At 44.8% G+C, this 143,629-nt stretch overlaps 7 protein-coding genes across 12 annotated transcripts; 3 read left to right on the top strand and 4 right to left on the bottom strand.

Moving 5' to 3' along the window:
* Positions 1–7,909: 7,909 nt before the first annotated feature.
* LOC124047559 (homeobox protein SIX3-like) lies at positions 7,910–9,693 on the bottom strand. The gene is made up of 4 exons (XM_046367871.1): positions 9,505–9,693; positions 9,054–9,425; positions 8,695–8,858; positions 7,910–8,427 (listed from the first exon to the last, which is right to left on the bottom strand). The coding sequence occupies exons 1-4, from the start codon at positions 9,631–9,633 to the stop codon at positions 8,295–8,297; spliced, it is 798 nt and encodes a 265-aa protein (XP_046223827.1). The 5' UTR covers positions 9,634–9,693; the 3' UTR covers positions 7,910–8,294.
* An 11,611-nt stretch (positions 9,694–21,304) lies between these two features.
* LOC124048140 (protein phosphatase 1B-like) lies at positions 21,305–59,019 on the bottom strand. Of its 3 annotated transcripts, none has more exons than XM_046368609.1 (8): positions 58,659–59,019; positions 39,337–39,828; positions 38,461–38,634; positions 38,171–38,344; positions 26,175–26,292; positions 25,300–25,411; positions 25,124–25,181; positions 21,305–23,254 (listed from the first exon to the last, which is right to left on the bottom strand). In XM_046368609.1, exons 2-8 carry the CDS (start codon positions 39,817–39,819, stop codon positions 23,231–23,233), a joined length of 1,143 nt encoding a protein of 380 aa, XP_046224565.1. In that variant the 5' UTR covers positions 39,820–39,828; positions 58,659–59,019; the 3' UTR covers positions 21,305–23,230. The 3 variants fall into 3 exon arrangements, with proteins under 3 accessions (XP_046224565.1, XP_046224566.1, XP_046224564.1); XM_046368610.1 differs by having other exon boundaries at positions 39,337–39,831; XM_046368608.1 differs by lacking the exon at positions 58,659–59,019 and adding an exon at positions 45,039–45,083 and having other exon boundaries at positions 39,337–39,831.
* A 7,676-nt stretch (positions 59,020–66,695) lies between these two features.
* LOC124048142 (metastasis-associated protein MTA3-like) lies at positions 66,696–104,026 on the bottom strand. Of its 3 annotated transcripts, XM_046368614.1 has the most exons (20): positions 103,723–104,026; positions 95,633–95,700; positions 94,836–94,929; positions 94,493–94,619; positions 90,528–90,591; positions 90,284–90,401; positions 90,073–90,175; positions 89,875–89,974; positions 89,579–89,767; positions 76,667–76,741; positions 76,446–76,504; positions 76,168–76,286; positions 75,768–75,925; positions 75,398–75,620; positions 71,321–71,413; positions 71,012–71,173; positions 70,804–70,832; positions 70,371–70,501; positions 69,664–69,691; positions 66,696–67,721 (listed from the first exon to the last, which is right to left on the bottom strand). In XM_046368614.1, the coding sequence occupies exons 1-20, from the start codon at positions 103,748–103,750 to the stop codon at positions 67,662–67,664; spliced, it is 2,028 nt and encodes a 675-aa protein (XP_046224570.1). In that variant the 5' UTR covers positions 103,751–104,026; the 3' UTR covers positions 66,696–67,661. The 3 variants fall into 3 exon arrangements, with proteins under 3 accessions (XP_046224570.1, XP_046224568.1, XP_046224567.1); XM_046368612.1 differs by lacking the exon at positions 69,664–69,691 and having other exon boundaries at positions 70,371–70,498; XM_046368611.1 differs by lacking the exon at positions 69,664–69,691.
* Positions 104,027–105,992: 1,966 nt separating this feature from the next.
* Positions 105,993–113,314, top strand: LOC124047560 (potassium voltage-gated channel subfamily G member 3-like). The gene is made up of 4 exons (XM_046367872.1): positions 105,993–106,830; positions 109,533–109,707; positions 110,064–110,130; positions 110,823–113,314. Exons 1-4 carry the CDS (start codon positions 106,410–106,412, stop codon positions 111,405–111,407), a joined length of 1,248 nt encoding a protein of 415 aa, XP_046223828.1. The 5' UTR covers positions 105,993–106,409; the 3' UTR covers positions 111,408–113,314.
* Positions 113,315–115,353: 2,039 nt separating this feature from the next.
* LOC124047561 (cytochrome c oxidase subunit 7A-related protein, mitochondrial) lies at positions 115,354–117,920 on the top strand. Its single transcript, XM_046367873.1, has 3 exons — positions 115,354–115,536; positions 115,869–116,003; positions 117,465–117,920. Exons 1-3 carry the CDS (start codon positions 115,462–115,464, stop codon positions 117,606–117,608), a joined length of 354 nt encoding a protein of 117 aa, XP_046223829.1. The 5' UTR covers positions 115,354–115,461; the 3' UTR covers positions 117,609–117,920.
* A 3,450-nt stretch (positions 117,921–121,370) lies between these two features.
* LOC124048143 (phosphatidylinositol-glycan biosynthesis class F protein-like) lies at positions 121,371–125,123 on the bottom strand. 2 transcript variants are annotated; one of them, XM_046368616.1, is made up of 6 exons: positions 124,882–125,123; positions 124,422–124,681; positions 124,234–124,325; positions 124,021–124,137; positions 121,965–122,073; positions 121,371–121,858 (listed from the first exon to the last, which is right to left on the bottom strand). In XM_046368616.1, the coding sequence occupies exons 2-6, from the start codon at positions 124,647–124,649 to the stop codon at positions 121,745–121,747; spliced, it is 660 nt and encodes a 219-aa protein (XP_046224572.1). In that variant the 5' UTR covers positions 124,650–124,681; positions 124,882–125,123; the 3' UTR covers positions 121,371–121,744. The 2 variants fall into 2 exon arrangements, with proteins under 2 accessions (XP_046224572.1, XP_046224571.1); XM_046368615.1 differs by having other exon boundaries at positions 124,422–124,684; positions 124,882–125,122.
* Positions 125,124–125,175: 52 nt separating this feature from the next.
* LOC124048144 (cysteine-rich PDZ-binding protein) lies at positions 125,176–126,931 on the top strand. The gene is made up of 5 exons (XM_046368617.1): positions 125,176–125,325; positions 125,697–125,762; positions 125,854–125,908; positions 126,001–126,113; positions 126,236–126,931. The coding sequence occupies exons 1-5, from the start codon at positions 125,310–125,312 to the stop codon at positions 126,298–126,300; spliced, it is 315 nt and encodes a 104-aa protein (XP_046224573.1). The 5' UTR covers positions 125,176–125,309; the 3' UTR covers positions 126,301–126,931.
* Positions 126,932–143,629: the final 16,698 nt, after the last annotated feature.

Raw genomic sequence — 143,629 nt, forward strand, 5'->3', positions numbered from 1 at the left:
GAGGTAAGAAACTAGAGTGGTGGTGGAGGTGAAGGCAAACGTTGATGAGAAAGCCTCTCTCCCCCTTGTTGCGAAGAGTGCAGCGGGGAGCTCAGGCTTGTTCTTTCTAACTGTGCCAACCATGGTGATCTTCCTCTTCAGGAGCTGCTGGCTCAGTTCAATCAGTAGCACACATAATCTCAATTTCTCATTGTGTGTGTGTGTGTGTGTGTGTGTGTGTGTGTGTGTGTGTGTGTGTGTGTGTGTGTGTGTGTGTGTGTGTGTGTGTGTGTGTGTGTGTGTGTGTGTGTGTGTGTGTGTGTGTGTGTGTGTGTGTGTGTGTGTCTTTGTGGTTTTTGTGGTATGTAAATGGATAATTGTAATTTTATAACTGCCGGGTCAAAAATGACCCTAAGACAATCTTTGTACCCTGGTGGTGTACAGCTTTGTACCCTGGTGGTGTACAGCTTTCTACCCTGGTGGTGTACAGCTTTGTACCCTGGTGGTGTACAGCTTTGTACCCTGGTGGTGTACAGCTTTCCACCCTGGTGGTGTACAGCTTTGTCCCCTGGTGGTGTACAGCATTCTACCCTGGTGGTGTACAGCTTTGTACCCTGGTGGTGTACAGCTTTGTCCCCTGGTGGTGTACAGCTTTCTACCCTGGTGGTGTACAGCTTTGTACCATGGTGGTGTACAGCTTTCCACCCTGGTGGTGTACAGCTTTGTCCCCTGGTGGTGTACAGCTTTCCACCCTGGTGGTGTACAGCTTTGTCGTCCCCTGGTGGTGTACAGCTTTCTACCCTGGTGGTGTACAGCTTGTCGTCCCCTGGTGGTGTACAGCTTTGTACCCTGGTGGTGTACAGCTTTCCACCCTGGTGGTGTACAGCTTTGTACCCTGGTGGTGTACAGCTTTGTCCCCTGGTGGTGTACAGCTTTGTACCCTGGTGGTGTACAGCTTTCCACCCTGGTGGTGTACAGCTTTGTCCCCTGGTGGTGTACAGCTTTCTACCCTGGTGGTGTGCAGCTTTGTCCCCTGGTGGTGTACAGCATTCTACCCTGGTGGTGTACAGCCTTGTCACCTGGTGGTGTACAGCATTCGACCCTGGTGGTGTACAGCCTTGTCCCCTGGTGGTGTACAGCATTCTACCCTGGTGGTGTACAGCCTTGTCCCCTGGTGGTGCCTTGTCCCCTGGTGGTGTACAGCCTTGTCCCCTGGTGGTGTACAGCTTTCATGGAAATATGAACAAAGGCGATGTTTCACCTTTTCTAATGTTGGGGTGACTCTAGGAAAAGTCAAATTTCAAGTTGAAAAAAATACAATTTTGGGGTTTTTCTCTGCTGTTAAACACAGTGGCAGGTCATTTGTAACCCTTAAGACAACACAAGGGTTAAGGTTTTGTCTCCTTCGCGTTTGGTGGCAACTCAGTTGTCACTAGTTTTGGTGTTAGAATGCCATAGCCGCGGAAAGTAGTTTGAGGGTGGGTGTGCTGCAATTGTTAAAATGATTATTCTTTTCTTCTTATTTAGCAGTGAGGGCTGCAGCGCACTCTAAGTCCCACGGCTATGTACAAAGCACTTCATTTTAGCCACGTCAAATCAAAGCAAATCAAATTGGATTTGTCACATGTGCCGAATACAACAGGTGTACCGCGAACTGCTTACTTACAAGCCCTTAACCAACAATGCAGTTCTAGAAAATAGAGTTAAGAAAATATTTGCTAAATAAATTAAAGTAAACACAATAAAACAACAATAACAAAGGGTATGGGTACAGAGTTAATTTGCAGGGGTACACGTTTGTAGGGGTAAAGTAACTATACAAAGATAATAAACAGTGAGTAGCAGCAGAGTAAAAACAAAGGGGGGTGGGATGTCAATGTAAATAGTCTGGGTGGCCATTTGATTAATTGTTCAGCAGTCTTATGGCTTGGGGGTAGAAGCTGATTTTGCACTCTGGTACCGCTTGCCGTGTGTTAGCAGAGACAACAGTCTATGACTTGGGTGACTGGAGTCTTTGACAATGTTTTGGGCCTTCCTCTGACACAGCCTAGTATTTCGGGCCTGGATGGAAGGAAGCTTGGGCCCAGTGATGTACTGGGTTCTACATATTACCCTCTGTAGTGCCTTATGGTCGAATGCCAAGCAGTTGCCATGATGCAACTGGTCAGGATGCTTTCGATGGTGCAGCTGTAGAACTTTTTGAGGATCTGGGGACCCATGCCAAATCTTTCCAGTCTCCCGAGTGGGAAAAGGCGTTGATGTGCCCTCTTCACAACTTTCTTGGTGTGTTTGGACCATGATAGTTTGTTGGTGATGTGGACACCAAGGAACTAGAAACTCCCGATGCTAATGGGGGCGTGTTTGGCCCTCCTTAGTCTTGATCACATTTAGGGAGAGGTTGTTGTCCTGGCACCACACTGGCAGGTCTCTGACGTCCTCCCTATAGGCTCTCTCATTGTTGTCGATGATCAGGCCTACCACTGTTTTGTTGTCAGCAAAAGTAATAATGGTGTTGGAGTCATGCTTAGCCACGCAGTCGTGGGTGAACAGGGAGTATAGGAGGGCACTAGCACACACCCTAAGGGGCCCCCGTGTTGAGGATCAGCGTGGCAGATGTGTTGTTGTCTACCCTTACCACTAGGAGGTGGCCCGTCAGGAAGTCCAGGATCCAGTTGCAGAGGGAGGTGTTTTAGTCCCAGGGTCCTTAGCTTAGTGTTGAGCTTTGTGGGCACTGTGGTGTTTAACGCTGAGCTGTAGTCAATGAACAACATTCTCACATAGGTGTTCGTAGGCATTTCCACTCATCCAAGGGGCTGCTACAAGACGCCGCAAATGGAGAAGAGGAATACGGAGTGGGATTTTAGTAAGACTCAGGATGCATGCACACCATCTACTGCTTCCGAGTATATTACTCACTAATGTTCAGTCCCTGGACTGTAAAATAGACGAGCTCAGGGCGAGGATCTCCTTCCAGAGAGACAGTCTGTTTCATGGAATCATGGCTCTCTCCACATATACTGTCCCCGTCCATACAGCTTCTCCGTACATTCTGTGGACAGGAAGAAAGAACTCTCAGGGAAAAGGAAAGGTGAGGTGTATGTTTCATCATTAACTACCCATGGTGTGATTGTGGTAATGAACAGGAACTCAAGTCCTTTTGTTCTCCCGATCTGGAATACCTCACTATCAAATGCCGACAGCATTACCTCCCAAGAGAATTCTCTTCTGTCATCGACACTGTTGTGTATATTCCCCTTCAAACCGAATATTCCGTTTAAAGTGAAATTGATGAAAACACTACTGAAGTTTTATCAACACAATGCCTGAGCTACTTGCTCATCAAAAATTTGGGACCATTTCCCCCTTCCGGGATGGCTATAAGCCCCTCCCCCGCCTTCGGCAAATCAGATCGCGCCTCCATTCTGCTCTTCCCTTCCTATAGACAGAAACTTAAACAGAAAGTACCTGTGGTCAGGACTATTCAACAACGTTGGCATGGACAATCAGAATCTATCACACGGACTGGGATATGTTCAGGGTTATCTCTGAGAAAAACATTGACGTACATATACACTGACTCGTGACTGAGTTCGTCAGGAAGTGCATAGAGGATGTGGATCCCATTGTGACGATTAGTACTTATCCAAACCAAAAGGCGTTGATAGATGGCAGGATTTGCGCAAAACTGATGACGCATCTGGAATACTGTAAGAATGCTGTTCACCGGACTACAGCTCAACCTTTAACCCCATAGTGGCCTCCAAGCTCATCACTAAGCTTGAGGTTCTGGGTATGAACCCCGCTCTGTGCAACTGGTTCCTGGACTTCCTGATGGGCCAACTCCAGGTGGTGAAGGTAGGCAACAACACCTCTGCTTTGCTGACCCCACAAGGGTGCATGCTCAGCCCCCTCCTGTACGCCCAGTTCACCCATGACTCTATGGCCACGCACGTCTCCCAACTAAATCATCAAGTTTGCAGACGACACAACAGTGGTAGGCCTGATTACCAACAACAAGACAGCCTACAGGGAGGAGTGGTCCATCCACATGGACAGTGTGGAAGGCACAACAGCGCTTCTTTAACCTCAGGAGGCTGAAGGAATTTGACTTGGCCCCTCAGACCCTCACAAGCTTTTACAGATGCACCATTGAGAGAGCTGTACTGTCCGCAACCGCGGGGCACTCCAGAGGCTGGTGCGATCAGCCCAACGCATCACTAGGGGAACACTGTCATCTCTCCATCTCTCCGCTACCATCTAGAAGGCGGAGACAGTACAGGTGATTCAAAGCTGGGACCGAGAGACTGAAAAACATATTCTTTCTCCAGGCCATCAGACTGTTAAATAGTCACTATTAGCTGGCCTCCACCCAGTACCCTGCCCTGAACTTCAGTCACTGTTACTAGCCAGCTACGACCCGGTACTCAACCCTGCACCTTAGGGCAGTACTATGTACATAGTCATTGAACCCTGGTCACTTTAATAATGTTTACATAGTGTTTTACCCACTTCATATGTATATACTGTATTCTAGTCAAGGCTCATCCTACAGTGCCTTGCGAAAGTATTCGGCCCCCTTGAACTTTGCGACATTTTGCCACATTTCAGGCTTCAAACATAAAGATATAAAACTGTATTTTTTTGTGAAAAATCAACAAGTGGGACACAATCATGAAGTGGAACGACATTTATTGGATATTTCAAACTTTTTTAGCAAATCAAAAACTGAAAAATTGGGCGTGCAAAATTATTCAGCCCCTTTACTTTCAGTGCAGCAAACTCTCTCCAGAAGTTCAGTGAGGATCTCTTAATGATCCAATGTTGACCTAAATGACTAATGATGATAAATACAATCCACCTGTGTGTAATCAAGTCTCCGTATAAATGCACCTGCACTGTGATAGTCTCAGAGGTCCGTTAAAAGCGCAGAGAGCATCATGAAGAACAAGGAACACACCAGGCAGGTCCGAGATACTGTTGTGAAGAAGTTTAAAGCCGGATTTGGATACAAAAAGATTTCCCAAGCTGTAAACATCCCAAGGAGCACTGTGCAAGCGATAATATTAAAATGGAAGGAGTATCAGACCACTGCAAATCTACCAAGACCTGGCCGTCCTTCTAAACTTTCAGCTCATACAAGGAGAAGACTGATCAGAGATGCAGCCAAGAGGCCCATGATCACTCTGGATGAACTGCAGAGATCTACAGCTGAGGTGGGAGACACTGTCCATAGGACAACAATCAGTCGTATATTGCACAAATCTGGCCTTTGTGGAAGAGTGGCAAGAAGAAAGCCATTTCTTAAAGATATCCATAAAAAGTGTTGTTTAAAGTTTGCCACAAGCCACCTGGGAGACACACCAAACATGTGGGAGAAGGTGCTCTGGTCAGATGAAACCAAAATTGAACTTTTTGGCAACAATGCAAAATGTTATGTTTGGCGTAAAAGCAACACAGAACATCACCCTGAACACACCATCCCCACTGTCAAACATGGTGGTGGCAGCATCATGGTTTGGGCCTGCTTTTCTTCAGCAGGGACAGGGAAGATGGTTAAAATTGATGGGAAGATGGATGGAGCCAAATACAGGACCATTCTGGAAGAAAACCTGATGGAGTATGCAAAAGACCTGAGACTGGGACGGAGATTTGTGTTCCAACAAGACAATGATTGGAATAAAAGCTAAATCTACAATGGAATGGTTCAAAAATAAACATATCCAGGTGTTAGAATGGCCAAGTCAAAGTCCAGACCTGAATCCAATCGAGAATCTGTGGAAAAAACTGAAAACTGCTGTTCACAAATGCTCTCCATCCAACCTCACTGAGCTCGAGCTGTTTTGCAAGGAGGAATGGGAAAAAATTTCAGTCTCTCGATGTGCAAAACTGAGAGACATACCCCAAGCGATTTACAGCTGTAATCTCAGCAAAAGGGGGCTGAATCATTTTGCACGCCCAATTTTTCAGTTTTTGATTTGTTAAAAAAGTTTGAAATATCCAATAAATGTCGTTCCACTTCATGATTCTGTCCCACTTGTTGATTCTTCACAAAAAAATACAGTTTTATATCTTTGTTTGAAGCCTGAAATGTGGCAAAAGGTCGCAAAGTTCAAGGGGGGCGAATACTTTCGCAAGGCACTGTATATAACTACCACTGTGCACATCTTTTTTATTCATATGCTGTCCATCATTTCTAAACAGCCACAGGAGGTTGGTGGCACCTTCATTGGGGAGGACGGGCTCTTGGTAATGGCTGGAGCGGAATCAGTGGAATGGTATCAAATACATCAACCACATGGTTTCCATGTGTTTGACGCCATTCCATTGAGTCCGTTCAAGCCATTATTACAAGACATACTTCCCTCAACAGCCTCTACTGATACACACACGATCATATACATATAAACTCAGCAACAACAACCATAAAGACCCTTTTTCAGGACCCTGTCTTTCAAAGATCATTTGTAATAATCAAAATAACTTCACAGCTCTTCATTGTAAAATATTTAAACACCGTTTCCCATGCTTGTTCAATGAAGACAGGACGGACAGCTGATCGTCCTCGCAGTTGCAGACTAGGTGTAACACCTGCACAGGATCAATACATCCGAACATCATACCTGCGGACATCTGAACATAATACCTGACATCTGAACATAATACCTGCAGAACAGGTAAAGGATGGCAACATCAACTGCTTGAGTTACACCAGGAACGCACAATCCCTCCATCAGTGCTCAGACTGTCCACAATAGGCTGAGAGAGGCTGGACTGAGGGCTTGTAGGCCTGTTGTAAGGCAGGTCCTCACCAGACATCACCGGCAACAACGTCGCCTATGGGCTCAAACCCACTGTCGCTGGACCAGACAGGACTGGCAAAACGTGCTCTTCGACGAGTCGCGGTTGTGTCTCACAAGGGGTGATGGACGGATTTGCGTTTATTGTCGAAGGAATGAGCGTTACACCGAGGCCTGTACTCTGGAGAGGGATCACTTGGAGATTGAGGGTCCATCATGATCTGGGGCGGTGTGTCACAGCATCATCTGGCTGGGCTTGTCATTGCAGGCAATCTCAACGCTGTACGTTACAGGGAAGACATCCTCCTCCCTCATAGCCCGCAGGAGTGGGCTATCGTCTGCAGGCTCATCCTGACATGATCCTCCAGCAATGCCACCAGCCATACTGCTCGTTCTATGCGTTATTTCCTGCAAGACAGGCATGTCAGTGTTCTGCCATGTTGGATCGGAGGGTGAGGGCTAGGGCCAAATCCCCCAGAAATCTCTGGGAACTTGCAGGTGCCATGGTAGAAGAGTGGGGTAACAGCTCACAGCAAGAACTGGCAAATCTGGTGCAGTCCATGAGGAGGAGACGCACTGCAGTACTTAATGCAGCTGGTGGCCACAGACTTACTTTTGATTTTTCTTAATCGCTTTATTTTTGGAGACGATTTGTGTATTGAAAGGGAAAGGGCATACCTGGTCAGTTGCACAACTGAATGCAATTCTGCCGAAATGTGTCTTCCGCATTTAACCCAACCTCTCTGTTTTGTATTGTTAGGTGTTACTGCACTGTTGGCGCTAGGAACAGAAGCATTTTGCTATACCCGCGATAACATTTGCAAAACGTGTACACAACCAATAAAATTGTATTTGTAAAAGACCAAGGACATGCTGTTGGAGCCATACAAATAGGTAAATGGCTCTGCATTCTAGTCTGTTGTCCCCATCCAGTGGTCCCAAGGAGGAAGTGCGTCTGCCAGCATAATGACATCTCATTGTGGCCACCAGACTGCGCTGTTTCACATGAATTGATGCCAGTTTCTTCGCGCAGTGATGAAATAACACGTTGCAAAAAGCAGTCAGACTCCAGGTATGACAACGCTTTATAGAATAACCACAAACTCTCATCCAATAATAAATTAACTCATAACAATTATCAACTTCACATTTATTTTCATAAAGTACTTATTTGTCAATTATAAACCAACAAACAGGCCTTTACAGTGCTTCAAAGGACCATCTGTACAATTTTCCTGACATCAGGTGAATAATGTATTTACAGACAGACAGACTGGGAAGGTGCACTAAACACCATGATTGTCAGAAAAGCATCAGAAGAGAAAGAGAGAGAGAAAGAGAGAGAGAGAGAAGAGAAAGAGAGAGAGAAAGAGAGATGGATGTTTTGCACATTGTAAATATCATGTAGGTCTATTTCAGACAGCAAACTCTTATAACATAAAAATAAATATGTCCATATGAATTCTCCGTGAAATCCAAGCCCCTTAGTAGCATGTATCCCGTTATCAATGGGCAGTTTCAGATGTCAAAGTCAGAGTCGCTGTCCATTACCGAGAGGATCATCTCCGGGCTGCATGCACTTCCGGTGGGGCTGCATTCTGTCCTGGCCAGAGCGAGCATGGCTCCGGGTCGCATCCCGTGGTGCGCGAGCCTGGGAAATAACACACAAATTGTTGTATTACCCAGATCACAGCTCACCACCCAAATGTTTAGACAGACACACAAATATTTGCAGATGTTGCAAAATAGGTAAAAGTCCTATACACATCAGTGCGTCCCATACAAGATGTTTATCCAGAACTCATGAAAAGTCCAAGGCTTTCCATTTGGGTTCACTTTGCAGAATCAGATTTCCCGTCTATTTTTAAACAATAGCGTACATTCTCCCGAACGGAAGTTGTGGATGTAATGTATTAACCTGTTCTTGTTGGCGGCTGCGCGGTCTCTCTGTCTCCGGTTCTTGAACCAGTTCCCGACCTGTGTTGGAGTGAGCCCGGTGGCGCGCGCCAGCTCCCTTTTCCTCGCGGGGTCTGGGTAAGGGTCCTGGAGGTACCGTTCCCTCAGCAGGCCCCGCGTCCGCTCCTGGAAATTATCATCAACATCAAACTGTAGGTTATTTACGGGAAAACAAATAATAATGTAATCCAAACAATAAGGAAATAAATCTAAATTAAATGTAGGCTATCCATAACAATTAAAGTGTAGAATTGGACTACAACTCCATAAAAGCCACTTGGCCTGAAAAAATATGAAACACCAATAAAACAAAGAAAAAACCTTGAAGCAGTGTGAGTTTGTCTCGCCGTCCCAGATAGTTCTTGGTAAAGGGAACTTCTTCCTGATACGGTACTTGTCCACCGGGCCCAACGACCGCCCGCGCAGCCTCTCAGCCTCCCGGTAGTGCGCCTCGAGCCACATGGCCTGTAGTTTACCGTGCGAGGCGCGGCGCATAAAGCTGTGGTTCTCCAGGATGCAATAGAGTTCGCGGTAGTTCCCGGTGTGAAAGGCGACCACGGCACGCGCCCTCCGGACGGACTCATGCTCTGTAATGAAGCACGCGCCACCTGGGGCCACCGGCAGGGACCACAGAAACCGCGCGAGCCGCTCGACGTCCCCGGTCTCCTCCAAAGTCTCACACACACCGGCCACCTGACAAGAACAACAACAGCAACTGTAATCTCCAAAAGTAAGACACACATCACAAACAAATAAACACACACACACACACCTGCGCCGCGGAGAAACGGAACCCAGGGAGAGCAGAGGCAGGTGCGCAAGCAGGGGGTTCCTCCGGTAATAGCATGCCGGGCAGGAGGAAATGGGCGGGAAAGAGCTCTAGCGGGGATCTGAACACCATCGGGTCAGCGTAGAGGAGAGAAGAAAAGGCCAGTCCGCTATGAGCTCCGTTATGAGCTCGACAGTCTGGTGGAGTCTTTCTATAGCTCACCTGATGGGCGGGGTGGGGTCCTAGGTCTGCATCTCCATTGGGTGCCCTGCTGGAAGGGGCGGGGCTGTGAAAGCAGCATCGCACATCACAGCCTAGCAAGTGACAGACCCTTTCCCCTCCGAAGGGGGACAAACACACATGAGGAGGAGGATGAAGAGAGTGTTAGAAAAAGGCTGACAGTTTATCCATGAAAAGTGTTCGGAATTCTACAACATCAATGGAAAATCTCAATTGGATTTCCTTTATTCTTCTCATGCCTCCTCCCCTTCATTTTAAAAAGTTCAAAGGTAATTGAGGAGGAGCAGCGAGGAGAGGGAACTTGGAGAGAATGTGGAAACAAATGTGCTTGTAAGAAATTAGACTCTCGTCCACAAGCATGTCATCAGGCAAATGATGTTTACAGAGGTGGAATCCCAAAATACATGTGTAAAGTGGTAAAAATATATGTAGCTAGTTGGTGAAATTGCCACTGGGGATGGGGGGGAGGTATAGAATTTCAGGATATTCACTTTAAAAACAAAAACATTCACACCCCTACTAATTTCACCCTTGGTGGTCTCCCATTCTCATTGGGTCATAGCACTATCAATATGGCTCAGATTGAAAAGGAGAAAGTGCATTCATTCTGGTTTTCCTGTTGGCTGGGGGGAAAAAAATGTGGGCAGCACCCCTGGTAGGCTAAACCAATCACACCCGACAGTCCTGCGGGCTAAACCTAAAGCACCAAAATAGTACCCCGTCGTCATTGCCGTTTGTCATTTGAAGAAAAATGTTCAGAATGACCGAGATGCTGACAGAATCTTGTCCTGGAGGCAGAACTGAGGGATTTCCACTAGATGGGCCAGCTGCAAAGTCAAATTTGTCTGTATTGTAAAATCACTTTTTGGTCTTCAGTTAAGGTTAGGCATTAGGGTTAGCAGTGTGGTAAACAAGAGCTTTTTAAACCCCCCCCCCTTTATTTAACTAGGCAAGTCAGTTTAGAACAAATTCTTATTTTCAATGATGGCCTGGGAACAGTGGGTTAACTGCTTGTTCAGGGGCAGAACGACAGATTTTTACCTTGTCAGCTCAGGGATTCAATATATAGCAACCTTTCAGTTACTGGCCCAACGCTCTAACCACTTGGCTACCTGCCGCCCCGGTCTACCTACTGAGGCAGAGGTCCTGAGTTCCAGCCTCTGTATGAGCCAAATCAGGAGGAAGTGGTTGAATCAGTTGTTTCCACGTCATTTCAAATGAAATTACAATGAACCAACGTTGAACTGCCCAGTGGGTCCACCTGCCCAGTGGGTCGACCTGCCCAGTGGGTCGACCTGCCCAGTCGACCTGCCCAGTGGGTCGAACTGCCCAGTCGACCTGCCCAGTCGACCTGCCCAGTGGGTCGAACTGCCCAGTCGACCTGCCCAGTGGGTCGAACTGCCCAGTCGACCTGCCCAGTGGGTCGACCTGCCCAGTCGACCTGCCCAGTGGGTCGAACTGCCCAGTCGACCTGCCCAGTCGACCTGCCCAGTGGGTCCACCTGCCCAGTCGACCTGCCCAGTGGGTCGAACTGCCCAGTCGACCTGCCCAGTGGGTCGACCTGCCCAGTGGGTCGAACTGCCCAGTGGGTCGATACTTATACCTCATTTGAGTGTCACTACAGTACCAGGCATTTTATTGATGTGAATGAGAATAATTTTTTTTTACCTCTAACCAAGGCTGGAATTAATTGTTACATTCTTAGATGTGTTTAGTGGACATAGTTAGGTTAAATAAATAAATAGCCTGGATTCTGGAATGTATTCATGATCAATTATAATCTCATAGACCGACACAAACACAGTTGGGCTCCCGAGTGGTGCTGTGCTCTAAGGCACTGCATCTCAGTGCTTGAGACATCATTACAGACACCCTGGTTTGAATCCAGGCTGTATCACAACCGGCCATGATTGAGAGTCCCATAGGGCGAAGCACAATTGGCCCAGCGTCATCCAGGGTTGGCGGGTGTTGGCCGTCATTGGAAATAAGAATTTGTTCTTAACTGACTTGCCAAGTTAATAAAGGGCCAAATGAATAAAAGTTGCTCTGGATAAGAGTGTCTGCCAAATGAATAAACTGTCAAATGTAAGATGACATTTAGCCTTGGCTAGACCTGTTTTGTGTGCATCTCTTAGAAACGGGGTACTCTTGTACAAAAATATGATTTCATCAGATTCTTGATGAGAATACCCATCTGTTCACTATTTGATGATGTACTGGCATTTCAATAGCAAAACAACTCAACCATCCATGTCCTTGTTCGTAAAAGCTTGTCCCGTTATGTGACGTGGATGTTCCCATTTTGAAACACCATTGGTACAGGATTAATTGTGTAAAGTCTCCCATTGGACCTTTGACGGCAACATCTATCAGAAGAGGAAGCTGTCAAGGTCTTCTTTCAGCCAGATACTCTGGTTGTACCTGGCTCCTACTAAGTATGCGAAGACACAGCTGTCGGAAGTTTACATACACCTTAGCCAAATACATTTAAACTCAGTTTTTCACAACTCCTTACATTTAATCCTCAAAAAATTCCCTATTTTAGGTCAGTTAGGATCACCACTTTATTTTAAGAATGTGAAATGTCAGAATAATAGTAGAGAGAATAATTTATTTCAGCTTTTATTTCTTTCATCACATTCCCAGTGGGTCAGAAGTTTAAATACACTCAATTAGTATTTGGTAGCATTGCCTTTGAATTGTTTAACTTGGGTCAAACGTTTTGGGTAGCTTTCCACAAGCTTCCCACAATAAGTTGGGTGAATTGTGGCCAATTTCTCCTGACAGAGCTGGTGTAACAGAGTCAGGTTTGTCGGCCTCCTTGCTCACACGTGCTTTTTCTCAGTTCTGCCCACAAATTCTTTCGGATTGAGGTCAGGCCACTCCAATAACCTTGACTTAGTTGTCCTGAAGCCATTTTGCCACAACTTTGGAAGTATGCTTTGGGGTCATTGTCCATTTGGAAGACCCATTTGCGACCAAGCTTTAACTTCCTGAGTGATGTCTTGATGTTGCTTCAATATATCCACAGCCTCATGATGCCATCTATTTTTGTGAAGTGCACCAGTCTGTCCTGCAGCAAAGCACCCCCACAACATGATGCTGCCACCCCCATGCTTCACGGTTGGGATGGTGTTCTTCGGCTTGCAAGCCTCCCCTTTTCTCCTCCAAAACATAACGATGGTCATCATGGCCAAACAGTTCTATTTTTGTTTCATCAGACCAGAGGACATTTCTCCAAAAAGTAAGATCTTTGTCCCCATGTGCAGTTGCAAACCGAAAGTCTGGCTTTTTTATGGCGGTTTTGGAGTAGTGGCTTCTTCATTGCTGAGCGCCCTTTCAGGTTATGTTGATATTTTACTGTGGATAGAGATACTTTTGTACCCGTTTCCTCCAGCATCTTCACAAGGTCCTTTGCGGTTGTTCTGGGATTGATTTGCACTTTTCACACCAAAGGACATTCATCTCTAGGAGAGAGAACTCATCTCCTTCCTTAGCAGTATGACGGCTGCGTGGTCCCATGGTGTTTATACTTGCGTACTATTGTTTGTGCAGATGAATGTGGTACCTTCAGGCATTTGGAAATTGCTCACAAGGATGAACCAGACTTGTGGAGGTCTACAATTTATTTTCTGAGGTCTTGGCAGATTTATTTTGATTTCCCCATGATGTCAAGCAAGGAGGCACCAAGTTTGAAGGTAGGCCTTGAAATACATCCACAGGTACACCTCCAATTGACTCAAATGATCAGAATCTTCTGAAGACATGATATCTTTTTCTGGAATTTTCCAAGCTGTTTAAAGGCACAGTCAACTTAGTGTATGTAAACTTCTGACCCACTGGAATTGTGATGCATTGAATGATAAGTGAAATAATCTGTCTGTAAACAATTGTTGGAAAAATTACTTGTGTCATGCACAAAGTAGATGTCCTGACTTTCCAAAACGATAGTTTAACAAGTAATGTGTGGAGTGGTTGAAAAACAAGTTTTAATGACTCCAACCTAAGTGTATGTAAACTTCTGACTTCAACTGTATATATACACACAATTTTATTTATAATGTATATGTGTGTGTCTTCTTTTAAAAGCATATGTTCCATGGTTCAGGAAGCCTGACCTAGAGCATACTGCTGAGCCAAACTGGATCTGTGTTAATGCAGATTGAATGTGTTTATCAGACTGTTAGATATAATAATCTGACTATAATAGAATGGCTTAACACTCAAATGATGAATATGAGAAAGCAGAACAGTGGTTAGAATAATGGCTTATATTCAAAGGCAGAACACAGAGTAACACATGCTCCGTCTGTGGTCTAGGTGAGATTCTCCGCCACAATGCCCCCGTACCGGATGTTTGCCATTACCAGTATTAATGGGGCAAGCTGCTTAACGGTGATATGGTGGACAGAGGTCACACCCTGGACCTGTGGTTTATTTCATAATAATGATAATTGTCTGTGTGCATGTATGCACATATGTCCAGTGTGTGTCCACTACCTTGGGATGCAGACATCATACAGTGAGATTTGATTTCAGAATGATAGATGAAGATCTATACATCTGCAGGAGTGCCCATGAGGTCTGGGATGGGGCAAGATTGTTGTGCCCTGTCCTAAAACAACCGTACACCAGATTGGTGATTGACACATTTGATCACTTATGACACATTGTTGTTCTTCATGCTTCCAGATGAATCAAAAACAACGAGAGAAAAAACACAGGCCCATGCAGATGTGTCAGTGTGGACTGGCGGGGGGGGGGGGGTCACTGCACAGCTCAAAGGGTTAATGCCTATTACCCCCACATGCAGATGGACCTTTCTGAGCCCTGTCAGTGTGTGTGTGTGTGTGTGTGTGTGTGTGTGTGTGTGTGTGTGTGTGTGTGTGTGTGTGTGTGTGTGTGTGTGTGTGTGTGTGTGTCTGCATTGTCTAGGAATGTGTTGATGGTTTATTCACTCAGGGTGATGCATCTGAACCAGGATATGTCATGGCAGTATCCATTCCATCAATTCTCTAACTCTCGTTCTCTCAAACAAACACACACACGCTACTAGAAATGTCTTAGCCATTGGTCACAGTCTGTCAGATCCACTGTGGAGTCTAAAGCAGACTGCTGGATCTATAATAGAACTATGACCAGGTAGGTGTGGTTCTACTTGACCCACACAAAGGTACGCTGGTATCAATGTTCTGTCTTTATAAGCTGTATAGCAGGCTGGTTCTATACTCAATACACATCTATTGTTCCCAATCTCCCCATGGAGAAATATTAACCATACAGAAACATTTAAACAGGAGGCCAAATATGAGGAGGAGAAGAGAGGGGGAGGAGAGGAGTAGAGAAGGGGAGGAGAGGAGTAGAGGAGTAGAGAGGGGGAGGAGAGGAGTAGAGAGGGGGAGGAGGAGCAAAGGGAAGGAGAGGAGAAGAGAGGGGGAGGAGAGGAGTAGTGAAGGGGAGGAGGAGGAGCAAAGGGAAGGAGAGGAGAAGAGGAGGGGAGGAGGAGCAAAGGGAAGGAGAGGAGAAGAGGAGGGGAGGAGAGGAGTAGAGAAGGGGAGGAGGAGCAAAGGGAAGGAGAGGAGAAGAGAGGGGGAGGAGGAGCAGAGAGGGGGAGGAGGAGCAGAGAGGGGGAGGAGGAGCAAAGGGAAGAAGAGGAGAAGAGAGGGGGAGGAGAGGAGTAGAGAAGGGGAGGAGGAGCAAAGGGAAGGAGAGGAGAAGAGGGGGAGGATAGGAGTAGAGAGGGGGAGGAGGAGCAAAGGGAAGGAGGAGGAGGAGGGGAGGAGAGGAGAGAGAGGGGGAGGAGAGGAGAGAGGGGGGAGGAGGAGCAAAGGGAAGGAGAGGAGAAGAGAGGGGAGGAGAGGAGTAGAGAGGGGGAGGAGGAGCAAAGGGAAGGAGAGAGAAGAGGAGGGGAGGAGAGAGGAGTAGAGAAGGGGAGGAGAGAGCAAAGGGAAGGAGGAGGAAAGGGAGGAGAGGAGAGAGGAGAGAGAGGAGGGGAGGAGGAGCAAAGGGAAGGAGAGGAGAAGAGGAGGGGAGGAGAGCAAAGGAAGGGGAGGAGGAGCAAAGGGAAGGAGAGGAGAGAGAGGGGGAGGAGAGGAGAAGAGGGGGAGGAGGAGCAAAGGGAAGGAGAGGAGTAGAGAGGGGGAGGAGGAGCAAAGGGAAGGAGGGAGAAGAGGAGGGGAGGAGAGGAGGGGAGGGGGAGGAGAGGAGTAGAGAGGGGGAGGAGAGGAGCAAAGGGAAGGGGAGGAGAGGAGTAGAGAGGGGAGGAGAGGAGTAGAGAGGGGGAGGAGGAGCAAAGGGAAGGAGAGGAGAAGAGGAGGGGAGGAGAGGAGAAGAGGAGGGGAGGAGGAGCAAAGGAAGAGGAGGAGAGGAGGGAGTAGAGAGGGGGAGGAGAGGAGTAGAGAGGGGGAGGAGAGGAGTAAAGGGGGAGGAGAGGAGAGAGAGGGGGAGGAGGAGAGAGAGGGGAGGAGAGGAGGAGCAGAGGGAAGGAGGAGGAGGAGGAGAGGAGTAGAGAGGGGGAGGAGGAGCAAAGGGGAGGAGAGGAGTAGAGGGGGGAGGAGAGGAGTAGAGAGGGGAGGAGAGGAGTAGAGGGGGGAGGAGGAGCAAAGGGAGAGAGGAGGGGAGGGGAGGAGAGGAGTAGAGAGGGGGAGGAGGAGGAAAGGGAAGGAGAGAGAGGGGGGGAGGAGAGGAGTAGAGAGGGGGAGGAGAGGAGTAGAGAGGGGGAGGAGAGGAGTAGAGAGGGGGAGGAGGAGCAAAGGGAAGGAGAGGAGAAGAGGAGGGGAGGAGAGGAGTAGAGAGGGGGAGGAGGAGCAAAGGGAAGGAAAGGAGTAGAGAGGGGGAGGAGAGGAGTAGAGAGGGGGAGGAGGAGCAAAGGGAAGGAGAGGAGAAGAGAGGGGGAGGAGAGGAGTAGAGAAGGGAGGAGGAGCAAAGGGAAGGAGAGGAGAAGAGGAGGGGAGGAGAAGAGTAGAGGAGGGGAGGAGTAGAGAAGGGGAGGAGAGAAGAGGGGAGGAGAGAGGGGGAGGAGGAGCAAAGGGAAGGAGAGGAGAAGAGGAGGGGAGGAGTAGAGAGGGGGAGGAGGAGCAAAGGGAAGGAGAGAAGAAGAGGAGGGGAGGAGAGGAGTAGAGAAGGGGAGGGGGAGCAAAGGGAAGGAGAGGAGAAGAGGAGTAGAGAAGGGGAGGAGGAGCAAAGGGAAGGAGAGAAGAAGAGGGGAGGAGTAGAGAAGGGGAGGAGGAGCAAAGGGAAGGAGAGAAGAAGAGGGGAGGAGAGGAGTAGAGAGGGGGAGGAGGAGCAAAGGGAAGGAGAGGAGAAGAGAGGAGTAGAGAAGGGGAGGAGGAGCAAAGGGAAGGAGAGGAGTTGCCTGATGATTCTCACTGAATTTAATAAAAAAACAAAAACAAAAAGTGAGAAGTAGGAATTGTGGTCTGAAGCCAAAAAAGAAAGGAAATTCACGAGCACAATGCGCTACTTTACCCATGCTCAACCAAGGTTTTCCAGCACACAGCTTTGACCCACTACAGTAGCTATGTTGGTCTATTGCAATTCCAACAATGTGTAGGCAGGATGCTTATGATTCAAACCTTCTGAAAACAGCCTAATTCATAGTCTTTGAGGAGGCTCTCCCACAATGTGATTTGTACCGCATACAAGGTAATGTGTTGCATTTCTGTATGGACCTCGCTTTGTGCAGGGGGGCACTGTCATGCTGAGAACGGGAAAGAGCCTTGCCCAAACCGTTGCCACAAAGTTGGAAGAATAGTCTAAAGTGTCATTGTATGTTGTGGTGTTAAACATGAAAAACAGTTCAAGACCATGATTTCTCCTCCACCAAGCTTAACAGTTGGCACTATGCAGTCGGTTAGGTAGCGTTCTCCTGGCATCCGCCAAACCCAGATTAGTCCGTCACACTGCCAGATGGTGAAGTAGGTTTCATCATTCCAGAGAACGCGGCGAGATTTACACCACTTCAGCCGTTGGTTGGCATTGCGCATTGTGATCTTAGGCTTGTGTTTGGCTGCTCAGCCAATTTTGAAACCAATTTCATGAAACTCCTGATGAACAGTAATTGTTCTGACTTTGCTTCCAGAGGCAGTTTGGAAGTCAGTAGTGAGTGTTGCACCTGAGGACAGATTATTTTTTACGCGCTTCAGCGGTCCCGTTCTGTGAGCTTGTGTTGCCTACCACTTCGCGGCTGAGCCGTTGTTGCTCCGAGACGTTTTCACTTCAAAATAACAGTACTTACAGTTAATCGGGGCAGCACTAGCAGGGCAGAAATTTGACGAACTGACTTGTTGGAAAGGTGTCATCTTTTGAAGGTGCCATGTTGAAAGTCACTGAGCTCTTCAGTAAGACCATTTTACTGACAATATTTGTCTATGGAGATTGCATGGCTGTGTGCTCGATTTTCTACACCTGTCAGCAACGGGTGTGGCTGAAATAGCCAAATCCACTAACTTGAAGGGGTGTCCACATACTTTTGTATATAAAGTGTACTTCAACTTGACACTATTGAAATGGACAGTCTGGTGACGACAGTTACAAAATGTGTTTGTTCATTTACTCTGTTTATTTCGCTTGCTTGTCTGTCTAAAACATTTGTGTTGGAAACAAGTTACAAGTTAGCAAGCATGGATGGCATTGTCTTCTGACTGCACAGGTCGCGCAAGCAATGAACATAGTGATGTTTTATCTGGGTGCTTCGTGTTTAACCCACAGCCCTGCTACTTTTTACTGGGTGGATGGAGACTTCAGGAACACATTAAAAAGTAACTTGACACTGTACTGATCAGTCAGTGTAAATTGGATTATAATGACAAGAAAATGTCATTGACAGAGGAAGGAGTGTACTGAATTCTCACATAAATTAAGGGATATAATTTGCTATGGGTTTTCCAACAGCGACACGTCTGTTCTGGTGTGTTTCTAAAGTTCCCAAAGTTTGGCGTTTCTAACTGGCTCTGATAGCTGCCAAGGACGTTCGCTAGTTTATTTGTTTGTGCCCGGATTACGCAGAAGTGTCCAGGTCAGCAGTTAACACATTACTTCAGCCATATGAAAAACCTTCCATAGTAAAATCCAGCTACCGTTTGCTTCTCACCCTACTGGTGTTAGCTGCTACTATTGAGTAGCAACCGAGTTGCACCCGGTTTTAGAACTTGTCTGAAAAGATTTTAGCAGAAAATGAAATATAAAAAGGTAGCACATCATTGGTTTGTATTGGGCAGAAATGTGCATGTGAGAGCCGTACATCGTGATTTAAAAATATATATTTTTAAAAATTTAATAAAAACTGTTGCACCTACAAACTTAAATCCAAATCTAAAGGTCATTTTATGGATGCTGTAGCCTTGTTAAAAATCCGACGTTTAGCATTTGAGCAAAACTATTTGACGACACTAATGCTGGCGACCCTGTACATTTTTTAAATTTAATAATCGGTAACGGTGGGAAAGATCATTACGAGGCGGGGAGGGTGTTGCATACCTCCAATTAAATTCATTTGTGAATTTTCATCCACACTTGTGTCATTGGCTTAGATATGACGGTAGGAAATTTTGAATTCAACACGGAGTTTCAACCCGCGCGACTATAACTAATCTCTCTCTACATACGGCAGAGTAGCCTAGTGGTTAGTGTTGGACTAGTAACCGGAAGTTCAAACCCCCGAGTTGACAAGGTACAAATCTGGCGTTCTGCCCCAGAACAGGCAGTTAATCCACTGTTCCTAGGCCTTCATTGAAAATAAGAATTTGTTCTTAACTGACTTTCCTAGTAAAATTAAATACATTCAGTCAGACTGACCTCTTAGAAATCCTTTGTACTTAATAAATCAGCAGTAATTGGACCAATAACTATTTCCTAAACGCTGCTTTTACTAACCTGTTCTGGCCCAACCCATCGGTTTCTGGGACCAATCAGAACGGTTTGAATGTGTTCACATTTGAGAAGTCTTCAGGGAGGAGATCAAATCCAGCCTCACAGTGGAAAAGAAACATTAGTGGGCCTGGTGTTTGGCAGGAGCAATGTGGATGAGTACCCACTCAATTAAAAACACAAACACCCATCACACACCCAAAAGGGAGGGGAAGGGGGAAGGGGGGTAAATTGAACTGGGCAGATGTTTACTCTAATTAAATAATTATCCAGTAATATGGTGACATCACATTAACAAGGTTGTTTTTAATGACTGTGGACAAAAACACAAACAGCTGGAGGAACACACTCAAATAGGACAAGAGAACCTGAGGAAAGAGAGAGGACAGGAGAACCTGAGGAAAGAGAGAGGACAGGAGAACCTGAGGAAAGAGAGAGGACAGGAGAACCTGAGGAAAGAGAGAGGACAGGAGAACCTGAGGAAAGAGAGAGGACAGGAGAACCTGAGGAAAGAGAGAGGACAGGAGAACCTGAGGAAAGAGAGGGGACAGGAGAACCTGAGGAAAGAACCCTGAGGAAAGAGAGAGGACAGGAGAACCTGAGGAAAGAGAGAGGACAGGAGAACCTGAGGAAAGAGAGAGGAAAGGACAGGAGAACCTGAGGAAAGAGAGAGGACAGGAGAACCTGAGGAAAGAGAGAGGACAGGAGAACAGGAGAACCTGAGGAAAGAGAGAGGACAGGAGAACCTGAGGAAAGAGAGAGGACAGGAGAACCTGAGGAAAGAGAGAGGACAGGAGAACCTGAGGAAAGAGAGAGGACAGGAGAACCTGAGGAAAGAGAGAGGACAGGAGAACCTGAGGAAAGGGGCGAGAGAAGGAGGGAGTTGTGAATCATGTTTACTGTTATTTTATATATCTATTTCACTTGCTTTGGCAATGTAAACATGCTTTTCCCATGCCAATAAAGCCCTTGAATAGAATTGAGTTGAAAACAAGGAGGGTCGGAAGGAAAATGGACAGGGATAGGAAGAGACAGAGGGCACAGAAGTAAGGTAGGAGGGGGGCAGCAGTAGGGGAGGGGCATGGCGTGTCTTTGTGTGGATAATAATCTGCTCTAATCCAGAGCGTGTTAACCCATCTGAGCAGTCAAAGCAGATTATCCCTCTAACAATGGCCTGACCTCATCTGCTAAATGACTCCACTAGAAATCATATGCTGTCACACACACACACTTTTACTATCTATATGCAGAACCTTCCACAAAACAAAAGAATCGCAGGACAATGTCCAGTCACACCTCTGCCCTAGGAGAGGCGCTGGTGTGTGTTACCATGAGTAACAGATGAATAAAAAATAAAATATTTATAACTGAAGCTCCTCTGACCCCGGGAGATCGAGTAACCCATCACAAAATTAAACAACTCCCCCACAAAACACACAAACGGCCCATAATCCCCTAATCCAGCTCAGATTAAGAACACCTTAAAGATGTGATTTCAATTGGAGATTATGGTGAAATGATGATTGAGAAACAGAGGGTATTGGGTGGGGGGGGTCTGCGGTTTGATTCTCCCTGAAGTGTACACTCCATTCATTGTCCCTCCTTGAAGAGGCATGAGTGTCCACTTCCAGAAAAATAAGTGAACATTGGAAAGCACATAAATAGGGTAAGGCATACACACTACCCAGAGACTGTGGCCACTGGTCCTTGGCAGGTATTTTATTTCATATAGAGACGCTTTCTGTAATCAAAATGTGAGTGCAACCAAACAGCAAAAACAAAACATTACCGATGTAGTCCGAACCAGGAACACAGGGTTAACACTGGGGACTCTACCTGGGTTAAAAGGTACAGTCCACAGTCTGACTTCGTCATACAGTGAGGGCAGCACTCTGCTTTAAAGAAAACAGCAACAGATTATTAAGTGTCAGTTTTGGTAGATTTGAATTGTGTAACCAGGAAGTTGCCCTGCAGTGTATGGTTATGTCACATTGCGGGGTGCACCTTTAAAAGTAGAAGTCTGGGGGCCAACTGAGTCTACCAGAGGGTATGTCGTCACAAAGCAGGATCAAATGTTTAGGTAAAGTTCCTAAATATTGTCAAAATCCATATTTCCTAGTTTTAAAAAAGCGACATTTGAATTAAACTTCTGTAATACTTTGTCAAATAAAACAGCTACATGTGACTGTTGATCAAAGTGACGAGGTTAACCATTGATCCTGCTTCGATCAGGGGGCAGGGAAGAGCGGCAGGGCTGGGAGGTGGTGAGAGAGGGGGATCTAGGAGAGGTCTGATTTAGACACAGTAGGTCCAACAGTGACACCCTAAGCCCTACTCCCTCCCTCAGTCCAGCCAGTGACATCACACAGGATGAGATCTTCACACAAAAGCCACCCCCTCAGAATCCACCATTGTGAGCCCATTCCCACCCGAGAGAAGAGAGACTTATAGTCCTCTGCTGAATCCCAAACCAGTCCCTTGCATCTACCAACTCACTGAGGTTCCTCCATTGTCACACAATTTTCAGCACAACGAAGTGATCAATGAACCCCAACTTTGGGACACACACACGACTTGCATGATGCAATTCACGTTCATAAATTAAAATATGCATGAAATCCTAATTGAGAAATGTCCCATTGTTTCAATATATAGTGTAAATCGTAGTAAATTGAACATTTCATTTGGAAGGAATTATAATTCATTACGTCAGAACAACAAATATGTGTGACAAATTGTGAAAACGCACAAACTCCAAAACATGTCGTGTTGGGTGTCGGTATACTAGTTTTCTGTGAAGTATCAAGGTGTAACAGAGGGTCGAATTAGCCCCTAATCCCACAATATTTCCACTCCCTCAGCTTTGGGAAACGTGTGCACATAGCTGGCACGAACGCGCAAATCTAGGGCCGAGGGGGAAGGAACTGGTTTGGGATTCAGCACTCCACTTTCTCCTCCTTCCTTTATCTGACAGCAAACAAGAGGGAAAAAAACATCACAAATCTCCATCCATCAGCAGGAGCCAATCAGAGGCAGTCAGGTGGGATCAGTTTTAACCAATAACTGTCCAGTAGCGGTGGAGTTTTGCAGAGGGGGTCGTGAGGGTTTGGATAACCATCAACATGTAGCACGTGGACCTTCCTCTGAGTGTGTGTGTGTGTATGTGTGTGTGTGTGTGTAGGTGGTACATGCATGTGCAGGGTGTGGTGTGTAAGGTTGAAGGATGTGTGTGTGTTCGGGTCCAAGACAAGAGCCAGATTGAACCAGTCTGGTTCCTGGTCCCCCGCCTCAAAGCTTTCTTTCACACACACAAACAAATACACCTCAGGTCCTCATGTCCGTGTGTAGTCGGGTGATCAATGTCAACAACATCAAAAAAATAAAATAAAACACCAGAAAACCTGGAAGGTAAAAATCATCTTCTACCATCCTGACGTTTCATCAGTCCTTAAAAGCGCAACACCTCCAAAAACACACTCCTCCCAGGTAACAGCAGAGCGTGTGTGTGTGGGTTCGTCCTCACACACATGCACGTCGTCCACTGGGTGTGTGGAGGCGGCAACTCCCCCTCTGGGTGGCTAGACCAATCACAGGAGGAGACCGGGGGTCGCCGTTACCACGACTACCAGTGGTCCTCCAGATCACACTGAGAGAAAGAGAGAGGACAGAGAGAAGGTGTTTATGAGGTGGCATAGGAAATACAATATACCTCTGATGTTATTTACGTACTGATGTTGAGAAGTGTGCGTGGATCCCGAGCTAAGAATGTGAGAGGTCGATATGTGGGACGAGTCCATCTGGGACTCATCTGACGGTGGACTACTGAAAGGCCGGCTGTGTCTGAATTCTTATATTAGGCTACATCCCATTTAATAAGATTTGTGTCAGGAATATAACATTTGTACTGAGTATGCTAGAAATGCCAGGATGCCTATGTAATAGGAATTCACTGTACACTATTCAGCACGTGAAGAGCCATTTCAGACCCACAATGGAATGTTTACAAGAAAAGGTGTTTCTATACCAGAACAGGAAGACTGTCAGACACCGACCAAATCTGACAGACAAGAGACAAACCAAATCAGATACAGATCTGAGTATGATTATTAAATCAAATCACTTTTATTATATTTGTTCACAAATCGCTGTATGGAACAGATTCAGCACCCCCCCCCCAATAGCCTTTTACAAGTGAGAACCAGCAAAATGTCCTCAGTTCTCTCGATTTTAGTTGGTTTACTATTGTTGTGAGGACTTCTGGTCCTCGTATAGTATAGTAAAACGTGCATACACACAAACCATCATTTTGTGCCTTGTATTTATCTCTGAATATGGCACTTAGTATATGAAGGCAACAACTCAGTATTTAGAAATACAACACTGATAGGGGACAAAGCTTTTGAAAAGCAAGGATTAAAAAAAACTTCTGTATTTTAAACTTTGCATTCTTTTAGAACATTGTATTTTTCCTGAAGTAGAATAGGATCTTAAAGTACTGGAAGTGGACACACACACACACCTCAACACACATTCTAGCAAACACACACGCACTGGCACGCACAGACTCTCTCTCACGCATGGCCGACCAGACAGGCAGGCAAGACAGACACAGACAGGTGGTTTATGGGAACTTGTGCTTTTATAACACCAGTCCAGTAGAGGAGAGAACTCCTCATTCAGTCAGGTAGAGGTCCATACATGATCGGCCCCTAGACTTAGACCACTCATCTTTCCATCTGTCCCCTTATGGTGTCTGAGAGCGTGGACGGGGGGAGGGGGCCTGGTTGGACAAACTTTTTCGGAGCCGCCGGAGGATCTGGTTGGTCGATATCTGCCAGAGTAGCTGGAGGGGCCATTTCTTTGGTCCTCTCTGCGTCGGGGTGGGGGGGTTCTGGCGTCTCGACAACGGCGGTGAAGGTGGGGGAGAGAGAGAGGGAGTCAGGGAGGTCATCTGCAGTAAAGGAGGAGGATTCCTCACGTGTGGGTGTATTTTCCCCAGGCAGACGGTAGACAGCAAGAGCTTTACTCCAGCACTGAGCGATACTGCCCCCGGTGGTGCAGGCGGAAATGACGCACACTTACGCACGCACACAAACGCTTCTCACACCATACTAGCTCTACCCCTGTGGCCAGCTACCCGTAGTGACATCGTCTTTGTCCAGTGAGGAGAGGAGAAGCCACCAGTGCCTTCCAATCCCCCACTACGAGTCCCAATTCCCAAAACACAGACACAGTAAAGACAGTCTAGACCACGCCATATAGCTAGTTCCTGTTCTTAAGACATCCTGGACTTAAGTGGAATTTTCTAAAAGGTTGGGACATGGCAGGAACATCAAGGAGCAGTTTTCATGTCATGTGAAACAAAGTCTTGACTCTGGATCAAATACTCCATTTTGATCACGCTTGGTCCTCGAAGCCCATTCACACCCCGGCCCAGAGGGTGGCACTGTTGTGACTGGGCTGGAGTGGATCATTGTGGAAGTGGGAGGTCAGCGGTCAAAGGAGAGTTACTCACCCCTTCCTCTTCTCTGTGTGGGTTCAGCCTGCTGTACACCGCCTCGATCACACTGCGCCTGAATACACACAGAGATTATACATTATAGTTTGTGTGCATTAGTGAAGATTGATCTGAAAAGAAAATGGACAATGAAGTACATTTCTTCAGTGTGAGTGTGTGTTCATAGTATTTACTTGCTGGCCAGGCCTCCTCCAGGAGGTAGGTTGGGGATGTTCTCAGAGGCGATGTACCTCAGAACAGACACAAGGTCAGGAACCCCCTCTTCTCCACAGCCACCCAGCAAGTCTATGGACAGACACAGGGTTAAAGTGGAAACAGAAAGATGGACGGCTGGGTGCCATTGAACAGATTCTACATGTTGAATCGGCGCAAACAGCCATTGCTCGTGGCTCGCTAAAACACACTGCAGAGACAGCTAGCGATAGGGCGGCTCGCTAAAACACACTGCAGAGACAGCTAGCGATAGGGCGGCTCGCTAAAACACACTGCAGAGACAGCTAGCGATAGGGCGGCTCGCTAAAACACACTGCAGAGACAGCTAGCAGATAGGGAGGGAGGCTCGCTAAAACACACTGCAGAGACAGCTAGCGATAGGGCGGCTCGCTAAAACACACTGCAGAGACAGCTAGCGATAGGGCGGCTCGCTAAAACACACTGCAGAGACAGCTAGCGATAGGGCGGCTCGCTAAAACACACTGCAGAGACAGCTAGCGATAGGGCGGCTCGCTAAAACACACTGCAGAGACAGCTAGCGATAGGGCGGCTCGGTAAAACACACTGCAGAGACAGCTGGCGATAGGGCGGCTCGCTAAAACACACTGCAGAGACAGCTAGCGATAGGGCGGCTCGCTAAAACACACTGCAGAGACAGCTAGCGATAGGGCGGCTCGCTAAAACACACTGCAGAGACAGCTAGCGATAGGGCGGCTCGCTAAAACACACTGCAGAGACAGCTAGCGATAGGGCGGCTCGCTAAAAAAAACTCTGCTTTTAGCTGTTCTTCGGTGCAGTGTGACCAAGCTCTCAGAGAGGATGTGCGTGTTCTCACCCTCTACACGAGTCTCCAGGTATTTGTCCAGTTCCTCCTCTTTCTTCAGCGCTTGTTCAGACACCTTGGGAGCTCCCGGTAAAGTCACCAACACCACACTCATGTTATCCCTACTGCCCTGGACACACACACAGAGGGTTGGAACGTCAAATAAAATCGTATAGGTCACGTGCTGATCGTACTGTGAAACGCAATGCAGAAAAGAAAAATAAGAATTTAGAAAATATTTACTAAGTAAAAAAGTAAGAATAAAATAACTAGGCTATATACAGGGGGTACTGAGTCAACGTGTGGGGGTACTGGTTAGTCAAGCTAATTGAGGTAATATGTACAATCAAAGTCGGAAGTTTACATATACTTAGGTTAGAGTCATTACACCTTGTTTTTCAACCACTCCACAAATTTCTTATTAACCAACTATAGTTTTGGAAAGTCTGTTAGGACATCTACACGTTTGAGATCTACTTGACACAAATCATTTTTCCAACAATTGTTTACATACAGATTATTTCACTCATTACAGAAAATGTCATGGCTTTAGAAGCTTCTTATTGGCTCAAATTATGTCAATTAACCTATTGGAGGTGTACCTGTGGATGCATTTCAAGGCCTACTTTCCAACTCAGTGGTTCTTTGCTTGACATCATTGGGAAAATCAAAAGATATCAGCCAAGACCTCTTTGTAGACCTCCACAAGTCTGGTTCATCCTTGGAAGCAATTTCCAAACGCCTGAAGGTGCCAAGTTCATCTGTACAAACTACAGTAAGCAAGTATAAACACCAAGGGACCACGCAGCCATCATAGCGCTCAGGAAGGAGACGCTTTCTGTCTCCTACAGATGAACGTACTTGTGTGAAAAGTGCAAATCAATCCCAGAACAACAGCAAAGGACCTTGTGAAGATGCTGGAGGAAACAGGTACAAAGGGATCTATATCCACAGTAAAACAAGTCCTATACCGACATAACCTGAAAGGCTGCTCAGCAAGGAAGAAGCCACTGCTCCAAAACCACCATAAAAAGCCGGACCACGGTTTGCAACTGCACATGGGGACAAAGATCATACTTTTTGGGGAAATGTCCTCTGGTCGGATGAAACAGAAAATATAACTTTTTGGCCATAATGACCATCGTTATGTTTGGAGGAAAAAGGGGGAGCCTTGCAAGCCGAAGAACACAATCCCAAATGTGAAGCACAGGGGTGGCAGCATCATGTTGTGGGGGTGCTTTGTTGCAGAAGGGGCTGGTGCACTTCACAAAAATAGATGGCACCATGAGGCAGGAAACTCGTGTGGATATATTGAAGCAACATCTCAAGACATCAGTCAGCAAGTTGAAGCTTGGTGGCAAATGGGTCTTCCAAATGGACAATGACCCCAAGCATACTTCCAAAGTTGTGGCAAAATGGCTTCAGGACAACAAAGTCAAGGTATTGGAGTGGCCATCACAAAGCCCTGACCTCAATCCTATAGAACATTTGTGGGCAGGACTGAAAAAGTGTGTGTGAGCAAGGAGGCATATAAACCGGACTCCGTTACACCAGCTCTGTCAGGAGGAATGGGCCAAAATTCACCCAACCTATTGTGGGAAGCTTGTGGAAGGCTACCCAAAACAATTGACCCAAGTGAAAAACAAATACAGCAATGCTACCAAATTTGTGTAAACTTCTGACCCACTGGGAATGTTATGAAATAAATAAAAGCTGAAATAAATCTGTTATTCTATAATTATTTCACATTTTAAAAATAAAGTTGTGATCCTAACTGACCTAAGATAGTAATAATTTACTTGGATTAAATGTCAGGAATTGTGAAAAACTGAGTTTAAATGTATTTGGCTAAGGTGTATGTAAACTTCCAACTTAAACTGTACATGTAGGTAGAAGTGAATACGCATTGATAACAAACAGTAGCAGTAGCGTAAAAGAAACGAGGGGGGGGGGTTTGATTAACTGTTCAGAAGTCTTATGGCTTGGGGTAGAAGCTGTCAACTTCCTGGTGACTGGGGGGCAGTATTGAGTAGTTTGGATGAATAAGGTGCCCAGAGTAAACCTCCTACGACTCAGCCATAAAAGCTAGAATATACATATAATTGGTATATTTCGATAGAAAACACTGAAGTTTCTATATCTGTTTGAATGATGTCTGAGTATAACAGAAGTCATATGGCAGGCAAAAACCTGAGAAGAATCCAACCAGGAAGTGGGAAATCTGAGGTTTGTAGTTTTTCAACTCAGCCCCTATTGAAGATAGGAAGTGCAACATGACCAATATCCCACTAAGGCAGGGGTGTCAAAGTCAAATGGACGGAGGGCCAAATAAAAAATTTAGCTACAAGCCGAGGGCCGGACTGTTCGAATGTTCATTGAAAAATTTTAAATGACGCATATAGTCTAGTGAACCTAATTGAACCTACTGAAAACCTAACAAATATATTCCAATATGATCAGATAAATAAAGCAATATTTTCTTATGGCTCTGTCAGTAATCTTTAATTTTCAACAGACACAAAAGACAAATTTCCTTTATATAAAAATCCCCATAACATGAACATTAAATGAAAGAAACCGGTATTCAAGGCACCATCAGTAGCCTATATTTTCTATTTTAGCAAAAGTGGGCTAAATTTACTTCAAAGAAAAAAACAATAATAGCAATTTTCTATCATCCACTCAACTGAAATATTTTTAAAATATAATTGGATTGAAATACAATAAAATAAAGTGCAAAAATCTATTAATCAAAAACAACACTTTGTTTAAGGAGAAGTAACATGCAGTGAAAACAAATATTAAACTTTAACTTTTAAACTTGAACTGAGTAAAAACTCTAAATATGTGATTGCACAGTAATGTTCACTTGTTTGAGGTTGAGGGTGATACTTGGTGGTGTCCCATCTTTTCCACAAGTTCATCAATGTTCGGGGTAAGGCTCTGAGCTGAGGAAATCCTCAGAATTGAGTGGAGGTGTTCAGCAGTAAGTCGACTTCTGTGTGATGTTTTGTTCAAGTTCATCAAAGAAAACAGTTGTTCACACAGGTATGTGCTGCCAAACATAGACAACGTTTGAGCAGCCTGGATGCGCAGCTGGGGCATTGTGTCGGGGAGGAAACGGGCGAACTCCGCAGCACCCACTGCCGCATATTTTGCCCTCAGTGCATCATTGCATTGGAGGTCAATCAACTCCATTTGGAGGTTTGGTGGTGAGCTTTCCACGTCAACAGCAAATGGGTTACCGAGCAGTTCCAACCTGCTTTTTGTGCTTCAAAGTCAGCAAATCGGCGTCGAAAGTCAGCGGCAAGCATACCTATTTTATCAGCCAACTGTGCGCTCGGGAACGCACTGGTAGAGAGCTTCTCTTTCATGGTCTGGCAGCTGGGAAAGTGGCTCAAATTTTCTTTCCGCATCTGCGTCTCCCACAGAGTCAGTTTGGTTTTAAATGCCTTCACTGTACTGTACATATCAGAGATGACACGATCCCGACCCTGCAGCTGCAAGTTCATTGCATTCAGATGACTCGTAATGTCACACAGAAAAGCCATTTCACACAGAAACATTTCGTCTCGGAGTTGTGTTGTGTCTTTCCCTTTGCTGTCCAAGAACAGACAAATCTCCTCACGAAGCTCGAAACATCTTTGAAGCACCTTTCCCTGGCTTAGCCATCGCACCTCTGTGTGATAAGGCAAATCACCATGCTCCGTTTCTAACTCCGTCAGAAATGCCTTGAACTGGCGGTGATTCAAACCTTTGGCTCTGATAAAGTTAACTGTGCGCGTGATGATGCTCATTACATGCTCCATTTTCAAGGCTTTACCGCACAACGCTTCCTGGTGTATGATACAATGATAAGCTGTCAGCTCACCTGTCGCGTTTTCCTCTTGCATCTTTTCCCGTATCTTCGACACCAGTCCGCTCCTGTGTCCACACATCGCAGGTGCTCCGTCGGTTGTCAAACCCACGAGTTTTTCCCAAGGCAGCTCCATCTCATTTACACATCTTGACACCTCTTCATACAAATCATGCCCCGTAGTTGTGCCATGCATAGGACGTAAAGCCAAAAACTCCTCTGTCACGCTTAGGCTGGAGTCCACTCCGCGGATGAAAATTGACAACTGGGCAATGTCAGAAATGTCGGTGCTCTCATCCACAGCCAAGGAATATGCAATGAAATCTTTTCCCTTTTTCACAAGCTGCTCTTTTAGATTGATGGACAACTGGTCTACTCTCTCGGCAATGGTGTTTCTGCTCAGACTCACATTTAAAAAGAGTTGCCTTTTTTCTGGGCAAACTTCGTCACAAACTTTAATCATGCAGTTTTTGATGAAATCCCCTCCGTAAATGGCCGGGCTGATTTAGCGATCTCTTCTGCCAAAATAAAACTGGCCTTGACAGCAGCCTGGCCTTGTGATTTGGCTTTTTTGAACAGAGCCTGTCGAGATTTGAGGCCTCGTTTTAATTCCTCTGCCTTTTGTAGCCTTTGTTCCATGTCCATATTCTTGTTTTTGTCCGCGTGTTTCGTTTCATAATGTCGTCTCAGATTATACTCTTTCAGTACCGCCACACTTTCTCCACACAGAAGACACACAGGTTTTCCAGCTACCTCCGTGAACAAATACTCCGACTCCCACCTTGTTTGAAACCCCCGGTTCTCAGTGTCCACCTTCCGTTTTGCCATTTTTGATGGGTATCTGAAAGTTAATTTTACTGTGATGCTGACAACTGCTGTGCCAATAAATATTGAAATGAAGCAGCCTACTGCTCGGTGCGTCACCGTTGCATTGTGGGAAATGTAGTATTGGTGCGTGTAAAAGATCTGCGGGCTGCCGGCTTGCTGCGGTCTGCGGGCCGGTTCTAATAATAAATCAAGATCATCCCAGGGGCCGTAAAAAACCTTCTCGCGGGCCGGATGTGGCCCGCGGGCCTTGACTCTGACATATGTGCACTAAGGCTTCCAGTAGATGTCAACAGTCTTTAGAAACTTGTTTGAGGCTTCTACTGTAAAGGAGGGGCTCATAAGGGCTGTTTGAGTCAGTGGTCTGGCAGAGTGCCACAGGCTCGTGACGCGCGGTCATGAGAGAGTTAGCTCACGTTCCATTGCTTTTCTACAGACAAAAGAATTCTCCGGTTGGAATCTTATTGAAGATTTATGATAAAAACATCCTAAAGATTGATGCTATACATCGTTTGACATGTTTCGACGAACTGTATTGGAACCTAGTGAACGCGCTTTGTGATTTTGGATTTGTTTACAAAACGCGCTAACAAAAGCTATTTGGACATTATCGAACAAATCAAACATTTATTATGTAACTGGGATTCCTGGGAGTGCATTCTGATGAAGATCAAAGGTAAGTGAATATTTATTATGTTATTTCTGACTAATGTTGACTACACAACATGGCAGATATTTCTTTGGCTGGGTTGGACTGAGCGCCGTACTCAGATTATTGCATGGTTTGCTTTTTCCGTAAAGTTTTTATTTGATTTGTTTTAAATCTGACACAGCGGTTGCATTAATGTCTTATGGCTGCAGGGGCACTATTGAGTAGCTTGGATGAAAGGTGCCCAGAGTAAACGGCCTGCTCCTGAGTCCCAGTTGCTAATATATGCATATTATAATTAGTAATGGATAGAAAATACTCAGAAGTTTCTAAAACTGTGTGAATGATGTCTGTGAGTACAACATAACTCATATGGCAGGAAAAAACCTGAGAAGAAATCCAAACAGGAAGTGCGAAACCTGAGGTTGGTATATTTTCAACCCATTCCCTATTGAAATCACATTGGGATATTTTTTTTTTTTCGTCCGAGATGGCATAGCAGTTCAGACGTCATTTGTCCTCGTCTTGTCGTGTCCTGTATATATATATATATATATATATTTATACAACTTTTTTTTCACATAAATTTTTTTGTTTTCCATCAACTCATCTTCAAAACACTCCCCTGCAACCCGCCTCACCAATTTATATTTATAAATAAGTATTATTTACCTCAAATCTGCAATCCTCCAAGAAGCTAGCCAGAAGCAAGCCAGAAACTCCAAGAAGCTAGCCAGAAGCTAGCTAGAAGCTAATCAGAAGCTAGTTAGCTTCTTTACTGGCAAGTCGTTAGTGTTCAGCTAACCACAGTTTGTGGTCTTCAGCTATCCTTTAGCTCGAAAATCTATCGCCAGTTTTGTACGGCGCGCGGCTCGGAACGGAACATACCGGACCAATTTTTCTCTCCATGTCCTTGGATTTCAACTGCTCTCTGGACATTCATTCCCGGATCTCACAGCTAGCTAGCTGCTATCCGTGTGACTATCGGCTTTCGTCGATTCCGGAGCAAACATCAATCACTCCGGAGCTAGCCAGCTCCGTCAATCACTCCTGAGCTCCGTCAATCACTCCTGGGCTGCAGTCACCTATCCGGACCCGTTTTACTGCCTACGCGGAGCCCCACCGGGCCTTCACGGCTGGACTGCCGACGTTATCTACCCGAAGGAGATCCGGCTGGCTCCTCCGTCTCGACGTTACCTGAACGCCCATCTGCGGCCTGCTAACCGTTAGCTGTCTTACCGGCTGCTCTCAGAATAGACAATCGGACAATTTATTTATTTTTATTATTATTACGTTTATTCTTGGGCCTCTATAACTATATCTATTGTTTTTATTTTATTTTTGTTGTTGTGTGATTTGGACTAATCCCCTCTACCACACGGAACCCCACTAATCTACTGACGGAACGCAAGAGGTGGCTAACAACAGACCCCCTTCCTATGCTAGCTTGCTACCGATGTCCTGGCTAGCTGTCTAAATCGCCTTGACCCCGAAACCAACCATTCCTCTCACTGGACTCTTTTTTGATCACTCGACTAAGGATGCCTCTCCTTAATGTCAATATGTTTTGTCCATTGATGTTCTGGTTAGTGTTTATTGGCTTATTTCACTGTAGAGCCTCTAGTCCTGCTCACTATACATTATCCAATAGTTCCACCACCCACACATGCAATGACATCTCCTGGTTTCAATGATGTTTCTAGAGACAATATCTCTCTCTTCATCACTCAATACCTAGGTTTACCTCCACTGTATTCACATCCTACCATACCTTTGTCTGTACATTATACCTTGATGCTATTTTATCGCCCCCAGAAACCTCCTTTTACTCTCTGTTCCAGACGTTATAGACGACCAATTCGTATTGCTTTTAGCCGTACCCTTATTCTTCTCCTCCTATGTTCCTCTGGCGATGTAGAGGTGAATCCAGGCCCTGCAATGCCCAGCTCCACTCCTATTCCCCAGGCACTCTCTTTTGATGACTTCTGTAACCGTAATAGCCTTGGTTTCATGCATGTTAACATTAGAAGCCTCCTCCCTAAGTTTGTTCTATTCACTGCTTTAGCACACTCTGGCAACCCGGATGTTCTAGCTGTGTCTGAATCCTGGCTTAGGAAGACCACCAAAAATTCTGAAATTTTAATTCCAAATTACAACATCTTCAGACAAGATAGAACTGCCAAAGGGGGCGGTGTTGCAATCTACTGCAAAGATAGTCTGCAGAGTTCTGTCCTACTATCCAGGTCTGTACCCAAACAATTTGAACTTCTACTTCTAAAAATCCACCTCTCTAAAAACAAGTCTCTCACCGTTGCCGCCTGCTATAGACCACCCTCTGCCCCCAGCTGTGCTCTGGACACCATATGTGAACTGATTGCCCCCCATCTATCTTCAGAGCTCGTGCTGCTAGGCGACCTAAACTGGAACATGCTTAACACCCCAGCCATCCTACAATCTAAACTTGATGCCCTCAATCTCACTCAAATTATCAATGAACCTACCAGGTACCCCCCAAAGCCTTAAACACGGGCACCCTCATAGATATCATCCTAACCAACTTCCCCTCTAAATACACCTCCTGTCTTCAACCAAGATCTCAGCTCCTGCCTCATTGCCTGCATCCGTAATCAGCGGTCAAACGCCCCTCATCACTGTAAAACGCTCCCTGAAACACTGGCCAGGCCTATCCTGGAAGGATATTGATCTCATCCCGTCAGTAGAGGATGCCTGGATATTTTTTTTAAATGCCTTCCTAACCATCTTAAATAAACATGCCCCATTCAAGAAATTTAGAACCAGGAACAGATATAGCCCTTGGTTCTCCCCAGACCTGACTGCCCTTAACCAACACAAAAACATCCTATGGCGTTCTGCATTAGCATCGAACAGCCCCGTGATATGCAGCTATTCAGGGAAGCTAGAAACCGTTATACACAGGCAGTTAGAAAAGCCTAGGCTAGCTTTTTCAAGCAGAAATTTGCTTCCTGCAACACTAACTCAAAAAAGTTCTGGGACACTGTAAAGTCCATGGAGAATAAGAACACCTCCTCCCAGCTGCCCACTGCACTGAAGATAGGAAACACTGTCACCACTGATAAATCCACCATAATTGAGAATTTCAATAAGCATTTTTCTACGGCTGGCCATGCTTTCCACCTGGCTACTCCTACCCCGGTCAACAGCACTGCACCCCCAACAGCAACTCGCCCAAGCCTTCCCCATTTCTCCTACTCCCAAATCCACTCAGCTGATGTTCTGAAAGAGCTGAAAAATCTGGACCCCTACAAATCAGCCGGGCTAGACAATATGGACCCTTTCTAAATTTATCTGCCGAAATTGTTGCCACCCCTATTACTAGCGTGTTCAACCTCTCTTTCGTGTCGTCTGAGATTCCCAAAGATTGGAAAGCAGCTGCGGTCATCCCCCTCTTCAAAGGGGGGGACACTCTTGACCCAAACTGCTACAGACCTATATCTATCCTACCATGCCTTTCTAAGGTCTTCGAAAGCCAAGTCAACAAACAGATTACCGACCATTTCGAATCTCACCATACCTTCTCTGCTATGCAATCTGGTTTCGGGTGCACCTCAGCCACGCTCAAGGTCCTAAACGATATCTTAACCGCCATCGATAAGAAACATTACTGTGCAGCCGTATTCATTGATCTGGCCAAGGCTTTCGATTCTGTCAACCACCACATCCTCATCGGCAGACTCGACAGCCTTGGTTTCTCAAATGATTGCCTCGCCTGGTTCACCAACTACTTCTCTGATAGAGTTCAGTGTGTCAAATCGGAGGATCTGCTGTCCGGACCTCTGGCAGTCTCTATGGGGGTGCCACAGGGTTCAATTCTTGGACCGACTCTCTTCTCTGTATACATCAATGAGGTCGCTCTTGCTGCTGGTGAATCCCTGATCCACCTCTACGCAGACGACACCATTCTGTATACTTCCGGCCCTTCTTTGGACACTGTTAACAACCCTAAAGGCAAGCTTCAATGCCGTACAACTCTCCTTCCGTGGCCTCCAATTGCTCTTAAATACAAGTAAAACTAAATGCATGCTCTTCAACCGATCGCTACCTGCACCTACCCGCCTGTCCAACATCACTACTCTGGACGGCTCTGACTTAGAATACGTGGACAACTACAAATACTTAGGTGTCTGGTTAGACTGTAAACTCTCCTTCCAGACCCATATCAAACATCTCCAATCCAAAGTTAAATCTAGAATTGGCTTCCTATTTCGCAACAAAGCATCCTTCACTCATGCTGCCAAACATACCCTTGTAAAACTGACCATCCTACCAATCCTCGACTTTGGCGATGTCATTTACAAAATAGCCTCCAATACCCTACTCAACAAATTGGATGCAGTCTATCACAGTGCAATCCATTTTGTCACCAAAACCCCATATAATACCCACCATTGCGACCTGTACGCTCTCGTTGGCTGGCCTTCGCTTCATACTCGTCGCCAAACCCACTGGCTCCATGTCATCTACAAGACCCTGCTAGGTAAAGTCCCCCCCTATCTCAGCTCGCTGGTCACCATAGCATCTCCCACCTGTAGCACACGCTCCAGCAGGTATATCTCTCTAGTCACCCCCAAAACCAATTCTTTCTTTGGACGCCTCTCCTTCCAGTTCTCTGCTGCCAATGACTGGAACGAACTACAAAAATCTCTGAAACTGGAAACACTTCTCCCTCACTAGCTTTAAGCACCAACTGTCAGAGCATCTTACAGATTACTGCACCTGTACATAGCCCACCTATAATTTAGCCCAAACAACTACCTCTTTCCCAACTGTATTTAATGTATTTATTTATTTTGCTCCTTTGCACCCCATTATTTTTATTTCTACTTTGCACATTCTTCCATTGCAAAACTACCATTCCAGTGTTTTACTTGCTATATTGTATTTACTTTGCCATCATAGCCTTTTTGCCTTTACCTCCCTTCTCACCTGATTTGCTCACATTGTATATAGACTTGTTTATACTGTATTATTGACTGTATGTTTGTTTTACTCCATGTGTAACTCTGTCGTTGTATCTGTCGAACTGCTTTGCTTTATCTTGGCCAGGTCACAATTGTAAATGAGAACTTGTTCTCAACTTGCCTACCTGGTTAAATAAAGGTGAAATAAAATAAATAAAATAAATATGAATGAAGATTCACTTCCTAGGGCTTCCACTAGATGTCAGCTGTCTATAGAAACTTGAATGAGGCATCTACGGTGTTGTGGAACTGAATAAGAGCGGAATGAGTCAGCTTACTGGCAGAGAGCCAGGTCCTGGTCATGCGCATACCACATGATGTCTTCCTGCGTTCTGTTCCTCCTCAAGACACAAAGGAATTCTCCGGTTGGAACTTTATTGAAGATTTATGATAAAAACATCCTAATTATTGATTCTGTACTTAGTTTGAAATGTTTCGACCTGTAATATAACTTTTTGAAGATCTTGTCCGAAAAAATGGTCGACCAGCACCAGCGTTTGGATGGGTGTACCAAACGCGCTAACAAAGGTAGCTCATTGGACATAAATAACAGACATGATCGAACAAATCAAGCATTTATTGTGGACCTGGGATTCCAGGGAGTCCATTCTGACGAAGATCATCAAAGGGAATATTTATCATGTAATTTATGTTGACTCCAATGGATATTATTTTTATTATATTTTTGAGCACCGTCTCAGATTGCATGGTTTGCTTTTTCCGTTAAAAAAAAATTGAAATCTGACACAGCGGTTGCATTAACGGACTTGCCTAGTTAAATAAAGGTAAAGTAAATATTCCAGTCTATGCTAGCATCTGCGTCATCTGACCACTTTCGTATTGAGCGAGTCACTGGTATTTCCTGATTCAGTGTTTTGTTTGTAAGCAGGAGGATAGACTTATGGTCATTTGCCAAATGGAGGGCGAGGGAGAGCTTTGTATGCATCTCTGTGTGTGGAGTAAAGGTGGTCTACAGATTTTTAATCCTGTAGTTGCACATGTTACATGCTGGCAGAAATGAGGTAAAAACAGATTGAAGTTTTCCTGCATTAAAGTCCCCGGCCACAAGGAGCGCCGCCTCTGGATGAGCATTTTCTTGTTTGCTTATGGCCTAACACAGCTTTTTGAGTGCGGTCTTAGTAGCAGCATCGCTTTGTGGTGGTAAATAGACAGCCACGAAAAATATAGATAAACTCTCCTGGTAAATAGTGTAGTCTACAGCTTACCATGAGGTACTCTACCTCAGGCAAGCAAAACCTCAAATATGAGGTTTCACGCACCAGCTGTTATTGACAAACTACCACAAACTACCACCTCTCATTTTACCAGAGGTAGCTAGCCTGTCTTGCCAATGCACGGAAAACCCAGCCAACTGTATATTATCCATGTTGTCGTTCAGCCACGACTCGGTGAAACATAAGAGATTACAATTTTGGTTGGATAATCTCGAACGGAGCTCATACAGTTTATTCTCACAAGGTACCCGGATCTGTATCATCATCTCTTCATGCGAATGACGGGGATTTGGGCCTGGTCCAGCTGCAGTAGTAAATCCTTTGCGTCTGACTCACGAAAGAAAAACTCTTTGTCCAGTTCGAGGTGAGTAATCGCTGTTCTGATATCCAGATGCTCTTTTCGGTCATAAGAAACAGTGGCAGAAACATTGTGTGAAGTTTACCTTGTGCAGGCAGGTGTCCACCACAGCGTTGCAGACTCTCTCCAGGTCGTCAAACACCTGTAGCCGGGACCTGACAAACTCGCACAGCTCCTCGTTAGACATCACATCCCAGATCCCATCGCACGCCAGCACCACAAACTCATCCCCCTCGGCAGCACGCTCCAATACACACACCTGGGGGAGGAACACACACCTCAGCCTGAGAGATCACACACACCTCAACAAGGACAAAGAACAATAAGCTGTTCCAATCAACAAGCTACAGTAATAAAGGCTTTTTAAAAACACACCTCTGGCTCTGGGCTGACCAGCTGTTCTGTGGGACCCTTCCCATCCACACACTTGTAGTCATAATCCCCCAGGGCTCTGGACACAGCCAGGGAACCATTCACCCTCTGGATCATCACTGACCCCCCTGCATTCTGGATACGCTCCTTCTCTCTGGGGTTACACGGCTTGTGGTCCTAAAGGGGGGGTCATATGTGCATCCCAAATAACTACTCATTACATGATCAAGATTAGAGATTCTGCATCTCACCTAGCTCAAACAGATCCCCTAAAAATACATGATTAATGTCACTATCGCTCAGTCTCTTCATCAATCCCACCCTCTCCCCTTACTCACCCTCAGTATTATACCCATGTAGAAAATCCCCCCCTCCTTCCACCCACTCTCCCTTTGAGTGTGTGTATCCCAGTATGTATGTATTTTGACGGTCCATCTGTAGCTCAGTTGGTAGAGCATGGCGCTTGTAACGCCAGGGTAGTGGGTTCGATCCCCGGGACCACCCATACGTAGAATGTATGCACACATGACTGTAAGTCGCTTTGGATAAAAGCGTCTGCTAAATGGCATATATTATTATTATTATTATATTATGTATCCCAGTATGTATGTATATCTGCATGCATCCCCAGTATGTATAGATATATTGTACAGTATTGGGCCATTATATATCTAGTGCAGGGTTCTCCAACCCTGTTTCTGGAGAGCTACTGTCCTGTAGGTTCACTCCAACCCCAGTTGTAACTAACCTGGTTAGGCACATCAACCAGCTAACTATTAGAGTCAGGTGCTCTAGATTAGAGTTTGAGTGATAACCTACAGGACGGTTGCTATCCAGGAATAGGGTTGGAGAGTCCTGGTCTAGTGCGTAGTATTGTACCTGTGTGGAGAATCCAACTCTCCCTTCTCGGCTCAGCACGGCCCGGGAGTCGCCACAGTTTATGAAGTAGAGGTGGGAGGGGCTTAGCAGCACACCCACTGCCGTGGAGCCGCTGCGATCCAACCCATGCCGCAGGTCCGAGAAGTTGCGCATGTACTCGTCGATCCTCAGGAAGCCGGCGCGGATCCCATCTTTCACGCCCTCCACTGAGCCCATACCCGGGGTGAACTCAGCCCCCCCTAACAGGATGTGCTCCAGCAGGTGGGATGAGCAGTAGTTGGCGACGCGGGAGCCGGCGTGCCCGTCATAGACGGCGAAGAAGGACCAGTCGTTGAGGCCTTGGGGAAGGCCCACCATGGCAGTGTGGGCATCCTCCATCTCCACCCGCCAGCCCTGCATGCTACTCAGGCCATAGTGCAGCCCGTTGCCCTGGCCATGGGCCGTGTGCTTCTCAGTCTTAGGCTTGTCCAGGAACGCCCCCATACCTACACACTGCTGACAGAGTACATAAGGTACATAATCAACATTGACATATTAACATATGACTATGTTACCTTTAGGAAGTCTAGACACTTATTTTATGTTCATGAGGTACAGGTTTTAGACTAACTTTTCCCACCGGCGCCACCTATTTTATTCTCTTCCCGAGTCCATTCTTCCCCCCCAAGAATGATGTTTCCCCAGTTTTTCACTAAAATATATATTTAATTAAATCACACTTTTTATTAGAAAACAAACTAATTGGATGTTCTAAATCCGCAACAAAGCTTAAAAACACACCCAGAGACAACTTTTGATGTCTGGGAATGTTGGGTGTAGTTACCCTTTAATTCAACTGTGCACCAGCCAGAGACAGTTGTTTGGTTAGCGATGTATCGGTAGTGCTCATATTGCAGTTTGCAAAACAAATGGCCACTGGATTGATACAAATAATATATAATTCTGCCAGGTAGTCATAGGCTACTTTGCAGTTAACATCTAATTGAGAAGGTTTATGGGAAATCATTTCAGTCTACCAGAAGACTGTTTTCATTAGCATCATGGCTAACGGCTAAACACACAGACGGGGCATTCATGTGCTGTTTCAGAAAATTACATGAAAATACAAATCACTGATGCATTATGATTACCTTGGGCTAATTAATGCATTTAGTTGATATCCTATTAATAAGTTCAATAAAAAATATTGTTGAATTCCGTTTTAATGTCCGAAATCCATGATTCCGTCTGCGTTGTCCTGTGGCGATAATGACCTGACCTGTGTGGTTTATACAATCAATTTGACTTTGTTCCTAATAACACTAATCATTTATTTGAACAGTAAATCTATTGATACTTTGCGTAAATCAAGATGTAGCCTAGGCCTACTCACAATGCAGGTGAATAGGCTGATTTCATGGGGCTACTGACGGAAAAACAATTTTCCCTTTCATCTGTGACTTATTTTATTGTTGTAATCAACATTCGCATGGAAGAAGCAATGTCTTCTTTTGTACACAGTGAGAGAGAGAGAGAAGAGACGCGAGGGAGACTTAACCTCTTGAACCTCTGGGCGCATTTTAAACAAGATATTTTGTCACGAAAAGATGCTCGACTATGCATATAATTGACAGCTTTGGAAAGAAAACACTGACATTTCCAAAACTGCAAAGATATTGTCTGTGAGTGCCACAGAACTAATGCTACAGGCGAAACAAAGATGAAATTTCATACAGGAAGTGAGCCAGATTTGAGGTGCTGTATTCCAATGTCTCCTTATATGGCTGTGAATGCACAAGGAATGAGCCTACACTTTCTGTCGTTTCCCCAAGGTGTTTGCAGCATTGTGACGTATTTGTAGGCATATTATTGGAAAATTGACCATAAGAGACTACATTTACCAGGTGTCCGCTCGGTGTCCTCCGTCAAAACTATTGCGTAATCTCCAGGTGCATGCATTTTCCATTTTGAACAGAGGAGAAACCAAACTGCCACGAGTGACTTATCATCGAATAGATATGTGAAAAACACCTTGAGGATTGATTCTAAAAAACGTTTGCCATGTTTCTGTCGATATTATGGAGTTAATTTGGAAAAAAGTTTGCGTTGTAATGACTGAATTTTCGGAGGGTTTTCTTAGCCAAACGTGATTAACAAAACGGAGCGATTTCTCCTACACAAATAATATTTTTGGAAAAACTGAACATTTGCTATCTAACTGGGAGTCTCCTCATTGAAAACATCCAAAGTTCTTCAAAGGTAAATGATTTTATTTGAATGTTTTTCTTGTTTTTGTGAAAATGTTGCCTGCTGAATACTAGGCTTAATGCTTGTGTAGCTATGGTTGAAAAGCATTTTTTGAAAATCTGAGATGACAGTGTTGTTAACAAAAGGCTAAGCTTGTGAGCCAATATATTTATTTCATTTCATTTGCGATTTTCATGAATAGTTAACGTTGCGTTATGGTAATGAGCTTGAGGCTATAATTACGCTCCCGGATACGGGATTGCTCGTCGCAACAGGTTAATAAGGCGTCCGCGTGCTTCCCAGCCGAAACAGTTCGGTGGAGTTCGTGGATATATTATGATGACGTTTTGGACTGTGAGGGATATTTTTGATTGCCTCCAGAATATTTTTGGTGTCCGAACAAACCGAAGTTCTGAGGCTAAATATACGCCCCTTCGTGGGTGATTGGTCGACAGTAAGGATTATTCAATAAAGTGTGTTATCATTCAACGAGAGATGACTCATTTTCATGCACATTTTTTCCATGGCGAAATACTGCACCAAACCTTTTAGTTAAATGTCAAATAGCACGAGTAAAATGTCCTAAGCAAAAAAAACGTAAAAACTCATGAAATCTGTCATTACCTTAGATTATTTTGACGAAGTTCATACTGGCTACGGCGTCTCAAAATGTTAATATTCATTTCCCTCTGAAAAGTAATTTAGGTTAGGCTGCTATTGGGTCAATGTAGGGCTGCACGATTAATCCAATTTTTATAAAAATTGTGATACTGATATTGATATGTGCCATATCCATATGACAAGAGGCCGTGATATTTTGAAGGGAGTGGCTCCTAATCCGTCACCATATTTAATATTTCTGGGGCTCCGTATCCACGAGCATGCAAATTCGCGCAGTATTTTGTGGGAATTTGGGACTTCGTCCATTCGCATACTGAAACCAGATTAGATACATAGCTAATTAAATCAGAGTTAAATGCCCAAAATATGATATTCACAATGTCAGTAAGCAAAAAACTAACAGCAATAGCCACAACAATGTCAAAACATGATTGTCATGAGTTCAAAACCATTTGCTTGATTTTGCAGACCCACGACTATGGTGTAGTCATTTGCGAGCGACGCTAACATTAGCGAGCTAGCAAGCGTTAGGTACCTAGCAAAGAGGCACTGAGTTTGAAGGTAGGCCTTGAAATACATCCACAGGTACACCTCCAACTGACTCAAATGATGTCAATTAGCCTATCAGAAGCTTCTAAAGACATGACATCATTTTCTGGAATTTTCCAAGATGTTTAAAATGCATAGTCAACTTGGTGTATGCAAAATTCTGACCCACTGGAATTGTGATACAGTGAATTATAAGTGAAATAATGTCTAAACAATTGTTGGGAAAATGACTTGTGTCTTGCAAAGTAGATGTCCTAACCGACTCGCCAACACTATAGTTTGTTAACAAGATATTTGTGGAGTGGTTGAAGTTCTAATGACTCCAACCTAAGTGTAGGTAAACTTCTGACTTCAACTGAATGCGAAATACATAATAATAAACATAAGAAATATGATGAGGTTGGTAACTACATAATATACTTACACCAACCTAATACGTACAGTTCAAGTCGGAAGTTTACACTAAGTTGACTGTGCCTTTAATAAACAGCTTGAAAATTCAAGAAAATGGTGTAATGGCTTTAGAAGCTTCTGATAGGCTAATTGACCATTTGAAGGTGTACCTGTGGATGTATTTCAAGGCCTACCTTCAAACTCAGTGCCTCTTTGCTTGACATCATGGGAAAAATCCAAATAAATCAGCCAAAACCTCAGAAAAGAAAAATAGTAGACCTCAAGTCTGGTTCATCCTTGGGAGCAATTTCCAAACCCTTCACAAAATAGATGGCATCATGAGGAAGGGAAATTATGTGGATATATTGAAGCAACATCTCAAGACATCAGTCAGGGAGTTAAAGCTTGGTCGCAAATGGGTCCTCCAAATGGACAATGACCCCAAGCATTCTTCCAAAGTTGTGGCAAAATGGCTTAAGGACAACAAAGTCAAGGTATTGGAGTAGCCATCACAAAGCCCTGACTTAAATCGAATACAAAACCTGACGAAGTTACAGCAGTTCTGTCAGGGGGAAATGGCCCAAATTCACACATCTTATTGTGGGAAGCTTGTCGAAGGCTACCCAAAACATTTGACCCAAGCTAAACAATTTAAAGGCAACGCTACCAAATACTCATTGAGTGTATGTAAACTCCTGACCCACTGGGAATGTGATGAAATAAATAAAAGCTGAAATAAATCACTATATACTATTATTCTGACATTTCAGTCTTAAAATAAATTGGTGTTCCTAACTGATTTAAGACAGGGATTTTTTACAAGGATTATATGTCAGGAATTGTGAAAAACTGAGTTTAAATGTTTTTCACTATGGTGTATGTAACCTTCCGACTTCAACTGTATACTTCTCAGAAGAATGTATTTTCTTCAGGATTGCTCTGTTTTTGGCCAGCTTCTCCATGAACTCCTGGCAGGGGAGGTAGAAGTTTGTCTTCACAATAAGCATGGCCTTGATGGTAGGAACAGTGAACCTATTTCTTGCTGCTGTCCATATATCATTCATTTGGGAGAACAATCTCCCGACTGGTGCATTACTTCCAGGTAAGCACATGACAACAGATGCTAATCTAGCCCGGTTAGTGTGTGGGATGTCATTCTCTTTGAAGTGGGTAACCACCGTGCTCCATCTCTGACTATGCGGTGTCTCAGATGTTTTCCATTCTTCAATCCAACTCCCCTTCAGGAACTCTTGCAGGCTGGTAACCTTGTCAAACAAGCGAACATTGCTGTGTCCTAAAATGTTATGGTACTCCTGGCCAACAAACTCACCAAAGCTCTTCAGTCTTTCTACTCTGACATGAAAATATCTTTGTGAGCAGGTACTCAACAAGCTGTTCTGGCCGTGTTATGAATGATGTGTACAGGACAACCTAAGCCAATCACCTCCCGCTGCAGCACATTTTTGGTATTTGTGTTGTCGGCAGAGAATGTTTTTCTGGTTACATTTTTGTATGACCACCAGGACCTCAGCTGCAATTTCCTCTGCTGTTTCTCCTTTCAATTTAACAAAAATCAAGCAGTTTTGTTTCCACAGATGTGCTGCCATCATAAATCTTACGATATCTGACTACTATTGGCAGCAGCTTTACATATCCATGACTGGACAGGGACACAAATTTAACCTGGTCTAGGTCCTGTGTTTGCCAAAGAAGCTGCCCATGTTGCTAACACGTTACTCACTATGGCGTCACATTTTGTCCTAACACATGTAAACTTTGACTCATAAAGCTTCCGTGTCAGTTGTGCTGTGAAGTCCATAGATCATTAATTAACTATGATTGTGTAGCATAGTGTGGTATACAAAGACACCCTCCTGCACAGCTAAATCATATTCTTCTTGGGAAGGCTCTACCTTCTTGCAGAATGTGGTGACAGAGGGCATACCAACACGGCAATCAGAGAGGCTTTATGCTTTTTCTTCTGTTGATGTTCTACCACTGCCGTTCTTCCCCGGCTGTCAAATGAAAGAGGAATTACAAAGGGTGCAGTGAACAACTATCGTCTTGACCTGAGAGTATAAATGGAAATTCTCTCATGTCATAAAAAGTGCATTTCTGTTTCTTGGAAAGAGCCATTGTACCTCGGTCTGCTCTTCTTCACTCTCCTTGTCGCTCTTCATACTCTTAACTTTTTATTCTCCTCTTTTCTTCACTCGTCTTCCTTCCTTTCCTTCTCTTTACCTTTCCACACACACTCCACTCTTTACTCCCATAATTTTTCCTTCTCCTTCCTTTCCAATCTTGAATAATAAATAGTACACTGATGTGTACAGATGTGTCGGCATCGAGTAATAGTCTCTGGCCCCGTCCCGGTTAGGGGGAGTGATGAGCTCTACAGCAGTAATAGTCTCTGGCCCCCTCCCGGTTAGGGGGAGTGATGGGCTCTACAGCAGTAATAGTCTCTGGCCCCCTCCCAGTTAGGGGGAGTGATGAGCTCTACAGCAGTAATAGTCTCTGGCCCCGTCCCGGTTAGGGGGAGTGATGAGCTCTACAGCAGTAATAGTCTCTGGCCCCCTCCCGGTTAGGGGGAGTGATGAGCTCTACAGCAGTAATAGTCTCTGGCCCCCTCCCGGTTAGGGGGAGTGATGAGCTCTACAGCAGTAATAGTCTCTGGCCCCCTCCCGGTTAGGGGAGTGATGAGCTCTACAGCAGTAATAGTCTCTGGCCCCCTCCCGGTTAGGGGGAGTGATGAGCTCTACAGCAGTAATAGTCTCTGGCCCCCTCCCGGTTAGGGGGAGTGATGAGCTCTACAGCAGTAATAGTCTCTGGCCCCCTCCCGGTTAGGGGGCGTGATGAGCTCTACAGCAGTAATAGTCTCTGGCCCCCTCCCGGTTAGGGGGAGTGATGAGATCTACAGCAGTAATAGTCTCTGGCCCCGTCCCGGTTAGGGGGAGTGATGAGCTCTACAGCAGTAATAGTCTCTGGCCCCCTCCCGGTTAGGGGGAGTGATGAGCTCTACAGCAGTAATAGTCTCTGGCCCCCTCCCGGTTAGGGGGAGTGATGAGATCTACAGCAGTAATAGTCTCTGGCCCCCTCCCGGTTAGGGGGAGTGATGAGATCTACAGCAGTAATAGTCTCTGGCCCCCTCCCGGTTAGGGGGAGTGATGAGCTCTACAGCAGTAATTGTCTCTGGCCCCCTCCCGGTTAGGGGGAGTGATGAGCTCTACAGCAGTAATAGTCTCTGGCCCCCTCCCGGTTAGGGGGAGTGATGAGCTCTACAGCACAACTCAATCGCTGGTTGAAAACTGTTTTCTGCCCCTCCCAAAAGATAGAATTTGTAGATAAGTGGCCCTCTTTCTGGGACTCACCCACAAACAGGACCAAGCCTGACCTGCTGAGGAGTGACGGACTCCATCCTAGCTGGAGGGGTGATCTCATCTTATCTACCAACATAGACAGGGCTCTAACTCCTCTAGCTCCACAATGAAATAGGGTGCAGGCCAGGCAGCATGCTGTTAGCCAGCCTGCCAGCATAGTGGAGTCTGCCACTAGCACAGTCAGTGTAGTCAGCTCAGCTATCACCATTGAGACCGTGTCTGTGCCTCGACCTAGGTTGGGAAAAACCAAACATGGCGGTGTTCGCCTTAGCAATCTCACTAGGATAAAGACCACCTCCATTCCTGTCATTATTGAAAGCGATCATGATACCTCAAATCTCAAAATAGGGCTACTTAATGTTTGATCCCTTACTTCAAAGGCAATTATAGTCAATGAACTAATCACTGATCATAATATTGATGTGATTGGCCTGACTGAAACATGGCTTAAGCCTGATGAATTTACTGTGTTTAGTGTAGCCAGGAGGTGAGGCCTCATTTGTGACCATATCCTCCATGCATCCCGCAAAGGCGGGGGTGTTGCAAACATTTACGATAGCAAATTTCAATTTACAAAAAAAAAAATGTTTTCGTCTTTTGAGCTTCTAGTCATGAAATCTATGCGGCCTACTCAATCACTTTTTATAGCTACTGTTTACAGGCCTCCTGGGCCATATACAGCGTTCCTCACTGAGTTCCTATTGGACCTTGTAGTCATAGCAGATAATATTCTAACCTTTGGTGACTTTAATATTCACATGGAAAAGTCCACAGACCCACTCCAAAAGGCTTTCGGAGCCAACATGTCTCTGGACCCACTCACTGTCACAGTCATACTCTAGACCTAGTTTTGTCCCATGGAATAAATGTTGTGGATCTTAATGTTTTTCCTCATAATCCTGGACTATCGGACCACCATTTTATTACGTTTGCAATTGCAACAAATAATCTGCTCAGACCCCAACCAAGGACCATCAAAAGCCGTGCTATAAATTCACAGACAACACAAAGATTCCTTGATGTCCTTCCAGATTCCCTCTGTCTACCCAAGGACGCCAGAGGACAAAAATCAGTTAACCGCTTAACTGAGGAACTCAATTTAACCTCTTACGGCCACTGAGACGTCAGCGTCTCACCTAGCCAGTAGCCTGGGGAAATGCGTAGCGCCAAATCCAAATAGTACTCAATAAAACTCAAACTTTCATTAAATCACACATGCAGGGTACTCAATTAAAGCTACACTCGTTGTGAATCGAGCCAACATGTCCGATTTTAAAATGCTTTTCGGCGAAAGCATGAGAAGCTATTATCTGATAGTATGCACCCCCCCGAAATACCCGAACGAGACGTTAACAAAATACACAAAACGCAGAAATAAAATATAAAACATGCATTACCTTTGACGAGCTTCTTTGTTGGCACTCCAATATGTCCCATAAACATCACAATTGGTTCTTTTTTCCGATTAATTCCGTCCATGTATACCCAAAATGTCCATTTATATAGCCCGTCTGATCCAGAAAAAAACAGCTTTCCAAAACGCACCGTCATTTTATAAAATAAAAAAAGTTGCCTATAAACTTTGACAAAATACTTCAAATTACTTTTGTAATCCAACTTTAGGTATTTGTAAACGTTAATAATAGATCAAATTGATGACGGGGCGATCTGTATTCAATAGCAGCAAGTCAAGAAATCATGGACGATTTTCTCTCTTTCAAAACCTTCCACCGTGTACCCTCTGACAGGAAGTGCCTATTCTTCATTTCAACAAAGATTAACTTCAACCCAATTCCCAAGACTGGAGACATCGTGTGGAAGCTGTAGGAACTGTAAACTGGGCGCTATCCATTTTTCTTTTGCCATAGACAATACAGGGAACTGGCGGAGGGATATATTTTTTTTTTTTTGTGAACAGTTTTTCCTTGGGGTTTTGCCTGCTACACACGTTCTGTTATAGTCAGACATGATTTAACCACTTTTATAAACTTCAGAGTGTTTTCTATCCACACATAATCATATGCATATATTATATTCCTGGCATGAGTAGCAGGGCGTTGAAAGTTTGCATGCTTTTTATTTAAAAAAATGGGAAAAATGACCCTAATGACCGCAATACCCTAGATGCAGTTGCACCCCTAAAAACTAAAAACATTTCTCATAAGAAACTAGCTCCCTGGTACACAGAAAATACCCAAGCTCTGAAGCAAGCTTCCAGAAAATTGGAACGGAAATGGCGCCACACCAAACTGGAAGTCTTCCGACTAGCTTGGAAAGACAGTACCGTGCAGTACCGAAGAGCCCTTACTGCTGCTCGATCATCCCATTTTTCTAACTTAATTGAGGAAAATAAGAACAAACCAAAATTCCTTTTTGATACGGTCACAAAGCAAACTAAAAAGCAGCATTCCCCAAGAGAGGATGCCTTTCACTTTAGCAGTGATAAATTCATGAACTTCATTGATGAAAAGATTATGATTTTTAGAAAGCAAATTACGGGCTCCTTTCTAAATCTGCGTATTTCTTCAAAGCTCGGTTGTCCTGAGTCTGCACAACTCTGCCAGGACCTAGGATCAAGAGAGATGCTCAAGTGTTTTAGTACGATATCTCTTGACACAATGATGAAAATAATCATGGCCTCTAAACCTTCAAGCTGCAAACTGGACCCTATTCCAACTAAACTACTGAAAGAGCTGCTCCTGTGCTTGGCCCTCCTATGTTGAACATAATAAACGTCTCTCTATGCACCGGATGTGTACCAAACTCACTAAAAGTGGCAGTAATAAAGCCTCTCTTGAAAAAGTCAAACCTTGACCCAGAAAATATTAAAAACTAAAAATCGGCCTATTTCGAATCTTCCATTCCTCTCAAAAATTTTAGAAAATGCTGTTGCGCAGCAACGCACTTACTTCCTGAAGACAAACAATGTATACGAAATGCTTCAGTCTGGTTTTAGACCCCATCATAGCACTGAGACGGCACTTGTGAAGGTGGTAAATGACATTTTAATGGCATCGGACCGAGGCTCTGCATCTGTCCTCGTGCACCTAGACCGTAGTGCTGCTTTTGATACCATCGATCACCACATTCTTTTGGAGAGATTGGAAACTCAAATCGGTCTACACGGACAAGTTCTGGCCTGGTTTAGATCTTATCTGTCGGAAAGATATCAGTTTGTCTCTGTGAATGGTTTGTCCTCTGACAAATCAACTGTAAATTTCAGTGTTCCTCAAGGTTCTGTTTTAAAACCACTATTGTTTTCACTATATATTTTACCTCTTGGGGATGTTATTCGAAAACATAATGATAACTTTCACTGCTATGCGGATGACACACAGCTGTACATTTCAATGAAACATGGTGAAGCCCCAAAATTGCCCTTGCTAGAAGCATGTGTTTCAGACATAAGGAAGTGGATGGCTGCAAACTTTCTACTTTTAAACTCCGACAAAACAGAGATGCTTGTTCTAGGTCCCAAGAAACAAAGAGATCTTCTGTTGAATCTGACAATTAATCTTAATGGTTGTACAGTCGTCTCAAATAAAACTGAAGGACCTCGGCGTTACTCTGGACCCTGATCTCTCTTTTGAAGAACATATGAAGACCATTTCAAGGACAGCTTTTTTCCATCTACGTAACATTGCAAAAATTAGAAACTTTCTGTCCAAAAATGATGCAGAAAAATTTATCCATGCTTTTGTAACTTCTAGGTTAGACTACTGCAATGCTCTACTTTCTGGCTACCCGGATAAAGCACTAAATAAACTTCAGTTAGTGCTAAATACGGCTGCTAGAATCCTGACTAGAACCAAAAAAGATTATCATATTACTCCAGTGCTAGCCTCCCTACACTGGCTTCCTGTCAAAGCAAGGGCTGATCAAGGTTTTACTGCTAACCTACAAAGCATTACATGGGCTTGCTCCTACCCATCTCTCTGATTTGGTCCTGCTGTACATACCTACATGTACGCTACGGTCACAAGACGCAGGTCTCCTAATTGTCCCTAGAATTTCTAAGCAAACAGCTGGAGGCAGGGCTTTCTCCTATAGAGCTCCATTTTTATGGAACGGTCTGCCTTCCCATGTCAGAGACGCAAACTCGGTCTCAACCTTTAAGTCTTTACTGAAGACTCATCTCTTCAGTGGGTCATATGATTGAGTGTAGTCTGGCCCAGGAGTGGGAAGGTGAACGGAAAGGCTCTGGAGCAACGAACCGCCCTTGCTGTCTCTGCCTGGCCGGTTCCCCTCTTTCCACTGGGATTCTCTGCCTCTAACCCTATTACAGGCGCTGAGTCACTGGCTTACTGGGGCTCTCTCATGCCGTCCCTGGAAGGGGTGCGTCACCTGAGTAGGTTGATTCACTGATGTGGTCATCCTGTCTGGGTTGGCGCCCCCCCTTGGGTTGTGCCATGGCGGAGATCTTTGTGGGCTATACTCAGCCTTGTCTCAGGATGGTAAGTTGGTGGTTGAAGATATCCCTCTAGTGGTGTGGGGGCTGTGCTTTGGCAAAGTGGGTGGGGTTATATCCTTCCTGTTTGGCCCTGTCCGGGGGTGTCCTCGGATGGGGCCACAGTGTCTTCTGACCCCTCCGGTCTCAGCCTCCAGTATTTATGCTGCAGTAGTTTATGTGTCAGGGGGCTAGGGTCAGTTTGTTATATCTGGAGTACTTCTCCGGTCCTAATCGGTGTCCTGTGTGAATCTAAGTGTGCGTTCTCTAATTCTCTCCTTCTCTCTTTCTTTCTCTCTCTCTGAGGACTTGAGCCCTAGGACCATGCCCCAGGATTACCTGACATGATGACTCCTTGCTGTCCCCAGTCCACCTGACCATGCTGCTGCTCCAGTTTCAACTGTTCTGCCTTATTATTATTCAACCATGCTGGTCATTTATGAACATTTGAACATCTTGGCCATGTTCTGTTATAATCTCCACCTGGCACAGCCAGAAGAGGACTGGTCACCCCACATAGCCTGGTTCCTCTCTAGGTTTCTTCCTAGGTTTTGGCCTTTCTAGGGTGTTTTTCCTAGCCACCGTGCTTCTACACCTGCATTGCTTGCTGTTTGGGGTTTTAGGCTGGGTTTCTGTACAGCACTTTGAGATATCAGCTGATGTACAAAGGGCTATATAAATAAATTTGATTTGATTTGATACACTATTAGATAAAACAGATTCCCATTGCTTGCCTAATTTTTGTATTTTATCTCAAAAACATTGTTTGGAAAAATAAATTGGCAGGCTATGTAATCATATCTTTCCTCCTCCTCCTCCATCTTCCAATCCAGTCTTCCTCCTCTCCACTGCAAATGTTATCCATGAACACATTCCTCTACTACCCCTCCATCATCCCTCTCCACCCACTGGCCCCTCCATACATCCACCCACCCACTAGCCCATCCATCCCTCGCATCCATCCCTTCCCTCCACAAGCCCCTGCATCCACCCCTTCCCTCCTCAAGCCCCTGCATCCACCCACAAGCCCCTGCATCCACCCACGTCCCTCCACAAGCCCCTGCATCCACCCACGTCCCTCCACAAGCCCCTGCATCCACCCACGTCCCTCCACAAGCCCCTGCATCCACCCCTTCCCTTTACAAGCCCCTGCATCCACCCCTTCCCTTCACAAGCCCCTGCATCCACCCCTTCCCTTCACAAGCCCCTGCATCCACCCCTTCCCTTCACAAGCCCCTGCATCCACCCCTTCACAAGCCCCTGCATCCACCCCTTCACAAGCCCCTGCATCCACCCCTTCACAAGCCCCTGCATCCACCCCTTCACAAGCCCCTGCATCCACCCCTTCACAAGCCCCTGCATCCACCCCTTCACAAGCCCCTGCATCCACCCCTTCACAAGCCCCTGCATCCACCCCTTCACAAGCCCCTGCATCCACCCCTTCCCTTCACAAGCCCCTGCATCCACCCCTTCCCTTCACAAGCCCCTCCATTGTTTTTAGCCTAAATAATCAATATTTCAACCGGACAAAAGCGTTGTAAATGTCCCCAGAGCAGCGAAGAGCTCTGGGGACATCACAGGGTCCACTCCCTCCATCCATCCACTAGCCCCTCCCTCCACCGATCCACTAGCCCCTCCCTCCACTAGCCCCTCCCTCCACCCATCCACTAGCCCCTCCCTCCACCCATCCACTAGCCCCTCCCTCCACTAGCCCATCCATCCACTAGCACCGCCCTCCATCCATCCACTAGCCCCTCCCTCCACTAGCCCATCCATCCACTAGCACCGCCCTCCATCCATCCACTAGCCCCTCCCTCCATCCACTAGCCCCTCCCTCCATCCATCAGCCCCTCCCTCCATCCATCCATCCACTAGCCCCTCCATTCATCCACTAGCCCCTCCCTCCATCCATCCACTAGCCCCTCCATCCATCCATCCACTAGCCCCTCCATCCATCCACCCACTAGCCCCTCCATCCATCCACCCACTAGCCCCTCCATCCATCCATCCATCCACTAGCCCCTCCATCCATCCATCCACTAGCCCCTCCATCCATCCATCCACTAGCCCCTCCATCCATCCATCCACTAGCCCCTCCATCCATCCATCCATCCACTAGCCCCTCCATCCATCCATCCATCCACTAGCCCCTCCATCCATCCATCCACTAGCCCCTCCCACTACCTACCCATCCCTCCATCCACTAGCCCCTCCCACTACCTACCCCATCCCTCCATCCACTAGCCCCATAACTCAATCACCTTTACCTCCTCATTTTTTGTGTGTGCTTTGTAGTCCACCATTCACAGCCCACATTTCACCAGCCACTCACATTTTGTCCAAGCCAAGAAATCACATGCACATGGTTTTGTACTGCGAAAACAATTTATCACAGCGTATTCTATCCCTTTTCCAGCAAGCAAGGTCTCCATCTTTCTATCTATTGTATGAACCCACGCAGTACCCCACCCTGCTTTCACCACTGTAGCGTTGAGACTCTCTTCCAGCACTGACATACGCACAGAACTATGGAAAAAAATTCAATACAACCGCTCCCAAATGCTGTGTGACCACCCACCAATGTCGCCAGTAAGAATAGACACTCTTACATACATTCTAGCATTTTGCTGGTGGTTGGTGTTGATTTCCCACTCCGTCAGTGTCTGTCATGTAAGGCAGCAATGCTACTCTCTAAAAATAAAACAAACTCACTGTGCAGTTTAGGCTTCATTCAGCTACCTCAGTCCACACAATCTCGCAAAATGGGAGCAGTGTGTGTGTGTACTGTGTTAAGAGGTAGTTGCATAGCCCAGCCTGAAACGACAGGGAAACACCTTTCTTAGCACCCCCTTTATTCTCCTGTGTCATTTAAGATGGACTGCCACACACACACACACACACACACACACACACACACACACACACACACACACACACACACACACACACACACACACACACACGACCATTCAACCCTCAGACCGAAACCAGATTACCCAGAGGCTTTTTTTCTGCATTAGAAAAGTGATCAAAAGGGCAAAACCATTTTCTGTGGAAATGTAAAGTTAGTCAGCGGACGTTACACAAGCTGAGCGGCAACTACTGCGATGAGCAAGATACAAGACTTCACTCTCACAGTCAAACATAGCCGTGCACATGCGCCGATACTTCGCTTCACACACACTTACAATGTGGGATCCAGGGGACCAAGACAGTGGAGAAGTTTAGCCTCGCACTCCAGCGCTCTTAGTTGTTGCTGAAATGTACCCACTATACATTACATTTACATTTAAGTCATTTAGCATATACGGTTTACTTTGCGCATTTACGTCATATCGCCGAGTCTACCTTTAATACGACTAAAACCAGATATAAACCATGTAGGAAAGATAATGAACCTATAACTTGTTGTTGATTAAAGCGCCAAGATAAAAACAAAATGAGGGGGGGAACATTTTTGTTTAGGCCCCATTGATTTTTGTTATGTTTGAGTCACTCAGCATAAGAAAATGGCATGAACCATGGCAAAATGTGTAGAATTGTAGGAAATTTGCTTTAAAAAAACGGCAACATTTGGTCTCTGCGGCCAAGAGCGGCTCAAAAATGTACCGTCGGTGACCGCGCCATTGGCCAAGCCCACCGGCCCAGTCACACCCACCGGCCCCGTCACGCCCACCGGCCCCGTCACGCCCACCGGCCCCGTCACGCCCACCGGCCCCGTCACGCCCACCACCTAAGCCCCATTTTGATCCTGAAAAATCCCTGACATGGCTGCCAAGAGCTACTGACTCTGCAGAGGGAATGAACTCTGAGTTCAGCTCTGTGGTCACACACAAATATACTTTAAAACTGTTCACAGATCCATTTAGAATCTTCCAATACACTGCTTCTTGTCTATAGGCTCCACTCACGTAATCACCCAGTCAACACACCCACCCACCCACCAAACCACATTCTGGGTTTGAGTCATTCTGGCCAACACCCAGACACACCCATCTCATGGCATATAATGTACACACACACACACCCTTCTGCAGACAGTGCTCATCTTTCCCTGACCAGACCCCTCTGGCCTCAAGCCCAGCCAGGGTGTGAGAGTTAGCATCTCACCTTTAGGACCTCATCTGCTGTTCACCCAGTTCATACTAACTGGCCCCATCTCGTATCAACTCTGCCTAACCTGGTTTTAGACCCTACACACTAGGGAACGTTAATCGGATATCAACTCTGCCTAACCTGGTTCTAGACCCTACACACACTAGGGAAGGTTAATCGAATATCAGGATATACGAAAGGAGTTAGTATTCGATTACTTGAGGTGTTCAGTTCGAGGGGAAAAAAATATGGTAATTAATTAAAACGTAATTAATCTCAACTCAGCCTGTCTGCCTCACTTTCTATGTCTTGAGCTGCTCTTTATCAATTCCCCATTATATACGTTTACTACCAGTGACAAATGTAATGTGGAATTGATCAAAATAATAAACAAAAGGGCAAACAATTCACACAACGAAACGATGAATGTGCAAGTATTGACAGGAGACAGCTGAGCCATTCTGGCGAGAAACGCGCCTATATCGTCGCCACACCCCTCTCCTCGTCTCAATTTTTAATTATACTCAAGACACATCTTCACACATATTTCAGATGTTTTCCACTGATGGCTGCAACTCAATAATCAGCAAGGCCTATTGCCACATGCTCTGGCCAAATTACACAATTCCCAAATAGGCATAGGTCTACAAGCTTGTGATTTTAAACAATCCACAGGTACAGTGGGGGGGAAAGCATTTAGTCAGCCACCAATTGTGCAAGTTCTCCCACTTAAAAAGAATCTAATCTTCATCATAGGTACACTAGTAACTATGACACTAGTAACTATGACAGACAAAAATGAGAGAAAAAAATCCAGAAATCACATTGTAGGATTTTTTATGAATTTATTTGCAAATTATGGTGGAAAATAATGATTACACTTTTTTTTTTAAACACAATATGTCCGCCTTTGTACGTATACGCAGTATGAGCACACCTACTCATTCAAGGGATTTTCTTTTTTTACACATGGTAGAATAATAGAGAAGAAATAAAAACTATGAAATAACATATGGAATCATGTCGTAGCCAAAAAGTAATTTACAAATATATTTTATATTTCAGATTCTTCAAATAGCCACCCTTTGCCTTGATGACAACTTTGCACACTCTTGGCATTCTCTCAACCAGCTTCATGAGATAGTCACCTGGAATGCATTTCAATAAACAGGTGTGCCTTGTTAAAAGTAAATGTGTGAAATGTCTTTCCTCAATGTGTTTGAGTCAATCAGTTCTGTTGTGACATGGTCAGTGTGGTATACAGAAGATAGCCCTATTTGGCAAAATACCAAGTCCATATTATGGCAAGGACAGCTTAAATAAGCAAACAGATATGAAGGTCAGTCAATCTGAAAAATACCTAGAATTTTGAAATGTTCTCCAACTGCTATGATGAAACTGGCTCTCATGAGGACCCCCACGGGAAAGGAAGACCCAGAGGTACCTCTGCTACAGAGCATGAATTCATTAGAGTTATTTGCACCTCAGATTGCAGCCCAAATAAATGCTTCAAAGTTCAAGTAACAGACACATCAAGATCAACAGTTCAGAATAGAGTGCTTGGAACCAGGCCTTCATGGTCAAAATGCTGCAAAGAAACCACTACTAAAGGAAACCAGTAAAAAGAAGGGACTTGCCAAGAAACACAAGCAATGGACATTAGACTGGTGGAAATCTGTCCTTTCGTCTGATGAGTCCAACCACCGTGTCTTTGTGAGACACAGAGTAGGTGAACGAATGATCTCCACATGTGGTTCCCGCCGTGAAGCATGGAGAAGGTGTGATGGTGCTTTGCTGGTAACACTGTCAGTGATTTATAGGACAATGACCCAACAAACCTCCAGGCTGTGTAAGGTATATTTGACCAAGAAGGAGAGTGATGGAGTGCTGCATCAGATGACCTGGCCTCCACGATCACTCGACTTCAACCCAATTGAGATGGTTTGGGATGATTTGGACCTCGGAGTTAAGGGAAAGCAGGAAACAAGTGCTCAGCATATGTGGGATCTCCTTCAAGACTGGTTGAGAGATTTCCAAGACTGTGCAAAGCTGTCATCAAGGCAAAGGGTGGCTACTTTGAAGAATCTCAAATGTATTTTGATTTGTTTAACATTTTTTTAGTAACTACATGATTCCATCTGTGTTATTTCATAGTTTCAATGTCTTCACTATAATTCCACAATGTAGAGAAGAGTTTAAAAAATAAAGAATAACCCTGGAATGAGTAGGTGTGTCCAAACGGTTGACTGGTTCATCTTACTCTCAGAATGGGTGGAAACCTATCCAGTCGAATTAGATCTACAGCCCAGCACCAACACACCTGATACAGCTAACCGAGATCTTGATGGGAGTTGATTAGTGGAACCAATCATGTCTGTTAGTGCTGGTCTGGAACTAATACCTGCACACCCCGTATCTCTCCAGGACCAGGTGAGAAGATAAGTGTCTGTTCAGAGTTTAACATTTTGGTTTCAGAACATTTAGAGTTACATTCGGCCTGAACATGACCCTGTACTGAACCTGAATCCAAGTTAACATAACACTCATCCATCCTAGAGTCACTGCATATTTCTTGTGTTTTTATCTTATTTAACTCTGCATCATTAGGAAAGAGCTTGTAAGTAAGCATTTCACTGTAAGGTCTACACCTGTTGTATTCAGTGCATGTGACAAATACATTTTTATTTGAATCACTACTCTGTGTATATCTTTATATATACCTGAAGAATAGATAGGGGGTCAGAGTCTAGGTGACCTTACACAATCTGGGTCAGCAGGTGACAGACCTCGCCCACTGCCCCTGTCAAGGGTCACCCCAGAATGCCACACACCCCACCTGGCCCACTGCTACACCGACGCCAAACCACAGAGGCCCTGCTCTAACTGTGCAGTAGCAGGGGTTTGTAGCATGGTGAATGGAGCAGTCCTGGGTTAAGATTCTACCATGGATGGGTGAAACTATAAAGCTACATTTATGGTAGTATTCTAAATCACCCAGACTGGCCATCACAGACCACTAGCATTGCTTTAGTTAACTAGTTGGATAGTTATCTAACTGTAGTCAATGGTTAACGTCAGTTAGCCAAATGCCAGTATGTGTCTGAGTTAAAAAAAATATGCGATGCTAATTTAACGCAGTTCAGAAAGCGCAGCAAACTGTGGAGTGGGGGAGGCGATTATATAATTAACTGTGCTAATAATATTACATTTGATCCGATTAAGTTAAACACAACTGCCAACAAACCAAACGATACAGTTAACTGGCAAGGTGTCACCTGAAAAATAGGTGGCTAAACGTTAGTTAGCTAACTAGATAGCTAAATTGTTGGCAAAACAATGACATTTCCCAGCCCACGCACGGAATTGGAAAACAATTGATGCACCTTTTAGACTACGTTGACAGTCAGACCGACGTAGCCAAAAGCAGCTAACTTACTAGCTAATGTTAGCTGCTACACAAACTAACGTTACACAACAGCATGCGAGAATCAATAGAGTAGCTATCTCTGCGATAACGTCAGATAGCCTAGCATGGCCTATTAGCATTCTGCTAACGTTAGCAAGCTAACCAACAACGATTGCTCCACCAGCTAAACCTCTTCACTTATACTTACGTTTCCAACTGTAAAACGAATGTAGATGTTTTTGAGGTCCCTGTGTAGTGGGTATTTTCGTGGTGATGTGTCGAGCTAGCTGACGTTCTTGTTTTGTTTCCTTATTTGACAAAACAAAATCGGCGAGTTTGGCCTCAGATGAGTGGCGATAATTCCTTTCTCGGCGGTTCCCTGTTCGGATGGCGTAGGTTTTTACGCATGTTTGACACTAACTAAGTTTGTCACATCAAGCGAAAAAATAAAAATATTCTGTACGTTTCTACACAAATATGGGCAGTCAGTAATAATTAGCTAGCTATAATAGACAACACAGACGAATCTCGCACTTTCGTCCTTTGGGTGCTGAACAAGAGGAGGTGCTATTTTCGATATTCGTTCGCTGATTGGTCAAAAATTATCGAGGACGCTAACAATGATTTGTTGAAATCACTCTCAATCAGTTCTGCCCCCCCCCGTTCAAATCTGCAGTTTCATTGGTTGCTGTGTGTTCCTCGAACATTCTGACGTTTCGCAAAGTTGCGCTCGTTTTCCCCGATGGCGTGTCCTGAGATCCGCAGATGAGTTTAGGGGTCAGTTACAACAAAACATTAGTTTTTAGTTAGACGAGATTAACAAATGTATAATAAAAAAACTCACAACTCCACACTACAAATTTTCCAGTGTTAAAAAAACAACTAAATTAAAACTGAGAGTGTTAAATCAACACAGAAAGTGTGGAGTCTGTGGACCCATAGATACCAGAACAGTGTTAAATGAACAAACTGCTTAGTGTAAAGCCTTATTCAAATACTTCCCAGAATGCCTTGCCTTTGCGGACCCAAGAAGAGTAGCTGTTGGGATCCTAGTAAACTCAATTTCCCGGCATTTGGAGTAAATTGTAGTTACCACGGTTTCCACTAGACAGCACAGCCACAAAGTCAAACTTTCATATGTCGTAAAAAAAATGAAAACAAAAACGAGGTTAGTGTTAAGCATAAGGTTAGAAGCGTGGTTAAGGTTAGGGTTAACACTAGGGTCAGGTTTAAAATCACATTTTAAGAAGATTTTAAGAAGAACTGTAGAAATAGGTGGGGGTGTTTATGGCTTTGTGTCTGTGGTAGTCAGTGACGACCACTTACTGTATTTGTTAGTGACAGAGCCATGGTTATTACATTAATTCATTTTCAGTCCTATGAACTTCACCAAGCGAAAATGTTATCATACAAATATATGTTTAACACAATAACATCTGTAGTTCATGAGGCCTTATTTTGAGGGCATAATTTTTCTTTATGTATTTAACTAGTCAAGTCTGTTATGAACTAAGTATTATTTACAATGACAGCCTACCCCAGCCAAACCCTAACAATTGTGCAACACCCTATGGGACTCCCAATCACAGCCAGTTGTGATACAGCCTGGAATTGAACCAGGGAATCAAACTAGGGTCTGTAGTGATGCCTCAAGCACTGAGATGCAGTGCCTTAATTATAACCACTGCGCCATTCTAATCCAGAGGCGTGAAACGCATAAATATCACTTTGAACCAAAACCACACCCATCGTTATCATATTTCCCAGCATGCTCTATTGCAGGTAGATCTTTTTGAATTGTTTATTTCAATATCTATGTTAAATCCTATCTAATATCTAATTAATCTTCCGCTACTCAAATATAAATTACAACCATTTTCTAAACGAATTCAATATGTTACTGGGATTTATTTAACTGAAATGTTCCAGTTCAGATGGTTATGGTCTCATCACTGAATCTTGCGCCCGGAGGGGGTTTGAATATGGAGGATGAGGACAGGAGGTTGATACGCGTCAAGTACAAAAGTGGAAATACGTAGCTTGTAAGAAAGCAGAAAAGTTGAAGAAACAAGACAAAACCTGTGATAAGAGAAGGTATTGAGAAAGAGAAGCAAAAAAAGAACGAAATTGCGCTACAGCAGTTCGGATGTTGAAACTGACGAGAGGAAGGTGGTGGCAGGATGGAGGGAACAAGGAAAAAACCTGGGCAAATCAAATGTACTTATAGAGCCCTTTTTACATCAGTAGATGTCACAAAGTGCTTATACAGAAAGAGATGTTTGGTGTCAAGTACAAAACTGGAAATCCGTACTTTAGTAGCTCAGAGAATGAATCTGATGATAGTGACATAGAGTTTGAAGGAGTTGAAGAGAGAGAGGTTGACATTTTTTTTATGGAGGAACAAATTCGGATTCGGAGCAGCAAGGTGTGGAGGTTGATATGTCTGTCAAGAGTGGGAGGAAACGAAAGGATGGCAAAGATGATTTTGGCCCAGTGGGAGTGAGATTCTGGGGAGAAAATGTAACCTTGCCTTCTGACTGGTCCATATCTGGTGTCCTGTTGGGTGGAGAAGAGGTTTGGGGACTGTTGAGTCGGTGAAAGTACCTCGAAGTGGACTCAGTATTATACACTGCTCAAGAAAATAAAGGGAACACTAAAATAACACATCCTAGATCTGAATGAATGAAACATTCTTCTTAAATACCTTTTTCTTTACATAGTTGAATGTGCTGACAACAAAATCACACAAAAATGATCAATGGAAATCAAATTTATCAACCCATGGAGGTCTGGATTTGGAGTCACACTCAAAATGAAAGTGGAAAACCACACTACAGGCTGATCTTTGATGTAATGTCCTTAAAACAAGTCAAAATGAGGCTCAGTAGTGTGTGTGGCCTCCACGTGCCTGTATGACCTCCCTACAACGCCTGGGCATGCTCCTGATGAGGTGGCCAACTCCTGGACAGTCTGTGGTGCAATGTGGCATTGGTGGATGGAGCGAGACATGATGTCCCAGATGTGCTCAATTGGATTCAGGTCTGGGGAACGTACGGGCCAGTCCATAGCATCAATGCCTTCCACTTGCAGGAACTGCTGACACACTGCAGCCACGTGAGGTCTAGCATTGTCTTGCATTAGGAGGAACCCAGGGCCAACCGCACCAGTATATGGTCTCACAAGGGGTAAAAAATAAAAAGTAACACAATAACATAACAATAAAGAGGCTATATACAGAAGGGTACCGGTACCAAGTCAGTGTGCGGGGGTGCAGGTTAGTTGAGGTCATTTGTACATGTAGTTAGGGGTGAAGTGTACCAAACAAATGGAGGGGGGGGGGGGGGGTCAATGTAGTAGTCCGGTGGCCATTTGATTAATTGTTCAGCAGTCAAAAGGCTCCTTGACAGAAGCTGTTAAGGAGCCTTTAGGTCCTAGACTTGGCGCTCCGGTACCTCCTTGCCGTGCGGTAGCAGAGAAAACAGTCTATGAATTGGGTGACTGTAGTCTCTGACAATTTTATGGTCTTTCCTCTGACACTACCTAGTATATAGGTCCGTCCTGGATGGCAGGAAGCTTGGCCCCAGTGATGAACTGGGCCATACGCACTACCCTCTGTAGCGCCTTACGGTCAGATGCCGAGCAGTTGCCATACCAGGCGGTGATGCAACCAGGATGTCCTCGATGGTGCAGCTGTATGATAGGCAGTGCAGATAGACAGTCTTGAGGTCTTTAGGATTAATATCAGAGATTAACCCTCCGTGTAAGACTCAGGGGAGCTTGTTGTCATGTAGTGTTTCTTGGTGTTTTCCAGCAGGATTAGTATCAGCGTTATTATGAACAACTCATCAGATACCACAGCAGCTTTTGCCGAGGCCAACAAGCATTGTGACACACAGACACAGGCCAGTGTGGAGTGGGTATTTCATTTGCTGAAATGTAGGATTATCATTGATAGAATTCAATCATTCTTCTCTGATCTCAGGATGTTCAATCTCAGTTTACCCCCCAAACGGACACAGACAAACACACACGCACACAAGCTCCGGGTCAGCTGTGGGGTTAGGGGTGTGTGTGTGTATGTCTGTACAGTGCATTCGGAAAGTATTCAGACACATTTTGTAACGTTACGTCCTTATTCTAAATTGGATTAAATTATTTCTTTCCCCCTCGTCAATCTACACACAATACCCCATAATGACAAAGAAAAACTGAAATATCACTTTTAAATGAGTATTCAGACCTTTTACAAAGGACTCTGTTGAACCACCTTTAGCTGCAATTACATCCTTGAGTTTTCTTGTGAATGGGAGCGTTGCTGCACAGCTATGTTGAGGTCTCTCTAGAGATGTTCAATCGGGTTCAAGTTCGGGCTCTGGCTGGGCCACTCAAGGACATTGTCCAGAAGCCGTTCCTGTGTATTCTTGGTTCTAGAAACATCTCAAGATGATCAATGGAAACAAGATGCACCTGAGCTCAATTTCGAGTCTCATAGCAAAGGGTCTGGAATCTTGTGTAAATAAGGTATTTCTGTTTTTTCTTTTTAATATATTTGTAAACATTTCTAAAAACCTGTTTTTGCTTTGTCATTAAGGGGTATTGTGTGTAGACTGCTGAGGAAAAGGTTTTATTTAATCCATTTTAGAATAAGGCTGTAACGTAACAAAATGTGGAAAAAGTCGAGGGGTCTGAATACTTTCCGAAGGCTCCGTATGTATTTATGTGTGTAAGTACAGTACCAGGCAAAAGTTTTAGAACACCTACTCATTCAAGATTATTTATTTATTTTTTACTATTTTCTACATTTCTTGAATTAATAGTGAAGACATGCCAAGATTGTGCAAAGCTGTCATCAAGGCAAAGGGTGGTTACTTGGAAGAAAGTCAAATATAAAATATATTTTGATTTGTTTACACTTTTTTGGTTACTACATGACTCCATATGTGTTATTTCATAGTTTTGATGTCTTCACTATTATTCTACACTGTAGAAAATAGTACAAATAAAGAAAACCCCTTGAATGAGCAGGTGTGTCCTAACTTTTGACTGGTACTGTATGTATGAGAGAAACAATGGGTCAGGCAGAGGCTGTGTTGCGCTGGACCCTATAGGGGATTTAGAGTCTTATAGCAGCGGCTCAGAATCCTAAATTAAAAACTGTACTGTCTAATCTGCCAGTGTCTCTCACACACACACACGCAAACACCCTGAAATCTGAGCACTAATCCATTGTGTTGTCATGGCTCAGGGTACACACACACACACTGATAAAGACACACTGATTGTGTCCAGGGCTGGATGAAAGAAAGGATAGAGGGAGAGAAGAAGGGAAGGAGGAAGGAGAGGTAAGGGACACAGATTTACATTCTCATTGTCAGTTCAGAGATCAGAGACATCTAGGTCACATCATTATTACAATATTCTGCGTGTTCATTCCCAGTTTACACAGCTTACAGAGCTATATATATATGTAAACACACACAAACATTTGAATGCACAATGAAACATTGTCAATATAAAGAACACACATATTTAATAAGTCATACTTGATGGTTCTCCCCCTTATCGATGTTATGTTAGCTTTACATTGAGGCTTGCCCCAAACTGGCCCCAATACTATTTTGGGGGGTGCTGGCCTCAGCCATGGAAATACAAAAGTCTGACTCATCAATCATGAATTTAAATATATTTATTGAAAATACTGGTCAGTATTCAATTCATTAATGACATTTTTATTAATTTCCTGAATCATCTGAATATACCTATTTTGTAATGGCCCTAACTCGAGTTTAAGAAGCTGTAACCATGAGAAGTTAATACTGGAGAATACTGGGACAACATATGTAGGCCTATACCACAGATGAAAGGGGTTATGAATATCTTTGCCTGTACTGTGGCACTGGGACAAAGGTTTGGGAAGACTGGGTGTGGAATAGACGGGGGAGGGGAGGGAGGTAGCGATGTGCTGCCCTCTGGTGGAGAAGGACAGATCATACTAGGTTTGCATTGTTATGATTATGAAACACGCGTTTATTTTATTATTTTAATTTAACCTTCATTTAACTAGGCATGTTATACTTTCATTACGACAGAATGATATATTCACAATGGGAAAAAATCCCTAACTTCTGCAGCAGTAAATCAATGTTTCCTTTTTACCTTATTAAAGTAATATATTTCCAACCGGTGGAGAGACCAGTTGCAACAATCCTAATATAAACAGAAAATGTTCCGCGTTTTCTCTCCTGTTTACAAGTAGGGTGTGCTGTTGAGCAGCAGTTGAAGAGGTAGTTGGTATTAATGTCTATGATTTGAACACGGACAGACCCAAAACTTCAGACTTCATCCCTTTTGGGTTGTAAAATTAGTACAAGCAATAGATCAGTCAGAGCAGAAGTTATGTATTCTACAGATGAGATGAGCACTTACAAATTGAATTAACCCTTACAAATAAAGAGAGCCGTTTTGAAACTCCAGTATTTGCAACATAGTACACTCCTTTTCAGTACGGGAAAGTCCAGTTGCAGGTACGCCGAATACTGCAGCATCAATTTTTAATTTTACTCATTTATTTAACCAGGTAGGCCAGTTGAGAACAACTGCGACCTGGCCAAGATAAAGCATAGCAGTGCGACAAAAACAACAACACAGTGTTACACATGGAATAAACAAACGCACAGTCAATAACACAATAGAAAAATCTGTATACAGTGTGTGCAAATGTAGTAAGGAGGTAAGCAAAAAAAATAGGCCATAGAGGCGAAGTAATTACAATTTAGCAATTAACACTGGCGTGATAGATGTGCAGGTAGAAATACCGGTATGCAAAAGTGCAGATGATACACCGCTGTAGCGTGTACTTTAAGTATTTTAACAACTTCTTCTCTGCGGTTCGGTAACCGAGCACCGTTATAAACTCTCGGCTCCAGGTGAGGATCGAACTCAACCTCGGCATAGTTCTACTGAACACTGTTGTATACGTACCGCAAGCTAACCGGAGGTTTAACGCTAATGAACAGAAATACACTTTAAGAATGTCACGTCTGTTGTTTGGGGGAAACGTAGCCCAAGCAGCTGATATTGATCTATTGCCTAGCCTTGGGGAAATGTCGACGTATTCTGTCATTTTTCCTTTTCTACCTTTTTTCCTACTTCTAACAACTTGGTCGCTTGCAGCTAATTGTATCGACATGTCTGACTGACTGGGACGTATGTAGTGAACTTACTGCAGAGGGGAGCAACACAGGAGAGAAAAACGTTACCAAGAGGAGTATACAGAATAGAGAATGCTGGTTCAGAAAAGAGAAGAGGTTCATGGGGATTAAAAGCTAAAAAAACATTTTCTAATAATATGTTTGCTCTACCTTTCTAAATACCTAATGTCCTCTGTAATAACGGGGACCGATGGTGCGCCACGGTGGGGCTTGATGGATCAGCCCTACCACCCACTAAGCACACTGTAGAGACAGGGTGCATTTTTGTGTATTAGGCTACTGTTCATTTCCCAGTATGCTGAGGCAAAGATGGTTCTCCATATCCCATTTCGCCTATTCGTCTGTGGTTGAGGGGTTCTTATTGAAATGCCTCTGTTAACAATAGGTCTCATATTGTATGCCCACGTGTCTGCGTCGCGTATTGTGTAGTATCATTCACTGGATGTCGATATGGAGTTTCTTTATGTGATAATGAGACTGGAACAGTCTGCCATTAAATCTGTGTTGAAGGCTGGGAGGCAGAATATGAGAAATCACCCTGCATGAAATAACACATAAATCAATGGGAGGGGAGGGAGAGGTGGTGTATTTGTTTTATGTTCTGGTCTCACCCAAACAACCCAATATAAACACACGGAAAATATAAACACACGGAAAAATGAGTTATATCTTTCTCATACAAACAGACACACACCTATACTTGTTGTGCTTTCAAATCGCAAACACACACAGACACATCCCGGCTGTGTGTCGTAATCTTCAGCGTGTGATTGGTGCTCTGAGCAGAGCCTTCAGTCTTCTCTGGTTAGTGTTTATTATTGTGTTTCCATGGGATATTTACAACGTCATTCCGATATAAAATACCCAAACCTGAAAACCCAGCCCCCATTCAACATAACAAACAGTCACACACACACACACACACACACACACACATACTGATCCCCGGGACTAGGAGTGTTGAATTAATTCAAGCTTCGGGCCCTCTGAAGGAAAGGACACAAGGAGATACGGAGAGAAGACGAGGAGACAAGTAGAGGAAACTGTGTTGTTTTTAATCAGCATATTTCATATTTCAACACGTGACATTCATGAACACCAACATAAACAAATCAGGAGGCTTGACCTCAGTGGCATGCTACAGCAGGGGACGTCCTAAATAGCCCCTTATTCCCTTGGGCACGAGATGGCTCTGGCCAAAAGTTGTGCCCTACACGGGGAATAGGATACCAGAGCAGATTAGATCTGTCATGAAAGTCCCAGGTTCCGTTGAGAAGAGAGGAAGTGTTCTGCCTATAGCAGTGCTAGGTAGAGCATAAAATATAATGTCTAGACTGTACAGAGTTGCAATCGGTATAGTAATATACAATGAGCGTATTTCTATGTTGTTGACCCAGAAGTTAAGAGTGTCGTGGAACTGTAGGATACATAATGATGCAGTTATCTAGTTAGTGATCCGATCCCTTTAACCATCTAGTTAGTGATCAAACCATCCCTGTAAATCCAGCTGACCTGGTTAGTTGATATCAGGTTTGATCTCACTGACAAACCGAGGATTGCTCACAACCACCAGTCACTGACATGCAGCAGGTACTGAAGAAGAAAAAACATAATCAAGGTCACACACTCACTGGTTTTCTGTCCCAGGGGAGTTGGATCTGTACAGGTGGGAACCCCTTTATGTCTGTCTCCACGGCAACGAAGCACATCTCTTCCTGCCGAGGTGAAGGTTCAGATTCCGAAGAGTTCAGAGGTTTACCGTTTTTTAATATTTTTTTAAAGGGGGTCATTGGGGAGGGCAGGGGCTGGGCGAAACTAGGATTAGGGTCTTGCATGTCGAGCTGAGCATAGGCAGGGGACAGGTATGGGAGGGAGATGGGGTCAGGGGTCAGTCGTGGATGACAATGGGTCCCCTCATCCGGAGGCTGGGGTGGGGGTGTGGAAGGGCGAGGAGCGGACCCTGTGGTGGTGCCTGGGATGCCCTGCGCAGGGTGATCTGCTCACAGGGCTGTCGACAGGCACGCCTCAGCTGGGACCGAGACAGCAGCCGCCTGACTCTCCTGGACAGACAGGACACGACATCAGGTGGACTGGACATGACATCAGAGGGGAACTCAACAGAACATTAGAACACTGTTAACACATTAGTCGCTCATATAGACAGAGCGAGAAATGAAGTAAAGGGCTGTTGTTCGAGGGAGTCGATTACTGCAGCAGCAGCATCTCTCACTCACTCACTCACTCACTCACTCACTCACTCACTCACTCACTCACTCACTCACTCACTCACTCACTCACTCACCACTCACTCACTCACTCACTCACTCACTCACTTAGTGTTGTTTATCATTTCTCTGAACAGAAAAACATATCAATTACCTCCAGTACAACGCTGGGATTGAATTAGTGCAGGCTAATATAGACACTGTGTGTGAGAGTGTACCACAGGAGGTTGGTGGCACTGTAATTGGGGTGGATGGGCTTGTGGTAATGGCTGGAGCGGAATCAGTGGAATGGTATCAAATACGTCACATGGTTTCATTGTGCTTGATGCCATTCAAATTCGCTCCGTTCCAGCCGTTACTATGAGCCGTCCTGCCCTCAGCAGCCTCATGTGGCGTGTACGTGCATATTGTGCTGTTTAGGCCATTGTGTTTTACCGCATCAAGAAAAGAGAGAGAGGGAGATGGGTCCTGAGGGCTGTCCTGTGAATGACTGAGTGTTTATTATAAAGAGTGATGACTGTAATAGAGCTTCTCTGTGTGATATAATCTGTAATATTGATCACTCCGTCTAGTGAGGCAGGACCAGTTACAGAGTCATGGAAAATGTATGAGTGTGAAAGTACCTTTTGCTGAATGTATTATTTCATAGTCTCGGAGGTCCCAGACCAGTGCAACAGCACGAGGTCTGTGGAACATGGGGGATTTTCTCGGTTACTTCGAAAAGGGAGAATTTCTTGGGGGCGGGCTTAAAATGTGAGCAAGAATTGTGCTCAAAAATGATCTCGGTAACATGACAGAGGCGGACCCAAGGCCCGACGCAGATAGCTAGGCTAATTATAGTGGTTGTAAGCTTGTAACACTGTCGTTAGCTGTCATGGCGCAAACTACTCACTTGAGAAATACACTAATTGAAACTATTATCTGCGAGCTCCATCTAGCTAGCTACCAATTTTGCGTCCGGCGGGGAAGTTTACACCAGGGCACTAACGCATAATGCTCGGGACGGATTTTTACCAGTCCATTTCCTGCCTAGCCCAACCTATGCTTCTACCTGTGCAGGGTATAGGTCGGAACATTATTAATGGAGACTAATCTCTATCTGCTAAGAAACACACACACACACACAGCCGTGGGGAGTAGTTTGGGGTGCTGCGTTTTAATATTTGTAGATTTTTTTGCCCGCACTACAGACACTAGGTCTGCTAATACAGCACTATTAAAGGCTCATTGCACTCATTTTGTGAAAATATTTACTTGGGGAAAATTGGTATTTATTATTATTTGTATGTATTTTTTCTTTTTCAGGGGGTGCACCCCTACTTCCCACAGCTATGGTCACACACCACCAGCCTGACCTCTAGCTGAGCTCTGATTGGTTCTAATAAAGTATAGAGCATCTACATCATCTGTCGTTAGTGTCAGGCAGCCAAACAGATGAGATGCATTAGCATATTCTATTCCTGGGATTCTGGGAAGATGAAGTCTCCTGACACACACACACACACACACACACTGGATGCTCCAGTAATGCAGTAATGATATTTCCACTGAAACCTGGTCAATCTCAAACAGTTAGTCTGATAATAACCCTTCATCCTGGGAAGCCGGGGGGTGATGCGGGTGGCAATGGTTCATGGACACAGTGAGTGTGTGTATGTTTGTGTGTGAGTGCATTATCAAGCTGACTGGACTGTACGCTGCACAAGTGAGAAAACAGACTCCACAGGTAACCCAGGTCATGTGTGTGTGTGTGTGTGTGCGGGGTGGGGGGGCTTACCGTGAGCAGTTGTGTAACGGCTGCAGCACTGAAATGAGACAAGCAGCCAGTCACTGACAGGAAGGGAAACACACGCCGACCCACGATGCAACAGGGCACAAGAGGTCAGGGGTCAGGGTCTGTATTCCCAAAAGCGTCTCAGAGTAGGAGTGATAGTGCAGGATTTTATGGAACTGATCCTGGATCAGCACTTCTACTCTGAGACACTTATTGAATACAGACCCAGGTGTTGTGCACATTAAGAGTCATTACATCATGTGAGTGTGTTTTGTATGAGATGAGATTATTTGGTTACCTGTGGAGTCCCATTCATCAGTTTGGCAGTGGCCTCAGTCTCAATCCTGTTTACAACCCTGCAGTTGTCTCCTTGTTAGTCCCCTATAAAATATGTTCAACTAACTCTTACCCTAGCAAGTTGTTGCATAACAAAACTATATCTAAAGACTAATTGGCCCAGTTTGCTCACTCAACTCCTGATGAATCTCAACCCACAGCAGTGATCTGCTTATTAATTCAATTTCTACGCGCTGATCTCTAGAATTCTATTTCTGTGCTTGGTGAGTCAGGGTTGTCGAAGCTTGTTAGGACACAGCTGCTTCAGCCCAGTCAGCTGTCAGTCACAGGCATAATAAGCCATCACTCTCCAATCACACGCAAGACGGTCTGACGCATCATCAAGCCAGTTGCCAATCAAAGGCCACCCCTACCTGGTCTCCCGGGAGACAAAGAAGAAGCTGTCATCGGGGGCATCGATCAAGTTTGGGCGTCTCTTCCTAATCATGACTCCGCCCCTAGCACTGCCCCTGGTCCCCCCGCCTCCACTGCTACGGCCGTTCTGCTGGGAAGAGCCAATCACAAACAATTACTCCAGAACAAGAAAATCAAATATGAGCACCTCATGATTATCCAATAAAAAAACTGCCATTCTTAATGATGTAATATTGTAGAGTCAACCTTAAATGTCTGTATTTGAAGTCTATGGTTGGTCTACGGGCAGATTGGTATATTGTGATGTGGTCAGCTGACATGTTAAACACCTATCCTGGCGATTTGAGATCTATCATGCGTCTGCAATGTTGTCAGGCAGGAACACCACATATTTAAAGTCCTATGTTTAGCAAAAGAGAAACTGTTACTCACCACTGGTACCGTTGTCTGGCCTGGGTTTTCTACAGAAGGACACAGGAGACAACATGATAGAGATTAGTTGGAGTGTGTGTGTGTGTGTGTGTGTGTGTGTGTGTGTGTGTGTGTGTGTGTGTGTGTGTGTGTGTGTGTGTGTGTGTGTGTGTGTGTGTGTGTGTGTGTGTGTGTGTGTGTGTGTGTGTGTGTGTGTGTGTGTGTGTACCTGGGCGTTTCTCTGGCTCGGCTCTGGTGTGGTGGTGGAAGCTGCGTTTACCCAGAAGGCCATGGGGACCGTGAGGGAGAGAAGAGAGGAGGCTGCGAGGGGGAGGGGCTTGCAGGCCAAGGGTTCGGTGAGAACGGGGGGCGTGTATTGCGGGGCGGGACTCTGGAACACATAGCATCACATGTTTGACCACCCATATTACTCAGTTTTTTTCTATTTGTTGTCATAAGAGAATGTCATTCCTTGGAGACTACTCTTATGTCATACAAACACGTATTTGCTCCATTGTTTAGGCATTGCGTGTGTTACCCAGGAACTGCAGGACGCTGGTCAGGGTGCTCCTCTGGGTGGTCCGGATTCTGGGCGGTCGCCCGACTTGCCCCTCCGACAGCCGCAACATATCTAGACCAATCACCACACAGCAGCTCTACTACTGACCAATCACCAAACAGCGCCAGTGACAGACAAAGCAGCTGTACTATGTCATTCAGTCAAGAATACGGAGAATGTTTCAGACAGAGAAAATATATGAACATTGCTTCATCTACTGGTGCCTGTGGCATGCTGTGTAGTTGTTTTGAATTGGTGAACCTCTAATACAGAATGTATCAGAAAGCTCTGAAACTAACCGTTACCAACTAATAGTAACTGCTAATAAAACTGTAAATACCTGCAGTATGAGTTGAAAGCAGTTTGAAAGTGAAACACTGTGTTAGATGACTTACTGTATGAGATGGTTATGGGTAGATGTAGCAGTGTTAGATGACTTACTGTATGAGGTGGTTATGGGTAGATGTAGTAGCAGCAATTAATGACTTACTGTATGAGGTGGTTATGGGTAGATGTAGCAGCAGTTAGATGACTTACTGTATGAGGTGGTTATGGGTAGATGTAGTAGCAGTTAGATGACTTACTGTATGAGGTGGTTATGGGTAGATGTAGCAGCAGTTAATGACTTACTGTAGGAGATGGTTATGGGTAGATGTAGCAGCAGTTAATGACTTACTGTAGGAGATGGTTATGGGTAGATGTAGTAGCAGTGTGTTAGATGACTTACTGTATGAGGTGGTTATGGGTAGATGTAGCAGCAGTTAGATGACTTACTGTATGAGGTGGTTATGGGTAGATGTAGCAGCAGTGTGTTAGATGACTTACTGTAGGTGGTGGTTATGGGTAGATGTAGTAGCAGCAGTTAGATGACTTACTGTATGAGGTGGTTATGGGTAGATGTAGCAGCAGTTAGATGACTTACTGTAGGTGGTGGTTATGGGTAGATGTAGCAGCAGTTAGATGACTTACTGTAGGTGGTGGTTATGGGTAGATGTAGCAGCAGTTAGATGACTTACTGTATGAGGTGGTTATGGGTAGATGTAGCAGCAGTGTTAGATGACTTACTGTATGAGGTGGTTATGGGTAGATGTAGCAGCAGTTAGATGACTTACTGTATGAGGTGGTTATGGGTAGATGTAGTAGCAGCAGTTAGATGACTTACTGTATGAGGTGGTTATGGGTAGATGTAGCAGCAGTTAGATGACTTACTGTATGAGGTGGTTATGGGTAGATGTAGTAGCAGTGTGTTAGATGACTTACTGTATGAGGTGGTTATGGGTAGATGTAGCAGCAGCAGTTAGATGACTTACTGTATGAGGTGGTTATGGGTAGATGTAGCAGCAGTTAGATGACATACTGTATGAGGTGGTTATGGGTAGATGTAGCAGCAGTTAGATCACTTACTGTATGAGGTGGTTATGGGTAGATGTAGTAGCAGTGTGTTAGATGACTTACTGTATGAGGTGGTTATGGGTAGATGTAGCAGCAGTGTTAGATGACTTACTGTATGAGGTGGTTATGGGTAGATGTAGCAGCAGTTAGATGACTTACTGTATGAGGTGGTTATGGGTAGATGTAGCAGCAGTTAGATGACATACTGTATGAGGTGGTTATGGGTAGATGTAGCAGCAGTTAGATCACTTACTGTATGAGGTGGTTATGGGTAGATGTAGCAGCAGTTAGATGACTTACTGTATGAGGTGGTTATGGGTAGATGTAGCAGCAGTGTTAGATGACTTACTGTATGAGGTGGTTATGGGTAGATGTAGCAGCAGTTAGATGACTTACTGTATGAGGTGGTTATGGGTAGATGTTGCAGCAGTTAGATGATTTACTCTATGAGGTGGTTATGGGTAGATGTAGCAGCAGTTAGATGACTTACTGTATGAGGTGGTTATGGGTAGATGTAGCAGCAGTGTGTTAGATGACTTACTGTAGGTGGTGGTTATGGGCAGATGTAGTAGCAGCAGTTAGATGACTTACTGTATGAGGTGGTTATGGGTAGATGTAGCAGCAGTTAGATGACTTACTGTATGAGGTGGTTATGGGTAGATGTAGCAGCAGTGTTAGATGACTTACTGTATGAGGTGGTTATGGGTAGATGTAGCAGCAGTTAGATGACTTACTGTATGAGGTGGTTATGGGTAGATGTAGTAGCAGCAGTTAGATGATTTACTCTATGAGGTGGTTATGGGTAGATGTAGCAGCAGTTAGATGACTTACTGTATGAGGTGGTTATGGGTAGATGTAGCAGCAGTTAGATGACTTACTGTAGGTGGTGGTTATGGGTAGATGTAGCAGCAGTTAGATGACTTACTGTATGAGGTGGTTATGGGTAGATGTAGCAGCAGTGTTAGATGACTTACTGTATGAGGTGGTTATGGGTAGATGTAGCAGCAGTTAGATGACTTACTGTATGAGGTGGTTATGGGTAGATGTAGTAGCAGCAGTTAGATGATTTACTCTATGAGGTGGTTATGGGTAGATGTAGCAGCAGTTAGATGACTTACTGTATGAGGTGGTTATGGGTAGATGTAGCAGCAGTTAGATTACTTACTGTATGTGGTGGTTATGGGTAGATGTAGCAGCAGTTAGATGACTTACTGTATGAGGTGGTTATGGGTAGATGTAGCAGCAGTGTTAGATGACTTACTGTATGAGGTGGTTATGGGTAGATATAGTAGCAGTTAGATGACTTACTGTATGAGGTGGTTATGGGTAGATGTAGCAGCAGTGCTCACACACTACATTTATAAGCGTAACCCTTACAACATGCACACGGTGAGGGTGTGACTGGGGTGTGATGGAAGCAGGCAGAGAAGGGTGGAGTCCATGCTGCAGTTGGGGTGGGGCTTGTCTGGTCCTCTGACCAATCGGTGAGTGTGGTGGCGTGATGACAGGTACACAGACAAATGAAGCACAAGGACTCAGAGAGGATGGTTTCAGCTGTGACTTTATTACAGTTACCACTGTCACATTCACAGAGAGAGGGATGGAGAGAGGAAGAGAGCGAGACGGAGAAAGATGAAAAGAATGGAGAGAGGAAGAGACGAAGAGAGAGAGACAAAGAGAAGGAATGGCAGAGATGAAGAGCAAGAGACAGAGATAAATACGAGGTAGGAGAAATAGAAGTGAGTCCATATGACTGGAACAGAGGAACATCCTGATATGGGCATGTGAGAGTGGCTTACAGGACGGAATGGGAGCACGTGTGGGGGGGGGGGGGGGGGTCGGCTTGGCAAGACACAAACAGGAAATCAAAAAAAGGAGCTTTAAACTCAGAAAGAAAAGCTGAGAATAGAAGGCTGTGCTCATTTTCATAAAGCCACTACTGCCTGAACTCACCCATTTTACATTCCTCCCTCCCTCCTTGTCATCAGATGAGCTCTAATGAAACTTTTCTCAAATCAATCACGCCGACCACTCGTCTCTCATACACACAATTCCTTGCAGAAAAAGCACACCAAGGCTCATCAATGTAACACGCACTGTACGGTGCAAAATAGAGCTTCTCTTAGTAAAATATGTCTCCTCCACTTCTAACTAACCTTAGCAAATATACGCTGACATTCTGCAACTATCATCTACTCTGGCCCGGAGAATAGGGAGAGCTTACATTATGTGTGTTTGTGTATGGGTGAGCATGTGTAGGACGTGTGTGCGGGGCATGCACGTGTACAAAACCACCCGTTCTGAGAAGTGTTTGGAGAAGAGTGTGTGCTCGTATGGATTTCAAACGGCTCTAGCGGCTGTTCAGTTGATATCGACAAAAACGAACCAAAAACAGACCTAGACAGACGGATGGAACAGATGGTGAAACTCAAAAGTCACGAGGACCGCCAGTCTTTATTGGAAACGGGGGGGGAAATACAAAAAACAGAATAATAATATAATACAATATAACAAAAACAGAGAGAGAAACAGACAGAGGGTGGGAGGAGAGGGGGTGAAAGGGGAGCGTCAAGGTGAAGGAGGGGGCGGTGTGTGTGTGTGTCCGTGTGTGTGTCCATGTGTGTGTGTGTGGAGGCAGAAATTAGGAATTGAAGGAGCTCTTACACGCAGCCTTTATGGCGCCACAGTTAATGGGCACAAAGGGGCGCCGCGCAGCGCGTCGCAGTCTGATGATGTCGCGGCACATGTGGCGTGCCAGCTTGGTGAGGCGGGTTGCCTGCAGCAGGAAGGCCTGCTTTGTCTTCGTGGAGGACTTGGGGCTGCCGCTGTTACGCACCGGCACCATGTGACTGGACTGGCGGGGGCCGTGGCCACGCGACCGAGGCTCCTAGAGGGAGAGAGTGCCAACATGAGTACCTGTTCTGCATGACGGAGAAAAACAACTGTCCTACATTATATATTTATCAGAATGTTCAGTAACATTGATTCAGCAGAATAAGCCCCTGGGGTACAGTAGTTAAAGGTGAGGTCTTACGTTGGGCACAGGGCTGGGTGGGGTCTTCTCCTCGGGCCCCTCCGCTCTGCTTGGCATCTTAAGGCCACCATACTTCTTCCAGTACATCCAGCATGACACACACAGGCGACACTGCATGTTGGGTGGCCCCCACGAGTACCACTGGGCTGATTGTGTCGCTGTACACACACACCACACACACACACACACACACACACACACACACACACACACACACACACACACACACACACACACACACACACACACACACACACACACATTCTGCATGTTAGGACTCATACACCTCATCAAAGCATAATCAATAAACATGATCAATATCTAGTTGATCGATAAGTCATCCTCTTAAACACTCTGATGAGGGATGGAGAGCTGGATGGATGGATGAAGGTCTACTTACAGTAGCAGCTCTCGCAGGCTCGTCCTCCCCCCGCTGCATGGTAGGCTCCAGGCCCCGCCCCATTCACCGTCGCCATCTTCCCATTGGTCACTGAGATCTGGTTAGGGTTGGGCTTATTGCTGCGAAACAAGAGGGAGGTAGATACACAACAAATCTTCAACATGAATCCTCTAACGCTGAAGACACACACTGTCTATGGACATGATGGTGCACCAACACTCACACACACACACACACACACTTAAGACACTCAATCAATAAAACACACACACACTTACTATGTGGGGATGTAAACCTGCTTCAGTTTGCTTTCTGCTTCTGCTGCCTTCAGTCTCTTCTGCTCAGGGAGAAAGCCAGAGAGGAGGGTTAGACTACTAGCCAATAAGACCAGAGGACAGCTTGGCACTGGATGCTGCGGTGTGGCTAACAGCTAGGTTAGCTAGGTTAACTAGGTTAGCTAGCTAGCTAGCAGGAGTGGGTTAGAGATACGGAGACTGACCTGCTGTACGTATCGGTCTGTTGTCTTCCACATGTAATAATACTCTATTATACTGGTCAGAGACTTCCACGGCAGCTAAAGAGAAGGAAAAGGAGAGAGATGGCATTAACGAGCAGGCTGACCAGGGTTATTCTGAAACCTACTCATCAGACGCAAACACACACACAAATAAGATGGCGCCATACTGTATGGCTGCCATCTTGCGAGCTCCAACCCAACTTTGCTATTTAGTGATTATTTTAGCATTTATCCGTACTTTTTTTTTGTTGCACAAAATGACTGACAAGAACATTTGAACATGAGATCGACTGTTACTAATCTACTTCTGGCATCAACTCAGACTCATCTGTTCGTTGTATAATTCTGACCCAATTTTCCCGGCTATCCGAGAGGAAATGCCGGCGACAAAGAAGCAGGAGAGGGGATCCCTAGCAAGATTACGGCAAAGGGAAAACCGGCCACTTCTTCCCTCCATTCTATTGGCCAATGTAGTCTCTTAATAATAAGATGGGTGTTCTCCGATCGCAGATTTTCTACCAACAGGACTCTAGAAACTGCAATATTCTCTGCTTTTCTGATACGTGGCTTTCGGACAAGATAATCCCCTGTGGCTATCCAAATCAAAGTATTTCCCATTCACTGAGCAGACAGGACATTGGATTCAGGGAAGTTAAGAGGGGGAGGGGTATTCCTCTTCATCAACAACAAAAGGTGTGCTGAACTCTCGACCCATTGTTCACCCGTCTTGGAATACCTGATGGTCAAGTGTCAACCTTTTACCTCACAAGAGTTTTCAGCTATTATTGTGACTGCTGTGTATCATATATATTCCAGCTCAGGACAAGAAAAAGAAGCAGGCACTTAAACTGTACGAGGCTATAAACAAGCAGAAAACCATACACCCCGGAGGCTGCTTTCCTTCTACGTCATTAAGACATTTACAGGTCTGCGCGGGACTGATTAATTAATCCCGCTCCCACAGCTTTTCATACCGCACCTGCCCACACCTGCTGGCTTCCTGTCCGACTCCCACCCGCCCACACCTGCTGGCTTCCTGTCCGACTCCCACCCGCCCACACCTGCTGGCTTCCTGTCCGACTCCCACCCGCCCACACCTGCTGGCTTCCTGTCCGACTCCCACCCGCCCACACCTGCTGGCTTCCTGTCCGACTCCCACCCGCCCACACCTGCTGGCTTCCTGTCCGACTCCCACCCGCCCACACCTGCTGGCTCCCTGGCCGACTCCCACCCGCCCACACCTGCTGGCTCCCTGTCCGACTCCCACCCGCCCACACCTGCTGGCTTCCTGTCCGACTCCCACCCGCCCACACCTGCTGGCTTCCTGTCCGACTCCCACCCGCCCACACCTGCTGGCTTCCTGTCCGACTCCCACCCGCCCACACCTGTGGTCCTTCTGTAGCTCAGTTGGTAGATCATGGCGCTTGTAACGCCAGGGTAGTGGGTTCGATCCCCGGGACCACCCATACGTAGAATGTATGCACACATGACTGTAAGTCGCTTTGGATAAAAGCGTCTGCTAAATGGCATATATTATTATTATTATATATATTATTATATTATATTATTACCTGCTGGCTTCCTGTCCGACTCCCACCCACCCACACCTGCTGGCTTCCTTCCAGAGGACAAAATCAGTAAATCAGTAAACCACCTAACTGAGGAACTCAATTTAACCTTACGCAATACCCTAGATGCAGTTGCACCCCTAAAAACTAAAAAAAATTCTTATAAGAAACTAGCTCCTTGGTATACAGAAAATACCCGGGCTCTGAAGCAAGCTTCCAGAAAATTGGAACGGAAATGACGCCACGCCAAACCGGAAGTCTTCCGACGAGCTTGGAAAGACAGTACCGTGCAGTATCGAAGAGCCCTTACTGCTGCTCGATCCTATTTTTCCAACTTAATTGAGGAAAATAAGAACAATCCGAAATTTATTTTTAATACGGTCGCAAAGCTAACTAAAAAGCAGCATTCCCCAAGTGAGGATGGCTTTCATTTCAGCAGTAATAAATTAATGAACTTCTTTGAGGAAAAGATCATTATTATTAGAAAGCAAATTACGGACTCCTCTCTAAATCTGCATATTCCTTCAAAGCTCAGTTGTCCTGAGTCTGCACAACTCTGCCAGCACCTAGGATCAAGAGAGACACTCAAGTGTTTTAGTACTATATCTCTTGACACAATGATGAAAATAATCATGGCCTCTAAACCTTCAAGATGCATACTGGACCATATTCCAACTAAACTACTGAAAGAGCTGCTTCCTGTGCTTGGCCCTCCTATGTTGAACATAATAAACGGCTCTCTATCCACTGGATGTGTACCAAACTCACTAAAAGTGGCAGTAATAAAGCCTCTCTTGAAAAAGCCAAACCTTGACCCAGAAAATATAAAAAACTAATCGGCCTATTTCGAATCTTCCATTCCTCAATTTTATTTTAGAAAAGGCGTTGGCGCAGCAACTCACTGCCTTCCTGAAGACAAACAATGTATATGAAATGCTTCAGTCTGGTTTTAGACCCCATCAAAGCACTGAGACTGCACTTGTGAAGGTGGTAAATTACCTTTTAATGGTATCAGACCGAGGCTCTGCATCTGTCTCGTGCTCCTAGACCTTAGTGCTGCTTTTGATATCATCGATCACCACATTCTTTTGGAGAGATTGGAAACCCAAATTGGTCTACACGGACAAGTTCTGGCCTGGTTTAGATCTTATCTGTCGGAAAGATATCAGTTTGTCTCTGTGAATGGTTTGGCCTCTGACAAATCAACTGTACATTTCGGTGTTCCTCAAGGTTCCGTTTTAGGACCACTATTGTTTTCACTATATATTTTACCTCTTGGGAATGTCATTCGAAAACATAATATTAACTAATAATATTATTAACTGGAACATGGTGAAGCCCCAAAATTGCCCTCGCTAGAAGCCTGTGTTTCAGACATAAGGAAGTGGATGGCTGCAAACTTTCTATTTTTAAACTCCGACAAAACAGAGATGCTTGTTCTAGGTCCCAAGAAACAAAGAGATCTTCTGTTGAATCTGACAATTAATCTTAATGGTTGTACAGTCGTCTCAAATAAAACTGTGAAAGACCTCGGCGTTACTCTGGACCCTGATCTCTCTTTTGACGAACATATCAAGACTGTTTCAAGGACAGCTTTTCCATCTACGTAACATTGCAAAAATCTGAAGCTTTCTGTCCAAAAATGATGCAGAAAAATGAATCCATGCTTTTGTCACGTCAAGTTTATTGCAATGCTATACTTTCCGGCTACCCGGATAAAGCACTAAATAAACTTCAGTTAGTCCTAAATACGGCTGCTAGAACCAATTTTTAAAAATCATATTACTCCAGTGCTAGCTTCCCTACACTGGCTTCCTGTCAAGGCAAGGGCTGATTTCAAGGTTTTACTGTTAACCTACAAAGCATTACATGGGCTTGCTCCTACCTATCTCTCTGATTTGGTCCTGCCGTACATACCTACACGTACGCTACGGTCACAAGACACAGGCCTCCTAATTGTCCCTAGAATTTCTAAGCAAACAGCTGGAGGCAGGACTTTCTCCTATAGAGCTCCATTTGTATGGAATGGTCTACTTACCAATGTGAGAGACGCAGACTCCGTCTCAACCTTTAAGTCTTTACTGAAGACTCATCTCTTCAGTGGGTCATATGATTGAGTGTAGTCTGGCCCGGGAGTGTGAAGGTGAACGGAAAGGCTCTGGAGCAACGAACCGCCCTTGCTGTCTCTGCCTGGCCGGTTCCCCTCTTTCCACTGGGATTCTCTGCCTCTAACCCTATTACAGTGGCTGAGTCACTGGCTTACTGGTGCTCTTTCATGCCGTCCCTGGGAGGGGTGCGTCACTTGAGTGGGCTGAGTCACTGATGTGATCTTCCTGTCTGGGTTGGCGCCCACCCCTTGGGTTGTGCCGTGGCCGAGATCTTTGTGGGCTATACTCGGCCTTGTCTCAGGATGGTAAGTTGGTGGTTGAAGATATCACTCTAGTGGTGTGGGGGCTGTGCTTTGGCAAAGTGGGTGGGGTTATATCCTTCCTGTTTGGCCCTGTCCGGGGGTATCATCGGATGGGGCCACAGTGTCTCCTGACCCCTCCTGTCTCAGCCTCAAGTATTTATGCTGCAGTAGTTTGTGTCGGTGGGCTTGGGTCAGTTTGTTATATCTGGAGTACTTCTCCTGCCTTATCCGGTGTCCTGTGTGAATGTAAATATGCTCATTCTAATTCTCTCTTTCTCGGAGGAGCTGAGCCCTAGGACCATGCCTCAGGACTACCTGGCACGATGACTCCTTGCTGTCCCAAGTCCACCTGGCTGTGCTGCTGCTCCAGTTTCAACTGACCGCGGCTATGGAATCCTGACCTGTTCACCGGATGTGCTACCTGTCCCAGACCTATTATTTGACCATGCTGGTCATTTATGAACATTTGAACATCTTGGCCATGTTCTGTTATAATCTCCACCCGGCACAGCCAGAAGAGGACTGGCCACCCCTCATATCCTGGTTCCTCTCTAGGTTTCGTCCTAGGTTTTGGCCTTTCTAGGGAGTTTTTCCTAGCCAACATGCTTCAACACCTGCATTGCTTGCTGTTTGGGGTTTTAGGCTGGGTTTCTGTACAGCACTTTGAGATATCAGCTGATGTACGAAGGGCTATATAAATAAACTTGATTTTGAAGGCTAAAAGAACTGGTCGTCTAGTGCGTTCGGAACAGAGAATTAAAGGGGCAGGTTTCTGGGCATGGAAGGATAGATTCAAGGCATAATGTACAGACAAGGGTATGGTAGGATGTGAGTACAGTGGAGGTAAGCCTAGGCATTGAGTGATGATGACAGAGGTTGTCTCTAGAAGCACCATTTAAACCAGGTGCGGTCACCGCATGTGTGGGGGGTGGAACAACAGGCATATTGAGCAGGACTGGAGGCTCTACGGTGAAATAAGACAAAGATTACTAACCAAAACAGCAATAGACAAGGCATATTGACATTAGGGAGAGGCATGTGTAACCGAGTAATCATAGGGTCCAGTGAGTAGCTCGGCGAGCTGGAGGCACGGAGATTCAGACAGCTAGCAGGCCGGGGCTAGAAGCAGGCTTGCAGATGGGCCTCGGGGACGTCGCAACGGGATGGGCCTGTTGAAACCCCCTCGGAAGGTTACGCCGGCAGACCAGTCATGATGGATCGGCAGGGCTCCGTGTCGGCAGCAAAGGGTCCAGGCCAATTGGCAAAAGAGGTATTGAAGCCCAGGAATCCTTGATAGATCTATTCGGCTAGCCGGGAGATGGGCATAGATTTGAGGCTTGTGCTTGCTTCGGGACAGAGACGTTAGCCAGGAGTAGCCACTCGGACAGCAGCTAGCTAACTGCGATGATCCAGAGTAAAGGTTCAGAGCTTACGGTAGGAATCTGGAGATATGGTGGAGGAAAGCAGTCCGATATGCTCTGGGTTGATGTCACGCTGTGCAGGCTGGCAGGACTTGACCTGGCTGAAGCTGGCAGATGTCCCAGTTAACGGTGATGGCTAACTAGCAGTGGCTAACTGACAACTAGCTGGCTAGCTTGAACGGGGTTACGGTTCTAAAGTATATAAAATAGCAGATCCATATAGCTTTGGGTTGCAGGAGGGTATGTTCAGTCCGTAGATGGAATTTTTGTAAATAAAAAATATATACGAAGAAAGAAATGTATTATACAGTTGAAGTCGGAAGTTTACATACACTTAGGTTGGATTCATTAAAACTCGTTTTTCAACCACTCCACAAATGTATTGTTGTTAACAAACTATAGTTTTGGCAAGTCGGTTAGGACATCTACTTTGTGCATGAAACAAGTAATTTTTCCAACAATTGTTTACAGACAGATTATATAACTTATAACTCACTGTATCACAATTCCAGTGGGTCAGAAGTTTGCATACACTAAGTTGACTGTGCCTTTAAACAGCTCGGAAAATTCCAGAAAATGATGTCATGGCTTTAGAAGCTTCTGATAGGCTAATTGACATAATTTGAGTCAATTGGAGGTGTACCTGTGGATGGATTTCAAGGCCTACCTTCTAACTCAGTGCCTCTTTGCTTGACATCATGGGAATTTCTAAAGAAATCAGCCAAGACCGCCACAAGGCACCAAAATTGTAGACCTCCACAAGTCTGGTTCATCCTTGGGAGCAATGCCAAACGTTAATCTGTACAAACAATAGTACGCAAGTATAAACACCATGGGACCACGCAGCCGTCATACTGCTCAGGAAGGAAACGCGTTCTCTCTCCTAGAGATGAATGCACTTTGGTGCAAAAAGTGCAAATCAATCCCAGAACAACAGCAAAGGACTTTGTGAAGATGCTGGAGGAAACAGGTACAAAAGTATTTTTATCCACATAACCTGAAAGGCCGCTCAGGAAGGAAGAAGCCACTGCTCCAAAACCGCAATAAAAAAGCCGGACTACGGTTTGCAACTGCACATGGGGACAGAAACTTTACTTTTTGGAGAAATGTCCTCTGGTCTGATGAAACAAAAATAGAACTGTTTGACCATCTTGACCATCGATGTGTTTGGAGGAAAAAGGGGGATGCTTGCAAGCCGAAGAACACCATCCCAACCGTGAAGCACGGGGGTGGCAGCATCATGTTGTGGGGGTGCTTTGCTGCAGGAGGGACTGGTGCACTTCACAAAATAGATGGCTTCATGAGGTAGGAAAATTATATGGGTATATTGAAGCAACATCTCAAGACATCAGTCAGGAAGTTAAAGCTTGGTCACAAATGGGTCTTCCAAATGGACAATGACCCCAAGCATACTTCCAAAGTTTTGACAAAATGGCTTAAGGACAACAAAGTCAAGGTATTGGAGTGGCCATCACAAAGCCCTGACCTCAATCCTATAGAAAATTTGTGGGCAGAACTGAAAAGGCGTGTGCGAGCAAGGAGGCCTATAAACCTGACTCAGTTACACCAGCTCTGTCAGGAGGGATGGGCCAAAATTCACACAACTTGTTGTGGGAAGCTTGCGGAAGGGAAGGCTACCCGAAAGGTTTGACCCACGTTAAACAAATTAAAGGCAATGCTACCAAATACTAATTGAGTGCATGTAAACTTCTGACCGACTGGGAATGTGATGAAAGCTTAAATTAACCGCTCTCTCTACTATTATTCTAACATTTCACATTCTTAAAATAAAGTGGTGATCCTAACTGACCTAAGACAGACAGGGAACTTTTACCAGGATTAAATGTCAGGAATTGTGAAAAACAGATTAAATGTATTTGGCTAAGGTGTATGTAAACTTCCAACTTCAACTGTACAAGGGACGGGGCAAGAAAATCGAAACATCCCACTGCTACGCCATCTTGGATTACCAAGTACTTGGCGGTCTGGTGAAGTACACTTCCAAGGAAGGGCTTTGTAATGGAGATGCAATATGGCAGTCGTGCCAACATATCTCATCAGCCAAATTGTGGTTGAAAACATTTTTGGGAGATGCGATGGATCATTGGGGATCATTCAATATTCCCTTTATTTTGTTATTCAGTGAAATCATCCCATATGAAGAGTCAACTCATTTAATTAAAGTTCAATTCGTAACTAAATAGTTAAAAAATATATATATTGGAAGGATTTAATAATTTTCAATTATGTCTACTTATGATGAGGTAAAAGGTTTATGTTTGTCACGCCCTGATCTTAGAGAGCCGTTTTATTTCTCTATTTGGTTAGGTCAGGGTGTGATGTGGGGTGGGCATTCTATGTTTTGTTTTTCTAGAATTTTGTATTTCCATGTTTTGGCCAGGTATGGTTCTCAATCATGGACAGCTGTCTATCGTTGTCTCTGATTGGGAGCCATACTTAGGTAGCTCCTTTCCCTCCTTTCTTTGTGGCACATAGCCCTTAAGCTTCACAGTTGTTTATTGTTTTTGTCGGCGTTTGGTCCTCTTCATTTGACGGCCGTGACAAAGTTTCGGTCTCCCTGTGATATGGTAAATATATCCTATGCAAAATACATTTAAATGGTATTAGTATTAATTTGCATGTATTTCTGTTAAATCCCATATATTCCCGTTAATTCCCATGGAAAGTTTCCATCTCTGAATATTCCCCAAAATGTGCAACCCTACCTCTGCCACACTGACCCTCAACACATGGGCCCCACACGGGTGTGTGCTTAATCCCCTCCTGTACTCCCTGTTCACCCACGACTGCGTGGCCATGCACGACTCAAACATCAACATCAAGTTTGCTGACGACACGACGGTTGTACACGACGGTGGTAGGCCTGATCACCGGCGACGATGAGACAGCCTACAGGAAGGTCAGTGACCTGGCAGTGTGTACATATCGTAAGAGTGGGGGTGCTAACCCCAGTGTCCCAAAAAAAAATCCCAATCTGGCTCTAATACCATCATGGCCACCGAATCATCCCCAGTTTCCAATTGGCTCATTCGTCCCCCCTTCTCTCCCCTTTAACTATACCCCAGGTTGTTGCTGTAAAATAAGAATGTGTTCTCAGTCAACTTACCTGGTAAAATAAGGATAAAAAAAATAAAAGTGTGGTGCCAATACATCAACGTCTCCCTCAACGTCAGCAAGACATAATATCTGATCATCGACTACAGGAAACGGGGAGCAAGCACGCCCCCTATCCACATCAACGGGGCTGCAGTGGAGACGGGTCAATAAGCTTCAAGTTCCTCTGTGTCCAAATCACTAAGACAGTGTTTCCCACATTCGGTCCTCGGGACCCCAAGGGGAGCACATTTAGTGTTTTGCCCGAGCACTACACAGTTGATTAAAAAGATCAAACCTTTATTGAATAGTTGATTTGAATCATGTGTAGCGCTAGGTCAGAAACCAAAACAACGCTTGGGGTCCCGAGGATTGAGTTTGGGAAACCCTGCACTACCTATCTACCTCCATCACTCCAGTATCCCTGTCCCTTCCCCCTATACACATCTACCTCCATCACTCCAGTATCCCTGTCCCTTCCCCCTATACATATCTACCTCCATCACTCCAGTATCCCTGTCACCTTACCCCTATACATATCTACCTCCATCACTCCAGTATCCCTGTCACCTTATCCCTATACATATCTACCTCCAGTATCCCCGTCACCTTACCCCTATACATATCTACCTCCATCACTCCAGTATCCCTGTCACCTTATTCCTATACATATCTACCTCCATCACTCCAGTATCCCTGTCTCCTTCCCCCTATACATATCTACCTCCATCACTCCAGTATCCCTGTCACCTTATCCCTATACATATCTACCTCCATCACTCCAGTATCCCTGTCACCTTATCCATACATATCTACCTCCATCTCCTTCCAGTATCCCTGTCTCCTTCCCCCATCACTCCAGTATCCCTGTCTCCTTCCCCCTATACATATCTACCTCCATCACTCCAGTATCCCTGTCTCCTTCCCCCTATACATATCTACCTCCATCACTCCAGTATCCCTGTCCCCTTATCCCTATACATACCTACCTCCATCACTCCAATATCCCTGTCACCTTCCCCCTATACATATCTACCTCCATCACTCCAGTATCCCTGTCACCTTATCCCTATACATATCTACCTCCATCACTCCAGTATCCCTGTCACCTTATCCCTATACATATCTACCTCCATCACTCCAGTATCCCTGTCTCCTTACCCCTATACATATCTACCTCCATCACTCCAGTATCCCTGTCTCCTTCCCCCTATACATATCTACCTCCATCACTCCAGTATCCCCGTCACCTTATCCCTATACATATCTACCTCCATCACTCCAGTATCCCCGTCACCTTATCCCTATACATATCTACCTCCATCACTCCAGTATCCCCGTCACCTTATCCCTATACACATCTACCTCCATCACTCCAGTATCCCCGTCACCTTATCCCTATACACATCTACCTCCATCACTCCAGTATCCCTGTCCCCTTATCCCTATACACATCTACCTCCATCACTCCAGTATCCCTGTCACCTTACCCCTATACATATCTACCTCCATCACTCCAGTATCCCTGTCACCTTCCCCCTATACATATCTACCTCCATCACTCCAGTATCCCTGTCACCTAACATACACATCTACCTCCATCACTCCAGTATCCCTGTCACCTTACCCCTATACATATCTACCTCCATCACTCCAGTATTCCTGTCTCCTTCCCCCTATACATATCTACCTCCATCACTCCAGTATCCCTGTCACCTTATTCCTATACATATCTACCTCCATCACTCCAGTATCCCTGTCTCCTTCCCCCATCACTCCAGTATCCCTGTCTCCTTCCCCCTATACATATCTACCTCCATCACTCCAGTATCCCTGTCTCCTTATCCCTATACACATCTACCTCCATCACTCCAGTATCCCCGTCACCTTATCCCTATACACATCTACCTCCATCACTCCAGTATCCCTGTCCCCTTATCCCTATACACATCTACCTCCATCACTCCAGTATCCCTGTCACCTTACCCCTATACATATCTACCTCCATCACTCCAGTATCCCTGTCACCTTCCCCCTATACATATCTACCTCCATCACTCCAGTATCCCTGTCACCTAACATACACATCTACCTCCATCACTCCAGTATCCCTGTCTCCTTCCCCCATCACTCCAGTATCCCTGTCTCCTTCCCCCTATACATATCTACCTCCATCACTCCAGTATCCCTGTCTCCTTCCCCCTATACATATCTACCTCCATCACTCCAGTATCCCTGTCTCCTTCCCCCTATACATATCTACCTCCATCACTCCAGTATCCCTGTCCCCTTATCCCTATACATATCTACCTCCATCACTCCAGTATCCCTGTCACCTTCCCCCTATACATATCTACCTCCATCACTCCAGTATCCCTGTCCCCTTATCCCTATACATACCTACCTCCATCACTCCAGTATCCCTGTCTCCTTCCCCCTATACATATCTACCTCCATCACTCCAGTATCCCTGTCCCCTTATCCCTATACATACCTACCTCCATCACTCCAGTATCCCTGTCTCCTTCCCCATCACTAGTACATATCTACCTCCATCACTCCAGTATCCCTGTCACCTTATCCCTATACATATCTACCTCCATCACTCCAGTATCCCTGTCACCTTATCCCTATACATATCTACCTCCATCACTCCAGTATCCCTGTCTCCTTACCCCTATACATATCTACCTCCATCACTCCAGTATCCCTGTCTCCTTCCCCCTATACATATCTACCTCCATCACTCCAGTATCCCCGTCACCTTCTCCCTATACATATCTACCTCCATCACTCCAGTATCCCTGTCACCTTATCCCTATACATATCTACCTCCATCACTCCAGTATCCCCGTCACCTTATCCCTATACACATCTACCTCCATCACTCCAGTATCCCCGTCACCTTATCCCTATACACATCTACCTCCATCACTCCAGTATCCCCGTCACCTTATCCCTATACACATCTACCTCCATCACTCCAGTATCCCTGTCCCCTTATCCCTATACACATCTACCTCCATCACTCCAGTATCCCTGTCACCTTCCCCCTATACATATCTACCTCCATCACTCCAGTATCCCTGTCACCTAACATACACATCTACCTCCATCACTCCAGTATCCCTGTCCATCACATATCTGTCCCCTTACCTCCAGTATCCCTGTCACCTTACCCCTATACATATCTACCTCCATCACTCCAGTATTCCCTGTCTCCTTATCCCCCCTATACATATCTACCTCCATCACTCCAGTATCCCTGTCACCTAACATACATATCTACCTCCATCACTCCAGTATCCCTGTCACCTAACATACATATCTACCTCCATCCAGTATCTCCAGTATCCCTGTCACCTAACATACATATCTACCTCCATCACTCCAGTATCCCTGTCACCTTACCCCTATACATATCTACCTCCATCACTCCAGTATCCCTGTCACCTTATTCCTATACATATCTACCTCCATCACTCCAGTATCCCTGTCTCCTTCCCCCATCACTCCAGTATCCCTGTCTCCTTCCCCCTATACATATCTACCTCCATCACTCCAGTATCCCTGTCTCCTTCCCCCTATACATATCTACCTCCATCACTCCAGTATCCCTGTCTCCTTATCCCTATACATATCTACCTCCATCACTCCAGTATCCCTGTCTCCTTATCCCTATACATATCTACCTCCATCACTCCAGTATCCCTGTCACCTTCCCCCTATACATATCTACCTCCATCACTCCAGTATCCCTGTCTCCTTATCCCTATACATATCTACCTCCATCACTCCAGTATCCCTGTCTCCTTATCCCTATACATATCTACCTCCATCACTCCAGTATCCCTGTCACCTTCCCCCTATACATATCTACCTCCATCACTCCAGTATCCCTGTCACCTTCCCCCTATACATATCTACCTCCATCACTTCAGTATCTCTGTCCTCTTACCCCTATACATATCTACCTCCATCACTCCAGTATCCCTGTCACCTTCCCCCTATACATATCTACCTCCATCACTCCAGTATCCCTGTCACCTTCCCCCTATACATATCTACCTCCATCACTCCAGTATCCCTGTCACCTTCCCCCTATACATATCTACCTCCATCACTCCAGTATCCCTGTCTCCTTATCCCTATACATATCTACCTCCATCACTCCAGTATCCGTGCACTCTGTAAATAAGGTATTGGAACTGACCCTGTATATAGCCTCTTCCTTTCTCCTGTGTTTTTGTTCTACCATACTTTAGTATTTTATAGTACTACTGGTATTGGTTACTGCACTGTTGCGAACGAGCAAGCAACAAAGGCATTTCACTGTACATGTGACATTAAAAACAATGTACACACTGAGACTGTGACTTACGAAGTCTTGTCTTATGTCGTTGAAGTCCTTCCCGTATTTTTCCAGAGCCTCTTCAAACATGGCTGCCTCCGAGGCGCTCCACTCCTCCATCTCGTCCCGACACAGCACCGGCCCACCGGACGGCACCAACACACTCAACGCACTGGACAGGTTGTAACCATGACGATGCAGCGTGTCCATCGCGTGGAACTACACACGGGGACACACGCAGGCAGATAGAAAGTTAGAGGAGGTTACATCCTTAGACAAACAGTCAGACTCGGGACAATACAAAAGTGTGTGTGTGTGTCTATCACCAGTGTGATGTCTCGTGAGGCGGCGGCTGCACTCGCATGTAGACTGGGCTGTCTGACCGAACTGCTACAGTCCAGCGCCCTGGCAAACGTCCCCACCGCCCTACAAGCACACAGTTTTAATGTCAGGGCTAGAGATCAAGGGTCTTCGGTACGGAAAAATGAACCGAGAGGTCAGGGATAAGAGGTTAAAGGTCGTACCGTGCCACCACCAGGAACTGGTCTATCTGTTTGCTGGAGAGAGGACAGTCAGGATCCCATAGCTTCTCTTCTAGCTTTGATTGGTCACGTTCATCTGAGTCACCTACGAAGAGATACAGTCAGTCAGAGGGGGTGGGGGGGGTGTGGGTGTGTGTGTGTGTGTGTGTGTGTGTGTGTGTGTGTGTGTGTGTGTGTGTGTGTGTGTGCCTACCCTCCTGTAGCATGTCAGGTACGTCAGCCTGAAAGCGTGGTCCCACTCTGATCTCTCCTTTATCAGCCAACAGTGTCTTCTGGGTAGGGTCATAGACCAGCGAGTAGAAGAACATATCCTATGGAAAACACACATGTTTTTACAATACACACACACACACACAAAGCTGACACATGAGAATGGTATGGGAGGCATTTTATTGGCAGGTGTGGACCTACCAACACCTACACACAACCCCTCTTACCTCTTTGTCCAGGTAGGAGAGAACAGCTTCCGTCTCATTCAACAATGCCACACTACACTTCCCCCTAAAAGAGAGAGACGGGGGGGGGGGTGAGCACTGTTGTCTGTGGTACACAGTTTAATGGCTGGGTGAGTGTGCATCCTGGGGTACTGCCTGTTACAGCAGGGGGGATTGTGTGTGTGTGTGTGTGGGGGGGCACAATGACTGTATAACCGTGTCACCGACGGTTACCGTCATGAAAATAAAATGATCAGTTCCAGGCATTACTATGAGCCGTCCTCCCCTCAGCAGCCTCCCCTGATACAGAGCATTCAGAAAGTATTCAGACCCCTTGACATTTTCCACATTTTGTTACGTTACAGCATTTTTCTAAAATTGATAAAATTGTTTTTCTTCGTTATCAATCTACACACAATACCCCATAATGACAAAGAAAAAACTGGTTATCATTTTTTGTCAATTTATATGGAATAAAAATACAAATAAAAACAAATATCACATAAGTATTCAGACTGTTTACTCAGTACTTTGTTGAAACATTTTTGGCAGCGATTACAGCCTCGAGTCTTGGGTATGACACTACAAGCTTGGCACACCTGCATTTGGTGACTTTCTCACATTCTTCTCTGCAGATCTTCTCAAGCTGTCAGGTTGGATGGGGAGTGTTGTTATTTTCATGTCTCTCCAGAGATGGTCGACCGGGGTCAAGTCCGGGCTCTGGCTGGGCCACTCAAGGACATTCAGAGACCTGTCCCGAAGCCACTCCTGCGTTGTCTTGGCTGTGTGCTCAGGGTTATTGTTCTGTTGGAAAGTGAACCTGCATCCCACTCTACGGTCCTGAACGCTATGGAGAAGGTTTTCATCATGGATCTCTCTGTACTTTGTTCTGTTCATCTTTCCCTTGATCCTGACTAGTCTCCCAGTCCCTGCTGTTGAAACACATCCCCACAGCATGATCCAGCTACCACCATGCTTCACCGTAGGGATGGTTCCAGATTTCCTCCAGACGTGACTCTTAGCATTCATGGCAAAGAGTTCAATCTTGGGTTCATCAGACCAACTAATCTGGTTTCTCATGGTCTGAGAGTCTTTAGGTGCCTTTTGGCAAACTCCAAGCGGGCTGTCATGTGCCTTTTACTGAGGAGTGGCTTCTGTCTGGCGATTCTGCCATAAAGGCCTGATTGTTGGAGCGCTGCAGAGGTTGTCCTCCTTCTGGAAGGTTCTCCCATCTCCACAGAGCAATTCTAGAGCTCTGTCAGAGTGACCATCGGGTTCTTGGTCACCGCCCTTCTCCCCCGATTGCTGAGTTTGTCCGGGGCGGCCAGCTCTGGGAAGAGTCTCGGGGGTTCCAAACTTCTTCCATTTAAGGATGATGGAGGCCACTGTGTTCTTGGGGACCTTCAAAGCTGCAGGCATGTTTTGTTACCCTTCCACATATCTGTGCCTAAAAACAATCCTGTCTCGGAGCTCTACATACAATTCCTTCAACTTCCTGGCTTGGTTTTTGCTCCGACATGCACTGTCAACTGTGGGACCTTATATTAGACAGGCGTGTGCCTTTCCAAATCCTGTCCAATCAATTGAATTTACCACAGGTGGATTCCAATCAAGTTGTAGAAACAGCTCAAGGATGATGAATGGGAACAGGATGCACCTGAGATCAATTTCTAGTACATGTAGTCAGGAGCAGAGTAGAGGAGATGTGCTTCTTTTAAACCTGTATTCCTTAAATGGGGAAACTGACACATTCGTTTGCGATATTACAACAACAAAGAAGTCACTTGACACGCGCGACTGAAGAGCACAAAATGTACAGCATTTTTTGGGGGGGACCATGCTGACGTCTCCTCAGCTCAGCAACAAAAACAATGGTGGTGGGGCGGCCGTGGCACTGTTTTCCGCCTACTGTGGGTTCAATCTTTAAATATACATATATACACACACTGAGCCCGACATAGGGAATAGTGTGTGATTTCAAATTTGCACCATATACAGTTGAAGTCGAAAGTTTACATACACCTTAGCCAAATACATTTAAACTCAGTTTTTCACAATTCCTGACATTTAATCCTAGTAAGAATTCCCTGTCTTGGGTCAGTTAGGATCACCACTTTATTTTAACAATGTGAAATGTCTGAATAATAGTAGAGAATGATTTATTTCAGCTTTTATTTCTTTCATCACGTTCCCAATGGGTCAGAAGTTTACATACACTCAATTAGTATTTGTAGCATTGCCTTTAAATTGGTTAACTTGGGTCAAACGTTTTGAGTAGCCTTCCACAAGCTTCCCACAATAAGTTGGGTGAATTTTGGCCCATTCATCCTGACAGAGCTGGTGTTACTTAATCAGGTTTGTAGGCCTCCTTGCTCACACAAGCTTTTTCAGTTCTGCACACATTTTTTCTATAGGATTGAGGTCAGGGCTTTGTGATGGCCACTCCAATACCTTGACTGTGTTGTCCTTAAGCCATTTTGCCAAAACATTGGAAGTATGCTTTGGGGTCATTGCCCATTTGGAAGACCAAGCTTTAACTTCCTGACTGATGTCTTGAGATGTTGCTTCAATAGATGCACATAATTTTCCTTCCTCATGAAGCCATCTATTTTGGGAAGTGCACCAATCTCTCCTTTAGCAAACACCCCCACAACAAGATGCTACCTCCCCCGTGCTTCACGGTTGGGATGGTGTTCTTCGGCTTGCAAACCCCCCCCCCCCCCACTTTTTCCTCCAAACATAATGATGGTCATTATGGTCCAACAGTTCTATTTTTGTTTCATCGGGTAAAAGTAACATTTTTGTCCCCATGTCCAGTTGCAAACCGTAGTCTGTATTTTTTATGGTGGTTTTGGAGCAGTGGCTACTTCCTTCCTGAGCGACCTTTCAGGTTATGTCAATATAGGACTTGTTTTACTGTGGATATAGATACTTTTGTACTTGTTTCCTCCAGCATCTTCACAAGGTCCTTTGCTGTTGTTCTGGGATTGATTTTTACTTTTCGCACCAAAGTACGTTCATCTCTAGGAGACAGAGCGCATCTCCTTCCTGTGCGGTATGACGGCTGCATGGTCTCATGGGGTTTATACTTGCGTACTATTGTTTGTACAGATGAATGAGGTACCTTCAGATGTTTGAAATTCAAAAGGCACTCGCATATCTGAGCAAACTTATTGCAGGTGCATGTCAATAGTTGAACAAGATGAATGAAAAAGAAAACCGCACACTAGTCTAGATAGTATCACTGATCTTTAATAAGGTTACATATCGGCCTCGCAGCCTTCGTCAGAGCTTGAGGGCATAAGCTCTGACGAAAGCCGATATACGTAAGCTTATTAAAGATCAGTGATACTATCAAGAGCAGTGTGCGGTTTTCTTTTTCATTCGCCTTCAGGCGTGTGGAAATTGCTCCCAAGGATGAACCAGACTTGTGGAGGTCTACAATTGTTTTTCTGAGGTCTTGGCTGATTTCTTCTGATTTTCCCATGATGTCAAGCAAAGAGGCACTGAGTTTGAAGGTAGGCCTTGAAATACATCCACAGGTACACCTCCAATTGCCTATCAGAAGCTTCAAAAGCCATGACATAATTTTCTGGAATTTTCCAAGCTGTTTTTGGCACAGTCAACTTGGTGTATGCAAACTTCTGACCCACTGGAATTGAAGTAATCTGTCTGTAAACAATTGTTGGAAAAATTACTTGTGTCATGCACAAAGTAGATGTCCTAACCGACTTTCCAAAACAATAGTTTGTTAACAAGAAATTTGTGGTGTGGTTGAAAAACGAGTTTTAATAAATCTGACCTAAGTGTATGTAAACTTCCGACTTCAACTATATATATATATTGTTTGGTTGCTATTCGAATGGATATTAAGATGCCTGCGGTCATTTGGCTGACAAATTGCAGTCATCCAAAATTGCGTGACCGTCATGTCCCTAGCGTGTGTGTGTGTAAATGAGTGAGAGTACCTGATGTGTGTGGCTGGTAGACTCTCATATTGGCGCGAGAGGAACAGTTCTCTGTGGCGTAACTGGTGCTCCTGTTTGTCTGTCAGGTCCGCCTCCGACGGACTCTCTTTCTCCTCCTCTAGGTCCTCTGTATGTTCACACACACACACAAAACATGACTGTCTGAGCCTTCACCCCCGTTATATGGATCAGGAAACTCTACAGACATTCAGCTACCCCCTACTGTTACACTGATACACAAAAGCACACATATGGACGCACGCACGCACGCACGCACGCACGCACGCACACACACACACACACACACACACACACACACACACACACACACAGGGCCACCTACGTGCGTGTTTGTCAGCCAACTGTATGAGGCTGTGTGAGATGTCTCTCCTTCTGTAGAAACACACCACCTTGGCCTCCACATTGCCACTGGCCGTCTGAAGAGAGTAAGGGGAGAGAGGTTAAACACTCATTTATCACATAAATACTACTCAAATTTATGACTGGCTGTTTATGGGAGGGGGAAAGAGTTCCTAAACTTTAAAAACAGCATCTTGAATTGCATTTAGAGAGAGAGGCAGGGAAATACAATGACTAACTAACAAGAAGACCAACATTTTAATTTCCCATGAGACTTTTCTCCCTGACCTAATAGCCATGACACTGACTGATAGATACATTGAAAGATTGTGGATGTAACTGGGCAAGCAGATGTTTTGTCTCCTCTGAGATAAAAACAAGTTGATGGAAGGGCATGGAGGAAGAGAGGAAAGAGGGAAGGAGGTACGGATGAAGAGGAGAAAGCAAATGCGGTACGGATGACAGAGGGAAGGAGGTACGGATGACAGAGGGAAGGAGGTATGGATGAAGAGGACAGCGGGTGGTACTGAGGGAGAGAGAGGGGGTTGGAGGAGGTGTGCCCATTCTCACCTTCTGGTTGCCATGGAAATGACAGTTGAAGGCAGGTAACATCTGTCGCTAAGCATCATATTACACACACAATCTCACACTCACACACACTAGCGCAGGACAGGAAAAGTCACAGGACAGACAGGCAGCTATTCGCAGTCAGGCACATCAGCCAGAGTACTTTAATTACCTACACACAAACACACACACACACCCCAGGGCAGGCAGTACCTTGTTTAGTTCTTCTATCCGGCGGATCAGGTAAGGGTTGCTGGAGGAATTCTCAATGAATACATAGTCTGGAAGAGAATACAATAACATCACATTGACACACTGCCTGCCACCTTACTGTATAACCACTCCAGCTACTGGGTGTGCAGGCTTTTATTCCAGCCCTGTTCTAACACCTAATTCAACAACCGGGGAGAACAACCCAATGGGGCTTGAACCAGTGACCCTGCAGTTAGCGGGCCAGGCCACTGCATCATGGCGGTGTCATAAAAGACCCAAAACCCCTGGCAGAGGCTGCAGTAGTCAAATAAAGGGAGACAGGGGACATACAGTCAAACACAAACTCTTTCTGAGAGTTGTTGGTTCTGTTCACGTGGTATGAATACATTCTGAAGGCACTGTATCTGCACATATCTGACGTAGCAAAATATTTTCAGGGACACTTTTGGCTTGTGAGTGCTACTTTCAGAACTACTGACAAAAAACAGTATGCAAAAGTACAGAAGAATCATTTGATAAACAATTTTTTTTCTCTGAAAAATCTATTTGATCAATTAAATAACGTTTCTTATTCATTTACAACACAACAGTACAACAACAATTCAAAATACCCAAAAATGACTTTAAACATAAGTTTTAAATGCAATATATTTTTATTACTATTCTAAAGAAATTCAATTCAATTACAAACAGAAAAAATAAGTCTTCATAGGTGGCAGTCTCCATGTGATCTCATTTGGAGATTCAATATCTGCTGCTTTTATTCAATGTCACTTGGTTTAAGAAGTAGCCCTCGGTCTTAATCGATACAAACCTCAGTGAGCCCGGAATGTGTGTAGCAGGGCTTCTCGGTTGCCTCGTAGTTGGATGCCTCAGCATTGTCGGATACAACTTCGGCTAGCTTGGTGTCGAATGGGTTTAATGCCACCTGGATGGTAGGCTCAGAGTCAGGCACAAGAAAGTTCTCTGGGATGCTAGACAGAGGCGGCTCACACTCTCTCAGGCTGACGGCACTCTTTCCGGGTCTCTTTTCCGATTCAGATTTGTCCTCGGTGGAGATTGACTCCTTTGACTTGTGCAACTCTTTTGCCGAATCGTCAGAAATGTGGGCACACTGTGGTGTGGATGATGCCTGTTTCAAACCAAAGCGTGAAGATATGCTCTCCCGAACTCTGGACAACAGTGTCTGTGGTTCATCGGTGGCTGGTTGTCTTTTCTTCAGCCTGGCAGCGGCCATAGCATCAGATCTCCTTCTAGCCTCCTTGGAGATTCTCACAGCATCATAGAGAACTACTATTACGATGAAGCCATAGAAAAAGAGCCCCAAAATCAGGTTCACCTTCACAAGTGGCTCGGTGTAAGAAGGGTCAGTCAATATGTTGACTCTGGGTTTGATCTTCAGGGTGCTCTTCTGAGCTTTTGAAGCTGGAGCCTGAACATTTTCTTTGAAGACGTCATCATCACCATGTAATGCTGTTTGCTTGTAAGCCAGTAGATAATGAATAGGTTTCTCTACAATCTTCTGGGGGATTTTAGCTTTACCTTGGAAAGTATCATCATTCATCCTCTGAGGTTGTTCCAGCATCTGGTCCACTTGCACCATTTTGGTCACTTTTGCAGCATTGGGGATGTCCTGAATAGGGTGTTCCTTTACTGGCATCAAAGGCTTGTGCTCTGGAACATAAATCAGGGGCTCTGAGGGGTCCTTGGCATTTTTGGAGGAATAGCCTTTAGTCAACTGGCCCACATTACCTGGAGAAGAATCGTCTTTCACCCGTAAACTCTCAAGTTGTTCCAGCAATGTCTTAAAATGTGTCTCTTTGGTAGCGTCGGGGTTGTTCGGAACAGGGTGGTCCTTCACTGGCATCAAAGTCGTCTGGTCCAAAGACGAAGAAGACAACACTTTTGTAGCAGCAGGCGATAGGAGACAGAAAATAACAGCCAAAAATAACATCTCCATGTTGCACAGCCCACCTTTCTGGGCGAGCTGTGCCATTTTGATGAAAGAAATCGTCTTTCAAAAGTAGGCAGTACAAATTGCAAGTCAAACTACTAACTGGTCAGCTGAGCTTTGTAAAAGTGATTTGGGTTTACTGTTCACTGTCAAAGATACATAAGATATGGACCCAACATGATGTAATAGAGGAGTCGATTATGACATCACGAGTTCCAGAATGTTGACAGTGGACAATCAACAACTCTGTAACCTGCTCTTCATTTTATTCATTCATTCAGATAATTCATTTATCTCTTTGGAGACATTTGGCAATTTGTTTGACGTGCAGTCCCTGTCCCTTAACGGCTTTCTCCGACAACTTTGGCAAGTGCCCCTATGACCTACAGCTCCTCGTATACTACCAGATCATGATATCTACGCTGGTGCTTGCGATGACCCAGCTAATTATGAGCTTTCTGACCAGGGGAGTGAGACACTTTTGGGCCTTCCTCATGGCCCGCACCGCCCCCCTTGGAAATCAAATGTTTAAAAACAAGCTCTGATACTTTGGTCACTAAGAAAGTATTTTTTTAAACCTCTCGCTCTAGCTGGATGCATCAATGTCTGGTTCATACATGCTCAGTTGGTAGAGCATGGCGCTTGTAACGCCAGGGTAGTGGGTTCGATCCCCGGGACCACCCATACGTAGAATGTATGCACACATGACTGTAAGTCGCTTTGGATAAAAGCATCTGCTAAATGGCATATATTATTATTATTATATTATTATTAACAAGTCAATCAGGTCTGAGTGGCACACCTACCTGATAGCCTTTACCTATAGAAGCATATCAACCGTCAGCAAATAGGTTTGCTGCGTTACTAGACACACACAGGGCCAGTTCCAGGCATAAATGGTCCAATAGCCAGATTACACATTAATAGAGTAGCTATAATATCATAGCTATAATATTATATATCATAGCTGATTGAGTCATTTTAATCCTCTCCTTGTCCCAGTCTGTAATCCCCACGTCTTAAAATGACTATCATCACTCCTGTTCCTAAGAACTCTAAGGATTCATGCCACAATGACTATCACCCTGTAGCTCTCACATCTGTAATCATGAAGTGCTTTGAGAGGCTGGTTATGGCACACATCCACTCTGTCATCCCAGACACCCTAGACCCACTCCAATTTGCATACAGCTTCAACAGATCCATAGACGATGCAAACTCAATTGAACTCCACAGTGCCCTCACCCACTAGATAAGAGGAATACTTATGTGAGAACGCTGTTCATTGACTACAGCTCAGCGGTCAACACCATTGTCCCCTCCAAGATCGTCACCAAGCTCGGGACCCTGGAACGGAACACCTCCCCCTCTGCAACTGGATCCTGGACTCCAGGTGGTGAGGGTAGGCAAAATCCCCTCTGCCACACTGACCCTCAACACAGGGGCCCACAGGGGTGTGTGCTTAGTCCCCTCCTGTGTTCACCCACGACTGCATGGCAACGCACGACTCCATCACCATCATCAAGTTTGCTGACGACACAACGGTGGTAAGCCTGATCACCGGCGACAACGACAGTCTAAAGGGTGTAGGTCAGTGACAACAAACTCTCCCTCAACGTCAGTAAGACCAAGGAGCTGATCGTGGACAAGATACAACAAGGGGTGGAGGGGGTGAGCACGCCCCCATCCACATCGACGGGGCTGCAGTGGAGTGGACCGAGAGCCTTAAGTTCCTTGGTGTCCAAATCACCAAGGAATCAAAATGGTCCACTCACACAGTCGTGAAGAAGGCACAAAAGTGCCTTTTCTGACTCAGGAAGTTGAAAGGGTTTGGCATGGACCCTCAAATCCTCAAAATGTGTTACAGCTGCATCACTGCTTGGTTTGGCAACAGCATCCCTCCCTGTCATCCAGGACCTCTATAACAGCAGTACCAGTGCATCAAGTCTGGCACCAACAGGCTCCTGAACAGCTTCTATCCTCAAGCCACAAGACTTCTAAATAGCTAACAGAATGGCTACACAGACTGAGTTGCACTTACAGGAGTCCACACACACACACACACACACACACACACACACACACACACACACACACACACACACACACACACACACACACACACACACACACACACACACACACACACACACACATTTATACTGACTCTATACACACGCACATACAATCACAATTTACGCTGCTGTTACTCTGTTTATTATATATATATAATACCTACTCCCCTTTCCCCTTCAAAAAGTGCCTTCAGAAAGTATTCATACCCCTTGATTTAGTCCACATTTTGTGTTACCATCTGCACACAATATCCCATAATGACAAAGTGAAAACATGTTCAGAATTGTTTTTTTGCTTACTGAATTGATAATGAAATACCAAATTTACATAAGTGCTCACACCGGTGACTTAATACATGCTAAAATCACCTTTGGCAGCGGTTACAGTTGTGAGTCTTTCTGGGTACATCTAAGAGTTTTGCACACCTGGATTGTACAATATTTGCACAATTCTTCAAGCTCTGTCAAGTTGGTTGGTGATCATTGTTAGACAACTATTTTCAAGTCTTGCCATAGGTTTTCACGACAGTTTAAGTCAAAACTGTACCTAGGCCACTCAGGAACATTTGTCATCTTGGTAAGCAAAACCAGTGTATATTTGGCCTTGTGTTTTAGGTTATTGTCCTGCTGAAAGGTGGAATCATCTCCCAGTGTCTGGTGGAACGCAGGCTGAACAAGGTTTTATTCTAGGATTTTGCCTTTTCTTAGCTCCATTAGATTAATTTTTTTATCCTGAAAAACTCCCCAATCCTTACAGATTAAAAGCATACCATTACATGATGCAGCCAACCATATGCTTGAAAATACGGAGAGTGGTACTCAGTATTGTGTGTATTGAATTTTCCCAAACATATAACTTTGTATTCTGGACAAAAAATAAATTGTTTTGCCACATTTTTGCAGTATTACTTTAGTTCCTTGTTTCAAACAGGATGCATGTTTTTGAATATTTTTATTTTGTCGATTAGGTGAAAATTGTGGAGTAACTACAATGTTGTTGATCCATCTTCAGTTTTCTCCTTTCACAGCCATTAACCACTCTGCGAGTAAGGCTAGTTTCCTGAATTTCCGCCTGTCTGACGTGCCCAAAGTAAACTGGCTGTTACTCAGGCCCAGGAGCTAGGGTATGTATATAATTGGTAGAAAGGATAGAAAACACTCTGAAGTTTCTAAAACAGTTAAAATAATGTCTGTGAGTATAACAGAACTATATGGCAGGCGAAAACTCGAGGAAAATCGATCCAGATGTTGTTTTTTATTTAGCTCTGAATGACTTCCACTGCAATGCTATTGAAATATCTCATTTCCACCTCCCAGATTGCAGTTCTTATGACTTCCAGTAGATGTCAGTCTTTATACAAGGTTTTAGGCTTGTTTTTTAAAATTAAAATGTATTTGTAGTCTTTCCAATTTGAGCGCCAGAGCAAAAGTTGTCTTTTTGCGCAAGTGAACGTGGGCGCGATCTTCGCTCTTTTCCTTTGCTATTGAACATAGCAATCTCCGTCTGAAATATGATCATTTATTTCGATATTAGACAACCTGCAGATTAATAAAAAACATTGTTTGACTCGTTTGGATGAACTTTGCTGGTAACTTTTTGGAACCCTTTGTACGCATGTTGAAGGACTGGATTATTGAATTCAATGGCGCCAACTAAACGGCATTTTGGGGATATAAAGAAGGACTTTATCGAACAAAACGACCATTCATTGTGTAGCTGGGACCCTTGGGATTGCAAACAGAGGAAGATCTTCAAAAGTAAGTGATTTATTTGATCGCTTATTTGTTATTTCATGACGCATGTGCTGGTTTGGAAAATATGCTAATGTGAGGCACTGTCCTCAGACAATCGAATGCTATGCTTTCGCCGTAAAGCCTTTTTTAAATCTGGCAACGCAGTTTGATTACCAAGATTCTACGCTAAAGAATCATGTATGACACTTGTATTTTCATGAATGTTTAATATTACGATTTTGTATTTGGCGCACTCCGATTTCACCGGATGTTGTCGAATTTGATCCCGCTAGCGGGATCTCCGCTCTAAGATTACACTCTGTAACTGGTTTAAAGTCACCTTTGGCCTCATGGTGAAATCACTGAGCAGTTTCCTTCCTCTCCAGCAACTGAGTTAGGAAGGATGCCGGTATCTTCGTAGTAACTGGGTGTATTGCTCAAAGGGATATTCAATGTCTTTTTCTTCTTTCTAACAATAGTTGTCTATCTTTGTGAGACATTGGAAAACCTCCCTGGTCTTTGTGGTTGAAATGCATTACTCGACTGAGGGATCTTACAGATAATTGTATGTATGTGTGGGGTACAGAGATGATGTAGTCAGTCAAAAATCATGTTCAAACCTATTACCGCACACAAGAGTGTCCATTAAATTAATTATGTGACTTGTTCAGCAAATGTTTACTCCTAAACTTATTTAGACTTTCCATAACAAAGGGTTGAATACTTAATGACTCCAGACATTTCAGCTTTTCACTTTTAATTCATTAGTTTAAAGAAATCTAAAAACATAAATTCTACTTTGACATTATGCACTATTGTGTAGGCCAGTAACACAAAATCTCAAATGTTTTTGTTATACCTTATTTAGTGCTACGTTTAAATTGATTACTGCTTTGTTGGGTTTGTTGGGTTTGTTGCTTGAAAAAAAAGGGAGCAATTTCACTGTACTTGTGTACGTGACATGACAACTTTAAATGGCAGGGTAGAATAGTGCATTGGACTAGTAACCGGAAGTTTGCAAGTTCAAACCCCCGAGGTGACAAGGTACAAATCTGTCGTTCTGCCCCTGAACAGGCAGTTAACCCACTGTTCCTAGACCGTCATTGAAAATAAGAATTTGTTCTTAACTAACTTGCCTAGTTAAATAAAAGGTAAAAATAAATGTAAAAAACTGGATACAATGCAAACACAGTGACATCCGGTGGAAAACAGCCCTAAATAACTCTGAAAAAGATGACAATTGATCAGACATCCACGTGACGTACATTCCGATACTCTGTTGCCGATATGAAAAAAAAAGCATCGTTACATTGTTTCCAGATCATCCTTTCACCCAGCAGTGTTTTACGTTATTATACATGCAAGATACTATCCTTTACCGCTGCCTTTGTTGCCCAGGGCAGATGCTCTGGGATCATTATCATAAACAGTAGCTAATGGGACACGATATGTTCATGTCACGTCGATACAAAGTGATTGTCGTAGCAAATTAGGAGAGCATCTTCGCTAACCTTAACCTCAGTCTCCTAACCGGGTACAAAAAAAAGTAACTTCTGTATGGAAGTGGCGTGACAATAGTGTTTCCCTACTGGCTCGTCTCGCAAACGTGAAAGACTAGTTCACGTGACGCCATGAGACAATGTCGGAATCGAATGGCATCAACAGCTAGTTAGGTGGATAACCTGGGGATACTAACTGCATAGCTAGCTACCTGGAGCTGAGTATCAGCAAAACTACAAGAAACAGATGCATGGGCCATTCCCCTCACAATATCAAACAAAGCTTTATTATCTGGCTACAGCGGTTAAGATAATCCATTGAATTGGCAACAAAGCATGCACTTCTAGTCAGTTGACTCGTTAGCTAGCTGTTAGCTAGCACAATAAGGAGCCGTATTACATGGTTGCGTGCCAAAAAGGAGCCGAATACAAAAGGCACCTCTTCCTAACAATAATCATAAAGACAATCCAACGTGCACTCAACAAATCATGCAATGCATGTCTGTGCATGTGTATATTAAATTGGATATTACGTGAAAATAAGAGTACATTAAGCTAAAGTATAAAATAGTCATGTTTATGGTGTAACATGCTAGCTAATGGCTAGCTGGCTGACTGACTGGTATGGCCACGATAGTCGCGAGGCCTGACCCATTAGATTCCTAAATATTTGGCAAATCCATGCATTTCTCCTGTAAATGACTGATCACGTTTGCCTGCCAATTATAATATTTGAAACTATATCTATTTCTGAGAAAATAACACATTCGCCGACATTGAGAGAAAATTAGCATGTTTCGACTTCATCAAAAACCCTATGTGACATACCTCCGACCCGGTACATGTTGGCGGCCATTTCTGCCCTCCCGGTGTGTAAAAACACAAACCATAAACTAACCGAAAATGTTATCAATAAATAAAGCGATCAGTTGTTAAAGTCCTGTGGTCGATTTAAAAAAAAAAACGTTGAAGTTAGAAAGTGAGTTTGTGGGGGGGTTGAGCGGGAGATTTTGGTGCGGTGCCCCCTATCTGTCTACCTTCTCACAGTACAATACAGTAGTACTGGGCGCACACACAGAGAGACACACACACAACCAAAAGGCTCCGATCAACCCGAAACCATAGGCTTCTAGTGACGGTCCCGGAGGAGAGAGGGGGAGGGAACCAGCAGTTTATATATACACTAGGTGACACATAGGGGGTGCTGTGCTGAAGCCACCGTGTCTCCATCTTGGCACTCCTCACCGTTGTAAAATATATTTTAGAAGCTATAGAATTGTATTAATGAATCTCTACATTTGTTTTTGCCATACGTATTCTATTACGGACACCTTAAAGGTACAATATGCAGATATATCTCTGCCATTTCCTGAATGCTAAAATTCAAATTGTTTTCCTAATTTCAGTTTATGTGACAAAACAAGCAGTGTGTAGGGAATTATTGTACCATCTAAACCGCCTTGTAATGTATTTCACATAACCAAAAATATTGTTTTTTTCAGCTGTTTGAAGCTCGTGTACAAAACCGAAAGTAGAAGATGAAAAACTAAACATAAGAACGGGAAGCATAGAAATAGCACAGAGAACAGATCTATTGGCTCTTAGACTTGCTTTTAATCAGACTGGAAGATCTATAACTCACATCTCTATGTGAATTTGGTTGCAAGTTCAAATCCCCGAGCTGACAAGGTACAAATCTGTCGTTCTGCCCTTGAACAGGCAGTTAACCCACTGTTCCTAGGCCGTCATTGAAAATAAGAATTTGTTCTTAACTGACTTGCCTAGCAAAATAAAGGTAGTTGGTAGTTCCCTAGCTATTACATGGAAATAGGGTACATAGTGGTAGTGGGTCTTAAATCTTTTAATGGTTGAATATTTACCCATGTCCAGTTGAACTGTTTTGCCCTTCAATCAAGGCCAGTTTGGAAGTCTTTGTTTATGCTTCTAAAGAGTGCAAGTGTTCCTTAATATCCTGTACTATGTGAATGCCTAGAGCAAACCTGTTTGCTCTAATGCCTTGTAATTACAGTATAATACTGTGGAAATAATTTTCTTACGAGTGAATAGCCACTTTGCCTGTATCGTACTGTGTTTCGTTGCTCTGGCATCAAGTTACCGTGAGTATCTCAGTAATGTATTGGCACTATCCAGAGATAGTCAGAGATAGTCAGAGATATATCATAAGACATCTTGTTTTAATTACAATTATTTTGGAGACCAATACACTAACTACAACAACATTTTCAGTAACGTTACAGAAAAGTTTTACTTGCTATCATATGATATGTGTTTTTTTTTATCAACCTTGGTTGAATGCACTGACAGCGCCTGCTAAATGACAAAAATGTAAATGCAAAAATAAAAACGTGCAAAAAACACTGAGTCATATGTCGCTACATGGATAATTCCAGTAATATAAATGTAAATTAGATTACAGTAACATTTTAGGCGACATAAAATAGATTACCGTAAAATGGATTACAGTAGCTGTACTGTAAAATAAATTACAGTAACTTAATGGCCAATTTCTGCCAGTAAGTTGCTGTACTTTTTACAGGAAATGTTTTACAGTGTATATGTGGTGAAAACATTCATATTCACAACAATTCTAGCTAACATAGTCCATAACTTGCATTAACAGAAACATTTATTTTAAACTATAGGTTGTCACTGCCAAGTTATCCTTTCCAATGTAATTCGTACTCTTTGGGTCTGTCTGTCTGTCTGTCTGTCTGTCTGTCTGTCTGTCTGTCTGTCTGTCTGTCTGTCTGTCTGTCTGTCTGTCTGTCTGTCTGTCTGTCTGTCTGTCTGTCTGTCTGTCTGTCTGTCTGTCTGTCTGTCTGTCTGTCTGTCTGTCTGTCTGTCTGTCTGTCTGTCTGTCTGTCTGTCTGTCTGTCTGTCTCTGAGTCTGTGTGTGGGCGTGACGTATAGGCAATAAGCTGTTCATAAACGGCCCTATTTCATGTTCTGATCGCCTCTCGTTGGCAGCTCTATCCCAGACGTGTTACCATGGTGCGCAATGTTTATCTAGCGTGTGTGTGTGTGCGCGCGCGCGTGTGCGTGCGTACATGTGTGTTGAGAAAGGGGGAGATTTGTGACATCACAGAGAGGGAGAGAGGTGGTGGAAAGCGAGTGGTTGGTGCAGACGTAGAAGAGAGAGGAGAGGAGCAGTTTCCATCCCGCTCTGGGCGCAACCTCATCCATCAATCCATGGGAGCAGAGACATTACCCTTTCCTCTATAGTGGAGATCAGTCTGAGTCCATCTCCTGTGCGTAAAACACCGAGGACAGCCTGGAGTCAAGAAGTGCGCCAGGACGGATCCGGAGAACACGGGTCTATACCGACCGCAGAGGAAGTTTCTGCTCTGCCTGATTGTTATCGCCAGAGTGATTTAGTCATTTGGTTTGCTTGACTTTTGATCTCCGTGGTTGGAGAGGAGATGGGTCACCGCCAGACCTGAGGACATTTCTGGATTGTGAGTGTACGGTTAGGCTACCGTGGACCGGAGAGAGAGATGAAGTTCGGTAAGAAGAGCGTCTGTGTATTGAACGTGGGGGGTACCCGGTACGCATTTCCTGGCGAGGTGATCCGTGATTTCCCACTTCAGCGCGTGAGCCGCCTGCACGCCTGTGTCACGGAGAAGGAAGTCCTCGAGGTCTGCGACGACTACGACCAGGATAGCAATGAATTCTTCTTCGACCGGCACGCGCAAGCCTTTGTCTTCATTATGCTCTACTTGCGCTCCGGAAAGCTCCGATTCGTCCCGGGAGTGTGCGCGCTCTCCTTTTACAGCGAAATGCTGTACTGGGGGCTTGGGAGCGCGCATCTGGAGTTCTGTTGCCAGCGGAGACTAGACGACACCGGTTACTCCGAAGAGGACCTGATTATGCGCGCGGAGGACAACGAGTCCCGGAGCGAGGTGGAGGTGGAGAAAGGTGTGTGTGTGTTGTCAGAGGTGTCATGCACTCATTATTTTAGAGGGGGCACAAAAACATGAGGATTGGGTGGGGGGGGGGGGGTGCATTTCTCAAACACCTGCAATCTCGTGTGTGTTTGTGCACTGGTATGTTATGCCTAATTCTATATAATAAAACAAATGTATACTTTTCTGCATAGGTTATCTAAGCATACTTCTGTACCTGTTCAATTGTTATTTTACGTAATTATGCACATTGATTCATTAAGAACTTTTATGCCTTAGGAGTTTTGTACAACTACCACAGTGGTATATAGTGTCATAACCCAATAATTAAATACATTTTAGTCAATTGTGTATCTATTTGTTGTCATTTGAGTTTTGAAAAGAACAATCTAAATGGCTGTCAATCTTTGCATGCAGGCATCTAACGATGAATTTCACTGTGGAAAATGTCTATGAATTCATAGGCAGTGATTTTAATTAGCTGTCTGAATTTCCAACTTCATAAAATTGCTAGGTGGCTAGTATTACAGAGAAACAACAAAACATTTGCATTTTATTTATTTATCAGGAAGGTGTAAATGGCTACATATACTGAAAAAAATATATAAACGCAATGAGGAAAAATTTCAACAATTTTACTGAGTTCAGTTCATATAAGGAAATCACTAAATTGAAATAAATACATTTGGCCCAAATCTATGGATTTCACATGACTGGGCAGGGGCTCAGCCATGGGTGGGCCTGGGAGGGCATAGGCCCACCCACTTGGGAGCCAGGCCAAGCACAAATTTGAATTTGTTTTTTACCCACAAAAGGGCTGGTCTCAGACGATCCTGCAGATGGAGAAGCCGGATGTGGAGGTCCTGGGCTGGCGTGGTTACACATGGTCTGCGGTTGTGAGGCTTGTTGGACGTACTGCCAAATTCCCCCAAAAAATGTTGGAGGAGGCTTATGGTAGAGAAATGAACATTACATTATCTGGCAACAGCTCTGGTGGACATTCCTGTAGTCAGTATGCCAATTGCCAGTGGTGGGAAAAAGTACACAATTGTCATACTTGAGAAAAAGTAAAACTTCATAGAAAATTACTCAAATAAAAGTAGAAGTCACCCAGTAAAATACAACTTGAGTCAAAGTCTTAAAGCATTTCGTCTTAAATATACACAAGTATCAAAAGTAAATATAACTGCTAAAATATACTTAAGTATCAAAAGTGAAAGTACGAATTATTTAAAATTCAACATATTATTTATTTTATTTATTTAACCTTTATATTAAGCAAACCAGACGGCACAATTTTCCTGTTTTTAAAAAATTTAGGGATAGCAAGAGGCACGCTCCAACACTCAGGAATAATCTACAAACGAAGCATGGGCTTAGTGAGTCCGCTAGATCAGAGGCAGTAGGCATGACCAGGGAAGATCTCTTGATAAATCTGTGAATTAGGCCATTATGACCAGGGAAGATCTCTTGATAAATCTGTGAATTAGGCCATTTTCCTGTCCTGCTAAGCATTCAAAATGTAACAAGTACTTTTGGGTGTCAGGGAAAACATCATTTTCTTTAGGAATGTAGTGAGGTAAAAGTAAAAGTTGTCAAAAATATAGATAGTAAAGTGCAGATATTACAAAAAACTACTTAAGTAGTACTTTCAAGTATTTTTACATAAGTACTTTACACCACTACCAATTGCACGCTCCCGCAGAACTTCAGACATCTGTGGCATTGTGTTGTGACAAAACTGCACATTTTAGAGTGGCCTTTTATTGTCCCCAGCATATGGTGCACTTGTGTAATGATAATATAATATAATAATAATAATATATGCCATTTAGCAGACGCTTTTATCCAAAGCGACTTACAGTCATGTGTGCATACATTCTACGTATGGGTGGTCCCGGGGATCGAACCCACTACCCTGGCGTTACAAGCGCCATGCTCTACCAACTGAGCTACAGAAGGATCATGATGTTGAATCAGGTTTTTGATATGCCACACCTGTCAGGTGGGTGGATGGTCTTGGCAAAGGAGAAATGCTCACGAACAGGGATGTAAACTCATTTGTGCACTACATTTGAGAGAAATAATCTTTGTGAGCGTATGGAACATTTTGGGGATCTTTTAGTTCAGCTCATGAAACATGAGACCAACACTTTACATATTGTGTTTATATTTTTGCTCAGTATAGCTTGATCAATACTGCACACACTAGAGTAGTGTCCTGCCTAGGCATCTCTTTGCTCCTTGCACCTTGGAAAGAACCACTGACTAGGGAGAATGGGGGAGGGTACTCTTTGCCTGGTCCAGTCAGTGTGCCCCCCTCCACCAAACACCACTGACAGAATAAAAAATATAATAAATAATAATGCTAAAAGATGGGCTTAAAAATGTTTAGTAATCAATTAAACGTCTGAAAAATGAACAAATAGGACACATCTGAGTTGCCAAGTGCCTTTGTGCCCCCTATGGGTGTTGGGAGCCCCATCTCAAATGCTAGTTATATAGTTAGACGCCACTGTCTGTGTCTGTGTGTAGGCCTTTGAGTGTGATATGTTTGACACATGTAATACAGACCTGTGTGTGTGTGTGTGTGTGTGTGTGTGTGTGTGTGTGTGTGTGTGTGTGTGTGTGTGTGTGTGTGTGTGTGTGTGTGTGTGTGTGTGTGTGTGTGTGTGTGTGTGTGTGTGTGTGTGTGTGTGTGTGTGTGTGTGTGTGGATCAGGGTGGCTAGAGTGGATGCGTCGGACCTTCGAGGAACCGGGGTCATCGGTGGCGGCTCAACTCCTCGCTTTGCTGTCCGTCATCTTCGTCATCGTCTCCATGGTGATGCTGTGTATGAGCACGCTGCCAGATTGGAACACGGCAAAACACAACACGGTGGAAGAGCACAGGTACACACACACTCAGAAAAGCACACGCAAGCAGGGGTCATTGAATTTCAGTCGAACCGGGGTGTTCGTGTGTGTGACTGTGTGTATGGGAGTGTGTGTGATGATTGTGAGCTTCTCGGTAAGATGGAACGGTGACAACAAGCAGCCGGATGCTGCACAGCAGACAGCCATGGGCTTTAATTTAAAACATTCATTATCCGCACACACATAACCTGGCTGCGAATCAATAAGCAATCAGACGTAGCTACAACAACAGGACATGTTTTGGCTGGTTAACTCTAACAGTCCTCTTGTCTTCTCTGTGTCTCTCCTTTCCCTCTCTGTGTTTCTCTTTATATACCTCCTTCTTCTTACAGGATTGTGGAGGCGGTGTGTATCGGTTGGTTCACAGCGGAGTGTGTGGTGCGTTTCCTCGTGGCTAAGGTGTGTTATCTTCTTGGTTCCACACACTAAAATATGATTGTTCCTCAAGGGTTCTTTGGGAAGGGTGAGGGTTCTATGTGGAACCATAATGTCTCAAAGAACACTTGGAACTCTTCAATGGTTCTTTACGGTTGACAAAATGGTTCTTTGCTCTTTTAGTGATAATTAAAATGTAGGGCGGCTCATTCAAATATTTTGGGGTGTGATTTACGTGCAGCTCCTTTTTGTGCAACAATGAGTGAGAGTGTCATTCCAGTTTATCTAGTGTCATTACATATTATATATGACTGTGGCTAGTGATTGTGTCTTGTGAAAGACTCATGTACGGCCTTGTGTAATTTGAGAACAGTTAACTAAATCAGTCAGTGGTTCTCATTTCTCTTCTCAGGCACCCCCAGCTGTTCCAGAGGTAGTTCACTAGATTCAACTTGTCAATTAACACAATAATAACACCCATGGAATTTTAACAATATAATATGGCTGACCAGAATTAATAAAAACCCTGTATTGTTCTACAAAAGGATCTACAAAGAACCTTTCAGATTGAGAAAGGTTTTTTATAGAAACATTCTCCATAAAAGCTCTCGAAAGACCATAAAAAAATATTCTATATAGCCCCAAAAAAGCTGGTACTTTTCCTTCTTTTTTTTATCACATACATTTTCTAACCCAAAAATCTAAATCTAATCCAGGACAAGCTGGTCTTCCTGTGTCGGCCGCTGAACCTGATTGACGTGGCGGCCATCACACCTTACTACGTTTCCATGGTGATGCCAGGCGGAGCAGGGGGATTGTCAGGCGTCGCCGGGGTAACCCTGAGGGTTCTGAGGATGATGCGTGTGTTCTGGCTGGTGAAGCTGGCCAGACACTTCCTGGGACTGCAGACTCTGGGGATGACGCTACGCCGCTGTCGTCACGAGATGGCCACCCTCGCCATTTTCCTTACCGTTGCCACGGCAATATACAGCGCATTGGCTCAGCTGCTGGAGCATGGCCTCGACCCTGACCACCGTAACCTTGACGACCGCAGTAACAGAGGAGGAGACTATGCCAGCATCCCAGCTGCCGCATGGTGGGCTGTCATCTCCATGACGACCGTTGGTTACGGTGACGTTTACCCGGTAACGGTTGGTGGGCGCATGCTGGGCGGGCTGTGTGTGGTCAGTGGCATCGTTCTTCTGGCATTGCCAATCACATTTATCTACCACAGCTTTGTTCAGTGTTACAACGAACTGAAGCTCCGCTCCGCTAGGTACACACACACACACACACACTGAATATACAGACAGACGGACGGACGGACGGACGGACGGACGGACGGACGCACGCACGCACGCACGCACGCACGCACGCACGCACGCACGCACACACACACACACACACACACACACACACACACACACACACACACACACACACACACACACACACACACACACACACACACACACACACACACCCTCTCATATTCTACAGCTTTGCCCAGCTGCCTAGTTGAACTGACCCCTTCGGTCCCTCCCCCTGAACATGGAACTTTAATGAACTAATAGACTTTTGGACGTCCCTCGTGTCTCCACCAATCCTGTGCCGCCATCTGGAAGCAGGGTAGATGACAGAAGACACACAAAGACCATAAGTCCATGTTTGCATCATATCTCCATGGAAACTACTTTCGCAGAGACAGCTTTTCCCATTTGTGTAGGTTTCAGTCTGAAATAAAAAAAGAGAGAGACAAAGAGAGGATGAGATGGCCTGACAGAGATGAAAGAAACAGACAAAGACAGTCGGCATGAGCTCAGCATAAAAGATCAACAGAGACTGTGTGTGTGTTTGTGTGCGTGTTTGTGTGTGTGAATTTCTATTGATTTTCTCTTAGCAAACTACAAAGTGACAAATTATGTGTTTCTGGTCTCTATGGGCAACAGGTTCCTCACCTAGTTCAGTTACTATATGACTGTCAATCATAGCTGTGACGCTACTGCTCACACGCACGCACACACACACACACACATACAGGCACACACACACACACACACACACACACACACACACACACACACACACACACACACACACACACACACACACACACACACACACACACACACACACACACACACACACACACACACACACACACACACACACACACACACACACACACACACACACACACACAGCAGGCTGTTCAGACCATAAACTGTAGCTACAGGATTGTTAACGAGATATGTGATGCTCCCTACCCGTTACAGATTGGCTAATGGAAAGCCTCACAAATCATTTTTCAATTAACCTGTTCTTGGAGATACTATAAAGGAAGATACTTTTTTTGTTCTCGATTCAGTAAAAAATGTATCTTAGAAATGTCCGTGCCCAGTTTCAAGTGGTTCTCCAAAAAACAGAGAATATTCAGAAAGAAAGTAAATCCACTTTTTGTATCGAGTGAGAAATGCCTCTTGCATCTTTGTTTTGATCGCAATGTGTGATTTGCTGATGTACTTTTGAAAAAAGTATTTATTTATTTCACCAGGTAGGCCAGTTGAGAACAGGTTCTCATTTACAACTACACATGGCCGCGGCCGTGTCGCATTAAAAACAACGATTTATTGCAAAGATGTTGGGAAATGCAAGATGTCTGGCTGCTAAAATGGTGAGGGAACTCCTCACTCGGTGCAAAACATGAACTTAATATCTTGCTGAATATTCTCTGGTAAGAACAGGTTAGTTGAAAAATTCCTTGCGAGGCTTTCCATTAGCCAATCTGTAACCGGTATGGGGCATCACATATCCCATGAACAATTGTGTAGCTACATAAACCATAGTTTCAGACTGGACACAGTTTTGCAGATCATTGGCTGCCTGTGCCTGTGCGTCGCTGTGATTCTGAGAGGAGAAATATGTGAACCAAACACACACACACTCCCTCTCATCTCCCTGTTCATCCCTCTCTCGCTTCCTCTCATCCGTCTCCATGCCCCCCCCCACCCCTCAATCCTTATGTAGCTGCACTGTTATTAGTGCTTTATGATTGCAATTACAAATGCTTATAAGTTGAACACTCATTAAATCATCCAACTTTATTGGCAAGCTATTTACAGTTGAAGAACATTCTTTGCTTTTGATAGGAAGCATATCTAGGTGCACTTATTTATATCCCAATGTTTAATTGACAGTTAGCCTAATAAACAAATGATAAACCTTTATAAAGATAATCTAATTGTGAGGTTTTACCCTGTGTTCTTTGGTACTGTCACAGTTCCTTCCAGCAATTGAATGCCCTTTGAACGTTTGAAAAAAAGATAGATTTCCTAAAACTTAATAGAAAACCATTTTCCCATCTCAAGAGGTAAAAAAGAAAGAAAATAAATACTATAGTAAGTGTCTATTAAGTGCCAAATAAAGTAACAGTGTTGACTATAACAGGGTTGACTGTAACAAAGTTGACTGTAATAGGGCTGACTGTAACAGAGTTGACTGTAACAGGGTTGACTGTAACAGAGTTGACTGTAACAGGGTAGACTGTAACAGAGTTGACTGTAATAGGGCTGACTGTAACAGAGTTGACTGTAATAGGGCTGACTGTAACAGGGTTGACTGTAACAGAGTTGACTGTAACAGGGTTGACTGTAACAGAGTTGACTGTAATAGGGCTGACTGTAACAGGGTTGACTGTAACAGAGTTGACTGTAACAGGGTTGACTGTAACAGAGTTGACTGTAATAGGGTTGACTGTAACAGGGTTGACTGTAACAGGGTTGACTGTAACAGAGTTGACTGTAACAGAGTTGACTATAACAGGGTTGACTGTAACAGAGTTGACTGTAACAGGGCTGACTGTAACAGGGTTGACTGTAACAGAGTTGACTGTAACAGGGTTGACTGTAACAGAGTTGACTGTAATAGGGCTGACTGTAACAGAGTTGACTGTAACAGAGTTGACTGTAACAGGGCTGACTGTAACAGAGTTGACTGTAACAGAGTTGACTGTAATAGGGCTGACTGTAACAGAGTTGACTGTAATAGGGCTGACTGTAACAGGGTTGACCGTAACAGAGTTGACTGTAACAGGGTTGACTGTAACAGAGTTGACTGTAAGAGGGCTGACTGTAACAGGGTTGACTAACAGAGTTGACTGTAACAGGGTTGACTGTAACAGAGTTGACTGTAATAGGGCTGACTGTAACAGGGTTGACTGTAACAGAGTTGACTGTAACAGGGTTGACTGTAACAGGGTTGACTGTAGCAGGGTTGACTGGAATAGGGCTGACTATAACAAGGTTGACTGAAATAGGGCTGATTGTAACAGAGTTGGCTGTAGCAGGGTTGACTGGAATAGGGCTGACTATAACAGAGTTGACTGGAATAGGGTTGACTGTAACAGGGTTGACTGGAATAGGGCTGACTATAACAGGGTTGACTGTAATAGGGTTGACTGTAACAGGGTTGACAATTTCCTCTTAAATCAGCCACAAAGGGAATATAAGTGTGTTGTGTGGCAATTGAATGCAAGCTTCACTATTTTTAAATATATTTTTTACATTGTTAAAACATTTATAGCCTCTCTATCAATGGGTAACAGAGTTGACATGTTATGCTCGACGCACTCAGTTTTCCACCACAAAACACCAGAAAATGCCCCCAAACACTAGAACCAGCCCACCTGCTTTTAAACAATGATTTGGCTTATAGATGTTCAATGTTCATTTTGGAAAAATATTTAAAAAGGAATAGTTTCACCATATTAAATCGAGAGTTCAGTTCACATAACAGGGCTGCCCTTGAAATAAAGGAACAGATGTAGACTATGTGAATCAGTAAATCACATAAAATAAAAAATCATCTTCAGAAATTACTTTCTCAAAGCAACAAAATAACTAGGGCTTTACAATAACGGTGATAACTAGCATAAATATTGGGGTTATGTGAGTTGAAATCTTCCTCGAAGTCACCGAGGGTGCACAAAGGGAATTCTGCATTTTGGCACTTTAGCAAGTCTTTATTCATATAACAAATCTGATTTATTTCATTCTCGATGTCGTCTATATTAAAGAGCACTTCATTTAATATAACAGGCTTTTTCAATGTAATATTGGTGCACAATTTCTACTTAAAATATCAAAGGGACGCAATACTCTTTGGGATTGTGGTTAGGCCAAAGGGTGAACATAGCTGCTGCATTTCTGAACGGGCAGTTCAGAGACACCTCAGTGCGTCACTTTCCGTCGACGCTGGCTCGGGAAAGACCCCTTTCGCCGGGTGTTTTTGTCGAGGGAAGCTGTGTGTTTTGTAACAGTAACTACTCGACATCTGACCTGTCCTTCATCTGGCATCATGACATACTACAAGTTCAGCGGTTTCAGCCAGAGGTTGACAGGGTCGGCACCGGCCACCGCCTACAGTCCACAGGTAAGCCCGGGAGTTCCCTAGTCGGACAGTGAGAGGCTGGCTACCCTGCGTTAGTGACCTTCATTAACTAACGGTGCTGCGATGCCTGACAGAACAGCGTATCCGAGAGGCCCGAGCCTAAACGTGAAAAATGTATTTCTTTGAGTTGTGTTAATGGGGATATGAATATTAATACTTTTTAATATTGACAATGGCTTGTGTAACTAGTTAGCAGCGTCCCTCCTGTCCTCACTGAGTTGACAAGCACCTGGTATTTTACTTGTCTAAAGGTGCTTCAAGGAGTTGTCCTAACTTGTTCTGGTGTTGAGATAAAACTGTGTGTTCTGTTCCAGGGTCTGAGGTCTGGTTTGCCAGCAGAGCCTCCCACCATGACATTTGCTACACCCACCAAGATGGTGTCAGAGTCAGGGGCCATGGTGGAATACCTAGGGGTGAACAAGGTGCCATACTTCCAGAGACTGTTCCAGGTACACTCACTCACTCCTCTCACACTCCCCCTTTCTCTATCCTCTAAACCTTTTCCCCCTCAGGAGACTGAAAAGATTTGGCATGGGTCCCCAGATCCTCAAAAGGTTATACAGGTCATACAACGCCTGGTATGGCATCTGACCGTAAGGCACTACAGAGGGTAGTGCGAACGGCCCAGTACATCACTGGTGCCAAGCTTCCTGCCATCCAGGACCTATACAATAGGCAGTGTCAGAGGAAATCCCATACAATTGTCAGAGACTCCAGTCACCCAAGTTATAGACCATTTTCTCTTCTACCGCACGGCAAGAGGTACCGGAGCACCAAGTCTAGGACCAAAAGGCTCCTTAACAGCGTCTGCCCCCAAGCCATAATACTGCTGAACAATTAATACAATTGCGTCAGGACAATTTACATTGACCCCCCAACCCCCCCTTCCTTTTTGTACTCTGCTGCTACTCGCTGTTTATTATCTACGCATAGTCACTTAACCCCCACCTACATGTACAAGTTACCTCAACTAGCCTGTACCCCCACACACTGACTCGGTACCGGCGCCCCCTCGTTAATGTTATTCTAATTGTGTTACTTTTTGTTATTAGTTTTTATTTTACTTGATAAATATTTTCTTAACTCTTCTTGAACTGCACTGTTGGTTAAGGGCCTGTAAGTAAGCATTTTGTGGTAAAGTCTACACTTGTTGTATTCAGCGCGTGTGACAAATAAAGTTTGATTTGAAGCCCAAATCATACAGGGAGGTGTCCATCAAGGATGTGAAGTTGTGTGTAGCGAGTATTCATTCACATACGCTGCATAACGTAAGTCAGCCATAAGAAACAGTTGTATTCTCTCTCGAAATCGGAGTTCCTCCAGTTTCAGGCATAGCCCACCTAGGCTAAATGCCTATGATGGAAATCAACACTCATATGCTGCCATATTGACCCACTCAATATCTAGACCTGATTCAATTCATTTGAAAGAAGGCCCTCCCCAAACATGCACTTAATTTGAACTTCATCAATCGAATTGGCTGTAAGCTACAATGGTGATAGCCTATTGACAATAAATGACTTTGACAATAAATTACATCGATAACGATGTGTAATTGCGAAACACAATCCAGTTGATAAATGTATAGAATTTTGTTGCATTCATGCATTGTTACACCGTTTATTATAAGCACTATCCTATACATAATGTTGGCACTGGCAGTCAAACTTAGCAACACTAAGTAGACACTTTTTAACTACACATGTCACAATTCAATGTTACAGTGCACGGACAGTCTATTTTTGGACAATTTATCGCTATATGCTCGTGACGCCATTGACGCTCACAGACGTCTGTTTTCACTCGCCTGTATTCTATTTCCAGCTGAGCACGCTCGTTCAGGCACGTAAAAGACAACTCTGCCTGTGTGATTTGTGCTTAACAGTCCTCTTTCTCTGTCCCTGCCTCAGACATCAGATGGCGTTCCAGTCCATCTGAAGAGAGGTGTCCCTGACCGACTGTTGTACCGCACCACCATGGCCCTGACAGTAGGGGGAGCACTTTACTGCCTCGTGGCCCTCTACATCGCTGCACAACCCAGGAAAACGACCTAAACCCAGTCCAGCCCTATATCCCCAGCCATGTTCACCAGGGGTCTGTTCAGAAGGGCCCAACATTACAGAAGTGTTCAGATTCTTTATAATATTCTAAAAGTTTCACCTCACTGATGACACCCCTGGCTTGGCCCGGGATCAACTAACCCGACACCTATCACATCATCCACGGCTCGAGGACTGAAACTATACAGAGCAATTATGTTGAGGAGGAACAAAAATATGAATGTAATTATGAGAAAGTGTGATGTCTGTCTGTCACATTTGTATAAAAATAAGTTGATAAATGTGATAAAAACAGTTAAATACCCAGTGATCCTCTGTCCTTTATTGGCATGGTTCCCAAAGCAGCCAACTGTGTCTCATCTGCTCCAAGGCACAGATCTGGGGAAGGGTACCAAATGAATTCTGCAGAATTGAAAGGTCCCCAAGAACACAGTGGCCTCCATCATTCTTAAATGGAAGAAGTTTGGAACCACCAAGACTTTTCCTAGAGCTGGCCGCCCGGCCAAACTGAGCAATCGGGGAGGAAGGGTCTTGGTCAGGGAGGTGACCAAGAACCTGATGGTCACTCTGACAGAGCTCCATAGTTCCTCTGAGGAGATGAGAGACCATCTCCTCAGCACTCCAGCAATCAGGCCTTTATGGTAGAGTGGCCAGACGGAAGCCACTCCTCAGTAAAAGGCACATGACAGCCTGCTTGGAGTTTACCAAAAGGCACCTAAAGAACTCTGACCATGAGAAACAAGATTTCATTATTTGACCTGAATGCCAAGTGTCATGTCTGGAGGAAACCTGGCACCATCCCTATGGTGAAGCATGGTGGTGGCAGCATCATGCTGTGAGGATGCTTATTAGCAGTAGGGACTGGGAGACTAGTCAGGATCAAGGGAAAGATGAACAGAGCCAAGTACAGAGAGATCCTTGATGAAAACCTGCTTCAGAGCTCTCAGGACCTCAGACTGGGACGGAGGTTCACCTTCCAACAGGACAACGACCCTAAGCACACAGCCAAGACAACGCAGGAGTGGCTTCGGTACAAATCTCTGAATGCCCTTGAGTGGCCCAGCCAGAGCCCGGACTTGACCCGTGATTATTATTATTTGACCCTGCTGGTCATCTATGAACATTTGAACATCTTGCCCATGTTATGTTATAATCTCCACCCGGCACAGCCAGAAGAGGACTGGTCACCCCTCATATCCTGGTTCCTCTCTAGGTTTCTTCCTAGGTTCCGGCCTTTCTAGGGTTTTTTTCCGAGCCACCGTGCTTCTGCACCTGCATTGCTTGCTGTTTGGGGTTTTAGGCTGGGTTTCTGTATAGCACTTTGTGACATCAGCTGATGTAAGAAGGGCTTTATAAATACATTTGATTGACCCTGAACCCCATCCAACCTGGAAAGGATCTGCAGAGAAGAATTGGAGAAACTCCCCAAATACAGGTGTGCCAAGCTTGTAGCGTCAGACCCAAGAAGACTCGAGGCTGTAATCGCTGCCAAAAGTGCTTCAACAAAGTACTGAGTAAAGAGTCTGAATACTTATGTAAATGTGAGTTTTTATTTGACCATTTGCAAGCATTTCTTAACTGTTTTTGCTTTGTCAATATGGGGTATTGTGTGCAGATTGAGGGGAAGAATAAAACGATGTAATCCATTTTATAATAAGGCTGTGGCTTAACAAAATGTGGAAAAATTTAAGGGGTTTGAATACCTTTCGAATGCACTGAACAACATTGGCTCTCTCTCTGACCGACAGCTTTAGAATGGCTGTGACAGACCTATTCCCACACAGCTTTAGAATGGCTGTGACAGACCTATTCCCACACAGCTTTAGAATGGCTGTGACAGACCTATTCCCACACAGCTTTAGAATGGCTGTGACAGACCTATTCCCACACAGCTTTAGAATGGCTGTGACAGACCTATTCCCACACAGCTTTAGAATGGCTGTGACAGACCTATTCCCACACAGCTTTAGAATGGCTGTGACAGACCTATTCCCACACAGCTTTAGAATGGCTGTGACAGACCTATTCCCACACAGCTTTAGAATGGCTGTGACAGACCTATTCCCACACAGCTTTAGAATGGCTGTGACAGACCTATTCCCACACAGCTTTAGAATGGCTGTGACAGACCTATTCCCACACAGCTTTAGAATGGCTGTGACAGACCTATTCCCACACAGCTTTAGAATGGCTGTGACAGACTTATTCCCACATAGCTTTAGAATGGCTGTGACAGACCTATTCCCACACAGCTTTAGAATGGCTGTGACAGACCTATTCCCAACACAGCTTTAGAATGGCTGTGACAGACCTATTCCCAACACAGCTTTAGAATGGCTGTGACAGACCTATTCCCAACACAGCTTTAGAATGGCTGTGACAGACCTATTCCCACACAGCTTTAGAATGGCTGTGACAGACCTATTCCCACACAGCTTTAGAATGGCTGTGACAGACTTATTCCCACATAGCTTTAGAATGGCTGTGACAGACCTATTCCCACACAGCTTTAGAATGGCTGTGACAGACCTATTCCCAACACAGCTTTAGAATGGCTGTGACAGACCTATTCCCAACACAGCTTTAGAATGGCTGTGACAGACCTATTCCCAACACAGCTTTAGAATGGCTGTGACAGACCTATTCCCAACACAGCTTTAGAATGGCTGTGACAGACCTATTCCCAACACAGCTTTAGAATGGCTGTGACAGACCTATTCCCAACACAGCTTTAGAATGGCTGTGACAGACCTATTCCCAACACAGCATTAGAATGGCTGTGACAGACCTATTCCCCACACAGCTTTAGACAGCCTACAGACTTCTGCACCACAGGTCTGCTAGAGTAAGTGTGTGTTTCTGAAAGACCTCCGTCTGGTGCAGTCTGAGCTGCTGTTCACTTGGCTCTTGGGCGCCCTTCGTCTCTTGTGGAGGGGGTGGCCGGCTGTGGTGTTATGCCGGATGCTCCTCTTTGCCTCTATAAGCCATAGAGACATGTCAGGCTCTTTCCTCATTTTATTTGCTCCGGTTTTACATCTACAGGTTCCCTTGGCTTGGCTGCCCAGCTTATTCCACAAGGCTACACGTACAATACATCTACCCCATCTCTCCTCGTCCAATCCGGTGTCTCTCCCTCCTTCACCCTTTCTCTGTGATTGTGTCACGACGACCCACTACAGCTCTCTATCGTGTGTTCTATTGTTCCTGCTCTTAGAGAAAGAGAACCGCATGTCAGTAACTCTACCTGTCACCAAGAAGAGGGAGAAAGACTGAGGTAAACAGAAAAAGCAGTGTGGGGGGTAATAAAAATGAGGGAGAGCTTGTATGATCAGACCACTGAAGACAAATGGTCATGAAATATTAATCCCTCTATTAGCGAGAGTATTGACTCATTCCCCAGCCCATTTCAGAACCCACTCACTCCCCCTCCCTTTTTCTCCTTTCCCCCCACTCTCTTTCCGCACACTCTCTACCCCCTTCCCTTTCTCCCTCCCCTGAACACAAGGTAAAGATTGGTGCAGTTCTCCGGGGAGGAACAAAAGACAAATTACCTTTCAGTTCACAGCAACACACACACAGCCCCGCCATAGTACAGAAAATGAATCAATGAAGTCGTGATATTGAAAGATGGCAGCTAGAGTAATTGGAGCCGTGTGTGTAATGCACAGCTGTGGCGGTCACTGTTTTGTTGTCTGTAATTACCCAGTTACAAGCCTATTGGATCAACCATAATCAGAGGAATACAAAGACAACGTCTGTAGAGAACTAGGACTTTATTTGTCAAAAGGGGGAAGTCTGGAATCTTTTTTGAAGGCAACATATTTTACAGGAGAGAGCCTGTCCACTCCAACAGGCCAGTACATATTCAGATACCAATGGAATACAGCAAGATTACTACAGGGATAATGGATCAGCTGCCTGGAGGACTGACCTATAAACCATATGCACGTACAGAAATGAACACACTCTCCCCAGTCCATCACTTCCTCACTCACTCTCTCCCCAGTCCATCACTTCCTCACTCACTCTCTCCCCAGTCCATCACTTCCTCACTCACACTCTCCCCAGTCCATCACTTCCTCACTCTCTCCCCAGTCCATCACTTCCTCACTCACTCTCTCCCCAGTCCATCACTTGATCTTGTACGTGAGGTGTTTGCGGTGCCAGTGGATCCAGGCGGGGGCGGCGACTAGCCCAGTCAGGTAACCAATCACTGCACCCAGACTGCAGGAGACGGGCCACACCTACAGACAATTGTAGATAGAAAAACAATGTGTAGAACAGACATGGCTTGCTGATATGAAAGAAATTGTGTCAATCTTCTCATGGCCTCTCTGTGTGTGTTCTGACCTGCCAGGGCCGGTCCCAGTCCAATGGGATGGGGAAGGCTCCTAGCCAGGCTCCGACAACACTGCAGCCGACCACCATCTGTAGAGATGTGTCCCACACCGACATGGCCCTGAAATACACACACAACTATTGTGTATTGTGGTGGCAGCATCATGTTATGGGTATGCTTGTCACAGGCAGGGACTAGGGAGTTTGTTAGGATCAACAGAAATATGAAAGGAGCAAACGTAAAACGTTATAAGAAAACCTACCTTCTGAAAACGTAATCCTATGAGAGGGTTTTGTTTTTCTGCGGAACAATTACACACATTTCTATGCAAAAGACCCACCATAATGGCTTTCTAAGAGGTGCTGAGTGTTCCTGAGTGGTCTAGTTTCAGTGCCGACTTAAATCTGTTTTCAAATCAAATCAGAGACTAGGTTTAAATGCTGCTGCCCATCAATGACTCCCAACCAAATTTACTGAGCCTGAGCGATGTTGACAAAATCTATGGATATTTGTTGCCCTAAGAGTTGTGCAAAGTTGGTAGAATCTTAATGAAAATGATAAACAGTGGTAATGACTGATAAAAGTGCTTCCATCTAGTATTAACTCAGGTGGGTTGAGACTTACCCAATTATGTTTCAGTTAGTTTTTTTTAAAGTAAAGGTTGTGTAGATCTGTAGGAATAATTTTTTTCTTCTCTCTTTTTAGATTTAACTTTAAGCCAGCAAAATGTGACAAAAGTTCAAGCGGGTGTAGACTATCAATAGGCACTATATCGATATTTAACACACAAAGCATCTTCATTGGGAAGCTTATGATGTCGTTGTAAAGACTGCCTTCTAGTGGACATACGAGGGAGAGCAGCAGAGAGAAAGGAGTTGGAGAAAGAGCTGGGCGACATGGCTTAAAAATCTATTTTTCGACATCTCGAAAAACCTTTTTATTTTTACGTTTTTTAAATAAGCTTTGTTGCGCAATTAATTATCAATACACTACATTTCAAACAGTCTGGAATAATCAAATGAATTCAGGTACAATTGTACCTAGGCCTAAATATAAGCCTTCAACCCTAATTTAATTAGTTGATCAAAATAGTTTAACCTGCTTGTTGTTGTTGCTGCAATAAATCACTTATCTGGCTCTCAAGTCTGTCTTTGAAAATTCAAATTTTGGTACAAATGTAAGCTGAACCATGCACAACCACTAATAATGACCAACCTCTGGTAGCAGGTATAGGAAATGAACACAGGTCTCATAAACAATCTCTCAAGCACAAGCCCACCTGCTAGTGAGTAACCAGCTAATCGTTATATTTATATTAAAGCCAACTTGTAGCTATTTGCTTGCTAACCAGGTAGAACAGTTGAACTGTTATGAATACACCCGCCTGTCGGTCTCCAACTGTTTGAACAACATTGCCTGTTCCTTCTATAAATACGTATTTTTATGCTCATGGCACATTTACAAAACACAGACTAGACAGCACATAACAGTCTGGCTAAAATGCTGCTGGTGGTACCACAATGCCACACGTGAAAGAAACTGAGCATACAGTATATTTTTTACAATCATGTTCATTGATACTCCAGTCTCTGCTCTGTTCTACATTTTGTGGAGTTGAGACATAAAAAAGGTACCTTTACAAAGTTGAAGTTCTCTATTACAATAAAATAATGTCTCAATGTGTTTTGGTGTCCATATCACCGAATCTGTTGGACCAAACCTCAAACGCAAATAGCGAGTTGAAACAGCTTGTTGACAGAGAGGAAGAAGATGCTCTTTCATTGTTGTTGTTGTTGTGAGTGACAGGGGGAGGGGATTGGTGTCTATGTGCAAGTGGGAAGGTGCACCGTGCACACAGCACAGACAGAGGGAAGGAGATGAGACCAATAAGACAAACACTCAGAAAAACAGAAAAACCTAGATTCTTGCGATAAAGGTATTTGGAAATTTGCGCTAATTTCGAATTATCACCCAGCCCTAGTTGGAGAGAGAGTTTGACTAGAGAGAGAATACGAGGATCAGGAAATTCATGAGATTGAGAGAGTCAGAGGTAGATAGAGGTAGTACCCATGTCGGCTGAACACTCTTATCCAAGCCTGGACGTTGGGCCCAAGGACACAGACACACCGCAGAGTGGTTAGACTGGTCAACAACACGGCCAGAGAGAACGTCTCCAACGCAGTCCTAACACAATGAAAAGAGTCAGAAACAGACTTACAACACAATCTGACACACCCAATCTTGGCAGTTGGAAACACACATACTATTGGCAGAACTCACTCCAGTAGCGGTGCTCCATACAGGATCACTACAGTGTGGAAGAACAGACAGGAGAGAAGCAGGTAGAGACAGGAACGTACCAACCTAGACACCTGAGGGAGCAGAAGAGGAGATTATCAGCTTAAACTGTTCATTACTGGTCTGATATAAAACTGATCATAACCTCAGATGTGTGTGTGCCTCTGTACCTTGTAGGTGATAGTGTGTTTCTTGGTGGGGGAGCTGACCCCCAGCAGCCAGAACAGGGTGATGTTGACCACGGCAACGGCCCCTGCAACAGAGTACAGCCACAGCAGGTGTGTCCCGTACACAGAGAAACCTGGCACTAGCACCGCTGGCACCACTGTCGCCATAAACACCCCTGACGCCATGATGGCGTGGCTGGACGCCATCTGTCTGATCTCCTGGTCCCACATGGTGCTGGAGAGAGGTCTGGTCAGGTCTACCTCTACTGAGATAGGAAATATGGTATTATGGTATCATGTTACATCGACTGAGAGGAAAAGACGTAGCCGTTACATGGCGAGTCCACAACCCCCTGTACAATAAAGGCATGGTTAAAACATGCAGACATTAACAGCTATTAGCACAAAAATACTAACTAGGGAAGATACAAGCAGTGCCAGTGGATATTCTGAATCGCCTTACATTGAGAACCTCTTGCTTCTGAGATGTTGCGACGTTGACGTTTTTTGGCTGCTAGCTACTGCTTTTGTGGCCTAGCTAGCTTCATCCTAAGACGTATGACAGTAGCTACTATTCTAAATGAGACAAATTAACTATACGTGACAGTTTTTCTACATTTCACATAGACACGGACGATAATGTAGTGTTCATTCATCAGACTCACTCACTTCCGTAAACATGGTGCCGGGCAAGGTCAAATGCTTGGACCCACCCTACATTGACTGACATATCTGGCAGCCAATAAGGATTTACCCCACCGGGGAGATCAACGAATCAGATTCGGATGTCCCAGATGAACGGGAAGTTTACAATCTTTGTTGACACCCGAGCTACACATTTAGGTACAATTTCTTAGCGAAATTGTTGATTTTTGTCTAAACAAAGAAAAGATGGTTTGCGACAATTGTAAGTACGTCCTTTTCAGGATTATTCAAATTTCTGTTCGTAAAGCATGTTATAACGCTTACGTTAGAAAGCGATGCTGTGTTAGCCGATGGCAGGTATTCTTACTCTGGCTAGTTAGCTGGCTAGCTAACGTTAGCTGATTCTGTTAATCTGAGCAACAGTATCTCGTTAGAAACTATTGCAGAAGGCTTGTTTTGTTGTTTAGTCTACGTAATTAACATGCCATATTGTGTATCCGAGAACGAACGAGAAGTGCTTGTGTGACTCCTGCAGCTAGCAATGAATTCCCATCTCGCCCCATCTTTTTTCTTAATTTCTCCTCTATTTCATAACTTTTCTTCCTCGTCCTCTCTCTTCTCTTTTTCTCTCAGGTGAGAAGAAGCTGGGCAGGGTGATAACTCCAGACACCTGGAAGGATGGTGCGAGAAACACTACAGGTAAAGTATTGTAGTTACAGAATTTTGTATTCTGATGTTTAGAATTCTTTGATACTCATAATTCATTACAGTATTGTATTATGTTTATTAGAGAGCGGTGGGCGGAAGCTGAACGAGAACAAGGCTCTGACATCTAAGAAGGCCAGGTAAGACCGTTGTTGTTTTTGTTGAATGATGGGAGCTGGTTGATGTTGTATATGGTCATTAATATGTTACAGTAATATGATTATGTCAACAGGTTTGATCCTTATGGGAAGCCAGGAAAGTCAGGCTTTGGCATCTGCAGAATCTGCAAGAGCTCTGTTCACCAATCAGGATCTCACTACTGCCAGGGCTGTGCCTACAAGAAAGGTACTATATCTACCTAAGCACACACACCATGTTTTATTACATTTTGGTCGCTCTTTCAGAAGCAAATTGTTTGACACTTTCACCTGATAACAATCTCCCTTATCTCACTTTTTCTTTCTCAGGTATCTGTGCCATGTGTGGGAAAAAGGTTCTGGACACCAAGAACTACAAGCAGACCTCTGTCTGACAGGCTTCTGACAGGCCACCAGTAGGACCAGAGGGAGAGGGGAGGGAGGAGAAGATAGTGGGGGAGGAAGGTGTGCACGAGGAGAAGATAGCGGGGGAGGAAGGTGTGCACGAGGAGAAGATAGCGGGGGAGGAAGGTGTGCACGAGGAATGACGACTTTATCCTGTTGTTCAGACCCCCTGACTGTCTAAAACACTCATAGCAGAGTTGCAGTCAAGGGGTTTTTACTCTCTGTGTGTGTGTGTGTGTGTGTGTGTGTGTGTGTGTGTGTGTGTGTGTGTGTGTGTGTGTGTGTGTGTGTGTGTGTGTGTGTGTGTGTGTGTGTGTGTGTGTGTGTGTGTGTGTGTGTGTGTGTGTGTGTGTGTGTGTGTGTGTGACAGATGTGGAGCAGGGTTTCCCTCCCTGTTGTAAAGCTCCTATAATTTTCAGCTTTGTAGCAGCAATACGTGGCCAGCACTGTTCCACACACCAAATCGGAGGCTACTTTTAGTTTTAATAGCTGAACTGATGGTTTCTCTCCTTTTGTGTCAAATCTGCTCTGATACAGGAGTTTCCTTTCATTGATTCTTTGTGAATTATATCAAGTGGTATGTTTTTTGAGTGCATTAAAATATTCAATATGTAACGACAATGACATGATTATTTATTACCTTTGTGTACGAAAGACCAAAACTTTACAACAAGTATGTCTGTTCAGTGTACATGGTCTTATTCAGCAGGCATAATCACGAGTCATTACCCTCTTCTGTCTTGCCGTGTTCACGTGCTCGTCGTTTTCTCTGAGATTTCTGACTTTCTAACTGGTTTAACTCAGCACATGTATAACTACAACCAGCTAGCTAGTCGGAAATGTCTTGAGTTTCCTAATTCCGACTAGCACGTGAACGTGGGATCTCTGTCAGCTCTATGCCCCACAGCGATTGGTTTAGAACCTCTGTCATCATCATGATGTGACACAGCATGCTGTAACTGCCTGTGCAACCCAGGGTCAGGTTAGAGAACAGAGGTTGGCTAAGTCATTGACATTTAAATGTCCTGTCTGTCCTCAGGCTCTCCACTCTACCCCACCATACACACATCCAGCCTGTTACACAAAAAGGAAGAGCCAAACCACTACTGTCGTAGTGATATCGTTTTATTGAGAACACACATGATTTATGAAAACAAATATGGCAACGTATTTACATTTACATTTAAGTCATTTAGCAGACGCTCTTATCCAGAGCGACTTACAAATTGGTGCATTCACCTTATGACATCCAGTGGAACAACCACTTTACAATAGTGCATCTAAATATTTTAAGGGGGGGGAGGGGGGGTGAGAAGGATTACTTTATCCTATCCTAGGTATTCCTTAAAGAGGTGGGGTTTCAAGTGTCTCCGGAAGGTGGTGATTGACTCCGCTGTCCTGGCGTCGTGAGGGAGTTTGTTCCACCATTGGGGAGCCAGAGCAGCGAACAGTTTTGACTGAGCTGAGCGGGAACTGTACTTCCTCAGTGGTAGGGAGGCGAGCAGGCCAGAGGTGGATGAACGCAGTGCCCTTATTTGGGTGTAGGGCCTGATCAGAGCCTGGAGGTACTGAGGTGCCGTTCCCCCTCACAGCTCCGTAGGCAAGCACCATGGTCTTGTAACGTAGAGAGGAAAACATTGTTGCACATATTAAGAAATTAACACAGTATAGAAAACAGGAATTACCTTCCTAATATTGAGTTGCACCCACTTTTGCCCTCAGAGCAGCCTCAATTCGCCAGAGCAGGGACAACAAGGTGCCGAAATATTCCACAGAGATACTAGCCCATGTTGACTCCAATGCTTCCCATAGTTGTGTCAAGTTGGCTGGATGTCCTTTGGGTGGTGGACCATTCTTGATACACACAGGAAACTGTTGAGTGTGAAAACCCCAGCAGGGTTGTAGTTCTTGACACAGTTAAACCAGTGTGCCTGGCACCTACTACCATACCCTGTTCAAAGCCACTTCAATCTTTTGTCTTGCCCATTCACCCTCTGAATGGCACACATACACAATCCACGTCAATTATCTCAAGGTTTAAAAATCCTTCTTTAACCTGTCTCCTTTGTACACTAGGTGCATCTATAGTAGGACATTTAGGCTTATGGCTCCCAAGTGGGTGGGCCTATGCCCTCCCAGGCCCACCCATGGCTGAGCCCCTGCCCAGTCATGTGAAATCCATAGATTAGGGCCTAATTTATTTATTTAAATTTAGTGATTTATTTCTATGAACTGTAACTCAATACAATCTTTGACATTTTTGCATGTTGCATTTATATTTTTGTTCAGTATATTTATGTACAGTAGAAAGATTTAAGATTGTCAGGTTTCTAACTGAGGCTAGCTGAAGGCACCAATTTTTACACACACACACAACGTGCAGGTGGTCACGTTCGACTGTTGATCTTCTGAACCCCACGCATCACTAGACACATGTGCACGCACAGACACACGCACACACACATCATTATAATATGTACACCAACACCAGAAGAACCATGTTTCTCTCTCATGGATAACATGTGATTAACATGTGATTTGTCAGTCCAGAACTTCAAGCAGCTTAAAGCAGTTTGAAACACATTCTGAGTTGAGTGAGAGAGAGAGAGTGTGAAGTACTCACGCTGCCTCTATAACCACGGGAACTCCAGCTGGCTGTAGTGCCTCAGATATTGCCATGGCAATCTGCTTGGTCAGATGCTCCTGGACTGGTGAGGGGAACAGTGCACATGCACAGAATGTTGGATATTTGTTACAGTAATGTTCTAAGGTAATATGTGTATGTATATGTCCTTTGTACCATATGCACTATGTGTATGTAAATTAACGTGTGTGATATTTCCGTTTTTTATTTTGAATACATTTGCAAAGATTTCTTTAACCTGTTTTTGCTTTGTCATTATGGGGTATTGTGTGTCGATTAATGAGGGGGGGATATTTAATCAATTTTAGAATAAGGCTGTAATGTAAGAAAATGTGGGAAAAGTCAAGGGGTCTGAACACTTTCCCGAATGCGCTGTATACTGTTTGAAGAAGTTTGGAACCACCAAGACTCTTCCTAGATGAGCAATAGGGGGAGAATGTCCTTGGTCAGCGAGGTGACCAATAACCCGATGGGCAGTCTGATAGAGCTTCAGTGGTCACTCCACCAATCAGGCCTTTATGGTAGAGTGGCCAGACAGAAACCACTCCTCAGTAAAAGACACATGACAGCCCGCTTGGAGTTTGCCAAAAGGCACCTAAAGGACACTCAGACCATGAGAAAGAAGATTCAAGATTCAAGTACAGAGCGATCCTTGATGAAAACCTGCTCCAGAGCACTCAGGACCTCAGACAGGACAACAACCCTAAGCACACAGCCAAGACAATGCAGGAGTGGCTTCAGGACAAGTCTGTGAATATCCTTGACCAGCCCAGCCAGAGCCGGGACTTGAAAATAGCTGTGGAGCAACGCACCCCATCCAACCTGACAGAGCTTGAGAGGATCTGCAGAGAAGAATTGGAGAAACTCCCCAAATACAGGTGTGCCAAGGTTGTAGCGTCATACCCAAGAAGACTTGAGGTTGTAATCGCTGTCAAACTTCAACAAAGTACTGAGTAAAGGGTCTGAACACCAAATAAATAGTAAATGTCAGATTTCTGTTTTTTATTTCTAATAAATTAGCTAACATTTTCTTTAAACATGTTTTTGCTTTGTCATTATGTGTCACGCCCTGGTCGAAGTATTTTGTGTTTATCTTCATTTATTTGGTCAGGCCAGGGTGTGACATGGGTTTTTGTATGTGGTGTGTATGTAGTGGGATTGTAGCTTAGTGGGGTGTTCTAGGTAAGTCTATGGCTGTCTGAAGTGGTTCTCAATCAGAGGCAGGTGTTTATCGTTGTCTCTGATTGGGAACCATATTTAGGCAGCCATATTCTTTGGTTGTGTTGTGGGTGATTGTCCTGAGTGTCTTGATGTCCTTGTGCTGTGTTAGTTGACACAAGTATAGGCTGTTTTTGGTTTTGTTTCGTTTATTGTTTTGCAGGGTTTTTGTATTGATTCGTGTTACGTTTATTTGATTAAACATGGATCGCAATCTACACGCTGCATTTTGGTCCGACTCTCCTTCACCATTAGAAAACTGTTACATTATGGGGTGTTGTGTGAATATTGATGAGGGAAAAACAAATTTTTCAGACATTTTAGAATACGGCTGTAACGTAACAAAATGCAGTGTTGTAAAGTACTTAAGTAAAAATACTTTAAAGTACTACTCACAGTTTTTGCCGATTGCTAACACACTGAAAGTGAATGCTTAGACAAAAGCATCAAAACCGTAACTTTTGGAACCATGCCTTAAACAAAGGCACCAAAAGTCCAAACACATTTTCTGATTTGTACTTTGTTTGCAATTCTGCAACACACTACACACGGTTTTACATTAGACACTTCGTTCAAGAATTAAATCTCTTGCAATCAGTTGGAAAACACACATACCTGAAATTTGCAACACCCCCACACACACATGAAAACATTTATACAGTAATTGAATACCAAGTAGTCTGAGCCTTAGCACTATAAATAGACCTCTTAAGCTCACCTCTTTTGTGAGAACTTTCCAAACATGGAGAGAGGAAGAGGGAGAGGAAGAGGGAGAGGGAGAGCGAGAGGAAGAGGGAGAGGGAGAGAGATACGAGGACAAAGAAGGGGACCAGGCAATAGACGGAGACATATTTCTGATGACATTATGGCCACTTTGCTGGACCATGTCATAAATCATGGCCTGATGTTGAGGGAGGCTGGACAGAGAGTCCAGCCCAACCTGAGTCGCTACACGGTAGCATCCATAATACAGACATTAAGACTGGAGAACAGGTGTGTCTTCAACTTTCTACACTAGACTGTGATTGTTGCACATCATTCTGCATCAACGTACAATACAATGTAGTCCTTCAATAGTAGGTCTATGCTCCCCAGTGATTTTTTTGTTTGTTGGTATAGTGCTGTGAAGTACATGTAATATAATTTTGATGTTACTGTGTACAGTATGTTAAAAATAACCTAATCAATGAAATGATACTCGTGCATTTTCTACAGAACTGCCAGACGACCTCCTGAGGGTGGACGGCAACGTCTGTTCACCACGAACAGGAACTGGCCATTATCAATCGAGTGTTGGCAAACACCACCATCCGCCTACATCAACTACGAGAGCAAATCATCGCAGATCACACAACATTCCATAATATAAACCGTGTCAGTAGATCGACACTCTGCCACATCTTACGTCAACACCAACTTATGATTGTAACGGCTTTCTTCCTGGGAAGGAGAGGCGGACCAAAACGCAGCGTGGTTAGAGTTCATGGTTCTTTAATAAGAGACACTTAACATGAACTAACTACAAAACAATAAACGTGAAAACCGTAACAGTCCTAACTGGTGCAGAAAACACAGAATGTGACAGTACCCTCCCCCCCAAAGACAGGAAACAACCACCCACAAAACCCAACACAAAACAGGCTACCTAAATATGGTTCCCAATCAAAGACAATGACTAACACCTGCCTCTGATTGAGAACCATATCAGGCCAAACATAGAAATAGACAAACTGGACACACAACATAGAATGCCCACCCAGCTCACATCCTGACCAACACTAAAACAGGGAAAACACACAAGAACCATGGTCACAACGTGACAGTACCCCCCCCCCCCCAAGGTGCGGACTCCGACCGCACAACCTAAACCTATAGGGGAGGGTCTGGGTGGGCATCTGTCCGCGATGGCGTGGACCCCACTCCATAATTGTCTTAGTCCACCTCCTTAGCGTCCTTTGAGTGGCGACCCTCGCCGCTGACCTTGGCCTAGGAACCCTAACAAAGGGCTCCACTGGACTGAGGGGCAGCTCCGGACTGAGGGGCAGCTCGGGACTGAGGTAGTTCAGGACTGAGGGGTAGCTCAGGACTGAAGGGTAGCTCATGACCGAGGGGTAGCTCATGACCGAGGGGTAGCTCAGGACTGAGGGGTAGCTCAGGACCGAGAGGTAGCTCAGGACCGAGAGGTAGCTCAGGACCGAGACGTAGCTCAGGACCGAGAGGCAGCTCAGGCTGGTTGACGGCTCTGGCAGCTTCTGGCTGACTGACGGCTCTGGCAGCTCCTGGCTGACTGGCGGCTCTGGCAGATCCTGGCTGACTGGCGGCTCTGGCGGATCCTGGCTGACTGGCGGCTCTGGCGGATACTGGCTGACTGCCGGCTCTGGAGGATCATGGCTGACTGGCGGCTCTGGCGGCTCCATGCTGACTGGCGGCTCTGGCGGCTCCATGTTGACTGGCGGCTCTGGCGGCTCATGACAGACGGGAGACTCCAGCGGCTCTGGACAGACGGGAGACTCTAGCGGCTCTGGACAGACGGGAGACTCTAGCGGCTCTTGGCAGACGGGAGACTCTGGCGGCTCTGGACAGACGGGAGTCTCTAGCGGCTCTGGACAGACAGGAGACTATGGCGGCTCTGGACAGACGGGAGACTCTAGCAGACGGGAGACTCTGGTTTGGGTCAGACACATTCAGTCAAAACTACAGGCCAGGCAAGGCAGGTGCACCTGCCACATGCTGCTTTGTCTGAATGTATCTATGCAGTGCCATAGGACATAATCTACTGCCATTACTGTATTACAGTATAGTACAGTGACACTTACTTGCACATAGTCATAGCAAAGGTGAATGTCCCTGGGCAGATGGGAACACACTAACACTCCAGTAACCAACACTAACACTCCAGTAACCCACACTAACACTACAGTAACCCACACTAACACTCCAGTAACCCACACTAACACTCCAGTAACCCACACTAATACTCCAGTAAACTCCAGTAACCAACACTAACACTCCAGTAACCCACACTAATACTCCAGTAAACTCCAGTAACCAACACTAACACTCCAGTAACCCACACTAACACTACAGTAACCAACACTAACACTTCAGTAATCCACACTAACACTCCAGAAACCCACACTAACACTTCAGAAACCCACACTAACACTCCAGTAACCCACACTAACACTCCAGTAATCCACACTAACACTCCAGAAACCCACACTAACACTCCAGAAACCCACACTAACACTCCAGTAACCCACACTAACACTCCAGTAATCCACACTAACACTCCAGAAACCAACACTAACACTCCAGTAATCAACACTAACACTCCAGAAACCCACACTAACACTCCAGAAACCCACACTAACACTCCAGTAACCCACACTAACACTCCAGAAACCAACACTAACACTCCAGAAACCAACACTAACACTCCAGTAACCAACACTAACACTCCAGTAACCCACACTAACACTCCAGTAACCCACACTAACACTACAGTAACCCACACTAACACTCCAGTAACCCACACTAATACTCCAGTAAACTCCAGTAACCAACACTAACACTCCAGTAACCCACACTAATACTCCAGTAAACTCCAGTAACCAACACTAACACTCCAGTAACCCACACTAACACTACAGTAACCAACACTAACACTCCAGTAACCCACACTAACACTCCAGTAATCCACACTAACACTCCAGTAACCCACACTAACACTCCAGAAACCCACACTAACACTCCAGTAACCCACACTAACACTCCAGTAATCCACACTAACACTCCAGAAACCAACACTAACACTCCAGTAATCCACACTAACACTCCAGAAACCCACACTAACACTCCAGAAACCCACACTAACACTCCAGTAACCCACACTAACACTCCAGAAACCAACACTAACACTCCAGAAACCAACACTAACACTCCAGTAACCAACACTAACACTCCAGTAACCCACACTAACACTCCAGTAACCCACACTAACACTCCAGTAATCCACACTAACACTCCAGTAACCAACACTAACACTCCAGAAACCCACACTAACACTCCAGTAACCCACACCAACACTCCAGAAACCAACACTAACACTCCAGTAACAAACACTAACACTACAGTAACCCACACTAACACTCCAGTAACCCACACTAACACTCCAGAAACCAACACTAACACTCCAGTAATCAACACGAACACTCCAATAACCCACACTAACACTCCAGTAACCCACACTAACACTCAGGTAACCCACACTAACACTACAGTAACCAACACTAACACTCCAGAAACCCACACTAACACTCCAGTAACCCACATTAACACTTCAGTAACCCACACTAACACTCCAGAAACCCACACTAACACTCCAGAAACCCACATTAACACTCCAGTAATCCATACTAACACTCAGGTAACATTAAATGCGTCAGCATGCTTCAGTTCCGCTGAACCGAACGATGGGCTCACATACTCCCTTAAAAGACCTTCACTTGAAAAATTAGAAACAAATGGCAATAGTACTGTTTTGGGATGCCGTAGCCAGCATACTCTTCCTCAAAATAGTCCCAATTTATCATAAAAAATTCGAAGAAATCTGTTATTAATTTTGTTTTACATCTAAGATGTTTGTTACAGTATTTCTGAAATAAAGAAATGTGCATGAAAACGAGTCGTCTCTCATTGAATGACCAGTATCAATGACCAGTGTTCCACGAAGGGTCATAGAGCGTCTGCTAAATGACTTAAATGTAAATGTAATAGACTTCGGCTACCGACTTCGGCTTGCCTCAAGAAAATATTTTGTGCCCGAACAGCCAAAAAAACAAACATTTACCGAAGTCCAAAACTAACAGAAACTAACCAAATGTAGTCATAATATATGCACAAACTCTTCCGAACTGTTTTGGCTGAGAAGAATGTGGACACCTTAACACCTTAAGCTCTCTCACCTCCAACAACCTGTTAGTCAACCTCTGGTCTGTGAACCAACAGCATGTGATGGTGCTGACTGCTCCGCTCTCCTGGAGCAGTACTGAAGAGAGAGTTTAGGTTCCAGGAGGTCCGGTTTGACACTCGAATGACATGGGCTGAACATATTAACAGAGAAGTTGTCAAAAGAATGAACATATTGAATGTGATGCCTTGCCTGTCAGGAATGGAATGGGGGGCAGATGGAGTAGAGAGATAGAGAGATGTTGCAAACAGCAGAGTGGAACGTGGTTCATACACACAGTAATATATGATATTATTATCTGTGTTGCCATGGCATTGGTTACCCTGGCAACATTAAGAGGGCAGATCTGTCATTTCTCAAACACTAAGTCGAACACAGAACATGTAGAGAACTTCACCAACAAATCAAAACCGAGAACTGTGCAGATTTACTATGTTACATTTACCCCTGAGTTGCAGCATTACGCTATGTCATCCAAACAAGCACACATACACACATACACACACACACACACACACACACACACACACACACACACACACACACACACACACACACACACACACACACACACACACACACACACACACACACACACACACACACACACACACACACACACACGTCATAATAGTTCTCACTTTTCATCTCGTTCTCTCGGGAATCTGACCCAGTTTGAGGATTTTCTATTTGGAGGGGCTGAGGGAAGTGGAGCTGGATCAGCGGGGGGTTCAAATCAAATCAAATTGATTTATATAGCCCTTCGTACATTAGCTGATATCTCAAAGTGCTGTACAGAAACCCAGCCTAAAACCCCAAACAGCAAGCAATGCAGGTGTTGAAGCACGTTGGCTAGGAAAAACTCCCTAGAAAGGCCAAAACCTAGGAAGAAACCTAGAGAGGAACCAGGCTATGAGGGGTGACCAGTCCTCTTCTGGCTGTGCCGGGTGGAGATTATAACAGAACATGGCCAAGATGTTCAAATGTTCATAAATGACCAGCATGGTCAAATAATAGGTCTGGGACAGGTGGCACGTCCGGTGAACAGGTCAGGATTTCATAGCCGCAGGCAGAACAGTTGAAACTGGAGCAGCAGCACGGCCAGGTGGACTGGGGACAGCAAGGAGTCATCATGCCAGGTAGTCCTGAAGCATGGTCCTAGGGCTCAGGTCCTCAGAGAGAGAGAAAGAAAGAGAGAAAGAGACTTAAATTCACACAAGACAGGAGAAGTACTCCAGATATAACAAACTGACCCTAGCCCCCGACACATAAACTACTGCAGCATAAATACTGGAGGCTGAGACAGGAGGGGTCAGGAGACACTGTGGCCCCATCCGATGAGACCCCCGGACAGGGCCAAACAGGAAGGATATAACCCCACCCACTTTGCCAAAGCACAGCCCCCACACCACTAGAGGATATCTTCAACCACAAACTTACCATCCTGAGACAAGGCCGAGTATAGCCCACAAAGATCTCGGCCACGGCACAACCCAAGGGGTGGCGCCAACCCAGACAGGAAGATCACATCAGTGACTCAATCCACTCAAGTGACGCACCCCTCCTAGGGACGGCATGAAAGAGCACCAGTAAGCCAGTGACTCAGCCACTGTAATAGGGTTAGAGGCAGAGAATACCCGTGGAAAGAGGGGAACCGGCCAGGCAGAGGCACCAAGGGCGATTCGTTGCTCCAGAGCCTTTCCGTTCACCTTCACACTCCTGGGCCAGACTACACTCAATCATATGACCCACTGAAGAGATGAGTCTTCAGTAAAGACTTAAAGGTTGAGACCGAGTTTGCGTCTCTCACATGGGTAGGCAGACCATTCCATAAAAATGGAGCTCTATAGGAGAAAGCCCTGCCTCCAGCTGTTTTCTTAGAAATTCTAGGGACAATTAGGAGGCCTGCGTCTTGTGACCGTAGCGTACGTGTAGGTATGTACGTCAGGACCAAATCAGAGAGATAGGTAGGAGCAAGCCCATGTAATGCTTTGTAGGTTAGCAGTAAAACCTTGAAATCAGCCCTTACCTTGACAGGAAGCCAGTGTAGGGAGGCTAGCACTGGAGTAATATGATCACATTTTTTGGTTCGTCAGGATTCTAGCAGCCGTATTTAGCACTAACTGAAGTTTATTTAGTGCTTTATCCGGGTAGCCGGAAAGTAGAGCATTGCAGTAGGCTAACCTAGAAGTAACAAAAGCATGGATTAATTTTTCTGCATCATTTTTGGACAGAAAGTTTCAGATTTTTGCAATGTTATGTAGATGGAAAAAAGCTGTCCTTGAAACAGTCTTGATATGTTCGTCAAAAGAGAGATCAGGGTCCAGAGTAACACCGAGGTCCTTCACAGTTTTATTTGAGACAACTGTACAACCATTAAGATTAATTGTCAGATTCAACAGAAGATCTCTTTGTTTCTTGGGACCTAGAACAAGCATCTCTGTTTTGTCCGAGTTTAAAAGTAGAAAGTTTGCAGCCATCCACTTCCTTATGTCTGAAACACAGGCTTCTAGCGAGGGCAATTTTGGGGCTTCACCATGTTTCTTCGAAATGTACAGCTGTGTGTCGTCCTCATAGCAGTGAAAGTTAACATTGTGTTTTCGAATGACATCCCCAAGATGTAAAATATATAGTGAAAACACTAGTGGTCCTAAAACGGAAGACCAATTTTGGTTTCCAATCTCTCCAAAAGAATGTGGTGATCGATGGTATCAAAAGCAGCACTAAGGTCTAGGAGCACGAGGACAGATGCAGAGCCTCGGTCTGATGCCATTAAAAGGTAATTTACCACCTTCACAAGTGCAGTCTCAGTGCTATGTTGTGGACAACACTGATTACTTAAAACAGGTAGGTTTGTGTGTAAGAGAGAGAGAGAGAGAGAGAGAGAGAGAGAGAGAGAGAGAGAGAGAGAGAGAGAGAGAGAGAGAGAGAGAGAGAGAGAGAGAGAGAGAGAGAGAGAGAGTGAGTGAGTGCAGGCGAAAGAGAGTATGTGTATATATTGCACGTGTGTGTGCTTATGTATAATCTGGTGGTGTGTTGCTGTCAGTAATAAAGACGTGACCCCAGGACCTCAAATGACTGCTACGGACCAGGAAAGGAGAGGCCAACAATGCCTGCAGCGTTCTGCCTGAACGAGACAAACAGGTAACACACACCAAGGTGCCTCATGCCTGTCGGTGCCCTTCGGTCTGAGATGCAGCAGTGTCATAAGCCAGCATGCATTACCATTAGTAGAGCTCTTTATATAACTCCACTGCTCGCAGGTAATCTGACTGTTGTTGCCCAACACAAAACACACTCCATTTACAGTATAGTGTGTCTGTGTGTGTTCCAGGTAGCCACGTTGAGTCTGGCAGAAGAAGTTTGTTACTTGGAACTGCTGTCTGATCAATCAAACTTCAGCTCCTTCAGCCTGACCTCAGCCAGTGCATGAGACAGGACAATGTTGCTGTACAGGCCCTCAACCTCTTCAAGGCAAGTGTGTGTGGCTGCACAATTTAGCCATACAGCCCTCAACAGTGACGGCATAGTGAGCAAACATGGCAGTTCAGGGTAACACCTCTCGTCTGCTGCCACCTTCATGTCTTTCCTATTACTATAAACACTATAGTGTTGTGTGTGTGTGTGTGTAGATTGGACCTGGTCGCGTGTCTAGTGAATGAAAATGAGGTCAGACAGACTCTTCGGGACAATCTGTTGAGGCAGTTCCTCACCGTTTGTCCAATAAGGTTTTATTTAACTCGGCAAGTCAGTTAAGAAGTCAATCTTATTTACAAGGACAGCCTAGGAACAGTGGGTTAACTGCCTTGTTCGGGAACAGAAAAACAGTTTTTTAGCTTATCAGCTCGGGGATTTGATCTAGCAACCTTTCAGTTACTGGCCCAATGCTCTAACCACTAGGCTGACTGACTGACTGATTGATTCTCACACACACAAGTTTGAACAGTGCTCGGCAACACTGTAGGACTGTTACCATGGGTCGGACCCCTGCCCTTCTGGTGAAACACAATGCTGAGGGGAGGACGGCTCATAATCATGTCTGGAACGGAGCAAATGGAATGGTTTAAAACGCATGGAAACCATGTGTTGATGTATTTGATACCATTCCACCGATTCCGCTCCAGCCATTACCAAGAGCCCTTCCTCCCCAATTAAGGAGCCACCAACCTTCTGTGAAACACACTGTCGAAGATGTACACACACATGTAACGGATGTGAAACGGCTAGCTTAGTTAGCGGTGTGCGCTAAATAGCGTTTCAATCGGTTACGTCACTTGCTCTGAGACCTTGAAGTAGTAGTTCCCCTTGCTCTGCAAGAGCCGCGGCTCTTGTGGAGTGATGGGTAACGATGCTTCGAGGGTGAATGTTGTCGTTGTGTGCAGAAGGTCCCTGGTTTGCGCCCGGGTATGGGCAAGGGGACGGTTTAAAAATTATACTGTTACATTGGTGCCGTGACCCGGATTACTGGTTGCTGTGGAAAAAGGAGGAAGGTCAAAACGGGGGTGAGTGTAACGGATGTGAAACGGCTAGCTTAGTTAGCAGTGTGCGCTAAATAGCGTTTCAATCGGTTACGTCACTTGCTCTGAGACCTTGAAGTAGTAGTTCCCCTTGCTCTGCAAGAGCCGCGGCTCTTGTGGAGTGATGGGTAACGATGCTTCGAGGGTGAATGTTGTCGTTGTGTGCAGAAGGCCCCTGGTTCGTGTATGGGCGAGGGGACGGTTTAAAAATTATACTGTTACACACACACACTAACTCTCTAGCACCATCCTATGTTCTGTGAAGGCGCCAGATGCTGTAGACAGAAGTGTTGATCTCACCGCTCAGAGACCTGCGGGCTGACTTCAAGTACAGAGAGATGATACAACGATGGATATAAACCAGGTAAAGAGAGAGTGTGTGTGTGTGTGTGTGTGTGTGTGTGTGTGTGTGTGTGTGTGTGTGTGTGTGTGTGTGTGTGTGTGTGTGTGTGTGTGTGTGTGTGTGTGTGTGTGTGTGTGTGTGTGTGTGTGTGGAGAACCATGAGTTCCTGGTGAAGGCGTCGTTTGACACGGTGCTCTCTGAGCTGAGGGAGAAGATGAACACACTGGAACAGCCTGCAGACGGAACAGCACAGCACATGAACTGGACACACACACAATTTAATAGTGTTTGTATATGTAGGTCTGGATGCTGAAGAGGAGGAGTCTGACAGCGTGTTGGGTTTTACCTGAAGGTGACCTGTAAGGAGGAGAGGAGTCTGACAGCGTGTTGGGGTTTACCTGAAGGTGACCTGTAAAGAGGAGAGGAGTCTGACAGCGTGTTGGGGTTTACCTGAAGGTGACCTGTAAAGAGGAGAGGAGTCTGACAGCGTGTTGGGGTTTACCTGAAGGTGACCTGTAAAGAGGAGAGGAGTCTGACAGCGTGTTGGGTTTACCTGAAGGTGAGCTGTAAAGAGGAGAGGAGTCTGACAGCGTGTTGGGGTTTACCTGAAGGTGACCTGTAAAGAGGAGAGGAGTCTGACAGCGTGTTGGGGTTTACCTGAAGGTGACCTGTAAAGAGGAGTCTGACAGCGTGTTGGGGTTTTACCTGAAGGTGACCTGTAAAGAGGAGAGGAGTCTAAGCAACAATAAGTTCCCAATGCTGGACGTACAGAAGAACAGAGTCCGGTTCAGCAACAGGTCTGTCGCAATATGATCACTTTCTGTGTGTGTGTGTGTGTGTGTGTGTGTGTGTGTGTGTGTGTGTGTGTGTGTGTGTGTGTGTGTGTGTGTGTGTGTGTGTGTGTGTGTGTGTGTGTGTGTGTGTGTGTGTGTGTGTGTGTGTGTGTGTGTGTGTGTGTGTGTGCAGTCAGCCGAGTTCTCTGAATGAGGAGTATGAGGCTCACAATGCCATCGCCTCGGGTGAGAACAAACACACACTCTGCAACTTCTTATCAGTACAATTTTAATTAGAATTAGAGATCCATGTAGGAATTGAATTCCTAAATATTTCCTGTTGCCCCCCTTTAAACTATGTCCTTTGACCTCCCTAGGCTATGTGGACCCCCTGCAGTCGTTGAGTGATGTCGTCGCCCAGCTGGATGCAGTGATCGGCTTCTCTGTGGCCTCTATCTCCACCCCATCCCCTACACCAGGCCTTCTGGCTGTGGACTGCAGGGGTCTAGAGCTCCAACAGGCCATGCCCACCCTGCCTGGGGTCAAGACACAGCCTTCATAGAGCAGAGCTTATACACTGCCGTCAGAAAGTATTCAGACCCCTTGACCTTTTTCACATTTTGTTACTTTACAGCATTATTTTAAAATTGATTACAATTGTTGTTGTTTTCTCAATCTAAACACAATACTCCATAATGACAAAGCAAAATCAGCTTGGCCGGGCAGTTTCTATACATTTTTTCTCATTTATAAAAAAAAATGGTTGTCTGCTTAGGGTGTTGTGTTGTTGGAAGAAAAACCGTCGCCCCAGTCTGAGGTCCTGAGGCTTCTGGAGCAGGTTTTCATCAAGGATCTCTGTACTTTGCTTCGTTTATCTTTTCCTCAATCCTGACTAGTCTCCCAGTCCTGCGGTTGTTTCACGGTAGAGATGGTGCCAGGTTTCCTCCAAACATGACGCTTGGCATTCAGGCCAAAGAGTTCAATCTGGCTTTCATCAGACCAGAGAATCCTCTTTCTCATGGTCTGAGAGTCTTGAGGTGCCCGTTGGCAAACTCCAAGTGGGCTGTCATGTGTCTTTTACTAAGGAGTTGCTTCTGTCTGGTCACTCTACCATATAAAGACCTGATTAGTGGAGTTGTGCAGAGATGGTTGTCCTTCTGGAAGGTTCTCCCATCTCCACAGAGGAACTCTAGGGCTCTGTCAGAGTGATAATCGGGTTCTTGGGTCACCTCCCTGACCAAGGCCTTTCTCTCCGATTGCTCAGTTTGGCCAGGCGGCCAGCTCTAGGAAGAGTCTTGGTGGTTCCAAACTTCTTCCATTTAAGAATGATGGAGGCCACTGTGTTCTTGGGGACCTTCAATGCTGCAGAAATGTTTTGGTACCCTTCCTGAAATCTGTGCCTCGACAAAATCCTGTTTCGGAGCTCTACGGATAATTCCTTCGACCTCATGGCTTAGTTTTTGCTCTGACATAAACTGTGTGACCGTATATACAGGTGTGTGCCTTTCCAAATCATGTCCAATCAATTTAATTTACCACAGGTGCATTCCAATCAAGTTGTAGAAACATCTCAAAGATGATCAATGGAAACAGGATGAACCTGAGCTCAATTTCGCGTCTCATAGAGAAGGGTCTGAATAGTTAAGTAAATAAGGTATTTCAGTTGTCTCACGTTTTATCGAATCCATTTTCGAATAAGGCTGTAATGTAACAAAATGTGGAAAAAGTCAAAAGTCTGAATACTTTCCGAATGCACCGTATATCATCACACAGACAGTGCTCTGTTTGCCTGTGTGTAGAAGATGGGGGTGAACTACATGAACATCTTGGCCATGTTCTGTTATAATCTCCACCCGGCACAGCCAGAAGAGGACTGGCCACCCCACATAGCCTGGTTCCTCTCTAGGTCTCTTCCTAGGTTTTGGCCTTTCTAGGGAGTTGTTCCTAGCCACTGTGCTTCTACACCTGCATTGCTTGCTGTTTGGGGTTTTAGGCTGGGTTTCTGTACAGCACTTTGAGATATCAGCTGATGTACGAAGGGCTATATAAATAATTTTGATTTGATGAATGTCGATAATCATGAATGTTTCATATGAGTTGACAATACAGAATATCACCTTTTATTTGAGGGTATTGTCATATCCGATTTACCATTTAGAAATGAAAGCACTTTATGTATCTAGTCCCCCCATTTGAAGGTGTCATAAGTATTTGAACAAATTTCACTTACAGTGTACTAAAGTAGTCAAAAGTTTAGTATTTGGTCCCATATACCTAGGACATAATGACTACATCAAGCCTGTGACTACAAAATTGTTGTATGCATTTACAGCTTGTTTTGGTTGTGTTTTGGATTATGTGTTGTCCAATCGGAAGTGAATGGTGAATACTGTGGCAGGTAGCCTCGTGGTTAGAGCGTTGGGCCAGTAACCAGCAGGTAGCCTCGTGGTTAGAGCGTTGGGCCAGTAACCAGCAGGTAGCCTCGTGGTTAGAGCGTTGGGCCAGTAACCAGCAGGTAGCCTCGTGGTTAGAGCGTTGGGCCAGTAACCAGCAGGTAGCCTCGTGGTTAGAGCGCTGGGCCAGTAACCAGCAGGTAGCCTCGTGGTTAGAGCGTTGGGCCAGTAACCAGCAGGTAGCCTAGTGGTTAGAGCGTTGGGCCAGTAACCAGCAGGTAGCCTCGTGGTTAGAGCGTTGGGCCAGTAACCAGCAGGTAGCCTCGTGGTTAGAGCGTTGGGCCAGTAACCAGCAGGTAGCCTCGTGGTTAGAGCGTTGGGCCAGTAACCAGCAGGTAGCCTCGTGGTTAGAGCGTTGGGCCAGTAACCAGCAGGTAGCCTAGTGGTTAGAGCGTTGGG

Source organism: Oncorhynchus gorbuscha, linkage group LG11, assembly GCF_021184085.1.
Source record: "Oncorhynchus gorbuscha isolate QuinsamMale2020 ecotype Even-year linkage group LG11, OgorEven_v1.0, whole genome shotgun sequence".
NCBI classification, from domain to species: domain Eukaryota; kingdom Metazoa; phylum Chordata; class Actinopteri; order Salmoniformes; family Salmonidae; genus Oncorhynchus; species Oncorhynchus gorbuscha.

What these genes read in the sequence shown, in the direction of transcription:
- LOC124047559 (XM_046367871.1), bottom strand. Translation starts at nt 9,633, where the DNA reads ATGGTGTTCAGATCCCCGCTAGAGCTCTTTCCCGCCCATTTCCTCCTG. An exon ending in CAAACTCACACTGCTTCAAG is followed by an intron (nt 8,859 to 9,053) that starts GTTTTTTCTTTG and finishes GATAATTTCCAG; the next exon opens with GAGCGGACGCGGGGCCTGCT. An exon ending in GCAGCCGCCAACAAGAACAG is followed by an intron (nt 8,428 to 8,694) that starts GTTAATACATTA and finishes GTTATTTCCCAG; the next exon opens with GCTCGCGCACCACGGGATGC.
- LOC124048140 (XM_046368608.1), bottom strand. Translation starts at nt 45,068, where the DNA reads ATGCCCTCTGTCACCACATTCTGCAAGAAG. An exon ending in TGGTCAGCCCAGAGCCAGAG is followed by an intron (nt 38,345 to 38,460) that starts GTGTGTTTTTAA and finishes TTCCTCCCCCAG; the next exon opens with GTGTGTGTATTGGAGCGTGC. An exon ending in GGAGGAGGCCTGGCCAGCAA is followed by an intron (nt 25,182 to 25,299) that starts GTAAATACTATG and finishes GTGTGTATTCAG; the next exon opens with GCGCAGTGTGATCGAGGCGG.
- LOC124048143 (XM_046368616.1), bottom strand. Translation starts at nt 124,649, where the DNA reads ATGTGGGACCAGGAGATCAGACAGATGGCGTCCAGCCACGCCATCATG. An exon ending in AACACACTATCACCTACAAG is followed by an intron (nt 124,326 to 124,421) that starts GTACAGAGGCAC and finishes CTGCTCCCTCAG; the next exon opens with GTGTCTAGGTTGGTACGTTC. An exon ending in AGAGTGTTCAGCCGACATGG is followed by an intron (nt 122,074 to 124,020) that starts GTACTACCTCTA and finishes TGTGTATTTCAG; the next exon opens with GGCCATGTCGGTGTGGGACA.
- LOC124048144 (XM_046368617.1), top strand. An exon ending in TGGTGCGAGAAACACTACAG is followed by an intron (nt 125,763 to 125,853) that starts GTAAAGTATTGT and finishes TATGTTTATTAG; the next exon opens with AGAGCGGTGGGCGGAAGCTG. An exon ending in GGGCTGTGCCTACAAGAAAG is followed by an intron (nt 126,114 to 126,235) that starts GTACTATATCTA and finishes TTTCTTTCTCAG; the next exon opens with GTATCTGTGCCATGTGTGGG.
- LOC124048142 (XM_046368611.1), bottom strand. Translation starts at nt 103,750, where the DNA reads ATGGCCGCCAACATGTACCGGGTCGGAG. An exon ending in AGCCTGCGAGAGCTGCTACT is followed by an intron (nt 75,926 to 76,167) that starts GTAAGTAGACCT and finishes GTGTGTGTACAG; the next exon opens with CGACACAATCAGCCCAGTGG. An exon ending in TGGCGCCATAAAGGCTGCGT is followed by an intron (nt 71,414 to 75,397) that starts GTAAGAGCTCCT and finishes TGATTGGTCTAG; the next exon opens with ATATGTTGCGGCTGTCGGAG.
- LOC124047560 (XM_046367872.1), top strand. Translation starts at nt 106,410, where the DNA reads ATGAAGTTCGGTAAGAAGAGCGTCTGTGTATTGAACGTGGGGGGTACC. An exon ending in AACACGGTGGAAGAGCACAG is followed by an intron (nt 109,708 to 110,063) that starts GTACACACACAC and finishes TTCTTCTTACAG; the next exon opens with GATTGTGGAGGCGGTGTGTA. An exon ending in TGCGTTTCCTCGTGGCTAAG is followed by an intron (nt 110,131 to 110,822) that starts GTGTGTTATCTT and finishes AATCTAATCCAG; the next exon opens with GACAAGCTGGTCTTCCTGTG.
- LOC124047561 (XM_046367873.1), top strand. Translation starts at nt 115,462, where the DNA reads ATGACATACTACAAGTTCAGCGGTTTCAGCCAGAGGTTGACAGGGTCG. An exon ending in CCACCGCCTACAGTCCACAG is followed by an intron (nt 115,537 to 115,868) that starts GTAAGCCCGGGA and finishes GTTCTGTTCCAG; the next exon opens with GGTCTGAGGTCTGGTTTGCC. An exon ending in ACTTCCAGAGACTGTTCCAG is followed by an intron (nt 116,004 to 117,464) that starts GTACACTCACTC and finishes TCCCTGCCTCAG; the next exon opens with ACATCAGATGGCGTTCCAGT.